A 144,179-nucleotide genomic window follows, 5' to 3' on the forward strand; every position below is an offset into this window, starting at 1 on the left:
GCAGAAAAATGAAGTGGAAAATTGGGATAATTACTTAGATAAGTCAAGTGAAAAATAATATTAACCCTTGCCCCAGTAACTTGAAATACTAGACAATTAAAATGAATCCTAAAACAGCAGAACAAGTGTTTCAAATCTCTTAGCCAATTTCTAATAAGTTTATGCCAGAGTATATCATGATTTAGAAAGAAAAATATATTCATAGTTTGTGGCACTATAGATCATGTATGCTAAACATGTTTTTCACTTGACTTTCCTACTTTGTTGCTATTGAATTGAGAATATTTTCCCAGTCAAAAGCTCCATGATTTTAACTGTTTCTAAATCTTTGAGTCTTAGAATATGCATATTTGAAGAAGTGACAGGATAGATTTGTTGTTATTAGATAAGGTTTAGAGACTGCCTTATTTTTATACGTTTGGACTTTGATAGTATATATCACACAAATAACTCTTTCTTAGCCTGAATTAATGAAGCATACCACCACCTTTTAGACAACCCTGTCAAACTAGAATGTAGCTAGGAAATGCTGCTGACTCAGTATGGTAAAACTAATACAATTAGTAAGTTCTACCAATGGAAACTGAAAGACCACTTCCTAGTCTTGTTTATTTAACAATAACAGCTAATGTACCTTGCATAATTAATAAATTCTAATATTGCAGTAGTTATTTTACAGGTATTATGTCTTTAAATCCCTGCAAAAATCTGATTAGCTAAATTTAATTACAGCCAGTATCCAGATAAAAAGTAGAAGGTTTAGAGATATTGATGCTTTGGCAAGATCCATTCCGTACATAAAGGTAAGAATGCAAATAGTGTCCATCTAGAACCTTAAATTCAATTCCATATTTTATGTAGTTTCTCATGTGTATAACAGATGTTTGGAAGGAGCTAGATGACTCCACTAAAATTATGTGTTTTTTTTTTTAAATTTCATGTCTAGAATATTTAGAACATTTAGAATGTGTCCTGAAACAAGAAGTTGTGTGCTGGTGGTAGCTTATTTCGGAAGTGATCCTGGGAAGAATAATGGGAGAAATGGTACAGTGAGACAGAAGAAGAATGTCTAGGGAAAAAAAGTTATTTTATTAAACTCTCTGATGCTATGGATAGCTGGGACTCAATTCCATTGGGTATCATCCCAGGAGCCTTGTAGAATGTTCCTCACATGTGAATCACCAAAGAATGGGAAGTCTAAGTCCTTTATCAAACACCCTTTTCCCTGGTTGAGGTTTACCTCTTTGGGCATTAACTACTCTGAACTAAGTTGACACTATCTGTATTCTAAGTGTCATTTTATGTCTCTGGAGAAATCCCTGAGGTGCAAAACAAAGAGCTACCAGGGCACAAAGCTTGAGATATGATGCTGGTAATATGCATGTCACTGACAACATTGGCTGGACTAGAAACAGATGAACTGAGGGTACCATATACATCTGCCATTGCCACACTCTCCAGACTCCCAGTGATGCCTCAGTGAACTCACAGAATCACTTTCAGGTATTTTACATTTTCAAGGGAATCACAGTGGCATCTGTTCGATATGACAAAAGCTACTTTCATGTATGTGTATTTTTTTCAAATAGCTACCAAGTTGTCAGGATATAAGCACTTATATTTACTGAGGTGCTTATTCACTACTTAATAAATGGAGCTGTTAGCTTTGTTTTTGGGTTTTTGGATTTTTTTGGCAAGGGGTGCAGTAGTGACATGAAAAATACTACTCAAATGCTAAGAGCACAATGGGCTGAGAAAATTTTCAGGACTTCTGAACTATTGTATTTTTACCTGTTGCACACCACACTGCAAAAGCAGGATGGACCCTCAGTTAAAAAATTGGTTTGGTAGTTGAGATTGATGATGTCACACAAACACAAAGGGGGCATAAAACATCTTATTATTCACACAACAAGGTTTTCTAGGGAGACCAGGGAATCTCCAGTTAGGTCCAAAAATGGCTTGTGAGATCAAGGAAATGATACTGGCTTGAGGTTTTTATGGTTGTTTGGGAAAAAAAATGAGTATTTCCAAACATGGCTTGAGTTTCCCATTTTTACCAAAGAAGGGAATACCTGGCTTTATTATCAGCCTGCCCAGATGTAGGACAGAAGGGGAAGATACATAAGGCTTAAAAGTTGTTATTAGTCAATTTTTTTGAGTCAGCCTCTTTGTTACATTACCTAAGTAAGTTGTTTTTATAATCTAATAAGACTCTAGGGTTTAATTTTAATATAGAATAAAGTAATGTCATGTATACATTTATATACATTTCACTTGGGCATCCAATATCTATTCATTAAGTTAGGCATCAACCTGGAGGCTGTATAATCCTGATATGATCTCTCATAAAACTTGTAATCTAAATGAGGAGTTCCGTAAATTTAAGCTGGAAACTGTGGTAAGTTTTATGAAGGCTACAATGAGGATGCTGTTACTGAGCAAGTATGTAAGGTAGCAGGATATCTACTTTACAAATATGTGGTTTTCTAATGCTTCACTGAAAAGGTGACTCTATGCTGATTCCTGAAGGAGGGGAAGCAGTGAATCATATAAAACACTAGGGGAAAAATTTTCCAGGTAGGCTGAATATTATAGAGAGACAGAAGGCAGAGGTTTTTTCTTTCTTTCTTTCTTTCTTTTCCTTCCTTCCTTCCTCCCTCCCTCCCTCCCTCCCTTCCTTCTTTCCTTCTTTCTTTTTTTCTCTCTCTTTCCTTTCTATTTTTCTTTTTTTTGAGACAGAGTCTCGCACTGTCATCCAGGCAGTACTGTACTCCAGTACGGTGGCGCAATCTCGACTCACTGCAACCTCGGGCTCAAGCAATTCTCCCTGCCTCAGCCTCCTGAGCAGCTGGGACTACAGGTGCCCACCATGAGGCTGGCTAATTTTTGTATTTTTTAGTAGAGATGGAGTTTCGCCATGTTGAACAGGCTGGTCTCGAACTCCTGACCTCAGGTGATCCGCCTGCCTCGGCCTCCCAAAGTGCTGGGATTACAGGCGTGAGCCACTGAGCCCGGCCAGAAGGCAGAGTTTGGACTGAGCTCAATGGGTTCTAGAAACTGAAGTTTGGTTATGATTAGAATTAGTGACTGACAGGTAGGAACAGCACACTGTGATGTAGGAAGAGTGGGTGAGGGGTTTGGCATTCATTCTAAGTGCTGCGGGAGCCACTGAATGCTTTTTAAGCAGGGAAGCAGTCTGATGTGATTTTAAACACAGCTCTAGAGCTCCCAAGTTGGCAGTACTGAAAATGAAATCATCTTGAAAGAAAAAAAAGATGCTATTCTGAGAGTGCAGAGGAAAATTGATTAAAATATAATGCATGTTTCAAAATGAAATATCAACACTGATGAGATTTCTAAAGACTATCCTTTATTTCTGTACTCATGAATCATCTAACGTATACTTCAGAAGGGATTTGGATGGATTGGTAAGGAAAGAGAAGTGATTTAACCTCAAAGATGAATTAATAAGTGTGTTTTCTATGTTCTTTTTTAAACTGTATTTATCTATCTATATAGAGGGAGCTTGAGTGCAAAATAACTACGGATAATATAGCTGGACTTTAATAGCCCATGTCTGAAGACATTGACATTAATTATTAAAAAGGCCTATCAAAAAGTAAGAGATAATTTTTACTGATTTTAAGCTATTTAATTATTTAAAATGCTACAACAAGTTAAAAACTTAAAAGATTTCTAAAATACTTTGTTATACATTTTTAAACGTTTTTATTTTGAACTTTGGGGAGAATGAAAGAAAATATCATGCAATTAAATTATATCTAAAAATGTTTGATATGAACATGAGATTGTGTATGAAAGCATAATTGATGAAAGACCTAACTTTGTTAGACACATAGATAAGACATTGACCATCACTCTTGTAACATTAAATGGAATATGAATATTTATAAAAGGCCAAGTTTAAAAAATAGAGTTACATAAACTCTTTATTTCAGAAAACTTGGATAATTTATAGATACAATTTTTTGAGAAAGGGAATCAATATGAAACCTTCTGAGCATTCTTACCTCATAATAATTTTGTAGATATGGTATATACATTCAAAGCATTTACTAGGCTTAAATGTTTAAGGATTGGTTGATATCCATTGTATACTTAGCATAATGCTTTTTAAATTTCCTGACATAAAAACAGAAAAATGTATTTTTTTTAGATTCTCAGCATTCAGCATACAGTATGCCTAAGAAAAAAAAAAGCATGCCTAACAAAACATTCTTGTTATTTAGAATTTGCAAAAATATTTTACTTGTAATACAGATTTACACTTTGACATGTGATTTAAAAAACATATAAGAGGTCTTGTAGTATAGATTTTAATTTCATCTTTCAAATGAAGGTATTAAGACTTAGGTCTGGGATCTCAAAACAAATTATTGGAGCATATTCCTTGTTTTGAACTTCTTTTTACAGTCACCAGTTAATGTGATGAATATGTTAGTTTTTCAACTGGAAAATTTTCTTTATATCAAATACCTATTAATTTCTTGAAGAATTTTTCTCTTTAATTTCATCAATCAACTGTAAAACAATAGAAAGGAAAACAGAACTTCAAGATGCAGTTATGATGAAAATATTTTGGAAACTTTGGCAAGCATATAGGTGAGTAGTAACAGACTTAATAGGACTAGAAAATATCAAATCCTGAAGTGGATATAAAGGATGATAAAAAAAATAGCCTGAACTCTAAAGCAGAATTCCCAAAAGACTAAGAAAATACCAGTACCTGGAATGAGAGAATGGAGATAACTAAATAAGGATTGAAACTTGTTTAAGAAGTTTGATGCTAAGATTTCCTTCCAAACCCGTTTCACTGGTTAATTGCTCTTCCCCCAGAAAGCTGAAGATTTACTCATTGGAGAGGGAAAAGCAGAAAATCTATCCACTGGGTGACCATAGCCAGAGTTGAGAACATGCATACAGTATCTAAAACAAGGGAATTTAGTAATTGTGAAAATACCATATGCTGACTGCAGAGAGTCCCTAACATTTTATGCTGAATGATAGGGACTCTCAGCATTCTAGAACCACTCTAGCATTCTTAGAACCATAGTCCCCAGCATGTGGTTCCAAGAACCCTGGGAACTAGTCCTTTGCCACCAAGGCAACATATTGAGAGCATCTTTACTGAGAAATCTGAGTAGCCCACAAAGAAAAACCAACAATTATCAACATCAGTAATTTTTCAAAAAAGAAATGGTCCAATAAATCATCTTCAGCAATGCCCAAATTCAAAATGAATCACTAACTCATTCAGACTCAGATGAGGTTCTTTTAAAGACTTTTATGAGATGTCACAGTCAGAAAATTAATAGGGAAAAATTACCCTTAGCAAATATTCAATAAGAAAATAAAGAAAGTAGAGTTGGACAAAACGAGAAGTTGATCTCCAATGCACTCGTGTGACTGAGGTCTCAGCAAATAAACAGAAGCTATGTAGCTCAGATGGCCTTTCAGAGTTGCCTCCAACAAGGACGTAACACCATCTTGTACCCCTACACATCAGTCAGTACTGCTAATAAGGATAGCTAATCCCCAAGTGTTTTTGAATATTTGTGAACAGATGATTTATCATGATATGACAGCAAATCAGGTGCAGTAGGTTAATTGGAGAGTTTGGCAAACCTATCCTGAGAGGAAAATTTGCCTTCATTCCACCTCCATCTGCAAATGGAATCCTCTTTTCCAAACAGGTGGAAGGCTATACATATAGGAGGTATTAGTCTGACTTCATGATGACTGTGGTTTAATGCAATTGACAATCATGATGCTAGAAATAACAAAGAGGGGGCATGGCTTTTCTAATCTTGGTCATCGTATATAATTTTTATTTAGTAAGACAAGGATCTTTCCTACCTGCTGCCTCAGGTAGAGTGCATATGGCCACACAATATCCAAAATATCAATACCAAATAAACAAAAGGGAGAGAAATACAGAGACATGAAAAAATGGCAAGTGGGAAACAAGGTACATCTCTTTAGATGGTTTTCAGAAATGTTTTATTTTAAAAAGAGAAGAAATTGATGGTGTTTGTGATAAGCAGTTATATAGTGCACAATCAAAATTTGGGGGGTGGGAGAGTCAATGCTACCAAAACCCCACCTGTTAAAGCAAAACAGTAAATTTACTCTCTCTCTTTTTCTTATCTGGAGGGAAATAGGGCTGAAGTTACTCCCTCACATAAAACCATGGAGTCTGAAAAAAAAATGGTTGAGAGGCTGCAATCTGCTAAAATGACAGCGATCTTAGTCTTCTTGCAATGATTTGGGTGAATAGCCTGCAAGTGATATGCAGAGCTACTTAACGATTGCGAGATGAAGGTGCTGTTCAGTGTACAGTAATCCTTAAGAAGAATGGGGATGGTGATCGGAAAGGCTTGTATTTGAAACCGTTAGGGTTGGATACTCTGTAGGTGAGAGGAACAAAGTAGAAGTGAACATAGGAATTGGAATGTGTAACTAGAGATTTTATTTGGTGATTGTGTTACCTATACATGAATGTATAATTTGGATGAATATTATTTGTGATTGTGGCCTGTGGGCATTGCAGTTTTCATGTGGATATTTGTCCAAGTCCAAACATCACATAGTTTAAATTGGTCACACTGAGAGAGCCATTGGATTTGTCCTGGTTTTAGTAGTAAGCATCAAGCAATTTCAGATTCCAGCAGGTCTTTAAGTGTTTATTAATCTGATCAAAGAAATTGTGATAATATTGATTCCTAATAATGTCCTGCCTGACCAGTGAATAAAGTAGATAGTTCCTAGATATTAAAATTAGACTATATTAAGGAAGGATATTCTTCTGTTTGTTTCAGCTAGTCTGGAAGTGATGAAAACTATGCAGGATGTACAAAATACCAAGGGGGCTGGTACAACATTTTAAACCTTGCTAACACAATCTTTTCCAATTCAGTTTCAGAGTCCAGCCAGGTGCAATTTGCATCCTCACAGAATGTAGCCTAGTACATATTTACTGCGCTGCCATAGGGAAATTAGAGTTTGATGACATATTTTTATAATCTAATATGGTGCAGTCTAATAGAACTCTTTATTATTATGAGAATGCTCAATGTCTGTACTCTCCAATAGGATAGCCAATAAGCACATCTGGCTATTGAATGTTTGAAATGTGATTAGTGGTACTGAGTAACTAAATTTGTTTTGTTTAATTTTCATTAACTTAAATTTAAATAGCTATTTGTGTCAGGTGACTTCTATATTGAACAATGAAAATCTGGAGGTGTTCATAACCACCAAGAGCATGTTAGTGTGCTATATTTGTAATAACATGTTAATTAACTCATCGAAGGAAGAAGCTCAAGAGATAAAGGACAATAATGACATATACAACAAATACAGCCTGGTTGATAAATCCAGCTGACACTTAAGCCCTAGCCCAATTTTTGAATTTTTGAGAATTATATATAGTGGCATAAACAGAAAGAGTAATCAAACCATTAAAATAATTACCTCTAACAAACACTTTCAATAAATAAGTCCAGATAATATCAGAGATATTTGGATTTTGGCAAAAATTGTATTCTTTACTAAAAATTACTTTAGAACCTATTGACAATGTCAGAAAAATCTGATTTTTCAAGGAACTCTAAGCAGAAACATTTTTTTTTTAAAAAAAGAGAGTAGTACCAGAATTAACTCACCTGGATCTTATGATTCTACAATTCAGATGAGATTTGTCATATATGCAGTAAGAAGATATGTAGACCAAAGTATTTTGCAGAAATTTAATAGGACTTCTTAAGGAGGGCTACTTGGTGTTCGACTTTTCTTCCTCAAGCAGCTGCTCATATGTTCCATATGAAAGAGAGTTGATGACTTCTAAACTGCCCCCACCATTGGAGAGCATCAGAGAACTCTCAAGACATATCGTCTTAGTATCAGAGAGATATTCGAGGAGGTGATGAAGCAAACTCATTCATAAAGTAGAAGTGGTACAGTCAAACACATTTTAAGGAGCTAATCTCATAGGTAGTCTACTGTATACATGAGTATACATTTCTCTGCTTATTGGGCCAGTAATAGGTTTATTTGAAAACTCTCTACCCCCATCACTCTGTGGCCTGCAATGTAAGCTATTGATTGCATAATTTCCCAAAGTAAGTTATTTATGCATTTTGAGCTTCAGTTCTGTGATGTTCAAAATAGCAAGAATAGAGCTTCCTTCCTGTTGTATTATTTAGTAAGGTACTATGTAGAAAAGTTCAAGCCTCTTATGGAGATGCTAGCAGATAGTCAAGTAATTATTGCTCCTTTTTCTCTTTCTCTCATTTTAGTAAGCACACTGGTCTTAATTTCTGGCATCAAACACTATTCTGAGTCACTATACAAAGTGATGAAACCATTGAAACACATTTTCACCCCTATTTTATTCAATGAGGTTTTCATTTGAATGATTATTGCCCTTGTAAGATAAGTAGAATGCAAATTTTCAGCTTTGATGGAGAGGGAAAATATAACAACATTTTAATTAAGTATACTACACAATACAATGAGTGCCAAGAGCTATAAATAAGCACTTTATTAATTTACTTTATGCTCTATTCTTACTTTCTGAGAAATAAGTTTTAAAGAAAGAATATTACCTCTTTCAATACAAACTTTTGTTAGGTTGTTTTCTTAGAGAAATGTAGACAGCCAATTAAAATAATTGCTTAATTTATTGCTGATTGAATGCTTTTCACTGAAAGTAGTATAAAATTCAGACAATAAAATTGATTTAAGAAAGATAAAACCAGTCACTCCTCATATTTTAGATTTTTTATTATACATAAATCCAAACTTTAAAAATAACAAACCTGCATTTTGTGCACATGTATCCCAGAACTTAAAGTATAATAATTATATGTATATACACACACACACACACACACACACACACACACACACACACACACTTGAATGAAGTCTTCTTTATTCTTAAAAAAAAAGTACTGTGAATTGTGTACATTATATTATTGATTAACAAGTGTTGGGAAAAAAGAATTACGAAGAGTACATGTCAGGTTTTTTCAGCTTTATTGGACTAACACTTATGGGCAAGAGACATTATAAAAGCAGTCTTTTAGCTAATTTTCAAAGATGAACCTCCTCTCCCCAACTAAGTTTCAAATCATTATGCTAAACAATCATAATGCTCAATATCATTTCAAACCAATATGAATATTTTGAGAGATTTCTAGAATATATATCCTTCTTTCCTTAGTCAATTAAATCTAATTTAGTTGTTACTCTACTAATCCAGTAATCAGACTTAAGAACTCCTACATTAACATTTATGTGAAACTAGAAACAAGTGGAAATTACTTTCTTACAACAAGGAATTATACAGCAGGAATTATACATCTTATTTGGAGCTTTGTCGTATTCAGAGGTCTTTTCTGATCCTCACAGAGATACTACTATTCCTGCTTTGTTTTATTTACATTAGACATTATTTCATTGGGAAGTTTTAGATTTATAGAAAAATTGAAAGAGTCCTCATATATTTTGCACCCTGGTTCCCCTATTATTAATATCTTATATCGGCATGATACATTGTCGCAATTAATAGACCAATATTAAAACATTATTTTGAACTGAAATCTATGGCGTCTCTGTATTTTCTTAGTTTTTAACCTAATGTCCTTGTTTTTTGGTTTCAGGATTCCATGTAGGATAACACATTATGTTATGTTCTTCTTGGCTGTGGCTATTTCTCAGAACTCCTCCTCCTCATCCTCCTCCTCCTCCTTCTTCTTCCTTCTTCCTCCCCCTTCTCCCCTTGCCCCTCCTCCTCCCCCACTCCTCTTTCTCCTCCTCCTCTTCCTTGTCCTTCTCCTCTTCTTCTTCTTCTTCTTCCTTCTTCTCCTTCTCCTTCTCTTCTTCTTCTTCTTCTCTCTTTTTTTTAATGAGACAAGTTTTCACTCTGTCACCCAGGCTGGAGTGCAGTGGCATGATCTCAGCTCACTACAGCCTCCGCCTCCTGGGTTCAACTCATTCTCCCACCTCAGCCTCCTGAGTAGCTGGAACTACAAGCATGCCACTACACCTGGCTAATTTAAAAATTTTTTTTTTTAATTTTTAATTTTTTTTGTAAAGATAGGGTTACACCATGTTGGTCAGGCTGGTCTTGAACTTGTGACCTCAAGTAATTCACCTGCCTCAGCCTTCCAAAGTGCTGGGATTACAGGCATGAGCCACTGTGCCTGGCCTAGACTTTTTTCTTTTTGATTACCTTGACAGTTTTGAAGTATACTAGTCTGGTATTTTGTGGATTGCCCAATATAAACATGTTTTTCTCATAAAACTGAGGTTATGAGTTATTGGGAGGAAGATTATAGATGTAAAGTGTCATTTTCATTACATCATATCAAGTGTTATCTTGTAACAGTCTGCATTTCTTCTTGAAATGCCCCCTCTTCTTAAATAATTTATACTGTTTATTGACACATATTCACTCTTTGTGCTATAGAAGTCTATGGGTTTTGACAAATGCATAATATCTTCTGTCCATCATTATGGTATCATATGGAATAATTTTACTGCTCTAAAAATGCCCTATTTCTCACTTATTACACTCCTCCACCACCACATTCCCCCACCTCTCAAGTCCCTAGCCACCACTGGCCAATTGACTGTCTCTTTACTTTTATATTTTCCAGAATGTCATATAATTGCAATTATGCAGCTTTTTCATACTGGCTTTTTTCACTTACCAATATGCATTTAAGTTCCCTTCATGTCTTTTCATGTCTCAAAAAAAGCTTTTTTGTTGCTGAATGATATTCCATTGTATGGTTGCCACACAGTTTACTCATTCAGTTAGTAAAGGACCACTTGGTTGGTTTCAGGTTTTGTAAATTATGAATAAAAGCGCTATAAGTATTTGTATGCAGATTGTTATATAAACATATAGTTTCAAATTAACTGGATAGATAACTATCAGCACAATTACTGAATCCTACGATAAGACTATGTTTGGTTTTATAAAAGACTACAAGAGTGTTTTCCAAAATTACGACTGCAGCACTTTGCATTTTTACCAGCAACGAATGATAGTTCCTGTTGCTCCCCATCTTGCCTGCACTTGGCATTATTTATTTATTTTGATTTTAGCTATTCTATAGACTAGACGTATAGTAATGTCTTATTTTTATTTTAATTTGCATTCCCTGTGAACAAATTATGTTGAGGATCTTTTTATATAGTTCTTTGTCATCTGTATAATATCCTTGGTGTCTGTTCAAGACCTATGTACAATTTTTATTCGGTTTGTTTTCTTATTGTTGAGTTTTAAAGGTTCTTTGTACATTTTTGGATCCAATTTTTATTTATCAGATATGTGTTTTGCAAATACTTTTCTCTTGTCAGTGGCCTGGCTTTTGATTCTCTTAACAATGTCCTTTGCAAACCAGAAGTTTTAATTTTAAGAAAGTTAAATTCATCCATTTTTTCTTTCATAGATCAAGCATTTTATACTCTATCTAGACAGGTATCAAGAAATTCAACATCATATAGATTTTCTCCTATGTTTTCTTCTAGAAGTTTTACAGTTTTGTTTTATATTTAGAACCGTGGTTTATTTATTGTGTGTGTGTGTGTGTGTGTGTGTGTGCATGTGTGTGTAAGCTGTGAATTCTAAGTCTAGATTCATTTGTCTGCATATGGATGTTCATTTGTCCCAGGACCATTTGCTAAAAAGATGATCATTTCCCCATTGAATCGCATTTGTCCCTTTGTCAAAAACGGAGTGATTATATTTGTGTCAGTCTATTTCTTAGCTTTCTATTCTGATTCACTAATTTTTGTGTCTCTTCTTTCTCCATACTGTATTTATTTATGTGTAGCTTTAGAAGTCTTGAAGCTAGGTAATGTCAGTTCTTCAACTTTGTTCTTCAGTATTGTGTTGGTTATTTTGGGTCTTTTTGGGTCTTTGGTATTCACACATAAACTTTAGAATCAGTTTATTGAGATTCACAAAATATCTGTCTGGGATTTTGATTTTGATTGTGTTGTGATACAGCCAAAAAGAATTGACACACCGGCCGGGCGCGGAGGCTCACGCCTGTAATCCCAGCACTTTGGGAGGCTGAGACGGGCACATCACAATGTCAGGACATTGAGACCATCCTGGCCAACATGGTGAAACCCTGTCTCTACTAAAAATACAAAAATTAGCTGGGCATGGTAGTGCTCACCTTTAATCCCAGCTACTAGCGAGGCTGAGGCAGGAGAATCGCTTGAACCAGGGAGTCGGAGGTTACAGTGTGCTTAGATCATGCCACAGCACTCCAGCCTGGTGACAGAGCAAGACTCCGTCTCAAAAAAAAAAAAAAAAGCATTGATACACCAAAAATATTTGTCTTCCAGTCCATGAATGCACTCTTTCTCCATGAGTTCAGCTCTTTCACTTTTTATCAGTTTTGTATTTTTCCCACACATAAATTCTATTCGTATTTAATGATGCTTATGCTTAAATATTACATATATTTGATACTATTATAAATGCCATTTGGTTTTAATTTCAAAATAACCAAAACAGCAGGGTACTGGTACAAGAACAGACACACAGACCAATGGAACAGAATTGAGAACCCAGAAATAAGACCACACGTCTACATCTATCTGATCTTCAAACCTAACAAAAACAAGCAATGGGGAAAGAATTCCCTATTTAATAAAGGGTGTTGGGATAACTGGCTAGCCATATGCAGAAGATTGAAACTGGACCCCTTCCTTACACCATATGCAAAAATTAACTCAAGGTACATTTTAAAGACTTCATTGTAAAACCCAACACTATAAAACTTTAGAAGACAATCTAGGCAATACCATTCAGGACATAGTCACCAGCAAAGATTTCTTGATGAAGATGCCAAAAGCGATAGCAACAAAAACAAAAATTGACAAATGAGATCCAATTAAACTAAGGAGCTTCTGCACAGCAAAATAAACTATCAAGAGTAACAGACAACCTATAGAATGGAAGAAAATTTTTGCAAATTATGCATCTGACAAAGGGCTAATATCAAGTGTCCATAAGGAACTTAAAAAAATTTACAAGAAAAAAACAACAACCCCATTAAAATGTGGGCAGAGGACATAAACAGGCACTTCTCAAAAGAAGACATACACATGACCCACAATCATATGAAAAAAAACTCAACATTACTAATCATTAGAGAAATGCAAATCAAAACCGCAATGAGATACCATGTCACAGCAGTCAGAATGGCTATTACTAAAAAGTCAAGAAATAACAGATGCTGGTGAAGTTGTGGAGTAAAATGAAATGCTTATAAATTGTTGGTGGGGGTGTAAATTAGTTCAACCATTGTGGAAGACAGTGTGGCAATTCTTCAAAGACCTAAAGACAAAAACACTATTCAACTCAGAAATCTTATTATTGGGTATATATCTGCCAAAATATAAATATTTCTATTACAAAGACACATGTACATGTATGCTCACTGCAGCACTATTCAGAATAGCAAAGACATGGGATCAACCTAAATGCCCATCAACTATAGACTGAATAAAGAAAATGTGGTACATATATACCATGAAATATTATGTAGCCATAAAGAATGAGAGCATGTCCTTTGCAGGGACAGGAATGGAGCTAGAGGTCATTATCCTTAGCAAACTAACATAGGAACAGAAAACCAAATACCACGTGTTTTCACTTATAAGTGGGAGCTAAATGATGAGAATTCATGGACACATAGAAAGGAACAACACACACACTGGGGCCCATCAGAGGGTGGAAGGTGGAAGGAAGAAGAGGGTCAGAAAAAATAACTCATGGGTACTAGGCTTAATACCTGGGTAATGAAATAATCTGTATGACAAACCCTCATGACACACATTTACCTATGTAACAAACCTGCACATGTACTCCTGAACTTAAAATAAAAGTTAAAAACATAAGAAAGAAGGAAAACAAAAACAATTTGTGAGTTTCTTGGAGGCAACATATAGCTGGATCTTGTTATGGGTCTTTTTGAGGGGGCTTTTGTTGTTCTTGAAATCCACTCTAGTACTCTCTATCCTTTAAGTAGTGTATTTAAATCATTCATATTTAAAATGTTTATTAATATAATTTGCTTAATACCTGCTAGGTTAATAAATATTTTTCTATTCATTGTTTGTGCTCTTTTTTTATTTTTTTCTTCTTGTTTTGCCTTCTCTAGTTTTAACTGAATATTTTACATTATTTTATTTTATCTCCTCTCTTAGCATATTAGCTATACTTTCTTTAAATGTTTGCCATAGATTTCACAATAGACATTTAGAACTAATCTAATCTCACTCTCAATCTAATCTCACTCTTGAATAACAACTATTTAATGGGTAGTGCAGTTACCTTATAACAGAGTATTCCCAATTCTTCCATCCAGTCACTTATAACATTAGTGCCATTTATTTCACTTATCTATATAATGTAATCATCGAAGACATTATTATTATTATTACTTTAAGCAGATATCTATTGAATCAATTATGAGTAAATCAAATAAAATGTTTTATTTATTCTTTGATGATTTTCTTTTCTTTATTTAGACTGAAGTTTGAAACTATCTCCCCTTCGTTCTCCATGAAAAACTTTTATGTTCTTTTTTTTTAACATTTCTTACAGTGTATGTCTACTGGTGATGAATTTCCTCATTTATTTTTTGAGCAATTCTATTAATTCTCCTTCAATTTTGAGGATATTTATGATGGATATAAAATTCTAGTTTTCTGGGTTTTCTTTCTTATTGTCTCCCAACATTTTGCATATTTTACTCTACTCACCTCTTGCTTGCCAGTTTCAGAACAGAGTTAATGAAATTCTTAGTTTTGTCCCTCTGCAACTATTGTTTAAGTGTTCCTGTCAGTTTATGTCTCTGGTGGCCTCTGCTTTTGGTAAACAGATCTTGGCTATACTTCACTATATTTACCTTTTTTTTAAGAGATTTCAGGGTAGTGTTTGCCCTGTAACTTCAATTCTTTGGTGGGTCTAATAAAGCTCATTTGTTTTCAAATTGTTTAACTTATTTGTTGTTATAGAATGAGTGATAACTGTAAGTCTCTGTACACATAAGGGTGGAAACTGAAAATTATATATTGACTTTTAATATGATAATAACCTCAGAGTTATACATGGTTTCACCTTTTAATGAAGCCAATCAATGAATGAGTCCTGTTATTTTTATATTTTAATTATTTCTTATTTTCATTTATCATCTCCCCAAAATCTGGCCTGGACTTCTGTTCTCTCTACATTTACTGTTCTTTCCAGTTTATTCTCCACACTGAAACTTACTTGCTTATTGACTTTAACATACATTCCAAAATTCATAATATAACCAAGGACAACACGAATCCTTTTTTTGTCATGTGCCTGTCTTTGCAGCCCTCCATATTCCTAACCACACCTCTAGTCACATAGCTTAGCAAAATACAGTATAGTACACCCTAGTTATCCTAAACAGCATAAATACCTTGCTATAATTTAATTCAATACACAAACCTCTTATTTGTAATTATTAAAGATATTTTACATATGGCTTTTTAATTTTAACTTTAAAATACTTTATAACTTTTTTGTACTTTCTGATTTGTATGAACACATTCAAATATTTACAAGTTTTTAAATCTTCATGGTTTTTCTGCTTGAAATACCGTCTGTAGAATTTCCTTTAGTGGCAATCTGCTGGGAATTATCTCTATTGTTATGTTTTGTGGAAAATGCTTTTATGATTCCCTTTCTTCATCAGCACATTTGCTAAGTCTAGAATTTTAACTTAGCAGTCATTTTTACTGAAATGGATTCAGTGTACCATCTTTCTGTCTTCTGATTTCTCTTGCTCCTTGTAAGAAATCAGCTACAATTTTACATATAAACTCATTTTTTTCTTTCCTCTTAAATTATCTGCTGTCTATTTGTATCTCTGTAATATGTTATAGATAATTTCTTCATTTCTATATTCCAGGTTATCTCTTTACTGATATCCAATTACTGTTAAAATGTTCAAGGAAGTGTTTAATTTAATGTATTGAACTTTAATATTTGTAATAGTATAGCTTGTGTTCTTATATGCTTTTTTTCATTTTTTACTAAATTTCTCACTTTCTTTGGAACTTTATTCATGATAATTTGTTAACTCTTGAGAAGATGGGACCCTCTTAAGTGAATTTACATTTGCTTTTATGAATTTCTTGGGTCTGCTAGTAGTCTGGGACCCACCTTCAACTGGGCTTGGGGATCTACAGATTACTTAGGTAGAGAGAATTTAGGCTATGAATCCACATGAACACTCTATTGACTTCCTTATTTCCTCCTTCCTTCCTCTCTCCCTCCCTTCTTTCCTTTCCTTACTTCTTTCCTACCTTCCTTCTTTCCTTGCTTTTTTTTTTTTCCTTAGGCACCAAAGTTTCAACCAGGAAAAATGTATTGTCTTTCTCTTTCTAGTGTATACTAGAAAATCTTACACATTAAGGCTACTAAGTATGTAGTCCTTTGTGGGCCTATTAGAATTCCCCATTGAGGCATGAGCTAGACCTTATTTTATTTTCTGTGCCCCAAGTCTTGCAAGGCCATAAAACTTATGCTAATATTGACTCAATTTAGTGAATACTATGATGTTTAAAGCTCATTTTTGGCTCCACATATTACCTGTCATTTGCTTCTTTTTTAGTGTGATTATTTTTCACTTTTATTTTTCAATTTTTAATATTTATTTTTACTAAAAATATAATATGCTATATTTCAATTTGTTTTCAATGAGGAAGCTGATCTAAGTAACAAGTCACCTATACGGTTGGCAATGGTGCACCTGAACTACTCTACAATAAATATGTTAATATTTTGCTTATACATTTGTACTTTTTTTATTTTTTGTGCAAATAAAATTGATTTAATATGGCTAATTCTTCCCATTTGTTACATTGTTATGTGGATTCTGGAATCAGAATCCCTGAGTTAAAATCTTGGCCCTGCCATTAACTGTATCACTTTAGATAATGTACTTTATTTTTCTAAGCTGCAATTTCTTCATCTATAAAGTGGAGTTGACAGTAATATCTGCCTTGTAGGGTTGGTATGCAGATGAAAAGCATTTAATATATTATTTAAAAGATGAAATTCGTGCCACAGAGGAAGTTATCTTTGTTAACTATTTCTTTAATTGCTTCTAAGTTTAGGTAATTCTTTCTCCTCTAGAGGGTTAATAAATACTCAACTATTTAATGCTGCCTGTTCAGAGGAGTTTACTCTTTGATGAATAAATATTTAATTAATTCATATTTCTATACATTTGAACACATAGAATAACATCTGAGTTTTAGTTAATTAATTAATTTATTTTTTTTTTGAGATGGAGTCTCGCTCCTGTTGCCCAGGCTGGAGTGCAATGGCGCGATCTTGGCTCACCGCAACCTCCGCCTCCTGGGTTCAAGCGATTCTCCTCCCAAGTAGCTGGGATTACAGGCATGTGCCACCACGCCCGGCTACTTTTGTATTTTTTGTAAAGGCGTGGTTTCTCCATGTTGATCAGGCTGGTCTCGAACTCCCGACCTCAGGTGATCTGCCTGCCTCGGCCTCCCAAAGTGCTGGGATTACAGGTGTGAGCCACCACACTCAGCCCTAATTTATTTCTTTATTAAACAGTCAATGAGTTATTTTGATAGTATTTAACAAATATTTGTCCATTCCATGAGTTTCTTTCATTGATCTTACCACTGAATTATATTTTAAAAGTCCCCTTCGGTGGTTTAAAGTTTGACGCCAGATACCAGTCATTTTTTTGACTTAAATTTCAAGTGTGACTTTGAAGACAACCAACGAACTAGAATTCAAAACAGTGTTAGAATTTTAATGCTGAGATGAAAGTTGACCTTAAATTCGTTGACCTGTGGATTGATCACTAGGGCAAAATGGAAGTGAGGAGTCTTCAATTCTTAATCTTATTTCACTTGACTGTCCATTTTCTGAGATTGGTAATGTGTTAAGCACAATTATTTGAAAAGTCATAGTGTAAGATGTAACGCCGTAGGTTCATGCAGCGTTCATTTTGAGTCATAATGAGTACAATTTTTAATCTTGTGTACTTGTTTCAGTTCTGAAGGAAGAATAGTCTCTTTCTAGCACATGGTCGATATCCTAGATTAGTAGTAATTATTAACTCCAAATCTGGATAACACTTCTAAGTTAACTGTTTTTTCCCCCCAGTTCTGATATTTTTTCTGTTAACTTCCAAGTATGACAAGAAGTTATATAGTTAGTTATGAGGGCATTCCTTTATTCCTGAAAAGAGAGTTGAGGACTTGTTTTATTTCCACAATTGTTCCTAAGATTTTTGTCATGCCATTTTTGAAAGGCTTATAAAGACATACTTCATTTCTTTATTTTGAATATATATTTTCCATTAACTCTATCTTAAATAAATAATATTCATTTTATGTTACTTTTTTATACAAGGCTAACTTGTATAAGGAGAAAAAATAATTCCCCAGAAAAATGATCATAGCTTCATGATAATAAAAATAAATGCTAGCTAGGTTTTAGATATGGCAATGGTGAAAAAATGTAATTGTGTAATTAAATTACTGCAATAAACCACATGTGAGAATGAAAGGTGACATGACAGCAACATGTTACATTATGTTGTAGATGTTTGCATTGCACTTCCAATGTAAAAATCATCAAGTAAAAACAAACCATAAAAATATCCAATTTGTAGACTCTTTGTTCTCTTCTTATAATTTCTAGGGCATTTAATTAGCCTTGGGATAGTTTAATAGGCAAATATGAATATAAGGCCCCTTTACATTTCTTTTTTTTCTTTTAAAGGCAAGGTCCAGCTCTGTCACCCACACTGGACTTCGGTGGTACAATCCTAGCTCACTGCGGCCTCGAACTTCTGGGCTCAAGTGATCCTCCAGGTAAATAAAGAACTTGGCATATAAAACAGGTTTATTGAAAGAGGAAAAGGTGAACTAATAAAAAAGAAGCATAAAGGTAAGTATTTACAGAAACTCTGTTTACATTTAGGAGTCATAATTCTTTTTATAATTAAAACAATTTACAATCACAAAACTGAGATTAGAAGTGCTTACATATTTCACGTGTAATAAGTGTTTATTATTTATGAAGAAAAGTCTTGATATGTGTAACATTACATTCACTCATTAGAAATTGACTATGTGTTTAAGTTTCCAAATAATACATTTTCTTTTCACAAAGTCATTTTCCTAAATGAAAATCTGAGTGCTAGCCTAGAATACAAGAGTGCATAGTTTAAAAATAAAGATAAATCATTATTGTTTAAAAATCAATTTGAAATTTCTGGGGGAAATTGAATCATTGCTGCAATTCATATCTATCAAAAATTGCTGGTTTCTCCAGAAGGAAAAACAAAACTGACAGATTTGAAGGCGATCTCTGTATAGGAATACTCAATTACATTCTTCTGCTCACTGCGGTTAATCATATTTTAAATTGTCATTTAAAATCTTGTAATTCTGATAACCTTATGATATTTAGGCACATATAGGTTAAACATTAACATACAAGAAATATAATATTCACTGTTCTTATAAAGTACACAAATTTTATTCTTGAAAATTGTATTTGAAATTAGTAAATTTATGTTATATATTCAGTTCTTATGCTAGTTAATTTCTGTCAAAAGTTCAGGAGTTTTTGATACAATGAAAAGTTAGTATTTTAAAAATATATGTATGCTAGATATCACAGGCTATAATATTAAGAACTGTAGTTGAATATGAATTTAGAATTTTCGTTACAACACATCACCCAGTACATTCCAGTTTTGGTCAAAGCGCATTGAAAATCTGTGACCACATTTTTTTTAAATATAGAAGATTTTGAAAGCACTTAAAGGAAAGCTAAACAAAGGGTATGTGGCTAGTGGATGTGATTTTTAAAGCGTTGTTAGAAGAACATATCATTGATTTAGACTTTGCTTGGTGTCTGGGCCATTAAGAATCATGGATTACATTCCATGGGACCTGTGTAAACTAACAGCATCTTATGGAAATGCTTTTATTCCTGTCAATATCGCATGTTAAAACTAAAATATTATTACAGGGATACTCAATCTAAAAAATGCTTAGAAAACAAAACAAGTTTGGTTATCACCTCACAATCGACAGAGTCTACCTGTTATATTCATAGTGAGGGACAGAGTGAAGAGTCATAGGTTTCCACAACTTAAAAAATCTATTTCAAACTAGGCATTATTTACAGTCAAAGACTTAGAGACTGGTACCTGACTCTGAGATGACTGCCCTTAACATAAAAAAATAGAGTTCTCTTATCCTCTGGGAATAATACATAAATCCTACCACATACAGGAGGATAACACTAAGGTTTACGTTTCTTATTATGATATTGATTCAAAGTTGATAAGCAAGAATCTTTTTGAAGAGCCTGTTAGGATAGCTTTGTTCATATGGTTTCAAACAATCCCGGTGGGAATTGTCCCTGTCAAGATACAGGGCTCTGGAAGCCAAGTCAATTACTTTATTGGAAACTCAATATAGTATGCTATCTAATGCTGTTAGGGAGAAACACTACCTGTGGTTTTCCAGTTTTTGTGATGGTGAAAGATGAGCAAAAGAGGAGAGAGATAAGTCAGAATATAGCTGCAGCCATATTTCTAAATATATCCCTGCCAAGCACAGAGCAGCAGGCAAGGCCCATGCCAAGGCCTGTCAGACAGATTTAGCCAGTAAAATACGGCAAGCCCCTTTTAGATTCAAACATTTTATTACTTGGCCAGAAAAAGGAAGAACAGCAAAAGGAGACAATGCACTGAGCTCTTTGTCCCCCACACTCAAAAGTGTAAAACTCAGACAAAAAGGGCTAGTTGACAATGCAGTGAAAGGGACACTGTGTTCTTGAGGACTCAATGCCAGAAGGTTGTTACATATGTTTATAGACTGCAGCTTTAACCTAAGGGGCACGGAGCAGAAAGCCTCTTCCCTTATCAGAACCTGGGAAATAATGAGAAACGGAGGCATGACTGCCTCCCATGTGATATAAGAAGGTGAGTAAATATGACCTCATGGCATTTTCTCATATCCTTTTATGAGAAGGCTTTTGTCTTCCAGAAAGCCCGTAAGTTGTTCCACCAAGGCTCAGATTAGCTGTGGTTCAAACTTTTGCCTACATGGCCTATATGGACACAGGCAAAGTCACCAGAATGCCATGATGCAATTGTCCCCCTATAATACCGATGAAGTCTAAATTTCCAATTGTATACTATGTGTCTTGAGCGTGATTTTCTTTCTCCTTTTTTTGTGATGTTTCGTTTATTCCTCACTCATCAACACACATGCATGCACATGCATTCACACACACAGATATATGAGAACAAAAAATAATAAAATTGCTTGTAAAATACTTACTAAAATTACCATGGTGCCAGTAACAATTTTTCCCAGGTAGATGAATATATGTAACTTTACAACCCTCAAGCTTGTGAATCGGGGCAATTATAATTACATTAATATAAAGAAATTTGAAGGTCAAATCTTGCTGTCATAATTTTCTACCTTATATACTATCTTTGGTTAGATTACAAAAAAAAATGGCCACAATTTTCTCCTGTCTCTATTCATTCTCATTGCAAAGGGACTTTAAGAGGTAAAATCTATGTCTTAAACCTTTTAAATGGGGTTAGTCTGATGATATAATTTTGCTAATAGAAGACACAGAAGAGATAGGGTGCCAGTTCTAGGCCAGGTTGTCAAGAGGCCTTGCATGCTTTTCTCTCTATTCCTTAGAACCTTAATACCAACATGTGTGGCCAGAGGCCATTATTACTAAATATATGTGTATGGCATCACCCAACAGATAACCAACCTGCAGTTGCGTGAATGAGGCCTATGAGATCAAAAGAACTGCCCAGTAATCCTAGCTCCAAATAGTGAGCATGCACGTTGGCTTCTTTAAGCCAATAAGTTTTGGCCTGGTTGGTTATGTTGCAAAAAAATAACTAACACAAGTATGTATTCACTGGTAGTAGGAAAAGTACTCTATGAAGGGATACCTTTTGGATATTGAAAGAGTTAAACGATGTTTGTACCTAATTATGAGAGATTTCCCAAATTTTCATGTGTGCTCAATTAAAGGTAGTTTTGTAATTTCTAAAATTTGTCATTCCAAATGAAAACCAAGTCTTAAAAATTTCTTCTTTTTTTGAATGTAGACATTTAATGTCTTCATTATTATTCTTTTAATTGCATGAGTGTTACTCCACTACTGCAGCAATTATCGAAAGGAAAACCAGTACAGTGGTAATTTTAATAAGGCTCATACAAGGTATTTGACTATGCTTGATGACTTTAACCCTTTCAAACTGCCAGTTAAGTAATCAATTATTTTTAAAAAGTCTACTCAGTCCTTTTTTATTATACAATGAAAGTCAGTGACCTGGCCAACCGTGGAGGCTCATGCCTGTAATCTCAGCACTTTGGGACGCCGAGGCGGGCAGATCACCTGAGGTCAGTAGTTCGAGACCAGCCCGGCTAACATGGTGAAACCCTGTTTCTACTAAAAGTACAAAAAATTAGCTGGGCGTCGTGGTGCGTGCCTGTAATCCCAGCTATTCAGGAGGTTGAGGCAGGAGAATCGCTTGAACCCAGGAGAGAGGTTGCAGTGAGCTGAAATCGTGCCATTGCACTCCAGCTTGGGCAACAAATGTGAAACTCCATCTCAGAAAAAAAGGGGAAAAAAAGAAGAAAGTCAATGACCTGTAAGAAGTAATTTAATGAACTGAGAAATGGATTTTAGGTGATGGTATAATAGCTTTTAAGCTTACCTTTTCATTTTAATAATAGGGTTACACTGGATCTTGAATCAGATAACTTTGTTGAATTTTGAATTTTATTGTTTAATAAACAATTATGATTTAATTGTTTAAGATTTTATTGTTGAAGATTTAATTTTACTTAAAATATTAAGTAAAACTACATATTTTTCAAAAATTTAATTTAAAATATTTTTATTGATATGTAATGATTTTGAAATTTATTCATTATATGTAATTAGCAATATTAGAATCCTTAAACAATCAACACTTTCACTTTAGCATATGTATCTCATAACAATAAAAAAGCATACATTTGAATGTTTTCAAAATGTACAATATCTTTGGTATCACACTGACTTACGTCACTAATATGAAGATAAAATAGAAAGTGTCTAAATGTTCTAGAATTTCTGATTTAATTTGTACTACTTAATTGTGTAAAATTAGAAATACTTTCCAGGTTTGTTTTAAAATATTTACTAAGTCTTTCAACTATAAAACCATGTCTTGCTCTCTAGCAATGGAGGGGATAATTAAGTGGTTCTTTTTAGGCAAAAATAAATATGAAAAATAAAACATTCTAACTGAAATTAAATACCCTACTTCCCTGTCTTCTCTCTAGCTCATTCTGACTGAAGAAATTAAATCAATTCATCAGGCAAGGCAGATAGATAAGCAGAATTCTTAATCAACAAGACACTTTACTGAATTTTTAAAGATCTTGTCTCTTTCTAGCACATTTAGATTTTATGCTTTGAACTGTTATTAATTAGAGAATATGGTGCTGATTATTAGCGATTTCAGTTATCTCAGAAATGAATGACTTTCTTTCAATTAGTATTCTAACTTAGTAAGACATTTAGTTGAGGCCTTGATTATGAATTCAATCATTTAAAACTATAAATCTTGATGCATCACAAAACTTTCAAAACATGAGATGAGTATAAGGTTTTACCATACATGCAAACTGACAAATTATCCTGCCACAATTTCCTAGATTCTGACAGAAGATACAGATGGAACTCATTGGTCAGAGATCACTCACATCATAGCAAGCAGCATGAGCTTCAAGTTTATGTTGCTTTCTCTTACCCTCCAAGTCCCTGAGGAGTGATATGAAGTGGCTCAGATACATGTTGTATACACAGTAGGTTTATGTCACAAATGAAGAAGCCCAAGCTTAAGGAACTGATTTTTAATAATAGGTGCAAGCAAAATGCTTCAAAAGGTATAATTTTTTGAAAGAATACTGGAGAATGAACAAATATGCCTTCTGCTTCAGGAGAAGATACTACCTGTACCTTTCAAAGTACTTCACTATGTAAGCAATAACAGTTTAGAATAGAAACTATCAGTGCTTCTGCTTACAAAACATACAATACAAAACTGTATAGAAAATTGTCTCCCAACAAAACTGTGGTATCTGAATAGAAAAAATAATAGGTCAATACTGTTGATAAAACAATGATATTTAATTTAAGCTATAGTATAAATTTGAAAGTATATATTAATAAGTTGAGTCAAAGAATTTAGATATTTAATTGGCCTTGGTTTGGTTCTAGATATTCATGTTTAATTAACTTAAGCTCTAGTAGTAACAGCCAATATATTATATCAATGTTTTATTTAGTATTGATAGCAACAGGAGGCAGGCAAATTCCTAGGCAGACAGGGATAGGTCACCAGTCAAACTTGACCTTCAAGCCAAGAACAGTCTAAAGCATGAAAACTAAGCTACCAGTTCCAGATAAAATCCTTGGACCAGAGTGAGAACTCCCATTCCCATTTGGCGTGCTTTCTCCCAATTGCTCAAAAGTCAGAAGTCAAAAATTAAGGTTTTGGAACCTCTGCCTAGATTTCAGAGGATGTATGGAAATGTCTGGCTGTCTAGGCCCAAGTTTGCTCCAGGGGTGGAGCGCTAATGGAGAACCTCTGCTAGCACAGTGAGGAAGAGAAATGTGGGATTGAAACCCCAACACAAAGTCCCCAATGGAGCACTGCCTAGTGGAGCTATGAGAAGAGGGTCACCATCCTCCAGATCCCAGAATGGTAGATCCACTGACAGCTTGTACCATGCACCTGGAAAAGCCACAGACACTCAATTCCAGCTTGTGAAAACAGCCGGGAGTGGGGCTGTACAGTGCAAAGCCACAGAGTCAGAGCAGCCCAAGGCCATGGGAGCCCACCTCTTGCATCAGGATGACTTGGATGTGAGACATGGAGTCAAAGGAGATTGTTTTTGAGCTTTAAGATTTAATGACTTCCCTATTGAATTTTGGACTTGCATGGGGCCTGTAGCCCCTTTATTTTGGCCAATTTCTCCTATTTGGAGTGAAAGCATTTATCCAACGCCTGTACCTCCATTGTGTCCTGGAAGTACCTAACTTGCTTTTGATTTTACAGGCTCCTAGGCAGAAGGCACTTGCCTTGTCTTAGATGAGACTTTGGTCTTGGACTTTTGAGTTAATGACGAAATGAGTTAAGACTTTGGGAGACTGTTGGGAAGGCATGATCAGTTTTGAAATGTGAGGACATGAGATTTGGGAGGGGCCAGGGGTAGAATGATATGGTGAGGCTTTGCATCCCCACCCAAATCTCATCTTGAATTGTAATCCCCAAGTGTTTAGGGGGAGACCTGGTAAGCAGTGATTGAATTAAGTGGGCAGTTTCCTCCATTTTGTTTTCATGATAGTGTGTGAGTTCTCATGAGATCTGATAGTTTTATAAGGCAGTTTTCCCTGCTGTTGCTTGCTCTCACTCACCTGCCACCATGTAAGACATGCCTCTTCCCTATCCGCCATGATTGTAAGTTTCCTGAGGCTTCCCCAGACATATGGAATTGTGAGTCAATTAAACCTCTTTTTTTAATAAATAAATTACCCAGTCTCAGGTATGTCTTTATAGCAGTTTGAAAATGGAGTAATACAGTCCCACAGGAAGAGACATCAAGAACTTTAAGTGTTCTCAGATTTTACTTCACATACAAGCTTGCCTGTCCTCTGTTTTGCAGAGAGACAGTATCTCTATCTTCTAAGCCTCCAACATATAAACATTCTTGAGACACTTTCAAAACGACAGTTAGTTCCTCACTTGAAAGACATGTAGAAATATGAGATAAGGGTTGGTTATAAATATAAAACAGAGAAAAAACGAAAACATTAAAGACACTTGGCATAAGTGGAAAGAGGTTCCCAGAGCAGAAGCTATCTTTTCACAGTAACTTGAAGGCTTATACAGACTTTTTTAATCACCTTATGAAAAGGCAGAAAATGGTGAGTGTATAGAAAAGCAGTGTTTATATGTAGGATTTTAAAAAAAAATTTTCATAGGTTTTTGTTGCTTTTTAAAATATTACCTAAAGCATAAAGCCCTATATAGGTAATGTGATTGTTTATTTTGTTTTCTACTTTATCTGTATAACTTATGACATAAGCAGGCAATAAACAAACATAATCTGAATAAATGAATGAGGGCCATCTTTAAACCTTTCATTGTATGTCTATGAAACAATAATTTATTTATGTGCTATAAGCCATTAAATTGGTGGAGAATGACATTCATTTCTCTGGCAGGAGAATATTCTGACTAACCTATTTTCTTCCCATTTCCTCTGAGTTTTATAATTATATAGAAATATCTGATAAAATCTGAGGTTTAGTGAGGCCTTGATATATAATATATAAATGTAATATTTTATAATTCCTCTGTTAAAATAGTCTTCTTATATCTTATTTAATTAGAGGTTACAAGACAGAGAGGTAGGTAGTTGCCTGCATATTAAAGTAAAAGTTAAAAATTTTTGAGTACTGTAAAGGAACATATCAATTAAAGAGCAGTCTTCAAATTATTAACCTGAAATACTAATGATAGAGTATATGTGAAACAAAGGTGATATCCAAGTTATGTAAATAACCTCCCTAAGATAAATAGGCCATATTACCTAAGGCATAAAGCCCTATATAAGTAATGTGATCGTTTATTTTATTTTCTACTTTATCTGTATAACTTATGACATAAGTAGGCAATAAAGAAACATAATCTGAATAAATGAATATATCTTTGATGCTTTACCTGAAATTCTGCATTTATTGGTTTATCCTTCAAAGAGTCCTTCCAGTGCTCCATGGATGCCCAAGGTATTCTGTGCCACTGCATTCTTTACTAGCTTCTTTCACTAAAATCTTTTAGTCTCCTTTGTTGCTCAGAGAGAAATTTTATTGCTATTCACATGTTCCCTGTGTTAGCACAAAATACAGACTTCACCGGGGCTTTTTTAATCTGCCACCTTCTTAGAGTCTCTGTTTTCTTTCCTTAGGGCTAAAACAGAGTTGGCCAAATTGAACCACCTCTTGGATTTTTCAGGGCCAAAGAAGATACATGTAGTCTGAAATCAACCTTAGTCCAACATGAACACATTAGTTGCCCAGAAGCAAGCTATTCACATTTGAGAACTTCCAAATTGGTGAATATAAATGCAACACGCTACATGATTGCAAGAGTGTTCATTGTTCTTTTTTACTATATTAAAGCTCTAATCAGAGCTTTGAAGTACAATTAAAACATAAAACAAGGAACACTAATGCAATGGAACTCATTTGAAAGGCATGCATTTCAGTTCAGAAGAATGAGTAGGGATTAGTCATGACGAATGGCAAAAAAAGGACACCAGGCAGAGGTAACATAAATCTTCCGCAGGCAATTTGTGGTGAAGAAGATTCAAAGCTTAATAAACAGATAAAAGGTCAGGATTAATTGGGTGGAATGGGCAAGAGGGGAAAAGGAGAAAGATGCAGATAAAAAGGAGCCAACATGAACTTAAGTTCAATGTCTTCTATTATTTCTCTTACAATTAATTTTCTCTTTCTGTTTTCTTGGTAAATTTCTTTTCCCCTGCAACTCCCAGAATAAAACATATATTCTCAACTATTTCTCTATACTTATTTATTTACTTATTTGTTTGTTTGTTGTTATTCTTTTGTTTGAATGCATGTATATATGTGTCTATATGTGTTAGAAACTAAGGCTGGGAAAAATGTTTATCACATTTGGATATCATGTGTGAGATTCACAATGTTGTCTAATTCTTACAGAGGGCTTAGGATGCCCAGATATGCTTTTTCTCATTCACCTAACATATATTTATTTTTAAAGTAAAAGTTTAAATGAAACATTAGATTTCTTATATGCCTTTTAAAAATGTGATGTCTACATAGGTATACTTAGAGAAATATACACAGATTATCAAAAACATACATTCTGAAGTATTTTCTGAATGTGAATACACTTGTGAAATGAACATCCTAATAAAAAATAGAATTAATGTCATATGGATCCAAAATTTGCTTCTTAAAAATAATTAATGAACTGAAAGATTGCACTTACATTTTTAGAAAGTTAGGATGGAAAAGGCTTTTCAAACTGTGTCTCAAAATTCAGAAACCATAAAGAAATTTGATAAATGTTACTACATAGACTATTAAACATAAATAGACATGATTAAAATATGGCATAATCAAAGTCAAATAAAAAATGGGAATATATATTTGTAGCCAATATCATAAATTAAAAATGAATTTCCTGAATTATACATACATACACCAATAAACCAATAGAAAAAATGGCAAATAAGTAGACAATTCAGAGAAAATAAAATGCAAATGACCCTTGACATGTAAAAATATCATCTATGAGAGAATTTAAAATTAAGACCACACTGAGCAACAAATTTCTTAATAATTTGGTGAAAATAGAAAAGTTTGATCACATTGTTCTACTTGCCAAAGCTTTATATTATATATTGCTGGCAGTATGCTTTGGTACATCCCCAGTGAAAAGCAGTATGTTTACAGACATACACTCTTACCAAGAGTGCTACAATTCTACTCCTGGGAATTATCCTATTGATGTATTATAGTCACACACATAAAAATAACACAGAGGAATACTTACTGCAAAACTTTATGACAACTAAAGATAGGAAACAAGCTAGTGTCTATTAAACTAGAGAAGATCTGGAAAGCTGTAAAAGGCACTATGTGGTTGGTGAGACATTGTTCAGGGGTTAGTGAGACATTGTTCAGGGGTTGGTGGGGGTCTCACTGCAGAAGCAAAGAGATTGGACACAGCCTTTTCTTTTGCTACTATGTTGAAAATAGATGTGTGGAGAAAAATAACATATAATATTTCTGTTCTGCACCCTCTTGTAGTCAGAAATACTATCTAGAGTTTTACCATCAATTTTATTTCTTATACTGTATTTTAATTTTGCCTTTTTACTTTGTAAGTAGTAATTATATGGTGTGTAATCTATGTGTGTGGCTTCTTTTATTTTTTAAATTTTATGATACATAGTAGATATATATATTTATGGAGTACATGAGATGTTTTGATACAAGCATGCAATGTGAAATGAGAACATCATACAGAGAATGGGATGTTCATCTCCTCAAGAATTTATCCTAGGTGGCTCCTTTTAAATAATGATATGTTTGTGAGATTAATCTATAGGTTGTTGTGTTTTATTGTTTATTCCTTTGTATATATACACACCTACTATATTGAGTGAATATGGTATAATGTATTCATTATAATTTTGGCTACCGTCTAGATATGTTTGATAGAAATATCTGGATAGTTTCCAGTTTGGGGCTGTTGAGAATATATACTGCTCAAAGATACACAATGCTGGTATGATCATTCTAGTAAATAAATTTTTGTGAAAATATGCATGCATATCTGTTGCTTATACACCCACGAGTGGAATTTCTTGTTCTTTCCATGTCTATCTGAGCCCAAAGAATGTATTACTTTTTCAAAAATTAAAATTTGAAGTAAACAAATAGAAATAAACAAAAACATAAAAAATTAATAGCAAGACCATATCAGCTTATGATTTCTAAGAGTTCTACTTGCTCTGGACTTCATCTTTCAAAAGTCATAGAAAAAATACTTACTTTTAGAATTAATAACTATACAATTTGTCTTCTTGATGTCCATCATAATTTTCCTAGTGATTCAACATGTTAATTTTCTTTGTAAAGATCACTGAAGAAAATTTGCCATGTGATTCACATCCCTAGCTAATATTTATCTGCTGTGTGATGACATGAGAATAAATACAAATTATTTTGATAAATGAACTTACATTCATGCAAATAACTTGAAGTCCTTAGTGCTGAACTTATTCTTTTACTTGAGGCTTTTTCCTATGTGTTTATTTATGTATCTTCAACTGGTTATATGAATTGATTTTTTTTCCTGCCCTCTGCTTTTTTTAAAAAATATTCCAAGTGGCCATGAGAGTCATTTCTTGGGAAACATTGTATATAGTATATGGTTGGTGGTTCAGGCAGAAGCAACAGTCCATAAAGTGTCATGAACACATAGTTTAAGGAAGGATCATCGTTACTGCTTTTCTGAACCCGATGACAGCCTCCAAATCATCCAAAGCTCTTCTCTTAAAATTGCCCCTGGAATATGGGCTTCTCAGATTCAATTGCTTAGAAATATATGAATATCTGTCTTCTCTCAGTTTTACATTGAATTTCTCATCATTTGTTATGGAAACTTTTATATAAAAAAGAAGCAAACAGGTCTACTCCTTTAAATATCATGTATTTGAGGGATGTAGAAGTGCCAGATGATTATTGTAACTATATATTTGAATTCCTGCATATTACTTGAAGACTTTTAATAAGAAATTGATCCCAACTCTATAATACCATTTTAGAAATATGCTATGGCTTTATGAGTAGTTTTGTTGTACGTATTAAATAAAATTTAAACCTTTAACTTGTATTTATCCAGTTATCTATTTGCGTTTGAATGAGCCACATGGTAAAGAAAAAAAGAAAAAAGATATATAATTACAAATGCCAAAAAATATAGTGGTTCAATATGTTTCTACTTTATATAAAAGTAAGCAATTGTAGAATTGTTTAAAATATATTTATTGTATTTTAGTGTAACTATTGTATTCATTTTTTGTTAGTATTTTCCTAGGCCAAAGCTAGGTCTGCCTTTTTCTCCTCTTTGGTAATGTCCACATCTAAATGCACCACACCATAGCCAGTGATCACAAGCAATTCAAAGGTGTATTAGTCAAGTATCTGCCAAGCAATGGAGCTCCTGCAAGAGGAGCTCCACCAGGGAGTATTGACTTCTAGACTCTCTAATGTCCTGGAGGATGGTGGAGAGCCAGTGAAAAAGGAAGGAGGAAGAGACGAAGGAGGGGAAGAGAGATGGGGCTTCATAGCAGAAGTGACTAGGTCTGAGGAGTCTGAAGGTGTCCACCCTGACAAGTGTTAATGGTTTAATCAGATTTTATCTTGTCTGTTAGTGACTTTTCACCTTCAACTTTATTTCTGCATATATACAGCATATATACACACACACATACAATATTGCATTTCCTGCTTCTCCCTTCATTTTCATTTGCTCACTTGAAAGACCAAAGGTGAAATGTAGTATATTTGTATGCTAATTTGTTTCTTCTTTTAACTAGAGAAAAATTTGAAATGTTTATATTTTGCATACAGTATGAGTCATCAACAAAGTATTAAAGTATTTAGATGTATTGTCACTCTTAGGCCTTATAATTAGTATCAATCTATTTTATATTTTATTTTGTGTTATCAGTTGTGATCTCTTTTGATAATTAAATGACTAGAAAATAAAAAGTACATAATTTCAGAATGTAGAATTTCCTTGAATATCAAAACATCGGTATATTTATTCATATTGTCACCTTAAGACAGATATTTTTACTTGGAAAATAGCATATGAGGATGAGCATCATGTGGGAGCATTGCTCATAAATTATAAACTCTGGTAGCTGTTTATTAAATTTCAATGAAAAATATCATAAATATTGTTTGTCCTTGTTAATTGGGATGTATGTTTGGCACTGAAATGTTGAAATTAAATGTCTTATTTTCAGTGTTTATCTTACCTGATGAGTTTTGTGCTCGTTGTGATTATTGACCAATCTCTCTATTCAGACTCTCCTATCTATTGACTTCTTCTCTTCCAGGCTCTCAGAACCCTTTCAATATGGATTATCCTTCTTCATCCATTGAATACTGGTATTCACTAATGTTCTATTTTTTAATTGAGGACAGAACTAGGTTTGAGCATCAGTCTGTCTTCCACTGTACATTTTACATATCTGGTGTGTAATAGAGGCTATGCATATTTTATTTTTTAAAAGGACAACATTTCAGATCCATTCATAAGAGCACATTAAGGGATAAATGTTTTCTATTCCCAGAGAAAAGAGAATAATTAGGCCAGTCATTGCAATAATCTCTTGTGGTTTTTTGTGTGTGTATGTGTGTGTGTAGGGGGAACATACATGTACGTGTCCAATCTTGCTTTGCGCTACGGCTACTTTTATGACCTGTATATTGAAATAAATCATTTTCCTGATTTAAACCTTCAGTGATACCCTGTCACATTTTAAATTATTTTCTCCATCATAATTTGGTCTATGTCAACTATTATTTCTTCATCTCTCATAACTCCCTAAACACCAAACTGCCTATGGTTACTTAAACATGCAATGCCCCCATAATCCTAATAATAAATAATAAATTAGATATGTATTATTTATTTAGACATTTATTATAGGCACAATAATAAGTTAAACATTTATTAGACAATTATTTTAATTCAGGTTCTGCACAACCAGACCCAGATACAAGTTGTGAGTGCAAGCGGCTTATTTGGGAGTTGATATCAGAAAATATAGAAATGGAAAAATGATACAGGGAAAAGAATGAAGCAAAAAAAGAATATCCAACAAATTACCATTGTGGACAACTGAAGCTCAATCCCACATAATGGCCAGTCTAGCTAAGAAAAGAAAGCAGCATATTTTTACATTAACTCCTGTCATCTCTAGGGTTTATTAATTCTCTGGAATTCTAGTAAATTGCTAATTTATCAGAAGTTAGAGAAAGACTTTAGTCAAAAAGATTCAGGTACTGGCCTCTTTGAAGTGTTAAGATTTGAGTAGATAGAGGTAAAGTGTTGAAAATATCTGCTCGAATAATCTTATTTCACATTGTACAGCAGTTTAATTACTTATTTGCATATGTGTCTAACCTAGTAGACTGAAATTCCCAGAAGACACAAAGTATGTTTTTTATTTATCTCTGTTACATTCTAACTCAAGAAATGCCGACTGAATTAACTGAAATATGATGAAATGAAAGCAATATGCCCTTGTGGTCCCTATTAATTTCTTAGCACCATAAAAGAGCACATCAGCCATATGTGTGTTCATGTTTATGTGTGTGTGTGTATGTGTGTGTCTGTGTGAGGGAGAGAGAGAAAGAGAATGCATTTTTTCAGAATCAGCATATAAAATAAGATCTGTAATAGAAGACACATTTATTTTTTTTAAAATAGTAGGGAAAGAAGACTGATGGTAAATTTGTCAGTCTAGTCTTACTTAACCTGTGATAAAACTAGGGATTGTGCTTTCCAATTTTCAGTGCTGCACTGGACAGACAGTGAGTCATCAGGTATGGACTGAACTGTCTGGCTACAAGTTCAATAAACATCTTAGTTCAATTACTTAAACTGGTAATGAACACTGTGTGCAGTAAACAGCATAAAATCACTAGCTGAGGGGAACCTATGACACAGAAGACGTTTTCCTGAAGGTTTTGTTAATGAAAAAGCATAAGTTTAGGAAAGAGGGAAGAGAATAGCAAAGAAAGGAAACTGATGAAAATAAAGTATGCTAATTTTCCTTTTAAAACTGGACGCTTAACTTTCTGATAACTTTCAATCCAGCCCAAATAAAGTTAGAACTTCAAAAATCACAAAAATATACCGATTCACAAATTACTTCTGCTTTATTTATATAATTACTATGGAAAAAACAGGTGTAGAATACAGTTAATAACTTAAGGAGTTTTGTTAGAGTATATTGCATTAAAAAGGAGGCATACTTTCTTATTACTTCTGAAATCAATTTTGTTATCTTTTCCCCTCTGATATGCATTAATATTCCCTCAAATTGCATTTCTCTCCAACACTAGAGACTAAGAAATACAAGAGAGGTAGAAAGAAACATACATTAAATAGCTTTAGGCTAAAGAAAATTAAAATCTTAATGCAACATTAAATATCAACAGAATTTTGTGATTTTGCCATATGAATGAACTGAATTACACAAATGTAAGCAAAGTGATGGCAGGCATCTAAGAAACTTAAGAATTTATTCAGATCTAAAAAACGTTTACGAAAAAAAAAAGGAGAATTCTTAATTATATAATTGTAACTGATTGCATATTCGGTTTACTTTTATGTCCAGTGATTTTTAATTTGATTTGGTTCAAGGATCAAAGATTTTGTATCACCACAGAAGCAACTCTTTTGAAAAAGAAAACAGTAATAATTTAACATTTTTAGTAAAAAAGGTAGCATGTAGCTGTATGAATTATTTGTATTAACTCATGAATCTTTTAGTTTTGCAAAAGACTCACTGAAAGAATTTTTATTTGTCTTTGGAAGTTCTATGATCTAATAAATATCATGCCTTTCCTCACAACTGTATCCATCTGCAAAGCAGTGGAGTTAGCAGGTAAAGATTGAAAAGTATGCCTTATTATTGATAAAGTAGGAATAAGGATATAACTTAAGTGGATTAGTAAAAGTACTTGCTAAAACCTCAGCCCTAAGGTTTTAGACAGATTTACATACCCAGTCCATTTCACAATTGCACAACCATGGGCCTTGGCAATCTGAGAGCTCCCTGCATGGAAGAGTAAAAAATAATTGTGTCCTGCTTCCAAGCTGGCCCCAAAGTCAGCCATATATCTAAGCTGAACAAGAATATTACCTTCACTCAATTTGCCAATCAGGACATCGTGAGGTCATAAATGTTATATTCACTCTATGTTTCAAAAAGACAGAAGCGCTATTTAGCGTTATGGGAAGGGCAGTTTCAGCAATTCTTCAAGACTATTTTGAACATGGCTGAGGAGTTAGCTTTTTGACCCCTGCTGAATAAATGACAATTGGCATTGTAAATGTCTGCCATGTTAAGAGAATGTATGTTACAGGGTTAGCTGTTAAAACAAAGCATACTACATGTTTTGGACTCCAAACAATTTTACTAATTAAGTTTATTTAGATTTTTTCTGTTTTTTTTTTCTTCTTCTCCTTTCTGCTTTCTTAGATTACGAAAAATCTTAAATGTAAATCCCAAAGCATTATGCCTATCATGTACATCATGGTCTAAAACTGTGAACTCCCCATCACAAATTCTGAAGTAGCAAAATACATCATAGCTGCTACTAGTTAGGTGCTCCTAAATTAAGTACTTCCTTCCAGAAACCTGTTAAGCTACTGTTATTTCAATGACTATAAAAGCTTTACCATTTTATTTGGAATAAATATTATCTTTGAATGTCCATACTAATTTTATAATTGTATAATGGTTTTTACATGTTTCATTGTCAGGGCTGTTTTTAAATTATGAGAAATTTCCCTCTCTCTCTTTGTGTGTGTATGTGTGTATCTCTATACGTATATGAAATGGGAAAGTTGTATATATTCATATGTGTGTGTGTGTGTATATATATATACATATATATATACACACATATATATATATACACATATGTGTATATATATATATGGTAAAAGTTTTCCTTTACCATATATATATCCTTTTCCATATATATATATGGTAAAATTTTTCCTTTCCCTCCATTGTATACACTTTGCCCTTTGAGTCAACACAATCTTCTTAAAAGTTACCTTTAAAAAAAAAACCTAGTATTCAAGCCCGGGCCCTGTAGTTCACGCCTGTAATCCTAGCACACTGGGAGGTGGAAGTGGGCAGATGGCTTGAGCCTAGAAGTTTGAGACCAGTCTAGGCAACATGGCAAAACTCCTTCTCTACAAAAAATGCAAAAATTAGCCAGGCATGTTGGCAAGTGCCTGTAGTCCCAGGTACTTGGGAGGCTGAAGGGTGGGAGAATCACTTGAGCTCAGGAAGTCAAGGTGGCAGTGTGTGATGATAACACCACTGAACTCAAGCCTGGGTGACTGGAGTGAGACTCTGTCTCAAAAACAAAACACAAACCCAAAACTAATAATTCAATAGCGTGATCATCTGTGTTTGAGTGGAATTAATAGATAACTTTTTAAACAAAATACTTGTTATAGTTTATTTCATTCTTTATACTATGCATAAAGACATATTTGCTACATTCGATTCTGGAATGTGTGACCCAGTAGGATGGCCAAATAAATAGGATTTTATATTAAGTCTTTTATCCTCCAGTTATTATAGATTTAACCTGTAACTTCAGGACATACTGACCACTGGATAACTTTACTAGGTTTATTTAGCAATAGGAAACACCTGCAATTACCAGATGGTTTCATATTCTTTTCTGCCCCCAATCTTTGCAATTTTCATTCTTTTGCCTGCAATATCTTTCCAGTGATCCTTCCTTGGTTATCTCTTATGTCATCCCCACATCTCAGCTTAAACTTTTTTTGGAAAACCTTCAGTGAAAAATCCCACTGTGCTCCCAACTCCTCAAGCAATGTACACACACAAATACACTCACTCACGCACGTCAGAATGATACTTTCTTCTTTGTACCCTAGTAACATTTACATAATGATAGCATTTATCACAGTTAATTAAAATTTCATTTTTGTTTTCTGTCCATAGACTTCAAATTTCTTGAGGGCAACGACTATTCAATTTGTCTTTGGGTCCCCATTGCACCTCATAGAGAACCAGTAATATAAATGTATGTTTAAATGCATTGATAAATTAGTAACTAGATCTAACCACTCTCCCTATATTTCTTTTGGTTATGATTTTATTGATATTAGTTGCTTTCCAAAGATATTTCAAACAGTTTCAAAGAATGCTTTTGCTTTGGCTGTTATTTTAAACTTATTTGAAAAAAAAATATTTCATATAAAACATCTACAGCACCTGTGTTAATACAAATATCTTCCCAACATTATTTACGTTCAAAGTTATTACTTCCTTGGAGCCCCACAGGAATAGAATTGTGTTAGCGTGATGCTGTCTTGAAGATTCATGGTAATTCTGAACCATGAATTCATACTTTTAGTGTGATATGAAATCATCTGCTAAAAATGGGCAATGGACTCTTTATCATCATTTGGAAAATTACATACAATTCAGAGTCTGAAGTTACATAGAGAAAATTGTATGTGCTTTAAAGGAATTGAGAATCAGTGGGCTTTATGAAAAGAGAAAGTAATTAAGAGTTCAAAGCCCTATTTGTTTTATGTTTTCCTCTATAAAATTTCATATTATTAGAGGCCAAGGAGGGTGGATCAAAATAAATGACGAGTTAATGGGTGCAACACAGCAACATGGCACATGTATACATATGTAACAAACCTGCACATTGTGCACATGTACCCTAGAACTTAAAGTATAATAAAAAATACAAAAAAAGTATTTTACCAATATACACCACTGTGGAAACCAGCGCAGGAATCCAGCCACAAAATAAAGATTCTACCCAGAGCCTTGGCCCTCTGAGAGCACCCAGAAATGAAGCCAATTGACTACACTCAACTCCCACCACAGTTAAAGGAATGCTAGCCCTCTTGGATGAGAAAGAATCAACGCAAGAACTCTGGCAATTGAAAAAGCCAGTGTCTCCTTACCTCCAACAGAGTCCACTAGCTTCCCAGCAATTTTTCTTAACTAAATTGAAATGACTGAAAGACAGACATAGAATTCAGAACCTGGATGGCAAAGAAGCTCAAGATCGAAGAGCAAGTTGAAACCCAATCCAAGAAATCTAGTAAAACTACCCAAAAGCTGAAAAACAATATAGCCATTTTAAGAAAGATCCAAAGTGAAGTTTTGGACCTGAAAATTTCACTACAAGAATTTTAGAATACAATCAGAAGTGCTAACAGCAGACTAGAACAAGCTGAGGAAAAAATCTTCAGAGCTTGAAGACTTGTTCTTCCAATCAAATCGATAAGATAAAAATAAAGAATGAGCAAAACCTCTGAGAAATATGGGATTATGTAAAAAGACCAAACCTATGACACATTGGCATTCCTGAGAGAGAGGGAGAAAGAGTAAGGAACTTAGAACATCTATTTTCTAAGCTGATGCATTGGAATGCCAATGTGTCATATTCCATAAAAATTTCCCTACATATATTCATAGAATACATGTCACATTCCATTAAAACTACTCCTGCATAGCAAAAGAAACCATCAATAGAGTAAACAGATAACCAACAGAATGGGAGATTTTCACAAACTATTTATCCAACAAAGATCTAATATCTAGAATGTATAAGGAGCTTAAACAAATCAGCAAGCTAAAAACAAATAACACAGCTGGGCACAGTGGCTCATGCCTCTAATTCCAGCACTTTGGGATGCCAAGGTTTGTGCACTGTTTGAGATTAGGAGTTTGAGACCAGCTTGGGCAACATAACGAGACTCCCGTCTCTACAAAAAATAAAAATTAGCCATTACATGATGGAATGTACCTGTAATCCCAACTACTGGGGAGGCTGAAGTGGTAAGATCACTTGAGCCCAGGAGGTAGAGGCTGCAGTGAGCTATTATTGCACCACTGTGCTGCAACCTGGGCAAGAGCCAGATCCTGTCTCAATAAATAAATAAATAAATAAATAAATAAAAGAAGAAAAAGAAAGAACGAAAAGAATAAAATACATTTTAGAAATGGGCAAAGGACATGAACAAACACTTCTTAAAAGAAGACGGACAAGTGGCCAATGAACATGAAAAACTGCTCATCATCACTAATCATTACAGAAATGCTAATTAGAACCACAATGAGATACCACTTCATATCAGTCAGAATGGCTATTACTAAAAAGTCAATAAATGACAGATACTGATGAGGCTGGCTATGACTAAAAAGTCAATAAATGACAGATACTGATGAGGCTGCAAAAAGAGAATACTTATAGACTGTTGATAGGAATGTAAATTTGTTCAGCCACTGCGGAAAGTGGTTTGGATTTCTCAAAGAACTGAAAACAGAGCTACCATTTGACCCAGCAATTCCATTACTGGATATATACCCAAAGGAAAATAAATTGTTCTGCCAAAAAGACACATGCACTTGTGTGTTCACTGCAGCACTATTAACAATCGCAAAGACATGGAATCAACCTAGGTGCCCATCAATGATCGACTGAATAAAGAAAACGTGATACAAATTCACCATGAAATACTATGCAGCCATGAACAAGAATGAAATCATGTCCTTTGCAGCAACATGGTTGTAGCTAGAGGCCAATAGCCTAAGCGAATTAACTCAGGAACAGAAATCCAAATACCACATGATCTCACTTATAAATGGGAGCTAAACATTGAGTATAAAGATGAGAACAATAGACACTGGGCACTACAAGAGGCAGGAGGGAGGCATGGAGGTGTGGGTTGAAAAACTACCTATTAAGCACTATACTCACTATGTGGGTGATGGGATCTGTACTCTCAACTTTAGTATCATGCAATATACCCATGTAACGAACATGCAATTGTACCCTCTGAGTCTAAAATAAAAGTTGAAATTTTTTAATGTATTAATATTTTTTGCTTTCATGTTACTTATTGTCTTGTGGCAAAAAATAGTTTAGAACTATATTAATAAATAGAACTTGAGATGATTTGATAGTCATCACCATACACAATGCTAGCAAAACAGGAAGCACTGAAAAACAAAAAAAAAAATTGGGAGTAAAAAGAAATAAAAAAAATATGGTTTTGGCCAGGCACAGTGGCTCACGCCTGTAATCCCAGCACTTTCGGAGGCCGAGGCGGGCGGATCACGAGGTCAGGAGATCAAGACCATCCTGGCTAACACGGTGAAACCCTGTCTCTACTAAAAGTACAAACAAATTAGCCGGGCGTGGTGGCGGGTGCCTGTAGTCCCAGCTACTCGGGAGGCTGAGGCAGGAGAATGGCGTGAACCCGGGAGTCAGAGCTTGCAGTGAGCCAAGATAGCGCCACTGCACTCCGGCCTGGGCAAAAGAGCAAGACTCCGTCTCAAAAAAAAAAAAAATGGTTTTAATAATACAAACAAAATTTGGATCAGGACCCTAAGTTTTTTAAATAAATGGCTCATTTTTCCACTTTAATTTTGTAGTTGTAAACACAGTATTTCTTTATAGAGGCATTTATTTTTATCAGAATTGGCAGCTCTGATTCATTGAAGTCAACTCTACCTAACCTGAGGTGTCCAACATATTTTTTTCAGCCAATTACAGGCTGCATGAATAGTCCAAGTCAAACGAGTGTGGTATACACACATTACCAAGAAACCAAGTTGGTTTGATTTCAAGCTCAAATATTTATTAGCAATTCAGATGTTTCTCCTGATTTACACATGTAAATATCCAACAACCTATTAGGTATGCTTACTTGATGATTGACTTCTCTAAAATGAAACTATAATGAACTCATCACCCTTACAACCCAGGTTCGAAGCTGGCAACAAGCTGAAAATAAAAGCTATACATTTGAACTATTTCTGCGTAGTGACTGGAACCAGATTTAACTGAATTGCCCATTTCTGCTTCAAATAAAAAACTGCTATGAATATTTTGTGAGCAAATGTTCGTGAGAATGCACTTTTTCAAGTTAGTTGAGGATCACCGAAGAACATAACTGCTGCTGAGTCATAGGGTAAGACCATGTTTAGCTTCATAAGAAGCTACCAAATTGTCTTGTAAAGTGGTGTACCATCTTATATTCTTACTAGCACTCAATGGATATTTCTGTTACTCAACATGCTTACTATCAATTGATATTTTCTCTTTTTCAATTGACATTAGCAATGCTAATAACTGTGTAGTAGCATCATTGTTTAAATTTGCAATACCCTAATGACAAGGTATATAGAACAACTTTTCATATGTTTAATTGCTATCTGTATATTTTCTTTCATGTCTGTTAAATATTTTGCCCATCCTTTAACTGGGTTGCTTGTTTCCTTATTGTTGAATTTAAGAGATCTGCATATATTTTGTATACAAGTCCCTTATTCAGATGTGTGTTTTCGCAAATATTTTCTTCCAGTCTATGGTTTGTCTTTCATTCTCTCTATAGTGACTTTCATAAAGAGGATTTTAATTTTAATAAAGTCTAATTCATCAATTTTTTTTCTTTAGGAGCTATGCCTTTAAGATTGTATCTAAAACTCATCACCAAACTCAAGGTCACATAAATTTTCTGCTATGTTTGTTTTATTCTAGAAGTTTATAGTTTTGTACTTTATATGTAGGTCTTAGATTCATTTTAAGTATTTTTTTAATGTTGTAAAGTCTATATCTACATTCTACTTTTGCGTAGGAAAGCCCAATTGTATTATTTGGCTCTCTATTCAGTTCCATCAATCTATTTGTCTATTCTTTTGCCAATACTATCCTGTTTTGATTGCTGTAGTTTTATACTAGTTATTAAATCAGTTAATGTAAGTCCTCAGATGTTGTTTTTATTCAGCATCGTGTTTGTTTTTTTCTAGATTGTTTTTCCTTTCCATATTAACTTTATAATCAGTTTTTCAGTATCTATAAATAGTTTCCTGAGATTTTATTCAAGATTGTTTTGTATCCATTGATCATACTCCTTCAATAGGTGATTGAATAAACAAACTGTGGCACATCCATAAAATGGAATATTATTAAATTATTAAACGAAAGAACATATTGAGCCACAGCAAGACATAAAGGAAACTTACATGCATTTTGCTAAGTGAAATAAACTTGTCTATAAAAGCTACACATAGGATTCTAATCTTATCACATTTTGGAAAAGGCAAATCCATAATGATGATAAGAAGGTCATCGGTTTTCAGGAGTTTGGCAGGATGGGGAGAGAGCTGAATTGGTGAAATGTAGTGAATTTTTTAAAGCAGTAAAGCTATTATGCATGTCACCATAATTGTGGATATGCACATCTAAACATTGTCAAAATCCATAGGACTTTATAACACAAAGAGTAAATATTAACATATGCAATTTTTATAAGCCATTTAGCAGGTCAGGAGATTCCAGAATGTGACAAAACAGCATAACCATGTTACAAATATATGAAACAATGTCACTTAAGGGAATGGAAAAAAAAGGTGGTGGAACATAACTCTTCATGCTTTATATGTGCACAGTAACTTCCTTCCAGAAAGCATAATGTGGAAACGGGAAAAATACAAACTTAAGGGTTGAGAATCCTGACAAACTCTGTCTTAATCAGCAGATCAAGGTTAACATCAATGATTATACATTCTGTTGATACTGTGTATCCTTGAAAGGATGTAATGAAAATGACACTTTATATCTGTTTTCTTCCTCTCTGAAACTCATAAATCTAGTCTAATCATAAGAAAAACATCTGACAAATTCTAACTGAGGAATATTCTAAAAAAAAAAAAAAAAAAACCTGAACAGTACTCCTCAAAACTATTAAGAAAGGAAAGTCTGAGAAACTGTCAGCCAAAGTTTTGTAGTTAGGAGATATGACTATTAAGTGTATTATATTATCTTAAAATGAGATCATAAAACAGAAAAAGAATATTAGGTTAAAACAAAAAAAAAATCTGAATAAAACACTAGTTTTGGTTGATAATGTGTTAATAATTGTCTATTAGTTTTAACAAATGTATCATGCTAATATGTTAGAGAAAACTAGAATCTCTGTACGATCTCTTCAAATATTCTCTAAACTTAAACTTTTCTAAAATAAAAGTTTGGTTGGTAATCAATAAATTCTCATATGAATGATAACATTTCATTACTGATAATAAGTATCATGAAATTATTGCTTACTTTAACAGAAAATAAACTTATTGAAAAGATGCTGTACTACCCACAGAATTGCTAGAGGGACTGGTCAGTGTAACATTATATTTGCACTTGATGAGAAATATTTTACTGCCTAATAAATGACCAGTTTTTCTAGTTCACATATGAGTGCTTGAGGCTAATGTGGACACTTAAATGGCTGGATGCCTATCAGATTTAAATTGGTTACTTTATTGTTCAAACCTTTATTGATTGTTATGGCCAGTTTGACCTGTCAACAATTAATAGTGTTACTTTCAAACCTACCATTATGATGGATTGCTCTATTTTTTCCTGAACTTTACCAGTTTTTGCTTTATTTATTTTGACTTTACTTTATTAGGTGACTATGTTCTATTTTATTACATCTTCCAGTTCACTCACTTAAAACTAGGACTAATCTGTCCTTTTACCCATCCCCAACTATGTTTTTAATTTCAACATTCTTATAGTTATTTTATAGTCTGTATTTGACCGAATAAACTTGTTCAATTGTGACATCAGCATTTATGCTAATCAGTATTCTATTTGCTTCTCTACTATTTATGTAATTTGTTCTGACCAGTGAAATGTAGGCAGAAGTGCCATGTGTCATGTCTGGGCTTAGGCATTGCAAAATCCATGCAGGATTATTCAGTCTCCCTCTTTTCCTGTTGCAGCAACCTAGTAAGCTACAAGATAGTAGGACTCAAGATAGCTTGTTTCCTTGAGTGACTATGTGGAACAGAGCTTTCTGCTTACTTATGTGTGATATGCAGTATTAGGAAAAAGTAAGCTTTTGTTTATTATTCTTTCTGTCACTGTAGCATAACCCCTCCTACTGTGCAGTTCTTTCAATCCTAAAATAAATCTCTGGTTTATTTTGTTGCCTCTGTGTCAGAATGCCTTGCCTTCTGCTGTTTTAGGGTGGTAATTGATTTTAATTTGTGGAAATCTGATAGGACTACATTGAGAAAGTTTCTCTTCAAAGAGGCTATATTTCTGCATTACTTGGAAGCTAGTTGTTACTCCCATTCCAGGACATTTTCAGGCTGTTTTAAGAGTCTTAGATCAAATTAAATGTTGTCAGATTTGGCTTTCCTTCTTTGTTTCTCTTCCAATGAAAAAGACCCTCATAATTGGCCTCCTGACTGCCTGTGCTTTCCGGCTCCTGGATAGCTTTTTGGGTACCCTAGTTTTCATCTACCTTCAGCTCCAGGCTGAGCTCTCACATATTTGTGTGCCTCTTTCTTTGTTTTTTCACTGTTTTCGCAAGGATTCATGGAGATAGCTTCTACATATTTTGAAATGAACAAATCCATTAACAAATCTGTAATGTTAGGATCTAGTTATTTTAAAATGAAAGAGATTCTCACAACTTCTAGTTATTCCAAAGAATATCTCTAGTACTTTTTAAAATGCTTAATGTTCACTCTGTGTGATTTTTAAAAATGTTAGCTTTCCTTTTGTTCATGTTTTGAATATATGTTTTCCACCTTTTATTCCCAAATTTTCTGTGTTCTTACATTTTAGCTTCAATTCTGTTGAAGAAGATATAGCTAAAGATATAGATATAGAATCTATGTCAGAAAACTTGCTCTAACTTGTGTGGGTTTGTAGAATGTGGACTAGATAACATAACTGTGAATGTTTTCTATTTGCTGATGATAAATAATCCAGATAATTTTTTAGACTGTCCCTGAAAAACTGCCAGGCTCAGTGTGCTGGGAACTCACCATTGTAGTAGGAAACAAATAAAAACAAATGGGCATTGATTTTCAGGGGTCATATCAGGTCTGGATGGTTGAAGAGTTTAAAATAGTTATCACAATATTTTCTGTGTGATAATTTAAAGTAATTCAATATGAACTGTGTGATTTAGCTGTATACGAATTAGTACTTATCTATGGTAAGGGAACAATTAGTAGTTAAAGAATTTTAATCAGAAAGTCAATCTTTCACACTTTACAACTCAGCACTTATTTTTCATTTCCTTTAAAATCTCCAAGAAGAATTTGAATATTAGCAAAAAAGGTGATAGGATTTTTTTTAATTGGTAAAATAGTGTTCAAGATAGGTGGGTGAGGAGGATTGTGTAGATCTAAGCTTCCTTGTATGAATGAGACGTAAGTATCAGACACACTTGGCGGTATCACGTCATTGTTCAGTCTCTTCTCATTACTTCCTTCTTCAAGTAGGTTGCCCTAGGTGGTGTCATCTTATGCACCAGTGCTTTTTACTTTCATGAGCAGAGCCAGTATCATTCCTTTTAAATTGCTTCTTTTCGCCCAACCTAATTTGCTGTGTTTCAGCCTCAATAAAGGCAGGTTCTATATCAGTTCTCACTTTTTATTCCCATTTTTGCACAATGGCAGGTACATAGTATGCACTTGACAAACAATGATTATATTAATAAATCAACACTTACTTCATATTGACATAAACATTACTGTTATAAAAATCTGATTCGTAAGGGCTTCCAAACACCCACATTATAAATTCGCTCCATTCTATCTGCACATTGTAAATATGTTTCGTTTTTTTCTTTTAAAAATTATCAAAATAAAACGCTTGCCTAAAGTGAATTAGAATAATTATGTAAATCATCCATTTCAGCATTAACCATTGATAGTAATTTTATTTGAACAATCTCCTTTCACTGTAACCATAGTAAGATATATATAGTAAAATATATAATACTAAAAAGTTGCACAGGCAACATAACTTTCAAACACTTAATGTCCAGCATTTTTTATACCATGTCCAAAAGGCATGAGAATTACAATATATCATCCTCACTTTTAGGTCCACATGACCAAGTTAAAGGAGAGCAAGATATGTGCACAAATAAAAGACTAATACTAGAAAGGGTATAGAGCTACAGTTCCTTTAGTCCATATTTAGCTAGCAACGTGTGTTCTGCCTTAAGAAATTTCCAAAACTAAGTTATACTATTGAGGGTACACTTAGTATTTTGGATGAAAAAATTATCTGTTAATAAAATGCGTTAGTCACAATGTTTGCTTGTTAAACAGTAAGCCATTAAGTATAATATATTCTCAGTGTCACAGAGCCATTATTTTCATTAATTAAAGCACATCAGTTTTATTATGTCCTTCTAATGCTTCCTGCCTTTAGTTCTGCTTCACAGGGTGCCTGCCCCTTTTCAACTTGCCTCTTGCTCTCAGCTATGATTTGATAAAGTTAATAAGCTAGTATGAATGTATGTGTACAAATTAAAATGAATTTAAAAATCGTGAGTTCAAGGAAGATGCAGTGTGAATAAAAGAGGAGAGTCATCTTTCAGTTTCTCATTTAATAAAACTAATATGGAGAAAGAATTAAGCAAATATAATTCAAATGGAAATTTCTATAATGCCCTATTGCGTCAAGAGGCAGACCTAATATTATGCCCTTTTCTCTGAGTCTTATAATAAAAAAAAGAGAGAGAAAAATTGCCTTTGTAGTCTTATCCCACTTGTAGCCTTGAAGTTTTCCTTGGATCAGAATTAAGAGATTGCAAACCTGACCTCATTTCTAGCCTAAAGCTTGAGATGAACAAAGTGGCATGAGCCATGGGAATTACTTAGACAAAAATTCTGTTAATTTACTCTTGGAACTATCCAACAAAAAAGGAAGAAAGAGGTAATCCTGGCTGAGCCAAGCTCTAATCTTTGCTTTCATTGAATAAACAGTTAGATATTAAGATTTTAACACCACTACCCACATGTGTGACTCCAATCGTAGAAATACAAAGAACATTTGTTGCCGCTAAGAAAAGATAGAATAATTTTCAAATTAGTCACCATGCTGAATAATAACCCAACTTCAATAAAAATGTATAATACAGCAAATAATTAAAAATAAAAATAAGGCAGAGTATGAATCCCACTCTAAAATGAATTTACCAAAGAAAACTCAACTAGAAACAGCAAGACCCTGGCAGAGACCTACTCCCAGGGAACTTGGAGCCCCACAGAAAAGGTAAGTGGAAGTGATTCTCTGCTTCCTCTCTCCACTTTGACAATCTTCTGACTGTCAAAAAGTTGTGGAGGCTCTCTGCTCTTGTGAACTAGGGAAACACTGCTGGTGTGTGGTTTGAGAATTTCTTAGGGACAGAGATCTGGGTGGCCAGCAAGTGCAGGCATGCCTGCACTCCTCTGAGACCCTAACTGGGATGGCAAACACCATCCTCGTTGAGCACCTATTGCGGGACACTGTTCTGCCTGGGATTTCTCTGCCCTTTAGTCACCATACCATCAGATCCCGCAGAAACATACCCCACAACCCACTCTGATTTTGGCAAGCGCAAGGGACTGGTTGGTCCCCAGGGTGTGAGCTAAACATAAGGGAGCAAGGATTGTTCTGCAGCCCACCAGAGCCCCATTGGGACAAAGAAAACACAGATATGGTGCCCATCTCTGAAGAGAACAACAGTGATACCCCGGCATAGACATAGAGAGGGTGTCATCTCACTCACCTCATACATTGCTATGGACACAGCAGTGCTTCTTCCTGCTAAAGACCAGCATATTCTCTGAGTGAAGAGAAAGTATTTTTATGGTTGTTGTTGTTGTTGGTTTTTTTTTTTTTTTTTTTTTTTTTTTTTTTTTTTTTTGTGGCACCTCCGCTTCCACTGAAAGTGAGCCTTTGCCACTTGAACTTCCATGGAGGGCAGGGTCCAACTTCCCTACACAGAGCGACAGTGTCCCAGCAATGGAGGACAGACATGTCACAAAGTTGGCTGCCTTGGACTGGGGAAGAGGCTTTGCCCCAAGAACATTTTGGCAGTAGCCCTCAGAGAGGCATATCTTCAGCCCATAAACACACTGTGATTGGAAACCAAAGGATGAATTATCTATGAACATTGGTTTTAAGCCCTGCAACAGGGGCATAATAGGGAGGTGGACTGTGTTCCTGCCAGCTCATGGTGAACAGCTGTTACTCCACCAAGCCCCTTCCTGAAAGACCTAAGTTCATCCCAACACAATCTCCCCTGCTCCTCTTACTCCTGCATCCCAGCATTCCTGCACCCCCAACAGAGTGGGAGCCTCCATTCATCATCAGCCTACCTGAGCTGGAACTGAGTTTTACTCTAAGGGCCACCTACTGTGTGGCAGCCTGAACTACACCACCAAATAAAAACTTGCTATCAGAAAGATTTAGAGCTAGTCTAAAAGATAAGCTTCCTAAGAACTCCCCACCTTCAGCCCTCCAAGTGATAATATTGGCTCATATATCCAATCCATCATTACAACAAGCAGCCTCTGAGAAAGCCATTGCACAGAAGCTATCAACAACCAAGAAACCCATACAGACCTCAGCCCACTGAAAGCATCCAGAAATATAAAGCAAAATGATCTTATGCAATATACACTACAGTCATACCCCCAAAGGAAACAAGAATTAAAAAAAGTAAATGTCCTATTCAAATGATAGTAAGTTCAAAAATAAGAAGTGACAGCCTCCTCAGATGACAATGAATCGGCACAAGAACTGTGTTGGTGCTAAAAGTTGGAGTGTCTTGACACCTCCAAAGGATCTCACCATCTTTCTAGCAATAGATCCTAACCAAACCAAAGAATTTGAAGTGACAAGGAATTCAAAAAATGAATAGCAAGGAAGCTCAACAAGATCCATGAGCAAGTGGAAATCCAATACAAAGAAACCAGAAAACTGATTCAGGAAATGAAAGATGAGATAGCTATATTAAAAAAAGAAACAACAAATCATACTTCAGGAATTGAAAAATTCACTAAAGGCATTTCAAAGTACAATTGGACGCTTTAACAATAGACTAGATAAAGCAGAACGAATTTCAGGACTGTAGATTAATCTTTGACATTAGCCCAGTCATAAAGAAAAAATAATTCTAAAAAATAAACAAAATCTTTGAGAAATATGGGATTGTGTAAAGCAATCAAACTCATGTTGTATTGCCATTCCTGGGAGAAAAGAAGATAAAGCAAACAAGTTGGAAAATACGTTTGAGGTAATAGTTTCTAATCTTGATAGAGAGGTCAACATCCAGATACAAGAAGTACAGTGAACACCTGCAAGATAGTATACAAGATGACCATACCCAATGGCTAAAGTCATCAGAATATCCACGATTAATATGAACATGCAAACACTAAGGGAATTAGTCACCACCAGACTGAACCTACAACAAACACTCAAAGGAATTCTAAACATGAAAGAAGGATACTTGCTACCATAATAAAATCCTTGCTACCAGATATGAAAAAAGGATACTTGTTACCATAAAAGCACACATAAGTACAAAGCTCACAAACACTGTAAAGTCATTACACAAATCTACTAGCTAACATCATTATAACAAAGACAAAACCTCACATATCAATATTAGCTGTGAACATAAATGACCTAAATGCTGCACTTAGACAAAGTGTGGCAAATTGACAAAAAACAAGACTCAACATTTGGCTGTCTTCAAGAGATTCCTATGTAATGAAACTCATAGGCTAAAAGTAAAGGTATGGAGAATTACCTATCATGTAAATAGAATACAAGAAACAGCACAGTTGCTATTCTTGTATGAAATAAAACAGAGTTTAAATAAAAAATAGTAAACAAAAAAAAAGACAAAGAAGGACATTATATAGTGACAAATGATTCAGTTCAACACAAAGGTTTAGCTATCCTAAATACATATGCACCCAAAGTTGAATCACCCATATTTATAAAACAAATACTACTGGCCCTAAGAAAACAGATAGACAGACATACAATAATAGTGGAGGGCTTCAAAACCTCACTGACAGCACTAAGACAGATCATTGAGGCAGCAAACTAACAAAGAAACTCTAAACTTAAATTGGACTCTTTATCAAGTGGAGCTAATAGATATCTACAGCATACTTCATCCAACAACCACAGAATATACATTTTTTCTTATCTGCACAGGGAATATTCTCTAAAATTGAGACATGCTTGATCATAAAGCAAGTCTCAATAAATTTTTACAAATCAAATCCATATCAAGCATATTCTCAGACCACAGTGGAATGAAACTAGAAATCAATGCCAAGAGGAACTCTCCAAACTACACAAGTATATGGAAAATAAACAACTTGCTTCTGCATGACTTTTGGGTAAATAACTACATTGAGGCAGGAATCAAATAATTTTTAAAACAAATGAAAATAGAGATACAACATACCACATCCCCTGGGATACAGTAAGAGGAAAGTTTATAGCACTAAATGCCTACATCAAAATAATGGCAAGATTTCACAACCTAATGTTTCACTTAAAGAAATAAGAAAATCAAGAACAAGCCAAACTCAAAGCTAACAGAAGAAAATAAATAACAAAGGTGAGAGCAGAACTAAATGAAATAGATCCCCCAAAACCATGCAAAGGATCAATGAAACGAAAAGTTGGTTCTTTTTGGATAAACAAAATGGATAGATCACAAGCTAAATTAACCAAGAATAAAAGAAAGAATATTCAAAAAGCAGATCAAAAATGACAAAGGTGACATTACAATTGATATAAAATATCTTCAGAGGCTATTATGAACATCTCTATTTGTGCACACTAGAAAATCTAGAGTAAATTGATAAATTACTGGAAACACAGCTTTCCAAGATTGAAGTAGAAAAAAATTTAAATCCTCAACAGCCCAATCATGAATCATGAATTACAGAACTGGAACGGTAACAAAAAATTAGTTGAATTCTAACAGGTGTTAAAAAATTAAAAAAAAAGGACTTGGTGCCAATCTTACTAAAACTATTCAAAAAAATTTAAAAGGAGAGATTCCTGTTTAACTCATTCTCATGAAACAAGTATTAACCTGATACCAAACTCTGGTAAGAACACAGCAAAAAAAGGAAACTACAGGCCAATATCCCTGATGAACATAGATGCAAAAATCCTCAACAAAATACTCGCAAATCAAATCTGGCTACACATATATAGCCAGTCATGGTGACACGTTCCTTTAGTCTCAGCTACTCAGGAGGCTAAGGTGGGAGTATCAGTTGGGCCCAGGAGGTTGTGACCACATTGAGTTGTGATTCCACCACTGCACTCTAGCCTGAGTGAAAGAGCAAGACCCAGTCTGAAAAAAAAAAAGATAATTAATCTTTTCATCTCATTCATGCGAGTATTTCTGGGATGTAACGATGGTTCAAAATATGCAAATCAATAAATGTGATTTACCACATGAATAGAATTCAAAACAAAAACCATATGATCATTTCAATAGATGCAAAGAAGCATTTGATAAAATCTATCCTTTCATGATAAAAAAAAATCTCACCAAACTAGGCATCAAAGGAACTCAAATTAATGAGCCATTTATGACAAATATACAGCCATCATACTGACGAGGCAAAAGTTGAAAGCATTTCCCCTAAGAACTGGAACAAGTCAAAGATGTTGACTCTCACCACTCCCATCTAACATAGTACTAGAAATCCTTGCCAGAGCAATTAGGCAAGAAAAAGAAGTAAAAGGCTTTCAAATTAGAAAAGAGGAAGTAAAAGTACCTCTGTCCTCTGATGACATAATCCTGTATCTAAGAACTCCTAAGGATTAAAAGACACCTACATCTGATAAATGAATCCAATAAAATTTCAGGATGCAATATCAGTGTACAAAATCAGTAACATTTATATACACCAACAATGTTCAAGCTGATAACCAAATGAAGAACTCAATAACACTGACACTATCCACACAAAAATATAATACCTAGGAATGCATTCAACCAAGGAGGTGAAGGATCTCTACAATAATATGTACAAAACACTGCTGAAAGAAATCATAGATGAAACAAACAAATGGAAAAATATTCTATGCTCATGAATCAGAAGAATCAATATTGTTAAATGACCATACTTCCCAAAGCAATCTACAGATTCAATCCAATACCTAATGAATTAACAATGACATTTTTTCAGATAATGAGAACAAAAACTATTCTAAAATTCAAATGGAACCTGTAAGGTTCTTGTATCTGTTCAAATCCTGAGAGTGCACCAACAATTTTTAAAATGTGGTATGTACACACCATGTGCCACAGCCATATTATGGAATGCTACATAGCCATAAAAAAGAATGAAATATCATATCCTTCACATCCACATGAATGCAGCTGGAAACCATAATTTTAAGCAAATTAATGCAGAAACACAAAGTCAAATACTGCAGGTTCTCACTTGTGTTTAAACAATAGGTATATATGAGCATAAAGATGGAAACAATAGACACTGGGGACCCCAAAATGGGGAAGAGAAGAAGAAAGGCGTTGAACAAACTACCTATTGTGTACTATGTTCACTATTTGGCTTATGAATTCACTAGAAGCCCAAACACCAGCATTATGCAATGCACCCATGTGACAAACCTGCACATGTACCCCCTGAATCTATTATTGATTAAAAAAAGAAAATTCTGACACATTAAGGGGGAAAAAAAACAGTTTCATCTATTTTCCAAGAAAAGAATAGATGACATAATTCCTAAATTGTTGAAATATATATCAAAATATGTTCATTCCACAGAAAGTTGGATTTATGGAATTATTTTTAAAATAAAATAAGCACTCATCTCTTTTCTGAAGTTTCTCTTTTCCCCAGTCTATGAACATTGATGCTTGCTCACTTCAAACTCCTGCTCCTAAATCTCTGATAGAAGGAAAATCATATCTTTTCCAGCCACTAACACTCTTTTTGTTGTTATTGTTTTTATAGCCATCGATACTATCCTTGTTAAAATATTATCTCCCAAGACTACTTATATTCTCTGCCTGAAATATCTTCCAGATGGGTCTTTAATGTTTCAACTGTACACTTAATATGACATAAAATTTGTTCTAAAGTACACTATTTCAGGATGGGTAGGTGGGGGTGTGGGAGTGGGAGAGAGTGAACTGCTTCCAGCTGCACTCAGATGCCAGTCTAGAAACAGATATCATCCACAGCCATCTAGGTCCTGAAGTGGAGACCAGGTTATCAGTTCAGATTTCAACTGTGATGTAATAGTTAAGAGCTCGAACTCTGGGGGCAAAACCACTTATGCTGATGAGTCCTTATCTTGATAGCTGTGTGATTTGGTGGAAATTACTTAACCTCTCTATGGCTTAGTTTCTTCAGCTCTAAAATTAGGATATTAAGATCCTCATAGTGTCAATGGGAGTATTAAATGAGTTTATTATGAAAGAATTTAGAACAGTGTCTTATACATAGGAATGCCATGTAAATATTAGATTTTAATCACTGTGAATTTTCCTTGGGTGGCCTTCGGTATATTTCTTAATCTATTTAAAATGTTCAACATGTAAATCCCTTTCCTCTCAGGAAGATCCTTGTTGACTATGAAATTTTTCTTAACTCTTCTGAGCTCTGCAGTCCAGTGTATTTTTGATGTGGTAACTTCTGTCTAGATACTAATGTCCAATTTAGAAGGTTCTGAAAGCTGCCTGTCAAAGATTCTTCTGAAAACAAACTTGCTGACTCCAAGCTGACAATTTTTAAAGAGCAGCTTCTCTAGCAAATGCTCAGCCAGAACGGTACACAACTACCTGATACATTTTACAACATGGACATGTTTCAATACATGTTCTTAGTCAGCTATTCATAAAAGCTGAAAGTGAACATTAGTGAAAACAGTGAACTACGGACAAAGATAGAAGGTCAACTATCTTCTTTTCGGAGGCAGATCAGAAAGATGCCAGAATTTTTGTACAAAGCATCTCAACCCTGCTCCAGCATTTGGAGAATCACTCTATTGAGACTGGAAAAGATAATTTATTTATAATTACTGACCACTTGAACTATTAAAGAGCCTCACAATAATTCCTTTAAAATGCCCAACACTGAGCTCAGGGCATTTTGAAGTAAACATTGTAAATTTATCTATTAGATATGATTATTTAGTGCAGTTAATTTAATATTACAGTTTGTGAACCAGATTTAGCAAAATTTATTATTCTTCTTATATTCAGTGACCAAAAATTTTAGTGATTTCTTATATCAAATATTATGATTAAAGTTAATCATCATAAGAATATTTTCCCTTGTTTTTCAGATATTCCATTTATTATAAGTTTTATAATTAAGTATGTGTCAAGAAAAAAGTGACTGCTAATATATCACTCTTAGCGAAATGCATATTGTCTCTTTTGCCAGCTTCCAAAACCAATCTCACCTACACAGATCATTTTGCAATGTTTTGCTCATCTAAACACAATCCATTTTTCCTTTCATATAAACATGTAAACCTTGGCAGTTCTACAATATCCAGAGCTGTAAAGAATTTTATGCAGAAATGAAACAAAAACTATATATTGAACAGTGTTCACCATCACTTATGTGCATTTTTATCTTCTTTGATCTTGTTTTTTTTTTAATGTTAAGTTTATTCTAAAAAAAGAAACCCAACACTCATGAACTACATAGCAGTTTTGTTACTTTACTGCATGGAATCCTAAAACAAACAACTAAAAATCTGATAGCTGTAAGAGACAGGAGTTGCAATCACATGGATAATTATCTCAGCACGTCATAGTTTCCCCTAAATGCATTTAGAATATCTGATGCCTTTAAATGGCAGGAGAAATGACGGCATCTTTCACTTCGTATCTGGATGATTAGTCTTATGTAGACACAGTCTGATTTCTAGCTTTGCTATTCACAATATAAAGAGGATACATACATTTTCAGTGTAACTAACATGAGTATTTTTAAAAGTCATATCCACTTTCACTATGAAAGGCTATTAAATACCCATGCTCAATATCTCTGTGCCATCATCATCGACTACCACTTATGGAGCACCCATGGGTACTGTGCTAGACAGGAAAGGGTCATTTTAAATACTTCTTAAGTTTCAGTTAATCTGCACAGATTTATCCAATGACATGTGCACTAAAGCACTTCTGTGAAAAAATACAATTTACTATTTCTTAGTGCTTATTGTAACAAACAAAATGTCTTCTTGTTTTTTTTTTTTTTTCAAGTCAGCCAATTCAGAAACACTGAGGAAAGCTAGAAGCATAATTGCATTTCATAGCTCCTTCCTTCTTCATGCTTCTGTCACTTTGGGTTCTTTGCTGTTGTTGTTGTTGTTGTTGTTGTTGTTGTTGTTGTTGTTGTTTTGAGACAGAGTCTCGCTCTGTCGCCCAGGCTGGAGTGCATTGGCACGATCTTGGCTCACTGCAACCTCTGCCTCCCGGTTGAAGCGATTCTCCTGCCTCAGCCTCCCGAGTAGCTGGGACTACAGGCACCCGCCACCACGCCTGGCTAATTTTTTTGTATTTTTAGTAGAGACGGGGTTACACCATGTTACCCACTATGATCTCAATCTCCTGACCTCTTGATCCTCCCACCTTCGCCTCCCAAAGTGCTTCTGTCACTTTCTAAATTATTTTGGCAATAAAAAAAACTAATAATAGCTGAGAAAAATTGAGAGCAGAAAATTCTTAAAAGAAAAAATAAATGTTTTCAAATTCTTACATTCCACAGTGAATTCAGTCTTTTATTGTTTTTGTTGTTAGATTGAAAATCATATCATCAAATCACAAAATGTGTATTTAGTTTTTGGTAAATGAAGAATGCATTATGATTAGTTTTCTAAATAACATATAAATATGTGTAATTCAAATAAGTGAACTCACACATTTTAACTATTTTTGAAATGTATCTTCTTGGTTAGTATGACTTTCATTGACAAATTATAGATTAAAAAACAGTATTATAATTGTTTTATACACTGTGAAATGGTTAAATCAAGATAAATAACATATGCCTCACCTCAAATATTTAGTAATTTTTTTTACGAATTTTTGAAATTTATTCTCAGTGAAATGTAAATATTCAATACTTAATTATTAGCCATATTCACCATGCTGTGGGATTGATCTCAAAAGAAAAGAAAAAAATATCAAACATTTCTACTAAGAATTTTCACCCTTCGACAGTCATCTTCCCATTCTCCCTATCTTCCTAACCTCTGGTAACCACCTTTCTGCTCTCTGCTTCCATGAGTTCAGTGGTTTTAGATTCCACAGGCAAGTAAAAACATGCAGTGTTTGTCTTATTTCACTTAGCATAATGTTCTCCAGTTCCATCAATATTTTTTCAAATGACAGAATTTCTTTTTAAGGCTGAATAGAATTCCATTGTGTATACATACCAGTTTTTTTTAATCCATTCATTTCTTGATGAACATTCAGGTTGATTTCATAATATGGATATTGTGAATAGTGCTGCCATGAACACAGGGGTGCGGGTATCTCTGACTGGTCTATTTTGTTCTATCAAGCAATTTTAACAACAGATTTGAGAAACAAACATAGATCCTATGTTTGAACTATATTGCCATCGATTTTAAAAAAATCAATTTGCTGGGACATTTAGGGAATTATTATAAATCTCCATCATAATAAAACAGGAATAAGAGAAACATCATAATATATGTTTAGTTGGGCATATCTACAAGTCACCAATATCCTGTTTTCCTGTGTTTAAAAGAACACAAGAGATTTGTATTTCCTCACCTTCTTGAAGTTAGACATGAGCATTTGACCTCCAGTGGGTAATGATATAATCAGAAGTGTGTATCACTTGCAGGTGGAAGTGTTTAGTTGGCATCCAATTCTCCAGTCTGCTCTCCTTCTCCTGTGATAAAAGCAGAAGTACTGCTAATGTGGAAACACAACACCCAGCTGCCGATGGAAAGTTGCTTAGACTTGCAGTGGACGTTGCTTGAGGAAAAAACAAATGTGGTTGTTTTAAGCCACTGAAATTGTTGAGTTTGTTTTTAAGGCATAATCAAGCTATTCTGATAGAATGAGTACATTTAATAAGTCAAAATTGCATATTCTTAACATGAAATATATATTTATTATAGTTTGTTTTTCACCTGACAATGATGGAAAGTAAATGTAGGATATCAAAAGTGAATACTTTAATTTATGGTAAAAATTCTATATTTACTTGATTTTCTTTGCCAATAAAACCTTTCAATTTGTACTCTAGCTGTTTAGCTTGGCAGATAATAAAAGAGAAAGAGGAGAGAGAGAGAGAATGTCTTATTTGCCTGTTGCTATCATTCTATACTTTAAGACATAACTCAAGCTACTTTTCCCTCATGATTCTTCCACTCCATAAGTAATTTTATTTTGCCTTTTGCTCCCATAGCACATTGTTAAATCTTTAATTTTTCAATTTTACACATGTTCGGATTTGCTCAGTTTTCTTGATACTTCCAAACTTGCCACAGGTATTATTTAAAAAGTACATCTCTAGACCCTCATATTTTTATTTTGTAATCTGTCTGGTCTCTATTTTCCAAATCTTGTTTTGTCCTGCCCTGCCTCTTCAAATGCCTTCTTAAGAATCTGGTTTTTATTCTTCAACTGTCCATAATGAAATGTGATGTTAGAGTCTGTCTCTTGCTAAGGATGTCTCTCCTGAAACTTAAAATTCAGTTCATTTTGCCTAGCATTCTCTGCAGTATGCTATCATTAACGTTAGAATCATTCTTAATCACTTTGTTTTTGAACAACTCTGAATTTCTTTGCTGCTCTCTTGCTTTTGCTTTTTTTCTTTAAACCCAGTAGGCAAATTAAAAATCATTGTTATATTCAATTTTCTGCCTTCTGTATACTTTTACTGGCACAACTAACTTGGTTGAGAAAACCTCACAACCAAGCTGACTAGTCTCAATTTCAATCAAGATCATATGATACACGTGATTTCTGTTTATGTGCATAGGGCTTCCCCAGTCCTAGATAAGCCAGTCCCTACAGATGAGTACCAGATCTGGTTCCCTATTCATATCTAACTAAAGAAGAGGGCTCTAGCAATTATCCAATCTCTTGGTTGCATCATCAAATATTCCTTCTTTATTGGATCATTTCACAAAGTGTATGATCATTATTTCTCGCATTTTATTAAGCAATCTCACAAACAAAAAACTTCGTTGTTCTCAATGCCCCTTCAGCAATGACCCACTTCTCTCCTTCTTTTTAGGAACATTCATCCTGAAATGGTTTCTAAACTCATAGTCTCCAAATTCTTGTCCTTCCCCATTCTGTCTTGAATCCACTATAATCAGGTTTTAATTACCACCATCCACTAAAATTGTTTTCAACAAAATCACAAAAGACCTATGCTTTGTTACATTGAATGGTCATCTCTTAGTCTTATCTTGCTTTATGTGTCAGCAATATTTGAAGTACTTGTTTTCTCTCTTCTTGAAAGAAGCTATTCACTTAGCTTCTAGGATATCATTGACTTCTAGATTTTCTCCTACATTTTTACCATTTTAAATAGTTCTTAGTCTTTTTTTATAGTTTAGAGTTTATATTCCTCATTTTACCAACCTGGAAGTGTTGGAGAGCCCAAAGCTCTGCCCTTTAACCTATACAGGTTTTTAGCCTCTAATTTTTTCCTTGGTTTTATCTAGCTTCATGGCCTTAAATATCATCTATATGATATTCCTTTTGAATAGATTATACATGTGGATATTTTCCCCAGTTTATTGTGAAATCTTGGAGATGGGGGTAGTAAGGTTTATATATCCTTACACTTCCAGTAAATTCATAGTTCATAAGTGATGCTAAATACATGTGTGCTTTCTCCTTTCATTTTACCTCTTGCATCTGGAATATACACGGGAGTGATAATAAAAGTAGAAAATGTAAATTACAACTAGCCTTAAAATATTCTTAGAGTTAACTATAAATATTGTTCCTAACTAGGTAAACAGATAATTACATTGTGTGATCCTTATAGTTTTCCACGAAAACTTATAATGAATATGAACTATAAAAATGCCTTAAAATAATTCTGTTAATCTATTTTACATCTCAGATATTCTTTGCACTTCCTTATATTGGGAAAGTGACTACTGACATGAATAAGAATTATTCAAGACAAGAGTTGCCGGCCATTACCAAGAAAAGAATAATGTTAGACAGAATGATATTTGATAACAAAATTTCTGGCAGACAGCAACCAAGGACTACCTAAAATACAGGACAAAGAAGATCAAGTGGAAACTTAGAGCAAAGGAAACAGAGTGATCTAGGACATTTTCTGAATGTCAGCACTATTAATATTTTGAAGCAGATAATTCTTTGTTGTGGGGGCGGGGGTGTCCTGTTCATTATAGGATGTTTAGCAGTGTCATTGACTTCTACCCCATTAGAGGCCAACAGCATCTTCCTTCCAGTTGGAACAATTACAGATGTCCTGATATTGGCACCTCTTCTTTGACATTGCAAATTACTGGTATGGTAGGGTAAGGAAGACATTAAAATACAAGGCCGAGAATATATGAAATCATAAAATTCTAAGTATATTAAACAGAAAACATCAAATTTCTTGTGTTTTATCCAAAGATATCTTTTGACTCTTATGAATTTTTACGCTCTCTAGGGTGTGTGGGTGAACAAGGGTTCAATGTTTAGCTTGCTTCCAGGGAAGATGACATAAGAAAAGACTCCTCCTCAGTGAGTCATGGGTTGTGGACTTTGCAGTGGTTCTTTGCATCTAGAATACCCACTTGGAGTGATAATACAAGTGAATATAACATTTGTGTCTAGCTTCACCTATTTTCAGTGTTCAATATTAATATTGTTATTAAACGTTAATAGGGGAATGATGGGCATATTTTCTGGCATAGGGTATGAGCAACTAAAGAAGAAGAACAGTAAACAAAATCCAAACAATATCACACCACCAAACCATATTACTAAAGGGAAAGGAAAACTGAGTAAGCAGGAATTTAATAAAAAATTAAGTACAATATATTTAGGTTAAGAGAAGGTAGAGGTATCATTAAAAAAAGATGAATAAGAAGATTATGTTGTATAAAAATTATTACAACAAAAAAATAAAGAAATATTCAGGAAGAAAACATACCTAAAGAAATAAAAGACATTTCCTCCAACAAATGATTCATACTTCATAACTGATGAAGTTTTACAAAGGTAAAAAACACAAGCTAGGATTATATAATGAAAAAAACAGTATACACAATTACATGTATAAGCAAATAAATTCAAATTCATTACTAAATAACACCATTAGAGTATTAATCATAATAGAAATAATAAATGAACAATTAAATAGACATACCAAGTTTCAGAGTAGACATATCTGAAAATCAAATTATTGACATGAAAATTTCTGAGAATGGAAAGAAATTTTTTGACAAAGATAAAAGTAATTTTAAAGAAATACATATGGCTGACAAAGAATGAAAATCAAACATAGATAATTTGAGTTCCTGAAGTATAGAAGAGAATAAATAAAGGAGAAATTAAAATTTAAAAGTTATTTTATGGGTAAATTATAAATAAAGATTAAAAATATAACATTTAGAATTTCACTGAGTGTCATAATCTAAAGAAAATAATGCAAGAGACATACAAGTGTGTATGTGTGCACATGTATACAGGCATACCATGTTTTACTGTACTTCACTTTATTTCACTTCACAGATACTGCATTTTTTAAATAAATTGAGGATTTGTGGCAACCTCGTGTGGAGTAAGTCATCAGCACAATTTTTCCACCAACATGAGCCCACTTAGTGTCACTGTGTCATATTTTGGTGACTCTTGCAATCTTTAAGACTTTTTTCTTATAATTATATCTGTTATGATAACCTGTGATTAGTGATCTTGATATTACTACTGTAATTGCCTTGAGATAACCACACCATGTGAGAAGGTAAAATAATTGATAAATATCGTGTGTGTTCTGACTGCTCCAAAAACCAGCTGGCCACTGTCCCTCACCTTGGACCTTCCTACTCCATGAGACATAACAATATTAAAATTAGGTCTACTAATAACCCTACTATGACCTCTAATTTTTCAAGTGCAATGGAGAGTTGTACATCTCTCACTTTAAATCAAAAACTAGAAATGATTGAGTTTAGTGAGGAAGACATGCTGAAAACAGAGTTGTGAATGAAAAAAAAAGTTCTGAAGGAAATGAAAGGTGATACTCCAGTGAACACATGAATGATAAGAAAGAGAATGAACCTTATTACTTATATGGAGAAAGTTTTAGTCGTCTGGATAGATGATCAAACCAGCCACAAAATTCCTTAAACCAAAGCCTAATCTAGAGCAAAGCCCTAACTCTCTTTAATTATATGAAGGTTGAGAAACATGAGGAAACTACAGAAGTTTGAAGCTTGCAGAGGTTAGTTCATGAGCTTTAAAAAAAGAAGCTGTCTGCATAGCATAAAAGTGCCACATGAAGCAGCAGTTGCAGATGTAGAAGTGGCAGCAAGTTATCCAATAGATCTAGCTAAGATAACTGATGAAGGGGGCTACACTCAACAACAGATTTTCAGTGTAGGCAAAATGGCCTTCTATTTGAAGAAGACACCACTAGGACTTTCATAGATAGTGAAGAGTCAATGCCAGTCTTCAAAGCTTCAAAAGACAGGCTGACTCTTTTGTTAGGGGCTAACACGGCTAGTGTGACATCAAGTTGAAGCCACTGGTCATTTACCATTTTGAAGATCTTAGGGCCCTCAAGAATTATGCTACATCTACTCTGCCCGTGCTCTATAAATGGAACAACAGAGCCTGGATGACAGCACATCTATTAACAGCATGGTTACTAAACATTTGAAGCCTATTTTTGAAATAACTATTCTTATTATCAAGCCTGCTAGCACAATATCTATTCTGCAGACCATGCATCGAGTAGTAATTTCAAGTTTCAAGACTTATTATTTAAGAAATAATTTTTATAAGGCAATCACTGCCATAAATAATAACTCCTCTGATGGCTTCTGGCAAGGATTTACTATTCTAGATGCCATTAAGAACATCTGTGATTCATGGGAGGAGGTCAAAATATCAACATTAACAGGATGACTTTGCAAAATTCAAGACTTCAGTGGGGGAAGTAACTGCAGATGTTCTGGAAAAAGGAAGAAAACTTGAATTAGAAGTAGAGCCTGAAGATGTGACTGAGTTGCTGCACTGTAATAAAGCTTAAATGGATGAGGAGTTGTTTCTTATGAATGAGCAAAGAAAGTGTTTCTTTGAGATAGACTTTACTCCTGGTGAAGACGCTGTGAACATTGTTGAAATGACATCAAAGATTTAGAACATTACACTAACTTACTTCAAAAAGCAGCAGCAGGGTTTGAGAAGACTGACTACTTTTGAAAGAAATTCTACTGTATGTCAAATGCTATCAAACAGCATCACATGCTACAAAGAAATCTTTTGTAAAAGGAAGGGTCAATGGATGAGGCAAACTCCATTGTTGACTTCTTTTAAGAAATTACTACAACCACTTCAACCTTCGACAGCCTCCGCTGTGATAAATAAGCAGCCATTAACATGAAGGAAAGACCCTCCACCAACAAAATGATTACGACTCGTTATAGACTCAGATTACCATAGTATGTTTTAGCCATAAAGTTTTTTTTTTTTTTTCAGATACGCACGTTATTTAGACATAATGCTCTTACACACTTAATAGACTACAAATTAGTCTTTTAACTCTACTGGAAAATCAAAAAATGCATGTGACTGGGTTTGTTGCTACCTTAGCTTTATTAGGGTGGTCTGTAACCAAACCTGCAATATCTCCAAGGCATGCTCATTTATACATAATTGCGTTAGTAATTGTTTTAATAACTTAAAGTAAATTAGTAAAATTAATTTAATTTACTTAAATATAATGTATTTGGTTATTTAAATATCAGGATAAAATGGAATTCTAGAGAATCCAAGCAGAAAAAAATAAATTACTAAATAAAATTAATTAGATAGTCTCCTGCTCCAACCAATATTAAGATGAAAAAATAAAAATTCCAAATTTACCTTAGGATTCATATGATATTTGTCAAATTTGAATAACAGCAAAGAATAGAAGTTTCTAATTGCATCATTTATAGATGGCATTAAAATTATAAGCAAAATACTACCATGTAAAATTAAAAAGTAGATAGAAGAATAATGATAACTAAGTGTATTTCAATCCAAAATCTTAAGTATGGTTTTGCTTGTGGAAATTCTGTTTGTATAATCCACAAAATACTCAAAAAAAAAAGGCACTTGACAAAATTCAACTACTTTTTTTTTTTTATCTTAAAAAGAGCAGAAAAATTATGAAAAATTGTTAGTGGCCCGGCGCAGTGACTCACACCTGTAATCCCAGCACTTTGGGAGGCGTAGGTGGGCAGATTGCCTGAGGTCAGGAGTTCGAGACCAGCCTGGCTAACATGGTGAAACTCCATCTCTACTAAAAATACGAAAAATTAGTCAAGCGTGGTGGCACGGCTGTAATCCCAGCTACTCAGGAGGCTGAGGCAGGAGAATTGTGTGAACCTGAGAGGCGGAGGTTGCAGTGAGCCGAGCTCGTGCCATTGAACTCCACCTTGGGCAACAGGAGCGAAACTCCATCTCCCAAAAAAAAAAAATTAGTGAAGTGACTCTTTCTGATAGTAAATACGTCGTAACAGTCAACTAAGTACTATGGCACATTATAGTAATGGTGCAGAAATAGACAAATTGAAAACAGCTGTCTATAAATCTAAGAAAACATGTATTTAATGTAAGATTAATGAAATTTCATAAGATTTGTTTTAAAGACATATTACTTTAGATCAATCTTTTAGGCAATTGATTCCTGTCATACCTATACTACTATTGCTACTTCTGAGCATATCAGGAAAGTTAAAAGCTGGATTACTATTTCACTCTCTGACAGGCTCTTTACTTCTGTACTCAATTTTCTATAGCCTACTCTTAATAGAGAAGCTTGTATAGCAATTTAATAATACATGTGTTATCATGTTGAACTTTCTAATCCTTTCCCTGTCTTTCTACCTTACTCAGTATAAAAGCCAAGTCTGTAAATACTACTGTTTTTCTCCACCTCTCTGACCTCTTTACTACCAGTCTTTCCCTTTGTTTCCTTCCTTCCATCTACTTTCACTGGTCTTGCCGTCCCACAAACATGCCTGTTATGCTTCTGTCTCATGGATTTTGCTTTTTCCTTTCTGTAATTGTCTCCTCTCACAGAGTTCATGGCTTATTCCCTCCTCCTTCAGGTATCTGCATGATACTGCCTTCTCAGATAAGCTTCCCCCTTTCACTATAAGTAGAGTGTCAGCTCCAGGAGGGAGTTTTTTTGTTGTTTTTTTTTTGTTTTTTGTTTTTTTTAGTGTATTCATTGCTGTATCCTCAGTGTTTATTCCAATGCCTAGCACAGAAGAGATTCTAATGAAAGAATCTGTTAATGCATATATGGATAAATGACTAAATGAATGAATGAACTTGTATTTGATTCCTTCAGCTTTATGTATTGATTCCTTCAACTCCTGTATCTTTGAAACCAAGATAACTCAACTTATATAAATTAAAAAAAAAATTTAGGCGTGGTGCAGTGGCTCATGCCTGTAATCGCAGCACTTTAGGAGGCTGAGGCAGGTGGATCACATGAGGTCAGGAGTTCAAGAACAGCCTGGCTAACATGATGAAACCCCGTCCCTACAAAAAGTACAAAAATTAGCTGGGCATGGTGTCACATGCCTGTAATTCCAGCTATTCGGGAGGTTAAGGCAGGAGAATCACTTGAAACTGGGAGGCAGAGGTTGCAGTGAGCCAAGATTGCGCCACTGCACTCCAGCCTGGATGACAGAGTGAACTTTTAATTTTATTGTTATTATAATATAATTTTGAACTGACATTTTAAAGTGAATAAAGCTGATTAGTCACTCATTTGGGGGGGTGTTCAAGTTTATACTTTTGTTTTAAAAGCCTAACCCTGACATAATTCAATATTGTGACTTAATGGAAATGATTACAGTGAGTATAAATCAGTTGTTGATGAGAAATTACTAAAAAGATAATAAAGGTTAATCAAGTCATCATCCCTCAACATTCATGTCCCCAGTAATATTTTCTCTCAAAAGGATAATCTTCCATTCCCAAGAAGGCTGGCAGTATGTCTTGGTCCAGGATTTCTTTTCCCAGAGTAGAAATTGCATATAGAAATCAACCCAGGATGTTCATAGGTGATGCTTTCTCTAGGTTTAACTAGATGAGTAAGCCTAGACATTTTTCCAAACCTTGTCATCCTAGTGTGGGGTGCTGAGAATGTGTTTCTCAGGCCTTTGCCTATGGCAGTGGTCCTCTTTCCTATTGCTTGGGAACATCACCCATCTTGTTTTTAATTTAATTCTGGATAATGTCTGTCTCAAGGATTTAGACAAGTATTTCAACCCAAGCCATGGGTGACTATCACCTTCTTCATTTGCCAGCTGTGACTCACTGCTGATTATTTTATTTGTTTCTTACTCCCTAATGAGTTAAAAACAGGTGCTTTCAATGCCTAAATGGCTAAGTACTTCTACCTTTTATTCAATCTAATTCTACATTATTTTCTGTCTGGGTCAGTCTGAATTGATTACAGTTGATGACATTAGTATTTAACCTATGCTTTTCTAAGGATGGTAATTTATTTCTGGGAAGTACCTTCCTGCCCTGCTCCATTGTTTTCCACCCTTGATACCCCAATAGACACCTGCACCACCCTTGGTAAGACTGAGAATAAAGTCTGTGCTATAATCTTCAATTCTTTGGTAAAAATTGTTCCTCATTTTACAATTCTTGGCGCTTCACTCCAGCAGAGTGACCATTCTGTTCTGCGTTACCCCAAGATTTCTGTGAATTGAGCTAAGATTAATTGCATACTGAGCAAGGCTCTTCAAATTTCACCCTTGTACACTGCAAAACAGAAATGGACAGTTATCTTGGATCTTTCTTGTGTAAAAGAAATGAGGTTAACAGCCAATAGCAAAATCCTGTTTGAGGAATAGCAACTGCTGAGTCCATTGTTTTCTTTGCTCAGGGAAAGTGTCTCCAACAGGCTTAGCATGCTGATAACGAACCACTTCTCCTTTCTCAATTTCTGCACTTCAGCTTGCTGAAATACTTCCCTATAGCAGAAGGCTCTTGAACTTCCCTTCCTGAAGTAAAGTAATTAGACAGCCATACACAGGATATTGGCATAAATTTAGTTGGTGTATTTGCCCACCCACCTGCACAATCCTAGGTGGGAAGAATTTTCACTTAATACATGCAGTAACTAATCACAACATTTTCTGGCTTTTATGTTCCAATGACAGAAAGTCTATACACAGAAAAATCAGTGGTTTGTCTTCTAGACAAGCTGCATGAGTGCTCAGGATATTCAGATACAGGCATAGGGGACAAATCTTACATGAACTTGATTCTTTTGCCAATTGGAAAACAAAACAGAAAATAAAAGTACTTTTTTTTTCCTGGAAAAAGAGCATTTACAAAAATCTATAGCAAACATAATTCATGGTGATTGCTTAGAATAAAAAACATGTTACATTTAAGAACATTAAAATCAGCAGTTCTATTCAACATCATTCTGGAGTTTATAGTCAGTGCAGTAAAGAGATTTGAGAAAGTTGTTGTAAAGGCAGAGTTTATTACAACATCCACAAGGGAAAAAATTAGTTTCATCAAAGAAGGGCAAAATCTTTAGGGAGAATATTAAAAATGTATTTAAAAATATGTAAAAATAGTGAAATAAATAAGAGATATAGGATGCTATAAATGGGAAGATTTAAGATCATTATTATGACAACTATCTCAAGATTAATTTATTATTTAATCTCAAGAGATTTTTAAATAAAACTTGAATATATGATCTTTTTTTTTTTTTTTTTTGAGACGAAGTTTCACTCTTGTCCTCTAGGCTGGAGTGAAATGGCACGATCTCGACTCACTGCAACCTCTGCCTCCTGGGTTCAAGCGATTCTCCCACCTCAGCCTCCCGAGTAGCTGGGATTACAGGTGCCTGCAACCACCCCCGGTTAATTTTTGTATTTTTAGTAGAGACGGGGTTTCACCATGTTGGCCAGGCTGGTCTTGAACGTATATGGAAAGAGAAGTGTTCAAGGATATATGGCTTGCGTTTAAAGAGTTAAAGAAAAAGGTATTAAAAAAAAGGAAGTGGAGAAGGAATGATGAAAAATAAGATGGAAGAAACAAGAGGGAGCGAGAAATCACTCATGAATTTCAGCACTTATTAAAAAGTCATATTTAATAAAAATAACATGTGTCAGAATGAACAAATACATGAGCAAGGCAATATGAACAGCTTATATATAAAACAAAAGTGATAATATGAATTCGTGTAGAAATAAACTATTTGAAATGGCAATAGAAATATTGATATTCATATATAAAATGTTATATATTCCTACTTTTTGCTTTATACACATACACACAAATTTTCATTAAGCAAAATAACAACTTTAAAAGACCATGCTGGCCAAACATGGTGGCTCACGCCTGTAATCCCAGCACTTTGGGAGGCCAAGGCGGGTGGATCATGAGGTCAGGAGATCGAGGCCATCCTGGCTAACAAGGTGAAACCCCGTCTCTACTAAAAATACAAAAAAATTAGCCAGGCATGGTAGCGCGCCTGTAGTCCCAGCTACTGGGGAGGCTGAGACAGGGGAATGGCGTGAACCCAGGAGGTGGAGCTTGCAGTGAGCTGAGATTTCACCACTGCACTCCAGCCTGGACAACAGAGCTAGAGTCTGTCTCAAAAAAATAAATAAATAAAATAAATAAATAAATAAATAAAAGACCATGCTGTTTTATAAGAACAGAAAAAGTCTCTTCAGAGTAAAGAATGCTTATTCGAAAAGATATAAATAATATAAACCATAAAATAAAATTTTAGAAAGCATAAAAAGAAGAAATGATTTTTTTCCACATTAAAATTAAAAACCACAATAAACAAGGTAGAAATATAGGAACAGGGGGAATGTTTTAACCAATCTGAATCAAACAACTCTTCTAAACCAAGAAGACAAACAGAAAAACAATCCACTAGAAATAGGCAAAAGATATGAAATGTAATTCACAGACAAAAATATCAAATGGCCAATAGCTCACAAAGTGTTGCTCAACTTTAGTAATGATTATAAAAATGTAAATTAAAACAAGCATTTGATATACTTACATTAATGTAACTTAAAAATTAAAGGGAGGAAAAACATGCGTGTTTCTGTTGTCTCATATTATGATAAATATAAAAAAAAGAGCATGGTCTAAAGCAAATATGGCAAATGCCTCTTTAATTTTGATGGTGAATACACACACACACACATATACACACATATTTTGATGTGTCTTTCTAACTGATAGAGCCTGAAGGACATATTAAGATCATTTTATTTTTTGCATCAGTGAGACATGATATAAAATATATATTCTTCAAGTTCCTTTTCTCAAAATTACTAGTTCTCTAATAGTCAGTTGAAAGACTTTTGAACACGACCTTTTGTGTGCTGATTCATGCTAATGATTCTTTTCTGGGCATAATACTAAAGGACATATGTATTTTCTCTGATTAATATTAAACTCCTTACATGGTTACTGCAAAGTACAGTCAGCTTTCCCTATCTGTGGGTTCTGCATCTATGGATTCAGACAACTATGGATTGAAAATATTTGGGAAAAAAAAATTTACCAAGTTCCAAAAAGTGAAACTTGAATTTGCTGCACACCAAGCACTGAGTTTATGTGAATAGAATGATGTGTAGGCATTGCATTTGGCATTATAAGTATATGGGAGAATGTGCATAGGTTATATGCAAATACTATGCCATTTTATATCAGGGACTTGAACATCACAGGATTTTGATTTCCTGAGATTCTGAAATCAATTCCCATAAATGCCAAGGGAGGACGGTATTATGAAATTCGAAGATTATGTTGTTAATTACCAGCTCATTAGCATTCATATGCTTATTAAGTCCTTGATCAGGTCAGTGCTTACTTCTTTAATTGCTTCAGAAAAGATTAGTGGTCTTTCACTATGATCTCATTTATCTATCCTGAACAAATCAGCTCATTTATAGAGAGATAAAATCTCTTTTAAAAGCAAAAATTGCTCCAGAGAAATTTAATCAGGAAACAAAACAAAACAAAAAACAACAACAAAAAAAACCTTCATTCAAGACCATTGTAGTAGGCAAGAGGCAAGAACTCAGTCTGAAATTAACTCATCTGAAACAAAGGGCTGAAGTTTTAAGAGCTGGAGTGGGAGGCGGGGGTCTTGGAGCCACCTCTGTTTGCTAATTGGCTTTACCCAAGGGAAAAGTAAACTTTCTCCTGTCTTCATGACAAGTAGTTTTACAGCTTGGAGAAAGGTGCCCACCTAAGTTAGGCTCCTATTTGCCTGCAGAAACTGGACTACCTTCCTTGATGACTACCATCTCAAAAGGATGGCTCCCGAGTCCTTGAGAAAGACAATTCTGGCTTGTAAAACTGGCCAGTAGTTTTTGAAAAGTTTTATATCTCAAAATGACAGAGAAATAATTTACACTTACAAGTATTTTAATGTAAATGATCAAAGGTCTTCTTCAGAGGCAGAGAGAAACTTTGTCTAAAGTTTACTCATGCTAAGGGAAGTGCCTCTGCAGTCTTGGTCCTTTTCCTTCCATTGCATGGGATTTGTGCAGTCCTCCTATGAAAGCTTCATGCATTTCAAACACCACTGTACACTGATGTTTTGATTTAGATGTTTCATAAGTATATCAGCCTTACAAGTCCAAAATCAAATTCCCTTCAAAGGGCCAAAAACTTTTCTCTGCACACCCTGTTCCTTGCCCCACAACACACACCTGATAGACGTATTCTTAGTGTCTGATAAAGTTTTAACACGAGGTAAGTACTCGTGATTACTTGTTAAATACAACAATTAAAGGGGTGGGGAGGGCAGATCTTTTAGGTACAACCTTAGGAGAGAAAGGAATTGTCTGCTTATGCCTGCGTTTATCCTCTATCTTCCATCCTTCAATAGACATTGGCACACGGATCATGAAGAGACATGACATCTAGATTTTAGTCTCTGTTTGGAGTTGACAATATTGGTCTTAAAATTTGAGAAAGATATAATTTGTTTAAATAAGCACTGATACTCTCTAAATGTTTCTCAAGCCTGCCTCACTAGTACTTAATTTACTTTTCATAAGTTACTTTTATAAAAAATTATCACATAGCTACAATATGGATAGGTTACTATTCTTAAACCAGACAGGCTCAACACCTCTGTCTTCAGAATTCTGCAGGCTAAGGGAAAGGAAAAAAAATTGTTAAACCTTAAGAAATGTAAAAAGATCATTTTATACCATTTCCTCAGGGCAGGAATTGCTTCTATTTCTACATTTACATAACTAAGGAATTTTTAGTCATTTAATTTTTTTCCAATAGTAAAGAGAATATTCCCAAAATGACCTGGTAACTCCATCTGTAGGCAGAAAAGAGGTTGACACAATTGCTTCTGAAGTCCAAAGCAGCAAAGACCCAATTACATTTAAAAATTCTCGGTGTCCTGTATTTCTTCCAATATCTAAAATCTTATCTTGTAAAATAAACCTTCAGTCTTTATGTTTGTCTTTTCCCTTGGCCCTTCGGGAATAAATTCTTTGTTCATCTGCAATCTGTTTATACTATGTCTGTTTCTCTCATCATCAGTGATGATCTTGACATCACACCCAGATGTGATCGTTTTGACAAGAATAATATGCAGCTGGATGTTGAAACATCCAAAGCAATTGTAGTGGACATCAGTTATTCTTACCAGTCAAGCATACCTTTCAAATATGTTTGGCAAAATAGGATCTCTTTTCCTTTGGGGAATTAATTCTCCTCACACTATGGTCCAGGTACAATTAGTAACTGTCAGGCTAATAACACCTCCACCCACCACTCTTGAAACTAGAAATGTGTGTTTCTATCTTGTTAGAATAAGACATTCACAGAAGCCAGTAGGAGGCCAGCCAGTTTGTAGGCAGCATGGTGTCTAAATGAGACTCTCTCCATGAGTTCCTGATTGAGATTCTTCCTGTTCCTCTTCTTCCTAGAGCCTAGTTTATGTTTTTCTTAGATTTTGCAAGTTTCTAACTATGATATATTGAACTGTTGACTGTAATTCTTTACCTCGTCCTTTATCTACATGCATGCCATAGATTCATCTGGGACAGAATGTACGTCCCTTTGTCTCAACCATGATCTGGGACACATGAATTGCTTTGATCAAATGAGAATTCTTCCAAGCTGTGAACTTAGGAAGCATTTTTCTAGTGATTTCCCTTGTCATTTGGCATTTTTGCTATTAGAATAATATAGTTGGTGTTTTTGTTTGTTTGTTTGTTTTTTATTTGAGCCAAGGTCTCACTCTTGCCCAGGCTGGGCTGCAGTGCTGTGATCATGGCTCACTGCAGCCTAGTGCTCCTGAGCTCAAGTGATCCGCCTCAGCCTCCCTGGTTATGTTTAATTTTTTTTTTTAATTTTACTTTTGAAATGTTCCTTCCTGCACAATGAGACAATTTTTTTTTTTTTTTTTTTTTTTAGAAACAGGGTCTCCTTATGTTGCCCAGGCTGGTCTTGAACTCCTGGACTCCTGGACTGAAGTGATACTCTCCCTTACTCTCCCTTAGCCTCCAAGGTTGCTGAGGTTACAAGCGTGGGCCACCATGTCCAGCTTAGAATAATATACTTGGGATAACCCGCTGCTCCCAAGAGGATGAAGCAAAGCCAAATGTTACCTAGATCAATCTTCTGTAACTGTCTTGTAGATAAGTGAATAATAATAAACGAATATTATTTTAAGCCATTACCTTTTGGGGTACAAGGTAATATCAAATATTTATATGTTTAGTTCCCTTTGCATAAATTATCTTTCACTGCCTCAAAATATCCAGGTATCATTTCAGACACTGACACCTATAGAACACTAATATAGATTTAATAATTGATGAAAGAATTATGTTATTTTCTATCTTAGAAAGATCCAAAATGGCTAAGAACTTCTAAGCAGGATTAAATATTTCTTGATTATGACACTGGCCTTTGAAGAACATTGTCGGACCTCAATATTTTCAATGCTTTGTTCTTGGATTTTCAATATTTTCGATAAATCTTCCTGGAGTTCACCCTGTTATTCACATTAATAGTCATCTGTCTTAACCTGAAAATTAACTGATTGTTACAGATACCAAGTCTTGGGAATAAAAATTCCACTCTTATTATAGAAAAATCTATAATCATGAAATATATGGTAAAAGACTGCTGCAGTTATTTGGTGAACCTAAACCACCAAAGTCACTGCTCAGAAAATCTCCAAGCTGTCTAGTTAATAGTACATACTGATGTGAATTGTCTAGAAATAGATTCTGAGATGGGCTCTATCTGCAGGTGTTTACCAATCCCTGCATACTTATTATTTTTTTAGCATCACTTGCTCTGTTACAATATCCTTTATTCTAAGGTTAGACAGACCCTAGAATATAGTGAGACTTCAGTGCCACTTCCTCAAACAAATGATTAGAGGCAATGAAGGAGATATTCAGTCACTACAAATTATGACTGCTAGTAGCCTGATCCACAGAGCCTTTATCTGTTAAAGAGAATATGATGACCCCAGAATTTTTCCTCAACCTACTTGTACAGCCTACAGCTAAGAGAAATTTGCCAAATAGGACAACTGACTATAAAGCCATGGTGAATGGTACTAGATTGGCAGAAGAAAAAGCATTAATTTAAGACTAGTTAGGCCATATAACAGGATGATTGAGAGCACAGACTCCAGAATCATGTTGCCTGGATGTGAATTTTAGTCAGACACATAATAGCTCTGTTATTTGTGAATATTTGCTTTCTAATTTTCTAGTCCATAAATGGGATAAAAATTATATATACCGCATAGGACTGATGTGATGTGAAAATTAAATGTTTATATCTACAGTGTCCTTAAGTTAATCATGGCTCATGATAAATGCATTGCAACTTTTAACTACTATTGCTATTGTTGTTCTTGTTAAACATTTAGGGATGACAGAGAACACAATTTTATATTGTTTAAAGTCATTTCTTAAAAAAAAAAAAAAAAGGAGAAAGAAATGGAAAGGAGAAGAAGAATAAATCCAAAACATTTGGTTTACCACATTCCAAGCAGAATGATAGGTCTTTTACATGAGCTAAACTCTCCTGGAAAAAAAAAAAACAAAAAAAAACAAGTCGATGCCACCAACTACTTAAGTCTATAATTGTGCTATCACAATAGACTCTAGTTGCAACAGGCATTTCAAATGTGTCTAGTGGAACTTACCTACTGAATTTTTAATTTTATTTAATGTTAACTAATTTAAAGTTAGAATCCAAATGATTCCTTTTTTTATGTTTAAAAAAAACCTTGAATATGTTTTTCTCTCCGTATATTTTATGAAATCTGAATACAGATTGAAATTTCTGATAAAATTTAATGTCTGATTGAAATGTGCTGTAAGGATGAAAGTACATCCTAGTATTTGAAGACAGTACAAAAATATGCAAAATATCTTATTAATAGTTTTATTATACTGATTGCATTTTGAAATGGAAATATTTTGAAAATACTGAGTTAAATTAAATTAATTTTAACCGTTTCTTTTCTTTTAATGTGGTTACTTTGAAATGTAAATTACATTGTATTTCTGTTGGCCAATAATGGCGTGTATGACCTCAGCTGGGCCCCACATACTTCTTGAGAAGCTACTGCTTTCCTAGCCTTGCTCACTCTCCAGAGCTCTATGGCAACTAATTCAAATCTGCCTCACTCTTCCAAATTTCTGACCCATCACCTTCCACAGTCTCTGCTAAGCTCCTTTTTTCCATCTCCTCACATAATGAAAGAGTTGGGTATATGCTCAGACCTGTATTGGTCTCATCTTTGTGTGCTTTTCCTTCTCTCACACTGGAGGAAAACAACAACAACAAAAACAACAGAGTTCTTCTTTTTTACATGGCCAGGCCCAAACAGTTTGCTTTTCTTAAAAAAACACAAAAAACAAACACTTATCCCATTTAATTATGGATCGAACAATCTCCTCACTTATCCCTCCTCTCTCCAATACTTTCGATGTCTCCCTAATTAGGGGTTCATTATATTTATTATTAGAATTCAACAAATACAAGCCCTCCTCAATCTTAATTTTCTCAGATTTCAATCTCACTCTCTCCACCCTTTCATGGCCAAAAAGCTTCAGACAACTTGACAAGTTCCTCCCTCAAATCCTCTCTCTTTAATTTGTGACAAGCTGAATTTGGACTTTTTACATTATAAAATGTTTAATTACCAAGGGAAGCAAAAATCCCCATGGATATTTCTCTTTTCTTATCTTTACTTTGTAGAAGAACTTGGGATCTTTGACTGCTGTGTTCCTTCTGGCTTCTGGTATACTGTGCTCTTCCTATTTGTCTCTGACGTTGAACTCCATAAATTTTCATGTGAGCATTGTAGTTCCTCAGGGGTTTGCCCTCGTTTTTATTTATTTACTTAATAGACAAGGGAAAATTGTATATATCCATGGCATGCAACATGATGTTTCAATACGTTTCTGTATTGTGAAATGACTAAATCAAACTATTTAACATATGCATTACCTTGCATATTTATCAGTTTTCTTTTAATTTTATACCCTCTTTCTTATTAATAACATTCACTCTCATTTCTAGAATTAGAATCTATATACAGTTGATTCTGGGATAAATATTTCCAGCTTGAATCATAATCCTGTACATGATTTCCATGCAAATAAATTATCTTTATTTTCTAGCAGCACATCAAAAGTGCTGTGGCAGGCAGAATAGCCCCCTAAAATTTGCAAGCCCCAATCCCCAGAACCTATAAATATGTTACCTAGCAATGTAAAAGGGATTTTGCAGATGATTAAGGTTATCACCTTGAGATAGGGATGATATCCTAGATTATCCATGGGGGCCCAATCTAATCAAATGAGTCTTTCAAAACAAAGAACATTTCCCAGCTGTGGTCAGAAACAGGATGGTGAAATTAGAATTGGGAAAGGTTACATTGCTGGCTTTGACATGCAGGAAGGTGGCTACAGGCCAAAGGATGTAGGCAGCCTCTAGCAGCTAGAAAGGAAAAGAAACAATAATTCCTCTAGCGCCTTTAGGAACGAATTCAGTCCCGCTGACACCTTGATTTTAGTCCCGTGAAACCTGTGTTGGACTTCTGACCTAGAGAAGTGTAAGATAACATATTTGTTGTTTTTATAAACCACCAAGTCTCTTATAATTTATTACAGCAGCAATAGAAAACTAATACAGATTATATATTCAAAAAGAAAATTCACCAATTTCATCCTCTATGAAATAAATAACTATTAAAAATAGAGTTACTTCATTTAGAATAATAATCTCCAATCTTATCCAGGTCACTGTGAATGCCGTTAATTCATTCCCTTTTATATGTTCTCACTGACATGTGGGAGCTAAGCTATGAGGATGCAAAGGCATAAGAATGATACAATGGACTCTGGGGACTTGGGGGGAGGGATGGGAGGGGGACAAGGGATAAAAGACTACAAATAGCATGAAGTGCAGTGTATACTGCTTGGGTGATGGCTGCACCAAAATCTCACAAATTACCACTAAAGAACTAAGGAATGTAACCAAACAACACCTGTACTCCAATAACCTATGGAAAAATAAAAAGAAAGATACCTATACTAACCACTGCCTGAAATATCGAAAATTCTGATATTGTACCTGTTGATATGTATTTGATTTAGTATTTTAAAAAAATAGAGAAGTAAACAATAAAACTACTTTTTTCCCCCTCTTGATTTACTATCTTGGTGAATGACTCATTATCTTTCTAATGTGTAAGTCAGAAACGTGGGTTTAAATTTGTGTCCTCCTTCTTCATCACCCCTCACATTCCAACATTCATCAAGCCCCCTACATATGTATATATGTACACACACACACACACACACACACACACACATATTTTTCAGATTTATACTATATCTTTCCTTCCCAATTGCCACTTCCATAGAAAGCAGCTCTTCTATCTATCGTGAATCAAGACCAGAGCCCTTTAATTGGTCTGCCTACTATCTTACTCTCTTCTATTTACCTTCTACTATCCTATATCTACAAGCAGCAGTGCCACTATTTTCCTCTCCATTATCATCTGTTGGCTACACCATCCATTGTGTACATTAAACTCCAGAAATGCTGAATTTTTCTCAGTTTCTCAATACACTGGACTCTCTATTTTGCCTTGAGGACTTGTGATAGCTATTCTCTCCTATGCAAATATTCCTCAGACCTACCCCCATTCCCCTATTTTACTTCACTTCTGCCTAGATGTCAACTTTTAGGCTAGATGTCACTTCTAGTTAGTGTTTATGGTCCCACAGGAGCCTCTCAAATGCTCACCTAGTATTTTTCCCTTCTCCAGTATGGCCAAATTGTAATTTTCTTTTGGAAGTGCCTGTTCAAGTATTTTATTCATTTTTTATTTTACATTGTCTATTTTACATGGATGTATAGGAGAGTTTAAAAATATGTTGCAGGCCGGGCGCGGTGGCTCACGCCTGTAATCCCAGCACTTTGGGAGGCCGAGGCGGGCGGATCACGAGGTCAGGAGATGGAGACCACCCTGGCTAACACAGTGAAACCCTGTCTCTACTAAAAATACAAAAAAAAAAAAAAAATTGGCCGGGTGCGGTGGCAGGCGCCTGTAGTCCCTGCTGTTCGGGAGGCTGAGGCAGGAAAATGGCGTGAACCCGGGAGGCGGAGCTTGCAGTGAGCCCACATCACGCCACTGCACTCCAGCCTGGGTGACAGAGCCAGACTCCGTCTCAAAAAATAAAAAAAAATAAAAAAAAAGGGGACTGTGTGCTTCAGAAGAATCTAGACTACCATAGTCAGCATGAAGCTTTAGTTTTAATATATAAAAATAAAGATATAAAAATTAGTAATTAGATAAATTAATTGGCATATGACACACTAGTTTATATCTTTTGGATTTTTGTGAGAGGAGAGCCTATCCTTCCTCATATCCCTGTAACACGGATGTTGTAAACTTAATTACCACCTAATGAGTCAGCTATGACACATGATTTTGAATCAGTTCTGACCCTTATTCATTGTGCTTAAGGCAGTTCTATTCTGAGAAATACCAATTTACTATCAATATTTTCTTTTTACTTTTCATCATTTTAACTTAGAAATTTATTTCTCAGATACTATATTCTGCAAGTTCCCCTGGGTGATCACACAGCTGAATCTCTGATGTTTTCCTCATGGCCTTTCCCTGATTGCTTTTCACATTTAGAAATTAGTCTATGTCCCATAGATTACTCTCTTTGGTCTTCATTTGAATTTTTACTTCATTTGAATTCTGGACAAGGGTATGTATCTACTTCCTATTTTTTCTGTTGTTGTTTTGGGTTAAAGCTCTTTTTTGAGTACATTTGTGAATATCAAATCCAAGTCCCTTCTACTTTTAGATAACTTGCCTAATTGCTTGACTCATCTTTGCCTTCAATCAAGCTGAGCACTTTCCTAGACTTCACAGAGTGACAGTATGAGAATATTTATTATGATAAAGAATCTACCTTAATTCCAGATATACATTTTTTGAGTCTTGAAGCCTATAATTAAGACTCAAAAAACTATGTTTTTTTGTTTTTAAAATTCCAAAATCTTTCTATGAAGTAATTAGTACTTAAAGAAGCTTGAGTGTCCCTGTTGTGAACATTGTTGAAAGTGTAAAATCTGTATCCTCTTAATTGGAATGGGATTTTATCAGTACTTTTCCACACAATTGCATACCCTTTTTTTTTAAATGAGAACAACAGTGCTATGACTTATGTTTATGGAGAATACTTTTAGCTTCTCATTATATTAGTTGCAAAGTGTAAAAAAACCTTAGAAAATAAACTTTATCAAATACAAATTGTTTATATACCATTGAGCAGTATTTTTCTAAATAGACTGCTTCTAAAATTAAAAAAATATATTATTAATGATGACTATATAGGATTTTTTATAGTATGGAAGTCCAGATTACTAGTCTTAGAAATGAGCAATTTATAAACTAAGACATAATCAAGCAATCAATGTAATCAAGTTCTTCGATATTAAATATTCAATGTATATCTTTTTCAATCATCTATTCTAAAAGGTAATTTTTAAGTTTCTAGTTTAGGAAGCCACTGTGCTAGGTGCTGTGGGGAATCAAAAGATGAACAGAAGCTTTCTTTTCCTTCTATAAGTTTAAAGTCTAGTAAACAAATAAGGCCACATTAAAAAAATAGTAAATTCTTATCACAGACCTAATACATATTACAATTCAAATATATATCAAAAATTCTTCTGAACCTTAAACAATGCCTTTTAAGATCAGAGGCCTTGGAAGAGATAAGACTTATAATTTTGAATTATTAAAAAAGAAGGTTGATTATTAGTGGTACAAGCCCATGTATCACTCCAATCTTCCCCATGAGAAAACCAAATAGTAGATGGTGATTTATATAGGATCTGAGTGAAATTAATAAGATAGCCATTCCTTAACATCCAGTAGTACCAAATATATGTTGTTGACTGCTATTCCAACAGAGGGTGAGTTCTTTACTGGAATAGACCTATGTATCATTCTTTACCATTCTTGTGGATACAGATAGTCAATGTATTTTCATCTTCACATGAAAAGACAGAAAATACACAGGGACACTGATGCCTCCAAGATATTCTGAGGGCCCAAATTATTTTTTACAAATATTAAAAAGCAGACCTTTTGGATGTTGATTTCCTAAGAATCCACGTTGATGCAGTATATAGATGATTTACTTCTCCAATGAGAGGATAAGCAAGCCTCCAGAGAGGATAGAATTTATTTGTTACAACAATTAGCTTCAAATGAACACAAAGCCTCAAAAGCAGAAGTTCAATTCTGTCAAAAACAAACAAGATATTTAAGTCACCTAATATCAAAGAAAGGCCTTTTAATTAATCCAGATGGATTAAAATGAATATTGGCCTTCTCCACCCCCAAAACTAAGAAACAACTGAGAATTTTTATAGTTAGCAGCATAGTACAGAAATATGATTCCAAATTTCTCCTTAAAACTTGAGACTTACTATACTCTTTTCAAACAAGATAATCCAAACCCTCTGGAATGAACAGAGGAAAATCAGTTAACACAGGAAGAAATTAAAAAGACCTATATGTGCACCAGTGTTAATACATCCAAATTACAAAATTTTACTTTTGCTCATAAAAATCAGGGAGATGCCTTTGATGTTCTGACTCAAAAACATGGAGATTAAAATAGACTTGTAGATACTATAGTCAACAACTGGGCCCTGTGGATAAAGGATTGCCACCTAGCATGAGAGCAACAACAGCTACTGCCTCTTAAGTAAGGGCAACTGAAGAAATAGTGGAGTTGATCTCCTCTCACTCTCCCTTCATTGCACATTCTGTGGAAGCCTTCTAAACTCTCACCACATTCAAAATTATTCACTTAGTATAATAGCTTATCATGACTTTTTTCTTCTGTCTGGTCCCCATGTTATAATCTCCAGATGTAGTCATCTAAATTCTGCCACTCTTCTGTCTCTGGCTTCAGATGAAACACCACATGATTGTACGATCTTAACCAACCAGCTTCTTTCTCCTAGAATGGACCTGAAAGAAATTCCTGTTACTAATGCTGATGTTATTTAGTTTACAGATGGATCTTACTTAAAGAATGAATCTGGAATTTATTGTTCAGGTTATGCTGTAACATCTTTGACTGAAGAAATAAAAACTGCCTATCTTCCAGGAGTGACCTTGCTGCCAATAAGCAGAGTTAATAGCTTGAATTAGGGCCTATCAATTGGCAAAAGGAACAGATGTTAATATTTATACAGAGACCAGATATGCTTTCACAGTAGCTTGTAACTTTGGAATGCTGTGGAAACAAAGATAATTTTTAACCTCTTCTAGTCAGTCCATAAAAATTGGACATTTTGTTTTAGAATTATTGGAAGTCATACTATGGCCACAATCATTAGCTACTATCAAGTATCCAAGCCAAAGCCAGACATTCCAGAAAGCAAGAGAAATAAATTCCAAGAGAGTATAACAAAAGGGCTGCTGTAAATATATTTGAAGAAGAAAATCAACCCATCTTAGCTTTCAAGGAAGCACTCAATTTTAATATAAAATTAGCCCAATCTACAGCCCCAGAAACAATAAGAAAACTGAGAAACAAAACTAGGTACTTAATCTTCTGAGACTGGGCTATGATATGGAGCAAATGCTCTACTTATACTTCCAACCAAATCACAGTCATCTTTCTCAGTATGTGTTTTAACTCAATGAAACCCCGATAAGATGATTGCTTGAGAAAAGTAGTGTTATTAGAAACCTTCTCCTATCCTTGCTAATAAGGTAAATGATTGCTACCACATCTACCTTAAACATAACCCCTGGAAACTTTGCATAATTCTTAAGGTTGTTTTCTTTCACCAGATACACTTTGAAGGTATGGCAATTACATTTTATGCAGCTATTGCCATCACGAGGATACCCATATGCTCTAGTGTTGGTTTGTATGTTTTGTCAGTGGACAGAAACATTTCCATGCAGAAGAGTAATAACCTTAGCAGTGCGTGGCATTCTCTTATGTAAAATTATTCCAACCTATGGTGTTTATTATTTAAGAGTGACAAAGGTACGCATTTTACTGGACAAATAATCCAGTCAGTATCCAAAATCTGGCTAATTCTCCAAAATTTTCACTGGGCTGATTCCCCCTAGACATCTACATTAGTGAAACACACGAAGTAATCAAAACTCAAAATTAACTGAGGTTTTAAAAATTATTTGGCCAATAGCTCTCCCATTGGTTTTGGTTATTTTAAGATAACCTCCTTTTGATAAATACTAACTGTACCCATTTGAAATTATAACAGACAGACCTGTGAAATTGCTCCAAGAAATTGTGAATCTATGATATTAAAAGGAAATATGTTGTATTATTGCAGTTGCCTTATAAGATAGCTAACTAAAACTATAATTTAGTAAAAGACTCTTCCACGTGGACTCCCAAGAGATGGAATACTCAAGGACCATGGACTTCAACTGGGAGATTTTGTCGATTAGAAATAGAAAAAAAAAAAAAACTCTCCAATCAAGGTGGAAGGAATCTTATCAGGTGCTTTTAGCCAGCCCTTTTGCTACTAAATGTAAAGGAATTGATTCCTGACCGGGAGCGGTGGCTTACACCTGTAATCCCAGCACTTTGGGAGGCCGAGGCAGTTGGATCAGCTGAGGTTGGGAGTTCGAGACCAGCCTGACCAACACGGAGAAACCCCATCTTTATTAAAAATACAAAATTAGCTTGGCATGGTGGCACACCCCTGTGATCTCAGCTACTCAGGAGGCTGAGGTAGCAGAATTGCTTGAACCTGGGAGACAGAGGATGCAGTGAGCCGAGATTGTGCCATTGCACTCCAGCCTGGGCAACAAGAGTGAAACTCCAGCTGAAAAAAAGAAAAAAGAAAAAGAATTGATTCCTGAATACACATCACCTATTTAAGAAAGCTGCTTTGTCAATTTGAACTTCATCTCAAACTAGTGATCTATAATTAAAATTCCTCAGAGCCAGCAAGAACAAGAACAATATGCCATCTGAAGTAGTTAGCTTTTCTAAGAAAGTGGACCAGGCCTATCTCATAAGAAATATGTAATATTAATGATCATTAATATAGGGGGAAGGTCTTTTATAAGTTTCTACAAAATCTTATTTCTTATTTCTTTTTTCTGTTAGTCCCTAGTTCTTATATTTTGTTTCTACTATCGCTAGCTGTTGCCCATAAAGCAGACCTCTTCTTACCATAGGCTCAGGACTATGCCAATGGATTACAGAAAAACAGCTGTGAGATATGCAGCTTCATGTCCCTTCCCTAAGGTTCTGGAATACCATGGTGGGTATCTCCACTCCAAGGACATGATTGGATAGAATATCAGAAATATCTCTAAGCTTCTCACAAACAGTCATTGGTGCTTGACACTAGTATGACTAAGGACAATGTGCATCTGCCAGGTCCTGGGGACTAGGTCCAGCTCATGCTGTAGTCCGAGGAGAGTGGATAGGTGAGCAGAAAGAACACTCGGGGGGCCGTAGGCAGGTGAAAGATGATTTTATTCAGCAGCAGCCCTCATCAGCAGCTTTCTCACACTGTCTACCTTTATCTTGGCTGTCTGCTCAGGCTCTGCCGCTCCTCCCACCCTCACACCTGCAGCTGCATGGCCGGCCGGCTCTCCCCTGCCTTCAGGGTCAGCAGCTTAACTCTTTCTCTCTCTGTGTACAAGCAAGCCTAGCTGTGTCCTGGACCCCTCCTGTTCGTCTGCAAGAGAGACAGCTTTCGCTCTCTCACTCTCTTTCTCTGGGCACCAGCACAATGACCATGTCAAGCCACGTTGAGCCAAGCCAAGACCCAAGAGATGCCCCCCCACCCCCAGTACAGTGTTAGCAGGGCAATTATACATTTTACAGAAAATAGTGTCTCAGAGCCAAGTATGAACTTACAAAAACAGGTTATATAACAACTGTAAGTGTGCACCTGCACACCAAACTCCCTGAGTCACACAGGCCTGGATATCCGCCTCAGCCTATTCCTTGACCAAAGCACATCCAGGTATGTTACAGCATCACTTTTCTATTAATAAGACTTTACGAAGTCAAAGGGCATGGGAAGAGTTTTTTGGTGAAAGAAACTGGTTTATTAGCTTTCACACAGATTTTACCCCAATTGAGATGACAACTCAATTTTGGGATAGTATTAACACAAATCTGGCATGATTTTATCTGGCATACCCCATCTTTTGGTCAGTTTTGTCATCTTTCCCCTTTATGTTGGGAACAAAACTATTGCACCAAAGATACATAGCCCAATAGCACCAATGAGATAGATATTCAGAGAACGGTGTATCCACACCATTATAGTACAAAGTGCTGATTGACAGGCCACTGAATGGGCACAGCAAACTAGTATTAAATGGCCAGCTCCAAATGAAATCTCTTGGTTGTGTGGCATCAATCTATGAGCACAATTACACCCAACATGGTTAAGATGGTGGTTTTTAGGTTATGCCTGGGTACAAGGATGAATAGTTCACATCCTTTCAAAGCCCACACAACTTCCTCATTTACAATCTTACTGGGTTCGTTTGTATATCACTGGTAGGATCATTTACTTTCCATCTTTTTGCTACAATAGGGTATTGAGGATGTCATTTGGCATGTAGAGGCCCTTATACACAAAAGAACATAAATGATAGTGCATGAATATCTTTTTATAAAAGAATGAAGTTACTTTTATGAGAAAGGCTATATTACAAAACTGTGGGGCTTTAGACATACTCGCTGCAGCCCAAGGAGGAACCTGCATTATTACAAACACTGTGTTGTGTCTATGTCCCAAATGAATCGGATAGCATTATAAATTAATGACTAATATGAAACCGAAAAAACTGTCCTTTCAGATCCAACACCCTCTCTAAATGCTTGGCTAAGCAACTGTTTTGAATATTGGGGAGCTTGGTGGCAAAAGCTGTTACTTATTCTAGAAATTATAATCATTTATGTTTTGTTCTGTTTTTGTTTTCACTGGTGTTACAGCACTTGTTTGCAATTGAGCCAACATAGAACTGAAAAAAATTAAAATAATGATCACTTTAAATATTGCATTAACTGAAATCCAGTTATGTATCTTAACTCAGATCACAAAGTCACTCCCCTCATGTTGCTTTAAATTTGGTCTATACCTCATCAGCTTTGTAGCCTGACAAATTCTTCCTGTTGTGGGATATGACATTTTAGAAATGAGGCTTCCTAGTGTCCTGTGGATATGAGACTCTGAGTGGATATGAGACTATGCTTCTATATATTAAAGGAGCCAAACCATTTGAATTGATCTACAATGCTTTCTTTGAAAGATCTTGATGAAATGTAGAAAATGTAAAATTAAATAATTCAAACTTAAAATAATTTAAACTTAATGCTCTTGAAACTTTAAATTATCCTGAGCCTTGAAGGAATGTGACTATACAACCCATGTCATGTGGCATGCGACTGAAACTTCATTTTTTGTTTCCTGCAAATAATTAAAACCAAAGGGCATCAGAGGTAAGACTTTTTCGAATTACTGCTCTCCTCCCAGAGTAATAAAGTAATCTTTGAAATGCAGCAATCTGAAACCAGCCAAATTGCTATAGCATATGACCTGTCCAGTGTAAAAACATAACCCTGCTGGAACTTTTCATCTTTGTCTACATAAGTAAAACCTTAATTTCTCCACTTTGCAAATGCTGACCTCATTTGATTGGAGACAGTACTTTCCCAGGTGGCCATCTTCACAATTTCTGCTTGAGTAAACTCTATACTTAATCATATTGTTGAAATATCATTATTTAAGGTTGATAGGCTTTTCCACTTGCTCTGGTTTTAGCATTTAAAACATACTTGCAGAATAATGTGAGTCTTCTACACTATCTACCGAGCTATGGAGTTCCATATTGAGATTTGAGTCCAGGGCCTCAGATAAAAATATAATTTTATCCCTTGCTTTTCTCACCTATAATCCTACATCAAGAATTTCATAAAGTTTGATGACATGGGAGGCATTATTCTAGTATGTTAGTCTTAATATAAAATACAACCAGGCAAGATCATCCTCATATAACTTTTTTAACACTACTTTTATTTTTTATTGAGGTAAAATTTGCATAACATAAAATTAGTTATTTTAAAGTGAACATTGAAGAGGCCTTTAGTACATTCACAATGTTGTACCACTGTTAGCAGCAGTGAATGTGTACATGTCTGTGGCAACTCAGTTCTTGTCTCCTCAGAGGAAAGAATTTGACTAAGGGGCATAAGGCAAGGGTAGAGACTGAGGCAAGTTTTAGAGCAGGATTGAAAGTTAATTAAAAAGTTTTAGAGCAGGAATAAAAGGAAATAAAGTACACTTGAAGAGGGCCAAGCGGGCAACTTGAGAAATCCAAGTGTGCCGTTCAGCCTTGATTTGGAGTTTTAGACGTTGGCATGGTTCCATTGTTTGTGTCTCCTTTCCTCTGATTCTTCCCCTGAAGTGGGCTCTCCACATGCACAGTGGCCTGCCAGCACTTGGGAAGGGCCGCATGCGCCATGTGTATACTGAAGTTGTGCACGTGCTCATTTGAGGCATTTTTTTTCCTTACCAGTCGAATGTTCCTAGAAGATCATATACCAGTTAAACTCTGCCTGTTCTGTCTCTTAGTGAGCATGTGTGGGCCCGCTTGCCCAACCCATGAGATCTTATTGGGAAGCTGCTGCTCACCTGCTTCAGGTGTTTTCTATCTATTGGGAGACTGCCTGTTCCTGGTGCTGGCTGCAACCAATTATTATTTTATTAGAGAGACAATTTAACAACTGCCTGACCATCACCTGATGGTCGTCTGACATCCCTGTCCTGCCCTGCTCCTGACTTCCTAACTACCTACTCTACCACCACCACCACCACATCTGTCTGGTTCCAAAACATTCACATCACTTGAAAACTAAATCCTGGACCCAGTAAGTAGTTACTCCTTAACGCTCACTCTCCCCATATTGACACCAGCACTTGTGTTTCATTTGTTTTTTTATAAATTTACAAAATTAGTAAAAAAAATAAAATTTCCAGGCCTATTTTTTATTTATATAATTGAGATTATATACACATGTCATAGTACAGTAGCGAAGAATAAATAAAATAGTGTTTATAGGGCACCTACCACAACAACTAGTGCATAGTAGACCCTGAGTAAAAGGCATTATTCTCTCATCACAGCCCTTCACATATATGTATTATTGTACATTGAACAGAAGAAGCAATTCCCTGCAGTACACTGATTTGTAACTCTTTTGCTTAAAAACATCTCACTGTTATATGTTACCAGAATTGTGTCTGGATCCAGACCCCAAGAAAGGGTTCTTGAATCCTATACAAGAATGAATTCAGGGCGAGCCCATAGAGTAAAGTGAAAGCAGGTTTATTAAGAAAATAAAGGAATAAAAGAACGGCCACTCCATAGGCAGAGCAGCCCCGATGGCTGCTGGTTGCCTACTTTTGTGGTTATTTCTTGATATGCTAAACAAAAAGTGGATTATTTATGCCTCTCCTTTTTAGACCATTAGAGTAACTTCTTGACATTGCTGTGGCGTTTGTAAACTGTCCTGGTGATGGTGGGAGTGTAGTAGTGAGGACAACCAGAGGTCACTGTCATTACCATCTTGGTTTTGGTGGGTTTCGGCCAGCTTCTTTACTGAGACCTGTTTTATCAGCAAGGTCTTTATGATCTGTGTCTTGTGCCAACCTCCTCTCTCATCCTGTGACTAAGAATGCCTTAACCTTGGAATGCAGCCCATTACCAAGTCCCTGTTTAAGATGGAGTTGCTCTGGTTCAAACGTCTGTGACATTTATGTAAAGTTTTTGGTTTAGTATGTAATTTATCCTTCAAACCTCCTTGAAGTATGAAAAGGAGGAAGAAGGACAAAGAGGAAGGGAATGGGAAAGAGGGAGAGGGTGGAAAGCAGAGAAGATAATTTAATTTTTCTAACATTCACAGAAAAGTTCAGAACGCAGAGTAAGTGAATATGCGGCACAAGAGCCAGGTGGCAACCTGATTTCCCTGACTTTCAGTTCATCCTTCTTTCCACTTGGCTACACTGCTTTAAATGAGTTCTAGACAAAGAGATCTCTAAAATATGAAAGAATGCTAAAAAGGTGATCCATTGTTGGGGGGCGGTAGTGACAGGAGTAAAATTTCCTAAAGGACAGCCTCTCAGTCATTAGAAAGTCACATTCTAAAGTCATTCCTGCACAGCAGGGAGGTTCTTCAGGCCTTCCATTTACTTACAAATGAAAGCTTGAAAATCAGAATGAGTAGAGAAAAGCTGAAAAGTTTGAATGCATTGTGAACACTAAGGCCATGAAAACCAAGCTTCTAAGAAGGGAGATTATTGAAAAAATGCCAGGGAACCAAATCATACTAAAGTAAAAACTAAAAATAAATAAATAAATAAAACCCTGTAACTGCGACTAAAAATCAATTTGAAATATAAAAATTGTATGTGTTTGTGTGCATGTGAGAGCTGTCATGAGGGAGAGCACTGTATTTACATCCTCATGGAAAGAACAAACCAAGAAAAAGCTACTTTTATCTCCTCTCTGTCTCTCTGTCTCTGTCTCTCTCTCTCTCTCTCTGTCTCTCTCTCTCTCTCTGTCTCTCTCTCTCTCTCTAACTTTGACAATTTTAGCTAGTCAATAATACATATTAGTAATGTCCACCTGAAAGAAAGAACTAAGGCAAATGCCTTCAGGTAAAGAGTACACTTGGGCCAAATCTATGCATTGTAACCCTGAAAACACACTTCCAAACCAAGTACGGCAGGTGCTCCTAGTTGGGGTGGTTACAGAAGATTTTTAAGGACAAAATGAAGAGACATAAAAAGACAGTCTCAGCCTCTTCAAATAGAAATACCATTGGTTAACAGAAACTAGCTAAGGGATGGTTGGCTAAAGGCTACAGTGCTTCTTGAAATAGTCATTATCAGTTTGTGGTTAACTTAGTTCCTGTAACTCTTTACTTAAGCAGGAGGGGTCCAGGAATTTCAAAGGAGTAACTGTGGCCTCATGTCCACTGCCTTTTGGCCCCTGTAATTTAGTTAGTCTCTGATTTTATCCTAAGAGTAAAGGAAAGCACAGATATACTTCTCTAAAGTGATTTATATATCTTCTTGAAAAGACAAAAGTAAGTATAAACTGCAAACTAAATTATGAATATGAATGTTTAAAAATAACTAGTATGGTAATGATATTTCAATCAATCAAAATTAATGTACATGTATTTACTACCTTGAATCCTTTTGATAATGAGATGGTGATATATATAAATGTATTTTTAAAGAGTTATTCTACTACTTTATGAGTTGTATTAATCCCAGATATCATCTAAAATGTGATTTTTTTTCAAAAATAATGATTTTTGATATATAAATAATACCATATCAGGGCAATAAATGCATCAGTATATATTTGCCAAATAAGACTTAAGTTTTGAAGTTTAAAGCAAAACTCTCTGGAAACTTTATTATACCAACTTACTATTCTTTCATTTTTATTCAGGAAAATAATTTTTCATTACTCATGGTCACCCAAATGTATCAACTTTCCTTCCAAAGCTTTATTACACTACTGAAATACCCAAACTCTATTTAATATGTCAAAAAAATAATTAAGCCTTCATTAGCAAGAGAAAGGTGGTGATTTTCTTTATTGTGTCAATTTTATTGTGAAATAAGACTAGAAAAATTAATGTCATATTATCAATGGTTACATAAAAAAAGATCCTGTTTCTGACAGTCAGGCTAGACTCCCCAACTGTCTCATTTTATACTTATCTCAGTATGAATTAGTGCCCTGGACATAAAGGAAGGGCACTGGTTCAGCTATTAAGAGATGATCACATTGTCACACTGAATAATAACATGAACAGTAAGTACTTAGAGTCTTCAGGATGAAAGTGAGGACTAAGCTCTGATTTTTCCTGATGTTGCCCAGATTCCTATGTAAGGGTCGGGGAGTCAGGCCCTAGGAACCATAAATTCTCCTCAGATGGGATTTATTTAACCCTTTTTATCATGACTTTCTTTTCGATCTGACTCTGGCATAACATTACGTAACAAAGGAAAAAATCAAAATATTTTACCCCAAAACATGTTTCTTTGCCATATTTTGAAATGGCCCTGTAATGCCATCCTTTGTGAGGTGGTAAGGGGAGGATGGGAATTTATATCTGTAATGAATTTATACCAACATAGCTAGATCTTTTTCTTCCAGGCCTCTCCTAATCCTGAAGAGATTAACTGAGAGTCCAGCACCTTTTAAAGGTCTGAATAGGAAACATTTGTCATCTATTGTCCCTAAGGGCAGTCACTATAAGAATTCAAAAGAACCTTGAACTCCACAACCTTTTATTTTAACCTGAACATTTCCTTTCTGTTCATCCCAGGTCTTTTAGATAAGCCAACCAATTGTCAACCAGAAAATTTTTAAATTTACCTATAGCATGGAAGCCCCTCTCAACAGTTCAAGTTGTCCCACCTTTCTGAACCAAGCCAATATACATCTTAAATGTATTTGATTGATTGATTGATGTCTCATATCTCCCAAAAATGTGTAAAATCAGGCTGTGCCCTAAACATCTTGGGCTCATATTCTCAGGATCTCCCGAGGGCTGTGTCATGGGTCATGGTCACTAATATTTGGCTCAGAATAAATCTCTTCAAATATTGCACAGTGTTTTACTCTTTTTGTCAGTAGAAGTCTTATTTATCATCTTCTTTGTCTGAATGTATAGCATATGCAGTCAAGTATATCTTCCATGCAATATACTAGGTGTGCGATATTGGCTAACTTAGAAATCTTGCCCTGTCACACCAACTGGAGTTGCAGTCACTGCAGCCTAGAACTTCTGGGCTCAATGGGTTCTCCTGTCTCAGCCTCCTGAGTAGCTGGGAGTACAGGCCCATGCCACCATGCCCATCTATTTTTTTTTTTTTTTTAATTTTTTGTAGAGATGGAGGCATCTTGCTTGCTTGCCCAGGCTGGTCTCAAATTCCTGGCTTTAAGCAGTCCTACTGCCTCAGCTCCCCTAAGCACTGGGGTTACAGGCATGAGTCACTGTGCCTGACTAGTATCTTGAAAATGTAATCACTTCCCTTTTACTCTAAAATCATGTGATTCTTCATTAACTAAAGATTGATGTCTATTCACTAAGAAAATGATTTTGTTTTATTTTTCCTCAAACTTTAAGATTATTTGAAATATTTGTGCCATGTAATAGTAGGAGCTCCGAGAAGAGAGGGGGCAAGTGATATCACTGGCTGTGTAGCAAGATCCAGGGGAATCCTTTAAACAACAAGGGATGTGAAGAATGTGTTGCCATGAGAGGGACAACTTAGAAAGATCTGCACATCGAAGCTCCTAATTATAACCTAACCTAATTATGCAGTGCTCTTCATCAATATATTTACATTTTTATATTTTCATATTATTTTCAGTCAAGAGCATTTCTTCAATTTTGTCTATAGAAACAGGAAAAAAAATTTTCAATACTGCATCCTTTTTAAAATAATATGCTCATGGCTGGGCGCAGTGGCTCACGCCTGTAGTCCCACCACTTTGGGAGACTGAGGAGGGGGGATCACGAGGTCAGGAGTTCGAGACCAGCCTGACCAACATGGTGAAACCCCATCTCTATTAAAAATACAAAAATTAGCTAGACTTGTGGTGGTGCATGCCCGTAATCCCAGCTACTCAGGAGGCTGAGGCAGGAGAATTGCTTGAACCCAGGAGGTGGAGGTTGCAGTGAGCCAAGATTGTGTCATTGCACTCCAACCTTGGCAACAGAGTGAGACTCTATCTCAAATAAATAAATAAATAAAATAATGTACTCAATTAATACTTGTTTGCTGTTAAAAGCATTTGTTGAAAGAAGTTCCTTTAGAGAGGTGTAAGGATTTTCTTCAAGGTCAATGACACCAACCTAAAATAATCAAAAGGGTCAGAATCTAGTTTAAAGATAACTTATTCAACACAAAGTTTGAGGAAAACTGCCTGGAAAATACATATTCCAAAGAATGGAGGTTAGTGTTCCAAAGTATAGAAGTTTGGGAAAGTTTGTATAGACAAATTTTAGGGAAGCTTAACAGAATTTCAACATCTATCCACATAAAGTTTAATGAATAGTTACAACAATCTGATTAACTCAGATGGTATTTTTCTTTTGGGAAAGGTGTATTTAATATTCCCCACTGAAGATATAACAGTCATGAGATCTTTTGTGCCATCTGGTTTGAGCTAGGTGCAGAACAACAAAGGAGACAGTGAATCTGTAACAAAGATCAGAGATTGGCAGGGAAGGAGACCTGGTGTCTGGTCTCTCCTAGTCACTTACAGAACAGGAACAATAAAGAAGAGACTTACTCCATAGTCTAAGAAGCAGAAGATATATGCTACATAATGCTACATAACTCAATCTCTAGGGCTTAACTTTTCCATTAGCATAATAAATTTAGAGGGTCATAAAATTTTATTTGCTTTTAAATGGATTTCCTTCCTTTATATAACCCTTTAAGAATTGTCAGTTTTAAAGAATAGTATTTGAAAAATATGATTAAGTATAAAGTTCATCTGAGTGAAAAATTTGAAGATGAGGAGAGTCACCTGGGAAACACAGACTCCAAAAACATGGGGTCAGAGTTTTAAAGTGAAGAAGTTAAGGTTTCACTTACATAGGCAGGCACAGAAAAATTTTAGCAAGATCACATTTTCCATATGAACCAATGCATATATTACAGCAAATTTGATTGGTTACAGATTTCTACATTCCAAGGAAGATTATTTTATTCTTCCATGAGGAGGGGTAGTAATCTGAGGGCAGTTATCCTTGGTGCTATTTGATCTCCCTAGTTATTTAGGGGAAAAAAAGGCAGAAGTTGAAACTCTATGCCACATTTATAGTCAGGCTGAATAGCCACATTGCTCTCAAGGATCAGGATAATTTAAAGTTCCAGCAACTTTAAGTTTGAATTATTTAATTTCACTGGATAAAATGGAGGTTTTAAATTTTTAAAAAGTTCCTCAGCTTAATTATAGCCTATTTAAAGCTAAATGAAAGTTCACTCTCTGTCCTTTTTTTAAGCATTTATTTCTCAAATAAGTCTCTATTTTTAGTATTTTTTTGCTTTTTTCATTTTTGTTTTTGTTTTGCTTGGTAGAATAACAGACTATTATGTAAATTTGAAAAATATTACAAAATGAAACAATATACTAACAAACCAGTCAACCAATGGAACAAAAATATTTCTGCTTCTCCCTTTCTGAAACAGATTACATTACAGACAAAGTTGCTGATATAGTTTTTGCACATGAGATTTGCACATATTCCATGCATGGATTCTTCTGATGCTTGTATATGCGTTGTAACATGGTCATCAAGATCATGAGATCATTTATAAAACAGAAATCATGCTAGCACCTAACTTGTAAAAGTTATTATATGAGCTAAATGAGACAATCAACATACAGGACTTACAACAAAGGCTAGCATATAGTAAGTGTTTAACCGATAGTTACTCATATGATCATCATCATCATCATCAATCATCATCATCATCATCGATAATCAAATAAGTCCAGAAATTCTCTGTTGCCCATTAACTGAAAACTGAGTTGTCTACTAATCACCTGCAGATCTTGTAGATTTTGATTCAATGGATCCTAGGTGGGTCCTGAAAGTCTGCAATTCTATCAAGATCTAGGTGATGCAGAGCCTTTAGCCATAGAAGAGCCATTAACTATGGTAGCTTTTCAGTAAGCCAGGAGCATGCTTCAACTGTGCGCAATATTTCCTGAGAGTAATGGTCCACTATTTTATTCCCTGTCCACATATAATTTTTTTTGCTTTCTTTTCTCTTTTTCTATTCAGTCATTGATTTGTTATTTCCTTGAAAGAATCTTGTTTCAAATCTATCAAACTCAAGTATCTTCTCTATTACAGATTATCAAATAATCTGAGAAAGTAAAAACTCACATTAATCAGCTGAAATAAAAGTATGAGTTCAATTCAGTATGTAGAGTTAATATAACTACAAAAGAGTTTTAAATTAGAATTCTTGGAAGGACAGAGGTTTCGGATGCATGTAAACTTTTCAAAGGGCATTTTTAAGCTACTACAAGAAAGCTATGTTCTTTAAAAATATAAGAAGCTAGGGATATCATTCTGTGTTATATACGCTGATAATTTTGACTGTATAGTCTTCAAAAGCATGGGCCTCCTAAAATAGCAAACTATATTTCTTGGTGGGGAGAAAGTTTAGAGGAACACATTTAGTTTATCATCACCTGTTCCTGACTTTTGTGGTCTCTAAAAATCCATTTTCTTGCTGAAAAATATGTAGGAATTATCCCATTTTTCTCAATTAGACTATTACAGATAGTTACAAAGCAAGATAACATTTGATGTTGTGTGTAAAAAACATAATCAAGGAAGAAGAAAACATTCACATTATAAAATATATGTGAACAATATACAGATCTATTCTCCTTAAAATAATTTTGCTTTGCTTTGAAAGATAAGATTCAACCATATAATTTAAAGGGAAAGTTATGTAGCTATCATAAAATACAGTATAGATTTTGCTTTCTCTTCATTGTATATATTTTTATTTTAGCAAAAAAAGAAATATAGGATTTTCCTGGCTTTATGCAGAATACCATAAAAAATTAAGGTCACTTTTTATAAATTGAGATAAAAGGCTCATTTGCTTAAGATAGACATATAATTCCACAAATTTCCTTAAAAACTTAAATTATCCTAATAACTAACTCAATCTTTCAATTTTTTGTTAGATATTACATATATTAAAATAAATTATTTCGTATTATATTGTTTCTTAACTTATTCTTACATTTTATAAATGATAATAGAATGAGTGAATATTCACTTTTTGGGGACTGCTATTCAGTGACATTTTTAGTGGGAATAAAAAATGCTATGAGTTTCTCATTTAGATTAATGATAAGTAGGCTATTGTGGTAATTTTTATATTATACCTAAGTATTTCTGTAACTAGTATATTTATAACTATTGCATTAGTGAAAGAGAATTATGAAGCCATGGAAAAATTCTCTAAGTCTTTGTTAAGTAATACTTTGTTCCCCATAAATGATGCAAAGACAAGTATGTATTATGTAGGAAAGAAAATTCCTTCCTAAGTAGAAAAGCTGTAAATAGTGAAACAATTGATTTAGTATTTACTTAGGAACTTATAAAAGGGACAGGAGTAAACATATCAATGACATCTGGATGGACCACAGTGCTACTTTGTCACAAGTTACAGTCAGATTTTGCTGGAAAGGTAATTGTTGCAATATATCACAAAGATCCCCCAAATACAGGATGGCATATATTATGAAGAATCATGTTGCCACTTTAGAAAACATGCATAATGATATTTGAAGACTACTAATTGGGTACATAAGTGGCATTAAAATTTTGAATTATCTAACTTCAGCTAAGTTACCAATTCTATATCCGATTACTTTATTAATATTTTTTCTCCTATTATATCAAACAAAATGCTTTTGTTTCCATATGCCTTCTGTTCTCTCACATTCAGGTTTTTGTCACCTTTCCATCGACTGAAGACCTTAATAATCACCCAGCTTTCACTAATTTTTCCATTTCTATGAATTCCATGAGAAACAGCATTATATTTAAATTGTCACTGAGTTTGGGGCCATAATAGTACCAGACACACAGTAGATGCCTAGAAGATGCTTATTGAATTACTATACAGAGACTCTGCTATTCTAGCTATTACACATTATGCAAGTTGACTAGGCCAAGTGTGGTGGCTCACTCCTATAATAGTGGCTGGGAGGCCAAGGAAGAAGAATTGCTTGAGCCCAAGATTTCATGACCAGCCTGGGCATCATAGGGAGACCGCTCTCTACAAAATACTTGGAAAAAAAAAAAAAAACTGAGCAAGGTAACACATGTCTGTAGTCCCAGCTACTCAGGGGGCTGAGATAGGAGGATAACTTGAGCCCAGGAGGTCAAAGCTGCAATGAGCTGTGATGGCACCACTGCACTCCAACTTGGGTGACAACACAAGACCCTGTCTCTAAATAAACAATAAATAAATAAGTGAACAAATAAAAATAAGTTTACTATGCCCAAGCTATGGTTATAAGTACCTATATTCTTTATATTGTTAATATCTACAGGTGAGCTGTGAGGAAGGTACAATTATTTCCACTTTATAAATGAGGTAAATACATCTCTGAAAGTTTTACCTAGCCAGGATATAAGCGAAGTTATTCAAAGATCAACTTGTGTGCATTCTAAATGACTGCCTCTACTGCTAATTTTCACTGTTTCATAAGAGAATTAACAAGTGGCTAGAGTAAGTGTTAGATTTTTAGTGACTTGAGTCTCCTTCATCACATTGAAGCTAACAGAGACTGAGATGGTCTTCTCATCTCTACTTTTAGTTAAAAGTCATGAATTGGGTAGACTTTTATTATAAAGAAGAAAACGTTTAACCCCGACACCTGACAGGCATTTGCTTAGGTTTTCAGATAATGAATCCTCACAGTTTTGCAATGTAGTAGTATTTTTGGTGGCATTATAGTCCAGGTGAAATAAACCTGAGTTGTACATACATATACAGCAAATACATTAAGGATAAGTATTTCCAGCGATACCTGTTCCACTTGCTTAAATTGCATAAGGCTAGGTTTTATGGGTCAATTATTTTGATAAGAAAATCATGACTTCATGGAAATGGAGACAGTACAACTCACGACAAGGAGAATAAAAGGGTAGTGCAGAAAATTTTATAAAACACTCCAAGAGTTTTAATGTGACAAGCATATTAAAGTGAGAATAAGTTACCATCATTCAGCCAAAGACTGACAAAATATTAAAAAAACACATCTAGAGCAATATTTATGTAAAACAGTGGGTCACAAATACCATAGAACATTATACAGCTATAAAAATGAGCATTCTTGATGTTATTTATTGACCTAGAGGAAAGAATATAATATATTATTAAATGAGAAAAAATGTGGGTTAATACATATGGTATGGTAAATTGACTACAACAATAAAAACAATAAAATATTTCTGTTTTACACACACACACACACACACACACACACATTTCTATCCACATGGGGGAAATTGTGGAAGATGTTTACAATCTTCTCAACATTGCTTCTCTTAGGCAAATGCGGTCGCAAGGGGGAGGAGTAGGTAATGATGATTATTTTTTCTTTAGATATTTTACATTGTGTTACTTGTTATGGTGATTGTGTTAGTTTTGTAATTTTATAGCAGAATTTAATAAAATAAAACAAAATAAATAACCAGAAGAAGAAATAATGTTCAGAAAAAATAGTTTTAATCAGGCAAACTTAAGAACACCAGGTATGACAGATACATAAATTTTAAAAATCACAAATGATGCACAAACATGAAAAAATAAGCAAAACTTGCATTTCAAAAGAAGTCTAATAGGGTAATAGAGTAGGTATGTTGTCAAGAAAGTATTTGCCTGTATAAAATGCAAGCATTTGTACATAATTGAAAGTATTAAAAGGTTAAAAGTAGTCTGGCAGATACAAAAGCACGAGGTTGAAAATGCAGTTGGCCCTAGCCTCTGAACCGTTGGAAGTGAAGCCTATTGACAGCAACCTGAGGATGCTTTTGTCAGTCTTAAAGCACCTCATAACCTTCAAACTCAAAGATTTTTATTGGTCTTAAGATATCTGAAACTGTATGCTAACTTTTACTTGCTCCCTTTGTTAAACGTTGAAAATATCTTAACAGTAAAAATAACTAACAAATAAAAAGTTTAGTAAATCATTACAGCACTCTTCAAATATTTGAAGGACTTTTCTTCTGGAAGTTCAAGTACCTGTTCTGTATTATACCAAAGAGTATAATTCCAGCCAATCGGTAGAAGCAACAAAAACTCCATTTTGTCTTTGGGCCATTCTAACATTTGAGGTTTTTTGTTTCTGTTTTTGTTTTTGTTTTTTCCAACTTCAGGGAGAACTCTCACATTGGAAATGTGAGATTTTCAAGCTGAGGTTTGGTGAACATTTATTGAAAATGTTTGTAGAAATTTAAGTGCCTGAGAAGTATTGGAAGAAAATGCACTTTCATATTCCTTTCAAATGTAAGGTGATGTCTTTCCTTGGTTTTAAGGATTAAGTGGGGATTAGAGAACTGTTTTCAGAAGGCCCAACAAACCAAAAATTTAGAGTGAAAATAATATTCTAGGAAGTTAATTTGAAGGAAAATGAAAGGAAAAGACAGCAAAGTGTAGTGTATGTGTGTGTGTGTGTGTGTGTGTGTATGGGTGGGTGTGTTGGGTGTGTGTGTCTGTGTGTGGATGTGTTTATGTTTCACTCTGCAGGGAAAAGCTTTGACTTTTTTTAATGTAGATGATCACGTTTAAATAGAGCAAAAAATGGAAGAAAATGAGACAAATTTCCTTTGGAGCTTATATTCTGCTAAAAACTGAGCATCTAAAAAATTTTGACTCAACTGACAGTTTCAGCTCTCACTCAGATAAAAGGTTGGGGAGGGAAACTTACACTGGACTTCCTATCAATAAGAAAGAGCTGGCGGAAGAGTTGGAAGTAAAGAGAAAGTTGCATAGCAAGTTATATGAAACTCTCTGGTTCGTTTTAACTCCACAGTAGGCAACTTAAACCACTTTTCTTGTCTAAAAATAAGAAAATTTCAAAAAATAATTTTGAGATAATCTCGCTATGATGACATATCCAGAAATTTTAAAAGATGAGTCAGCTCTAAAAGTCAGGAATGTAGTAATTCTAAAAGAAAGAAAATTGACAGCATTTCAAAACCCATGAACAAATTAGAAGTATAGTAAAATTTTTGATTTCATGCTCAGAATTATATTACGTATCTTGAGTAAATCTACAAAATGTTATGAAATTCTTTTGTGTATTGAGTTAGGCTTTTGAGAAAATAGGCTCTGTTAAAAACTAGAGTTCTAAAGGTGGTGTAACAGTTCCTGAAAACAAAGATAACAGCATTATAAATGTGTCCAGAATTAAAATAAGTGTAAAAAATAGGACATAATACATAAATTGCAAAAAAAGCCAGTAGTTTAGATTCGCTTTGAAGGAAGAGCAGAAATTCATGAAAGGGATTTTAATCAGAAAGAAAAATATGGATAATATGATAATTCAGAAAACTATCAATAGTTTGATCAGACAAAAACAAATCTGTGATCTAGCAGTAGGTCAGAAAATATAGATAGTTGTAGAGAATAATCGTGGAGATCCCTAGATACCATGCTGTGGAATCAACACATTTTGTCTTAAAAGATTTGGAAATGTTACTCTCAGCCTCTGTAAGTAATGTAGATGTGAGGACAATAAATCCTGAAGGGAGAAACAGTAATTAACAGTAGTCAGGCTTGAAGTAAGTTCAAGAAAGTGGCTTTGGAGAAGAGAGATGGAACTACTTTGGAGTAGATGTGTATTACAGGCTTTCATTAGTTACTTCCAGAATCAGTAGCTTATTCAAGGGCATAAACTCCTAGAGGTTTTTCGCTTTGTTTTGTTTTTTGTTTGTCTTCCCCAAATGAAAGATAGAAGCATTTATTTATAAATATAGGTTAATAAATGTCTTTTTAGTTCATCAAAGGAACAAAGACAACCCCTGCCTTAATAAGATGATACAAAGGGTTATAATACGTATTTTTCCTTTGTAGATAGAAAACAAGACAATTCTTGACAAAAGTAATGTCAATGATCATCTGAAATAAAACCTTTTGTATCTAGGTTTTATATATAACTCATTTTCCTTTGAAATGAGTAAAATTGCATAATGATAAACATTTAACTCTATATATCTCATTAAGATATTCTAGTATTTAGAGGAACATACAAAAGTCCAATTTCAGATATGTGCAGCTATTTTTCTTCTTCAACTGATATCCTTTTAAATTTACCTATTATCTAAATGGTAATGTCCTAGATGATAGAAACACAGAGGCAAACAAAACTGACCCCAACTCTATCCCTCATGGAGTCTTTTTTTTCTTTCTATTGAGAGGAGTCAGAAAAAAAATACATTGTTAAAAAATAGACTGTGTTGGATGGCTATGAAAATAAATTATGGAAAACTGGTGGGATGTGCTAGATTAGGTTGGAGTTTATAAAGATAATTACATGGAAGTTATTGCTGAGTAGGTGGCATCTGAGTACACTTCTGATAGAGGTAAAGAAGTGAGTCAGCCTAATATCTTGTGATGGAGAGGTCTGGTTAAAAGAATCAACAAGTGCAACATCACACCTGGTGAGTTTGAGGATCAAGGACATTGTCTTTATTTGTCTGAAGCAAAGTAGCAAAGTAAGCAAGAGAGAAGTAGGCAAGAGAGGAAACAAAACATGAAAGGTGTGGATTACATAAAATCTGCAGGCAATGTAAGAGAGAGAGGCGCCTTTTATTCTGAGTAAAACTTAAAGACTTACAGAGTATTGATTATACAGATGACAGATAATGTATTGTACTCAGAACCCGTGAAGCTAGGAAAATCATATTTTCTGTGTCAATTTATTTAAAAAGTAGATCTATTATTTGGGTGATAACAAATATAAACTTATTTGAACACTGCCCTCCAAGCACCAAGACAGGTTTCCTTTATGATTCTGCTACTCAAATATGGAGTGAATATATGCTTTGGAGATAGCCATTGCTTCACTGAAAATGATGTAGTTGCACTGGGTAACTCATAAACATCATGGGCTTAACCACATCTCAGAAAATAACTTCATTAGAAGGATGTGCACTCTCACAATTCTATATGATGTGCATAGCCAAGGTTATTAATCAGAATTTGGATGTTATTTTTCATAGGTCTATTTTCTCCCAAGCTTCTACCCATTAGATAAGGCTGACCTAATTATTATTAGCTGACTCATCTTATCTTGGGGATAACTTAGTTTACTCAGAAATGAAACATTCATGTCTCCAAGGTGAGCAATAATGATGATACTTGAAGTTCGTAAACAAGTTGGAAATTTCCTCTGTTCTTAATCTCACAAATTGTGATAACCAGCCTGAGAGCTTTTAGAAAATTCCAATAAACTTAATTTAACTGTACTTAATTGAATAAAATAAAATAATCAATATTATTAAATAATATTTATTTAACAAATAAAATAATATTAAATATTTATTTAATAAATAAAATAATATTATTTTCTTTTTTCTTATTAACATACATTTGAGATATATATATATATTTAAGATTTGCCTTGTTCTGGATGGCAATATCTATTGCTATTCTCACTCATTCAATCATTGCTCTGCCAAATTTTTGGATAGATATCTCATTAACTTTCTGGTCATAGCTCATCTCAACAGTACCTTACAAAATATTTCCTTAAAACTGATGATTATTATTATTTTTCTTCTTCAGTTCAGCATGTCAAAATGTCACATTTAGAGTAATGGTTTCTGAGCTCCAACATCCTCATCTGAAACTTCCCATGGTCTCTTCCAAAGAAGCTGAAGATCCAGACCCACCCAGGAGAATAATGGATTTTTTTCCTCCCTTCTCTGTTATCTCATATGTATTGCAGAAAAGAAAACCAATATTTGATTATACCTAAACAGAGCTTTTTATGAGTATAATGACTTTCTCCAAGGATCATTTAAGTTCCAAAGAAAACTATTTACAAGTTAATCTCTTGTTCCTTCATCAAATCATTCTTCTTAACAATCATTTATTGCCCCTCAGTATAATTTCTCTTTTCCCCCATAATAATTTGTTTTATTTACCAGGATGCAAGCCCTCATTCTTTCTGAAATCTCAAGAAGGTATATAAATTTCTGTAACTCACTGGAAAGTTGGGACTTCATTCTGAAGTCTCCTCGGTTTACATGTTAATTTGTATGCCTTCTGTCCTATTAAAAATAAATGTTAATATTATTATTGATTGAAAAATTATAATTATATACATTTGTGGGTAGAATTTGATGTTTTCATACATTTATTCAATGTGGAATGATTAAATCATGCTAATTACTATGTCTATCACTTCACTTGCCTATATTTTTGTATGATGAGAAATCCTTGAAAATATTTCTGCCTCCCAACAATGTATCTCAAGCTCATTTTTGTCTTTGCCCTAACTGCTTTTCAAGAAGCCCTGGACACTAGCATTACATTTTCTATCATGCTACATTATTACTATCAGTAGGTGTGGAGACGCTTGAGAAAGTATATTTATTTCAGAATTCATGAATGCATATTAAATTTAGAACTACTATTTCTAAGCTATTTTTCTTTCTAACCCTAACACCAGACATCCCAATCAAGTTTCATTCACTTTCTTATGAGAACTGTCAGTGTTCTCTTCTGGTCCATATGCAATTCACCGGTGTATATTCTGTACACGAGATGCACATTGTCACGACAAATTCTGCTTTGAATTGCAGTGGTGCCTAAACTTTGAAAACTATCAGCAATTAAATGACATATCATGACTGCTTATTTCAAATATCTCTGCGATTCACCCCACATCTGTTTATTTGTGAGATTAACAAATACTTTCAAGCCTTCCTTTATAAATGCATATGAATAGAATATTTAAAAAATATTCCTAAGCAGAGAGAATAGTATAATGTACTGTCATGAGCTCATTGCTTAACGTCAATCATCAACATTTAGCCAATTTGGTTTAATCTACAAACCTAATTACTCCTCACAGTTCTCTCTGTTATTTTCAGCACATACTTCATCAGATTGGTTTATTAATACATATTTCAGTATATAACTCTTAAAAGTAAAGACCCTAAAACTTAAAGTATAATAATGATAAAGTAAAAAAAACCCAAAAAAACCCAAAGATAACTAAAATAGTTACACCTAAAAATTATAATTGTTTAATAAAATAAAATATCCATCAGAGTCCAAATCTCCCCAATTGCCTTCTTCATTATCACAAGTGTTAACTTGTCAAAGAGATTCATAGCAATCATAGATTTTACCCAATGCTAAACTTTCCTAATAATTCAAGTAATAAAAATAAAAAGAGGTACCAACATAGCATCCCTCTCTCTTGAGGGTAGTAATATTAAAATCTAACTCTCTGATTGATTACCCCTTCCTTTCACACACACATTTTAGTTAAAGATTATGCACTGTGCTAACCATGTATGTAGTCAACATAATCAGAGAGAGGTGTTTAATTTGTGATCTCTTAGATTTCATATCTGGTTAATAACCCAGGGATTATATATGTATAATATCTATCTAACTATCTATCTAGCTAGCTAGCTAGCTATATGCATATACATAACTAGCTTTTCTTCTCTAGTCAGTTATTTTTCATAAATTAAAAAATTCAAATATATATCACAATCCTGCTGAAAGCAAAGAGCTCTAGTGAAGACCAACATCTTTCAAGGAGAGAACAAGGGATTTATATTAAGGCCTACTGTTAATTATTTCTGTTGCATTTGCAGTTTTGTTCGATAAAATCTCAACATTTCATTTGATAGATTATTTAGTCTTTTTAAATAATTAATATATCTTTCTCTTATTTTTTATCCCCTGACAATATAGCTGCTAAAGAAAACAAGGTATATATGCCTTGTATGTTTTCCTAGTTTGGATATTCGCCTTTCCTTCATGTCATTTAACATGTTCTTCACTGTTTTTGTTTGGTTGGTTTATTTTTTGGTTTTGGTTTGTTAAGGTGTTTTTATTGTGTTGTGCTGTATTTTCTATACATTGATGTCTTTATCAAAGTGCTTCGTTGGTCTTTGTGTTTTGGTTGCTTGCAATACAATTTCATATTTTTTTCTTATTATTTTCCACCTCCATCAGAAGCACGTAATCCCTGTAATGTTAGTAGTTATAAATGATCATTGGCTAGATACATTCTCTTATTAAAGGGTTTAAAATAGTGATTTTTATAACCTTCTTTATTTTGCTTCAATTGCCTATTTTCAAAATAATAAGTTAGGAGATTAAGCATGTTCCATAGGTAGGCATTGAAAATTTTTTTGTCATTTTGTTTTTGTTTTGTTTAGTTTAAGTATTACTATGACCTTATGAGCTTTAGCAGATTTGATATGTTTCTATTTACTGGGTATAGACTGTGTAGGCTCTTATTTTAACAGTATTACTGCTGCGTTGACAATGCACTGATGTGGTAGAAGTTGAAATAGCAATTCTAGCTGATAGGTTGTTGCAATTATTCAAGCCCATGATGATGACATGGGCTATAGTGGTAGCAATAAAATTACTGAGAAGTACTCAAAGTTTTTTTAATGTGTGTGAAGATAGAGCTGGAAGTGTTTACTGAGAGATTGAATCAAATATAAGAGAGAATCAAAGGACTTTAAGTGTTTGAGTTGCACAAACAACCAAACTTGGGTAGAGAGTTAGAAGCTTATTTGGTGGTGCTGAGGCTGAACAGCAAGAGCTAAGTTTGATGATTTTACCAAACTTTTAATTGAAAACGTTGAATGGTTTGTTGCACGTGTCAGCCTGTTCTGGGAAGTTATGTAGGCTACAGATTTAAGTTTGAGAGTGACCATATGTATGGCTAGGTAGCTTGATGATGATATTGCCAAGGGAGTGAGGGTTGACTGAAAAAAAAAACAGAAGATGTACAAGGAAAGAGTCCTGAAAATGCCAACCTTAAGGAAAAGGGGAAGACAGGGAAAAAAATCAGGAAAGATTTAAAAGGAGTAGCCAATGAGAGAGGAGAGAGTCAGATGCACATGGTGTCTTGAAATGAAAAGAAAGTATTTTAAGGGAAAACTGTTGAGTTTTCTCAAATGCTATGGACAGGTTCAGTAAAATAAAACCTAAAGACTATTAGCCAAGAAATGTGGAGAGGAACTGGAGGACTTGACAACAACAACAAAAATACCATGATAGCATAGCGAGGAAGAAATCCTGAGTTTAGCAGGCTCTAAAGGGAATGAGAGAATTAGAACACATGAGTCTAGGCAACTGTTTTTGAGTTATCTTGACTTCTCCATTTTATATGCCTGCTTTCTGTGCTTTGAGAGTAGAATAGTTCATTACCTGTTTAAGTCTCATCCCCTCTCTTTGGAAAAGTAAACAATTATAAGTTCAACTTTATTAAAACGAAGAAAAACTATATAGTGCTAAGGAAAATTTAACATTTCAGTAAGCAGTTTTTTCTTATTTCTTTGTCTTCGGTTTAAAAATCTGTCATTGGAGAGCAACGTAAAAGGTCAAAATTTGCACATGTTGTGGCTCCTAGATGATATAGACTGAAAAGGTATGAAGTCCTTCACTGTGAATGTACTCAAGAATTCTGGAAAAAGATCGAGGTATGGCATTGGAAACTGACATATAGTTATGGCTTAAATCCAAGTTAAGAATGTCTTACGTCATAGGAAGAGTTGTATGTCAATAGTGCAGTGTGTAAACTGAACTCCCATATATTGAGATAGATAGTTTTTATATGAATTTAATATAATAATGATTCATGTAACAATTGGAGGTTTTTAAACTCTAAAAGCTAGGTATTGTGCCCCCAAAGTATATAATGTGAAGTGCCTTATAAAATATGGAGATGGTAAGCATATTATTTGTTAACCTTATGATTGGCTTTTCAACTTATTAAATTATTTAATGATGATTACCAATAGAAAATTAATGATAGAAACAGAAGTATGTGGTTATATTTTAGATTATATGTTTAGGAAATATCATATTGTTTAAACTTTCATAGTACTACTGAAAATTTTATTATAAATTGCCTTAAGTAAAAAAGTTTGAAGTATAAAATATATAATGAGAAAATCTCACTTCATCTGTAATACTCCAACATTCTATTACCCATTATTGTACACAGTGTAATCTTTGTATCATTCCAATGTGAGAATGGCTGTTCTAATAACAATATACTGTGAGATGCCAAGATCATGATGCTCTTAAATATTCAATATTGCAAATAAAAGAGTTAATAATCAAGCTTGACACTAAGCATATCCTCTTGCAAACATCTATCGACAGAGTTTACTGGGAGACAGATATAGTGATCTCAGCAGTGAACTAGAAATGCTTTTGAAGGGTACACTTTGATGTCTAGTTGTTATAAATAAGTCTGCAATTTAAGAGCTGATGCTGGGTCTGACAGGTTCAGGGCTTCCGAGATACTGAAGTTGCATATGCTACATTTTCTGTTTTGTACATTGGCTAATCATTAGTGAATCCTGATGCGGGTTAAGAATTGTATTGTCTGACTATTTGGTCTTTGGATGACACAAATACAATGCAAGAAAATATGATCTTTTTTCTGATTCTTGCATTCAGTGTATTATCTGCTCTCCTTGTCAGATTTCAGGTTTACTATGCTAGTTGCCACCACATCATATTTTTGCCTTCAAATCTGTTTTCTCCAACTTTCCAGATGTCCATCATTCTGCATTCTGATTGGATATCACTTATTAGCCTATTAATTAATTATATTCTGTTAAAATTATAATTGGTTGCAAAATTCACAAGTACAGGTTAATCAGTTTTCATTTTACATTGATTGAAACATGACAAATATTTTGGGTTTAATTCAAAACAAAACAGAGACTTTTTTTTATAACTATATAATATTTTTAAGAAGCATTCAGACTACAACCTCAACCTCCTGGGCTGAAGCTGTCCTCATTCCTCAGCCTCCTGAGTAGCTGGGACTGCAGGTGAATGCCACCATGTCCAGCTAATTTTTTTATTGATTGATTTTTTTGTAATGACATGGTCCGCTTAGGCTGGTCTCAAACTCCTGGGCTCAAGTGATCTTTGTAACTTGGCCTCCCAAATTGTTGGGATTACAAGCATGAGCCACTGTGCCCAGTCAGCATTCTAGCTATTTTGAAATATGCTACAGATGATTGTAAATGAGAGTCACTCTACTGATTCATAAAGCCTTAGGTCTTATTTCTTCTATTAAACTGTATGTTTATTCACATTAATCAGCCTTTCTTTATGCTGTTTTCCTACTACTACTCTTTCTGGCGTCTGGTAACCACCAATCTACTCTGTATCTTCATGAGATTCACATTTTTAGCTCCCACATATAACTCAAAACATGTGATACTTGTCTTTGTCTTTCTGTGCCTGGCTGATTTCACTTAACATAATGATCTCTACTTTCATCTATGTTGCTACAAATGACACAATTTCATTTTTTTTGACTAATTATATTTCATTATGTATGATATGGTTTGGCTCTGTGTGCCCACCCGAATCTCCTGTTAACTTGTAATTCCCACTGTTGAAGGAGGGGCCTGATGGGAGGTGATTGAATTATGGGGGTGGACTTCCCCATCGCTGTTCTCATGATAGAGTTCTCATGAGATCTGTTTATTTAAAGTGTGTAGCACTTCCCCTGCTCACTCATTCCCTCCCCCTCTGCCACCATGTGAAGAAGGTGCTTGCTTTCCCTGTACCTTCTGCCATGATTGTAAGTTGTTCGAGGCCTTCCAATCATGCTTCCTGTTAATCATAAAGTTAATATCAAATAACCAGTTTATTCTATTTATTATTTTACTTACATGTACAATGTCAGAGGCTATTTTCTTCTTTTTCTCTTAACACAGATACAAGTATTTTGGCATACACATCTTATAATTTTCCCATTTTAATATAACAAATTCCATCCCCAGGCAGGGCACAAATTTTTCTAGGAAAGAAAATTTAAATAATCTTATATTTCTTTTTTTGTATAAATTTAGAAAATAAATCCTGCGAATATACAAAGAAGTTCTAGAGACTGACTATTTTCCAAAGTTGTTTCTTTCTTTAACTCAGCTTTCAAATTGTGGTACACTATTTTTAAACATTTAACTGACCAGTTAATTTCAAAATTTGAGAAAAGTTTCAAAGTTTTTCCCTCATAAAGGTTTTATTGTACCTAGTGACAACAAAATGAACCAAATAGCAGTCTTTATTTCAGTCTCTTACCATGTTGGAAAATCTAGAGAGTAAAAATGTAATTGTTTGGTGGGAGATTAAATAATCAGTAGGTTGGTGATATCAGAGAACCTGAGTAATTAAGGCCAAAACCAAGATCATATAAGTTGAGAGAACAATAAATTATGCCAACTTTTTGTCTTGGTTAAGAGAATCTAGACCATATAATTGCTCAGTAAGTCAACAAAGAGTGCACAGCTTTGGAACTGCTTGTTGCTATGGTTGAGAACATTAAAAAAATTAGAAATTAAAAGGAACTACAACAATAATTTCTTGCATTACATAAGCTTGGTTCTCTTAATTCACTGCAAGTTTTCACCACAATTTTCTCAAATCATATTTTAGTTTGTTTTGTTCCCTCCACATTGACTTTCCACGAGATTCAAAAGCATGGTAATAACAAAACCAAAATATCTATTTCGCCTTCTGTAGTATCATTATTTATCATTATTTTAAATTTAAATTTCGATATTAATTTAATGAGAAATTAGAATTACAGATTAGAAGAGAGTATCTACAGTATAAATGTAGAATTGTTATTGGCAGTATACTGTAATACTGCAGAGTCGTTATAGATTCTAAAATACACCTAAGTTTGTATTCTAACAATTGTACTTAAATCCTGTATATATTTAATCTCTTTGTACCTCAGTTTACGTATCTATAAGATAAAAATAATTATGTTATTTCATAATTTTGGCATTTTATATTGTTTCTGCAAAGGACCTATTAATGAATTACATGAGAGAAGTAACACATATAAAGTTAGGAAACTTTTAGGTAATAGTAGCAAATTAGCTCTAAGTTCTTGGTTCTAATTTCATGTTTATTTAAACCTTGTATCTTGTTGTTAGGATATAAATAAAATCAAGATGAAAAATATGCCTTTCAAATGTCTCTACAAAATGTAATTTTAATAACGTTAAGAGATAGATTTAAAAATTGAGAGATATTACTGATTACTTATTTATAGTTATTTAACTACACTTATGATAATAAAGCTTTTAATTTGCTTTAATGAAATTCAGTTTCATTGTATGAGTTTGCATCCATAGTAAAAACATTTTTTTCATAAAATGTGTGAGGATCTTAGCAATATGATATTAACTAGAAAACTTTTAAAAAAAAAATACACACATGAAAAGGTGGATCCAAACAAGGGAAGATAAAACAAAATATCAAGGCCACCGTGGTATGTCTAAATGTATTACCTAATTCATCAATGACACTTAACTTTAAGCATGTGCCAAGAGTATCTTATCATAATCATTTCACATGGAAAATGTTAAATTTATTAAATTTGTAAAATGTGAAATTTTGTGTTATGGCAAAGATGTACATTACAAAGAGTTCTAGACAGAATTTTCAAAATGGGTAGCATTGCTATGTTTACTTATGAAATTAATCACATAAGTTAGAAAGAGTTAGATGATATAAACTTACAGATAACAAACCCCCAGACAATAATACAAAATAATTCAGAACTTGTTTTATTTTTTTATATAGGCTAAACACTTAAGATTTACCAAGACATATCACAGATTGTTTCAAAGCAAAGGAAATTCAAGTAATCCTTTTACTTCCCAGTGAGAATATAAATCCAATCTGGCTGCCTTGATCTTTCAGGTCTCTCAGCTTCATTGCCTCAACTCTGGAGAATGCTGGGCTCCCCTTGTACTGCAAACTTGAAAATCTCTCTAGATGGTAATCTGGGACAATAGCAGAGGCTACATTCTTTATTTCTAACCATAAGATATATAAAACTGTAAGCAGAAAGTTAATTTCTCGCTGATATTTGGTAAAAAAATAGAAGTTCTCTCCTGTGAGGAATATACTTGACAAGACAGTGTATACAATTATAAATACACCACATTTTCATTTTTTATAAGAATTGCACACAGTATAACTTTACATTATTTCTGTGTGTACAGAAAAAGATTTGTACTAGTTTTAAAAATAAAAAAATATTTAAATCTCATATATGTCAGAAATTTCTTCGTTTTCTAGAGTTTTGCAATAATTCTAACTTTACCAATAACAGCGACTCTGCTTCAAATGATCCCTTCATTCAATCCTAATTGATAGAGGAAATACTGAGTTTTATTTTTATATTCTTTATGAAAAACAATTATGAGATTATTGATAAAAGAAATGACCAAAGATTATGCTACAAAAGTATAGTTAAATATTTGTGTAAGAGGGCCTGGAAAATTAATAAAATACTATATACTTGTTCTGGATTTTGTTTGTATGTTTATAGAATTTTTACACATACTTGGTTGTGATTTTTTGTTCCAAATAATATTGATTGTTGTATTTGATTATGAATTGGTAGTTTTGTATAATTTTTCTTAAACTACTCCCCCACTAAATTTTATGCTTCAGGTTCCACAAAGTCAGGATCCACCTATATTGATTGGGCATAAAAATTTCCCCTAAAAGGAATTGTGATTATAGTTAATTTCCTCTGTTCTATGTAAATAGGGATGGCAATAGTCAATAACTATGTGAAAATGGCAATGGAAGTTGAGGATAAGGAATTGCTTATAGAAGAAGAAAGTGTAAATTTATTTTGTCAGACTTCAACAGTTTCATGACCATAAATGACTAATTAGTCTGTCATTCACAGATGTCAAGTTGCATGGTGGAAGCTAGCATATATAGTTAGCAACTTTTAGGGAATGTGAGCATGTATATATATGTGTGCATGTCAATTATTCTTTTAATTATTAAGAATACAAAGAAGAGATATAAAGTGTTTCAAACTCATTTAAAAACTGAATATCTATCTTTTGCTATGGCATTTGGTTTTTCTTTTTGTTATTTTTAGCAAATATTTAGCAAACTAATAGAAATGCCATGATTGTTTTATAATCCATAAGGCTCAACGTGTATCTTTGTCATAAAGGGATCAGATAGAAATAAAAGGAATCTGTCAAAAAGAGGAAAAAGAAAGGAGTGGAGCACACTATTTTATGATAGGTGACATATTGTAAAATAATGAGACACATTTTTAGATGTCAATATTAAAAAAAAAAAGTATCAGCATGTGGCTCAGGAGATGTGAATTTTTTTGGTAAATGCACAAATTCCTAGTGTTGTATACCACTGTAGGATGACTATAGTTAACAATAACATATTATACAGTGTCAAGTAGCTAGAAGGAGGATATTGAATGTTCTCAGAACAAAGAAATGATAAATGTTTGCCTAACGTACATGCTAATCACCTTGATCTGATCACTATACATTATATGTACCAAACATTACTATGTACCTTATGAATATGTATAATTATTATTTGTCCATTATTAAAAAAAATGTAAAATTTAAAAATAAAGTACTAAAAGAAAAAGAGACTGTGTGTAAAGGACAAGCAAGCTGAAAAGTAAAAGACAGCTTTTTTTGATGAGTTCAATATATACTCATGCATATCTATTTCAGTGGAATCAAACTGGGATGTTTCAGCAGGCTTTCGCAATTTTCCGACTGATTTTACATTAGTAATTGAGAAAAGAAGTAAAACGATAAGTCATCCAGAAATTGAACTTCAATCTTGTTTCCAAAGAAACCAAGAAGACCAAATGTAATTGATCCCCAAATACTCCCTTTTTATGTCAGCAAAAATATGCAAAATACGAAGCAAACATCATGTCAGTGTAAACTCAGTTTCTTTGTCTTCTGTATAATTGATACTAAAATTAAAATTACAATATGTATTTAGAGATTATTGGTATAAAATATTGTAATTGTGACTTTTTAAGAACATTTAGACTATTGACTTTAGAGAATGTATTTGTGTGTGTGTTTGTATTATTATGGATATATCAGAATTAATGTGTACACAATATTTGTTAATGCACTTCCACATACAGGATTAAGTATATGAATTATTCATTAGAAATTCAATTGAATTTTAAATTACTTATCTTGAAATACACTTTTTTGGGGTGGGGTTGTAAATTTGAAATCCTTCATATACATAGGAAGGAGCATGGCATAAACACTGACACAGTGACATAAGCCAAAATTTTCTCTCTCAACTATTTTTATACATTTTCTAAGCTCCAGAAGAATATGTATGCTGAAACAATTCCCTCTAGCTCTTCTCATCTGCATGTACTCATTTAACCCTATCACTGTCTCTACTGGCACCCACCCCAAGATGGCTGCTTTAGGTCATCATTGTGGTCAACATGAATTGGCACAGTTATTCTATTCTTGCTAAGAAGAGATGATTCTACTCTTTTTATAATGTTTCCCCTTCAGCTATCAACTAGAGATTGGCATGTTCAGTTTGGTGACAGAGGTAAATCATACTTGGTACCTAGAAGAAACTTAACTAAGGCTGCCTTTAATTAAGATATAAAAGTTAATGATTATCATCCAAGCAAAAATTTAATTTAATTGTAAGATTTGTCCTCTTTGTTTTTAGTTTTTAGTTTTAAAATAGTGAATAAATATTCACATATTTTAATTAGTATTTTGTCACCCCTAAACCTGATGCATTTTAACAAAGCCAAAACATTTTAATTGCCTGAATAGAATAATACATCTATAGAAATTAAATCTCTCTGGATAGAAATAAGTGATTCCCAGTGTGTTATTCACAACCTTTAAAGCTAAATTTATATTAGTCAATGTGTTTTAAGTATAATTTATACCTTTTCACTTACTTTATGAAAATGCAAGACATACTAAAAATCGGCCATTTTTTAATTGAAAATCAAGCTTAACTGAGCATCCCGTACTTTATCTGACAACCCTAATTAGACAAACACTTTAAATATTTAATTACACACTAATTTTTCTCCTTCTCTGTATTTCTTTTAAAATCATACTTTTTTGTAAAGAAAGTACTTATTATTAACAAATAAAATAACACATCAAATGATATAACTATACACAATCTATTAACCATTTTTTAAATCAATTTGTTTCCAATTTTTATACATTATGTAAAATGCATAGAGTAAATGTATTTTTGGCACTTGGCAATATACTATAACTCATTTCTTGCATTTCTCTAATTCTGTTTATTATTCTAATTATTAAATATTTAATAATACAATACAGATAATAATATAATGATCTACTGTTTAGTTCATCATAGTCCAAAGGTTTTGTTTATCATTTTACTTGACCACCTCCTTGCTTTATGTGATTGTACAATGAAGTGGACTTATAACGTATGAAGATCTTATTCAATCATTTCCACTGTTGAATTTTAGATATTAAACATATAGATAGATATGAGTTTGCACTACATTTTTACACTAATGTTTGATGATGTCCTTAGAGAATATTCATAGAAATAGAATTATTGGATCAACAGCTGTGGGTGATTTAAAGTTTGTTTCATGTATTTCCAATTTCCTTTTCAGGAAGGTTGTGATTTGTACACTTTACATCAACCTTTGTGTATTTGCTATATGTTTCCATGCTTTTCTAGGAACTCATTTGGTGCCTAAAAAGAACAAATAACAACAAAACAAAATTTACCTCTTCATCTTTGCTTCACTTTTCTATTCTGCTACAGTGCTCCATTTTCCCTAATTACTCATATAAGAATTCAGGATAAATAGCTTATTCATTTCCACCTCCAGTTTCAAGGTAAGTTTATTTTTTCTAGTTATGCATTCTCATAATTACAAAGGATGCATAAGAAAATAGAATAATCACCATAGACCTCCCAGAGCAAGCATATATCTGGCTCTGTTGGAGTTTAGATCAGAATATCTTGGCTATCAGAAACACAAAATAATTTGACAATTTCACTGTAATGAGAGTTTACACTGCTGAAGTTGGCAACTTTCATTATAGGATGTTCCGAAGGATTTTAGAATTCTATATAATGAGATTCTGATTTCCACCTTTCCTTATCTAATAAATATATTTAACAGTATTTATAATCTACTTATTGTTTTACTAAATAGAGTTGTGTTTAATTTTGTGTAATTTTATATTTAGAAAAATAATATAATTTGGAAAATAAACCAATAAAATTTATTTTGATCTATATAATGCATACAAATATATTTAGCACCTTATAAATAATAGCTTGCAAAAAATAGACTATATAGTGTCCAAAGAAACTATTGTATGAGAAGATATACTAGTTTACTCAAACCTTAAAATACTAGAAAAAAGTAACAAAAATATTTTTGAATTAAATATTTTATACAATTTATTTATTCAATTAAGCAATTTATAAAACCAAATATGTATTTTAAAAATTTACAGTTTATGAATATATATAGAAATGTCCACTCTATTATGATTGTCAGTTATTCCTAATGTTTGAGAGTTGTGAACAAGTAGTTTAAAGCAATTAGAGCCCTAGTTAGCAATTTGCACTACGTAGAATATTCAAAATAGTACACAGTCAAGGCGATAGAAATAGTTATTTCACCTCAAAAGATAAATGAACAGCTAATTATAAGAAATTTTGTGTGATTACTGCCTGATTTTTGAGGAAAGCAAGGTTGTTTTGCTTTATTTTCTTTTGGAAGCACCTTTATGTCCATTAAATTAGTTTTATATATGAAATTATTTAAATACAATATGAATATCTAAAAATGATTACTTCCTTTGGGAATATGTTAGGTGTCATTTTTATAAATAAAACTTTGTATCAGTATCTTTACAGAGACTGTAATAGTCAATTCAGGCTGTTATAACAAAAATACCATAGAGGGTGGCTCAAATGATGACCATTTATTTCTCACAGTTCTGGAAGCTGCAAATTCCAACATCAAGGCACTTACAGTTCTAGTGTCTGGTGAGCGCTTGCGAGGGCCTGCTTCCCAGCTTGTATGGAGGTCACCGTTTTCTCACTGTATCTTCATATGACTGAGAACAGCAAAAGAGAAAGAAGCTCTGCCCTGTCTCTGGGCACTAATCCCACGAATGAGGTCTACACACTCATACCTAATTACCACCCAAGGCCCCTTCAAATGCCATCATATTGTGGATAAGGCTTCAATATATAAGTTTTGAGGGCATGTACATATTTAGTTTATAGCAGAGACTAAATTTTCTTTCCTTTTAGTAAAAAGGGACATTTTCTTAAAATGTTTTGTGGTTGTTTGTGGTGTTTTGTGTGTGTGTGTGTGTGTATCAGAGAGTGTGTTTGTGTGGCATGTGTTTTGTGGAATAGATGTAATAATTATTACTTTAGAATATAATGCAAAGATGAAAATATTCCAGTGCTTTTTTTGACCAGTGCCTTTTTTTGACTATGTAAAAAATAATTTATTTCTGCCTGAGGATCACTCTGCAAACACAAAAGAAAGCAACAACCAAATCATGAAAGACTCTGAACATTTCAGTAACAATCATTGCAATATCTCTACAGAGTCCTAACTCTTTATTAGAATTGCTGTGACTCTTCATGATAGGCTATCTTATCACCACTCTAATTCAAATTTTGCACACTTCAAATGCCTTGATCCAGTCATATGAACAAAATGGAAATTCCCAACCTAGCCATTCTCTCTTCAACTTCCAGATTTTTGCTTCTTTTGTACTGGGACATGTTTTCAAATAACAGGGCACATTATTGTGGCATATATTTATAGATATAACTTCTTTGCCTCCTTCAGTAGACTTTGAACTTTTTCACATACTGTGTCTTCTTACCATTTTTAGCACATAATTTAGCACAGTGCTTGGCCCACATATAGGTGCTCAATAAACATTTTTGGAATAAAGAAAATATGAATGATCTATATTTCAATGATTATTCTCTGAGGCCAAACTTTTCTAGATATTTTACTATCATGCATATTGGTAACAATTTTATAAATAGTGGTTCTAAATCAAAACACTTCTCCATAGTAGACCATTTCTTGACTCAGGAATTCTTAGAGACTTTAATATGTTAATTTACATATTGAATCTTAAAGAGAACATTATGAAATGTCAAATTTTCTAACATTATTTGACAATGAATTTTTTATTTTACCATGGCATGTTCAGAGAACCCATGGGCCACATTTGGAAATTGTTGACCTACAATAGGGCAGAGAAAGATGCAAAACTATGATAGGTGACTTTACACAATGATCATGGTAAAATCACCATGTAAACAAGCAATGCTTCTTTGGCCTAACAAATCAGGTTTCACCTTCTGTGTCACCACCGCTCCCATTCTCTGTCCCACTAAGGGAGAGAGAACTTAGGAGTCCATCCAGTGAGTGTGACATCGCAAGTCAGCCTGCCTGGCTGTGAAGTGCCTCTGCCAATTATTTTGTGAACTTGGACAAGTCACTTAATATCACTAAGTCATCTGTACAATGTAGATAATGATTGTTCCTAATTATAGTGTTGCTATGAGAATTAGACGAGATTATTCCTGTAAAGCATGCAGAACAGCATTAGTAATTACACAGAAATGTTAATAATTATGAATTTTTTCTATTAGTATTACTATAATATAAATCTGAAAGGAGAACATTCAAGTTTTAATGGATTAAAATGCAAAGTCTGAGCTAAAGCCTCTTAAGAACTATACTAATTCCATAAAAAAGTGTAAAACTACAAAATGTTCAAACATAATTAAGTATGAATTGATGCTAAGAGAAAATTAATCTAAAGGAAGGGTAATCTGGCACTACCCTATGTGATTCTGAAAAATTAAGGCCTTAAATCTAAAATTTGAAAGTTGATAGGTCAATAGAGTAACTCATAATTTCTGAGCAATTATTTCTATAAATTTAAAATAATTAAAGTGCACAAAAATCCATAAAAGCAAGTATAAGAAACAGCACCATATTTTTAATGTTTAAGTAATCTAAATATTGCATAGCATTGGATTATAAGCCTTAAACTCTTTATGTTAGGGCTATTCAGAGAACTAGAATATCTATCTATCGATCATTCTATCTATCTGTAAAATAAAGAATTGGCTCATACAGTTATATAGACTGAGAAATCCTAAGATCTGCAATTCCAACTCTTGCCCTGTGTGAAAGTAGAAGCCCTGTGTGAAAGACAATCATTTCACAGGATCCATTAGAGAAGAATATATCCATATATTATAAGACAAATTTGTTTACACCTAGCTGTGTACCTAACAGTATTAGATATATGTGCACACAAGGGGATGTATATAAGAAGGCTCATATAGAATTATCTATAATATCCCAAAACTAAATAAAGTCATTGTTCATCAACAGAAGAATAAGTACATTATTTTTTCTATTTGTAAAGAATGGAAAATTATACAATGATAAAATAGGATAAATTATAGCTTCACAAAATAACGTGAATAACTCTCACAAACAATATTAAGTGAAAAAATTAGACAGATTCTTTCTGTATGACTTTAATTATATAAATTATGATGAAAAGTAAAGAAGTGACACATAGTCAGAACCATAATTACTTCTTGGAGAAGTCAGGAGTTTGTGATTTGGAAGGTACAAATAATAGGCTTCAGGGATATTGGAAATGTTTCATGTCATGCCAGCTTGCTGGTTACATGAGTATTTACTTTAAAAGTATTCATTAAACTGTAAGTTTTATTTATTTATAGAATATTTTATATGTGCCTTTTTTCTATTAAAAACTAGAAAAACAGAGAACCATTCAACCAAATAGAGTGAAAAACAAATAAATAAAATGATGAAAGAATATTTTAGATAAAGAACACATAATAAGTTTCAGAAAAAAAACATAGTAAAAGGAAGAGAGGATTTAAGATAATTTACTCAGACTGAGGAAAGTTAATGTGTTCTACCCATAGAAATCAGGCAGAAATATATATGTATAAAGCAAAATTACATCAAGTCTTAGGTCTTGCCTTGACACAGGGCCTTCTAGAAAGAAAACTGAAACCAGCCTAAGAAATTGTGGGCACTACTGGCTACTGAATGATTGAAAAGGAGTAGGTACTGTCCATAATCTAAACATTTTTCCTGGTAACTTACAGTAATACAGGTTGAAAATCCTTGATCATGGTGTTGGGGAATTACATACAATGCAGCCCTAGAAATTACACGACAGTACTAGTCAAACCAGAATTTTAAAGCTCTTTTTACCGCTTCTCACTTTTCATGCCCCAATTTTAGAGAGATCAAAGCTTTGGGAAAATTGTCATGAGTAAATGTTTAACATCATTGATATCATTGTCTCATTGTGAAAATCTGAGTTTTTAATGGAATATTTTTATATTGTCAGAGGATAAGTTTATCAGTGTTAGGGACATTTCTATATGGTGCTTTGGGTGGACATCTGGAACATAGCAAATTAATTTTTCTTTTTTAAAAAAATACTTTTTTTGTTTCAACACCCACATTGATGATATGGTAAATTTTTTTAAAAAAATCGGTAAACCAATAAAAATAATGGATAGCCTACTAGTAAGTTAGAAACTCTTTCTATGAAAGTTTTGTATATAAATCTATTATTTTTGTTTGTGTTTTCATTTTTCTTTGTGAGTAATGCTGCAAAAGAATTACAGACAGCTTATTTTGCATCACTTTTGCTTTGTGGAGTAACAGTTCCAAATGTCCAAATGTAATATAATTATTTCATCTCGATGACTTCAAATTTATGGGCACCTTTCCCAAAATAGGATTGTAATTATACTATTATTTATTGAACTTTAATTTTATCATGCTTATGCTAAATCATTTCTTTAATTATGATTGGGCTAACCATATGTTCAACCCCATAAATGACAAACTAATGACAAGTAGCATTGTCTGTTCTAGAGGCCAATGAGAATTAAACACAAGAGGCAGCTTTGAAGAAAGAGACCACTTAGCTAAACTTGTATTAACATTTTACTTAGAAAATGTCAAGGAGTCCTGGCAGGAATTCGGTCCATTTTCACTTGTGGGTATCAATGCCTTCAATATAATTTTAAACTATTCCGGATGAGCTTTTCTAATATAAATTAGCTGTCAGTGTTATAGATTCCACATTGTACCTGACCTACTGTGCCTCCTACTCTACTCTATATTCTATCATTCTCCCTAAATTATAATCAGGAATATAAGAAGAACTCCCTACCCCTTTAAGATCTGTGAATAAAATATGACATCTCTGATGTGAGTATCTAGTTAAATCACAAGTAGTCTAATACATTGGTGAACAACAGTAACAACACTGGTTGAGAGGACAGTTAGATACAGGAAACTTATCAGTACTGCTCCTTATGTCTTTTTGGGCAAAAATCCTAATCACTGTAATGCAATGTTGTTCTCATTGAAAAATTAATCATCAATTAGCAGAGCTCTGGTATCATGTTGGTCATCATGATCATTACAAAGAATAAAAAATAATAACTATTAGAAATAATAAATTTGGTTCTTATCTATTTATATACTCAAACATCCTCATATATTCACATAATTATTATTTCATGTCCATAAATTTTTTTAACTCAACAAAAACACCTGAAATCTCATTATGTTTTAGAATTCAGGATTCCAGCTTAGTTGACAAGCCCTGCAGAATCAGGAGGAGCACCCACAGTCAACCGCATTCATATTTCTGTAGAGAGATACATTTGTTTTTTATATATCTAAAATTTTCAGGTGTAATTTTACTTTTTTGATATTTCTCTATTTGTTGAATATTTTCCTCTTTAAAAAATATTTAATATTAAAAGAAAACCCATATAGAAAATTCCATAAAGTAAAAAGACAAAACTTACAGCTTAGTGCTTTGTTTTAAAGTAAATATGCATCTACTGGGCCCGGTGGATCACGCCGGTAACCTCAACACTCTGCGAGGCTGAGGCGGGTGGATCACCTGAAGTCACGAGTTTGAAACCAGCCTTGCCAACTTGACAAAACACCGTCTCTGCTAAAAACACAAAAATTAGCTGGGTGTGATGGCACACGCCTGTAATCCCAACTACTTGGGAGGCCGAGGCAGGAGAATCTCTCGAATCTGGGAGAGGGAGGTTGGAGTGAGCCAAGACAGGGCAACTGCACTCCAGCCTGAGCAAGAGAATGAGACTCCATCTCAAAAAGAAAAATAAATATAAATAAATAAATAAATATATAAAGCGTGCATGTAACCAGCAATCAGACATGACATGAAACATTGCCAACATCCCCGAAGCCTGTGATTTGCATCCTCCAAATCACAAACTCCTCTCTTCTCCAAAAAGTGTTTATGGTTCTGACGGTGGGTTAGACTTCTTTTCTTTTTTTTCACAATGTATGTAAATACAGTCACACAGATTAAAACAATTAGACAAATTTCTTCTGTATGAATTCACAATTGTTAGGTAACACTGTCCCAGGCAAGCCAGGATGGAGGGTCACAGATGAAGACTGAAGATCTGTATCAACTAAGCATTCTTCTTGGTATTTTGGAAGTTAAAATTATGAATTTTATGTGTTTGATTATTTGCTTATCTGTTTAGTTATTTATTTACATACATACTTACTTTCTTGTGTACTTATTTATGCCACAGCTTAATTCCATTAAAATATAAGTGAAAAGCAAGGTGATTTCTTCTTCAAAAGTTAACCTGAAGGCAAAATCTGAGTTTAGTAAATAACTATGTCTATACATTGCTTTCCTAATCTGTGAAAAACAAGTTAACACTATTAAATCTGTAGGGTTTTTTTGAAGATTAGTTAATATATATACAGATCTTACTAACTAAAAACACTCAGAAATATAAAGTAGTGTTTTTTCTGCATTGTAATTTAACTTAGAGTAAAATATAATTTAAAGTGCAGGTGTACACAATTAACCTAAATGAATCTGTCATGATTTTTCTTGAATAAACTCTCCTCCTTTCAGGTATATGGCCAGATTTACCTTCAGTGCAAAGTTTGTTTGTATCTCTGTAAATTGTATGTGGCCATTTGATTTTTTTGGTGATGATGAGCAAACATGCCACTTTTAATCAAAAAGATTTAAGGAACAGCATATGTTTTCCCACTTTCTTTGACACAGTGACTAATGATGATCAAAGGTTATGAGGTTTCGTCAGATTGAGTCTCATGATAGAATAGCAGGAGTAAAAAACATATACCTATTGCTTTAAACCAATACGACTTCTTTTTTCTACCGGAGCATAACCTAGCTTAACATGATTGACTATATGTATGCATGTGTGGTGTGTTTGTGTGTGTCAAATTATAACCTCCTGAAAAAGGTATGCTGAAATTCTAACCTCCAGTACCTATGAAAGTGATCTTATTTGGAAATATGGTCTTTGCAAATGTAGTGAAGCAAAGATGAGGTCATAATAAATTAGGCTGGGCCTTAATCCAATGATTAACGTCCTTTGAAAAAGAAGAAAATTTGGAGATTTATGTGCACAAAGAGAAAACACATGTCAATGAAGGCAGAGATTGAAGTGATGCTGCTGCAAGCCAAGAAATGCCAAGGATTTCTGGCAACTACCAGAAGTTAGGAAACAGGCATGGAACAAATTCTACTTCAGAGACTCCAGAAGGAACTGACTTTGCCAGCAGCATGGTTTTGGACTTCTAGTCTCCTTAACTGTGAGAGGGTAAATTTATGTTCTTTTAAGCCACCTAGTTTGTGGTACTTTGTTGCAACAACCTTAAGAAACTACAATCTGTCTATTCTATTCTACTCTACTCCTATTCTATTCTATTCTATTCTATTCTATTCTATTCTATTCTATTCTATTCTATTCTATTCTATTCTATTCTATTCCATTCCATTCCATTCCATTCCATTCCATTCCATTCCATTCCATTCTATTCTATATTTCCTTCCTTCCTTCTTTTCTTTTCTTTTCTTTTCTTTTCGTTTCCTTTCTTTCTTGCTTTCTTTCTCTTCTTTCCTTCTTTCTTTCTTTTCTTTCTTTCTTTCCTTCTCTTTCTTTCTTTTCTTTCTTTCTTCTACCTCTATCTCTATTTATCTATCATCTGCCTATCTATTGTCTATCTATCTATCTATCTATCTATCTATCTATCTATCTATCTATCTATCATCTATCTGTCTCTATTATCAGTGGTTCTCAAGTTACAGTGTACACAGGATCCCTTAGGATTGCTTAATTTAATAACACCAACCCCCATTCTGATTTATTTAATATTTCTTGGGTGAGAGTCAAGGTTTCGCAGTTTAAATGAATTCCAAAGGTGGTTTTGATACTAGTGTTTCCCTGACTAAATACTGGGAAAATCAGATATAATTAATGCCCTGATTTGATGTAGATTAACTAATTTTATTGGTATTATATGGGTAAATAAAGGATGCCGTAGGAAAAACGATGTCATAAGTAAGACACTGTAGGAAAAAATGCTCAAGGTATATTCCTGGAAAGACAGGAGTATGAATTTAGTAGATTCTCAAGGTTTGTGTTGTTGATTCAGCAAAGATAGGTTGGGAAAAGACTTTGGAATTCTTTAAGTGACTAGTTCTCCATGCCAATCTTAATTAAGAAGGCCCTAGAAAGACATTAGTTTTATTTTTTTGAGGGACTGGGGGTGGTAACTTATTAATTGCATTAAGACTATCAGGAGAGTCTTTACTGAGCTGTTAGTGTCTGTCATACATAACCCACCCTTAAAAACTCTGTATAGCATTTCATATTGAAAGATGGATTGTCTAATTGTGACTCATTCTCTTAGACACACAACAGAGTCATTACATTTCAAAATTAGATCTCTTCCTATTATATATAAAACTGAGCCTCTTGGTTACTAGGTGATATTGTAGAATTTAAGGATATCTGATTTAATAGAGTTGAAGAGAGGATAATTACCAAGATAATACTGTATTAAAAAGATAAAATAATATTTATCCTGTTTTGAATATCAGCCATTTGCCAGCCATTGAATTAGGAACATAAATGATAGGATATTTAATGCTTAGAAGAATATTCTAAGATAAAATTACATCCAATTCAAAGATTTTTTTTAATGTTTAGAAAAATAAGTATCTTGCCTAAGATCACAAAGCAAGGATTTAAATCTGTACTTCAATGACTTCTAGCCTTGTATTTAACATAAAGAAGGACTAAAGGAAGAACAAGTGAGGGAAGTAGAAAGAGTAGAAGGAGCAAAGGGAGAAAAGAAGGAAAATGGAAGGTAGAAGGAGGAGAAGGAGGGAGGAAAACATTATTTTGTAGATAAATTATTTTTCAAAAGTAGAGATGAATTAGGAAAGAAAGAAGAGAAGTTTAGACCATTATTTGTAAGAACAGGAAAAACAAAATAACCACTTTTTTTCTCACTTTGACCATCTTTATGAAAAGCAGCTTGTCAATGAACTCCACAGTAACAGCCAATCCTACATTTTCTATTAATATATTGTAACCACTGAACTAATCAATCATAGTTCTAAATTAAACTAATTTTGGACTCCCTTGATTTAAGAGTTTATATATACAAATATATATATATATTTATATATATACAGGGATTTCTGTTCTCTAAGAGACACTACCAAATTTCAATATGCCATGTCTTCTTACTCTATACCTAATTCTTTTTATCAATTTCAACCCCATTCAATTTGGCCCACATGACTTGTGTGCCTCACTGTATATGTGAAAGTATCATATTCAATTCTAGGTTTGATTATATAAATGTTGAATGTAATATTTTTATAGGACTATTTAAAAATCATTCCACAGCCACTAACTTTTGGCTTTTGTAAGAATTCCCTTTAAGAGAGTTCATTTCAGTGGAGATATTTCAATATTTTAAAATATCAGATCACTGATTAATATCATTTTAGTAGAGGTTAAAATTTCCATTTGTATGCTCTGGGGCACGAAAACTTGCAGCACCAATCTATCAAAAAATGGCTTGCCACACACAAGGATTTTTTTAAATCCTTGAGCTATATGATTTTTTTTTAACTTGGTCTCATTGTCCCTTTGCCCTTTAAATTTTACACCTCTACATTGCTTTGAGCCAGAGCTTTACAACTCTGCACTATCTTGCTATAGCAGTAGAGTGGTACATTTAGGTTTTGTAGGGTTCCTTTTCAGTAAGGTAGGTCTAACTTGCTTCCCCAGACTGACAATTCTGTGCTTAACTGAACATGCAGTTACACTTGAACACATTCTAGCATTTTCATCTTAAGATTATCTTAAAGACAATGTAAAGCCCCCAGGCACTGAGCAGGGTAGGAGTCATGAAAAGGGTTTGGCCGTATCCTGTGACTCTGTATTGAATATCCACTCCAGATATTATTCCCATTCTTCATTCTTTACCTTTTTCATATCTGCATCTTATGAATCCAGAAGCAATAAAGAGAAGTATAGCTAAATAATTTCCATTGGTAGAATACGTAGTATTTAAGATTTACATTTTTCCATATATTTTCTGACAGGTTGTACCTTATATATATTCTGGATATAAGATGCAACTTATACCCAGAAGTGTGAATATAAAATTTGGAGAAATGTTTAAGCTTTTGAATTTTAGGTAGCAGTGACACAATTATTTCTGGTGAGTCCTTGCAAAAGAAAGAAGTTGCATTACATTTTTACTCCAGAACTAACAATATGGAATCTACATAAATCATCTGATATCTAGGCTCATTTATTTAATATTACATACAAAAACAAAAAGTAATTATTCTAAACCATTTTAATGAAATGTTTTTATTCACTGAAAGAAAGTTATAATAGCTATTATGGTCTTCCCTACATGTTTAGCTATTTTAAATTTAAAGAAAATAAGTTCCCATAAAACATGGAAAATAATTACCAAAAAATTCATTTATCATAAAATTTTCCTAAAATATAATTAATAAATAAAAATGATGTAAATCCTTAAGGACAAAGAGGGAGGGAATAAAAGTAGATAAGAAATGCCAATACATTCTTAGAAGATAAAAAGCAGAGGGATGATTCATAACTGGCTTATCAGGGTAAAAAATGCTGATACCAGAGTAATCACAAAAGATAATATGAAGGAGAAAAAGGCTGATTCTTTCTGCAGAATCCCTGAAAAGTTCAGCAATGAATAACACTGAGAACCTTGAAAGATGAGGATAAAGTGTAGTTTTCAATGGATTATCGCATGACAGTCTGTGAAAGGAGCAGCTAAAATACTAAATCTTCACCACCTCTACTGCAAATTCCTTGTGCAACTCCTTGAATACAACCCATCCCAAACTTCTTAAAAGGTTAGGAAATTATTCCTTCATGATAGCCTAAACTTCAGACACAGGGAAATCTGAGTGATTTCCTCTGGTAGAAGTGTTTAGATGAGAGGCTTCATATCAGAGGGTGAGGCTCTGCCACCTAATTTTGTTCCTTGGCTTCTAACACATTAATTCCAGGTTCATCATCTAAAGCAGGAAAATCCATAGCTTCTTCACTGGAAGACTAATTGGAAGAAAAGTCCCTTCAAAAACAAACAAAACAAAACCTTGAAAGATATAGCTGACATTACATCTTCAAATGGAAAAACTAATCAGAAGGTTGGTAAACTTTCATTGCAACAGGCCAGAGAGTAATTATTTTAGGTTTTTGCAGTTCAAGAGGCAAAATAAAGGATATCATATAGTTACTTATATAACAAGAGAGAAAAAAATTTTACAAAGTTTTAATGGTAAAATTCTAAATTTAAAAATAATAATAGTATATGCATAGTTTTCATAATATAGGTCTACTAATGAGAAAATTTAAACCTGTTTTGGAATAAACATTTTATTTAAAAGCAGTTCAAAATATGTTTCCTATTATTAAAATTCATTGCAAAAGTTTATCTATTAACACCTATCTTTAATGAGATTCTATATATATGATTTTTGAAACTGTTGTTTTACACATATAGGTACTGAAAATTAATAATGCCTGTCCATCAGCACATAGTCTTTTAAGCTTTTATTTTGAAAGAATTATAGATTCACAAAATGTTGCAAAAATTATACAGAATTTCTTCAAACCTTCCACCAATTTTCTACCAGTAGCAAGCAACACTTTACACAAACAGTACAATATTGCAACCAAGAAAATGACATTTGTATATACAACATTCAAGACACCAGTTTTACATGCATTCATTTGTGTGTACATACATACCTTTGTGTTGTTTTATGCGATTTTATTTTATGTATAGATTTTTGTAACCACCACCACAATCAAAATAAAGAACTATTGGATAGTTTTGTAGTCAGCTCATCTCCTTTTATGTTCCCATAGTCCTTAATGCCTGGCAATTTCTAACTGGTCCTTTATCTCTAAAATTCAATCACGTCAAGAATTTTATATGAATGAATTTATATAGTATATAATCTTCCAATATTAGCTCTTTACTCTCAGAATAATTTCCTTGAGATTCACCCAAGACGTTGTGTGTGTGTCAATAGTATGTTCCTTTTTGTTGTTGAGTAGTATTGCAAGTTAATGAGTCATTCATTGAAAGGCATTTATTTCCCATGTGTGACTACAAATCTGTTATGGACATTGTTGTATGAAATTTGGTGTAAACATAAGTGTGGTGTTATAGAGAAAAAATTATATACTTATACATATAACATTCATATAACTACGTGTGTATATATATAAACTACATATATAATTGGAGATACATACACACATATATATACATGTACATATACGCATATATATACATGTATATATATACATAAATATACGTGTATATATATGTGTATATATACATGTATATATAAAATATTTCTTCATGGATAAGCATTTCCAAACAAGTTTTACTGGGACCTGGGTGAAAGAAGCAGCCTTGGAAGTTACTGATAAAAGATTTAATTTTCCAAAGGTAAATGTTTGTATGTCAAAGTAGCATGAGATTGGAGCCATGGATACATTCCATGGGATTTAAACTGGGCGACTCTTGTCTTATCTTCACCCTGGAGACATTTATTTGTAGTCTAAAGAGAAAAATAAAATAAAAAACTATGTTTCTTTCCATCTAACCCCAAGGAGAATTTGTTGTTCACATTCTGAGCAAAGGGTTCCCTCTCTTTCTCAGAAGTGGGTGTTGGGGAAGAGCTATCCCTTTCCCATATAAACTCTCAGATTAATATCTTATGAGTTTCTAACCTATAGGATAGGTATCCTCATGTGTAGGGTGATATTTATTATATCTTTCATTCTTTGCATTGCTCCAGAAGGTAAATACTGTAAAATAATGATAAACAGTATTGTACAGTAAATATATAAACCTGCAACATAGTTGTTTATTATCAAGTATTGTCACAGGATCTTTGGGGTGTCGTTTCACCAGCCAGAAACCTCTGTAGCCAGTGGTGCCTTCTGTCTGAATATTGCTCACATCTGCGGGATTTGTTTCTCCCACTAGGCCCAGCAGCTGTGCTTGGCTTATGCCACGGGTCCTATACCAGCCAAGGCTACGCCAGTCCCGGAGCAGCAGGGGATGAGTGAGTGAGTGAATGAGCACGGGGTCTGGGCACTGCACACAGCCAACCAGGTGCCTCAGCTGCTGTGGTGGGGTGGGGAACTGCAGGCACCGGCACAGGTGCGGGTTCTGTGTGAGGCTGGGGCTGGACCAGATGCACCTCAAGTGGTTTCCACTGTGGGTACCAGCGTCTGGATGTGGGGAATGCGGTGGCGCCCGGAGGCTTGGAGATGCCAGAAACTGCAGAGACCGAAAGAGAGTGTCACAGCCCTGGCTCGGGGAGCCCCGAGGTCTGGGATCCCTGAAGGACTGCAGCTATTCTCTCCTTCTCATAACCTGCAACGTGGTGAGTGGGGTAACGTTTCAGCCCTGTTTGTGATACAGCTCTTTCAGTCCCACCATTTAGCAGGTCCCAAATTCTTTTCCCATGTCCGGGAAGAATGTGAGATACATGGACAACTGGAAGGTGAGCAAGGGGGATAGGAACTTCACTGAGTGACAGAACAGCTCTAAGGAGACCCACAGTGGGTAGCTCCTTTCAGCAGGCAGGTCATTCGACATCTGTTGAGTCTGACTGAGTCTGAGTTTTTTACCGGCTGAGAAGGGAGGATGTGCGTGCTGATTGGTCCGTGGGCAAACATGGGCAGGCCCAGAAAAAAGCACCATAAATTCTCACTCCAGGCCGTGGACTCCACCTAGAACTGAGCCCATCCCTCCAAGCTGCAGGCTCTCTCTGGCTTGAAGGTGGGGATTCACTGGGGACCTGCCCCTTTTAGCCCAGGAACCCGTCTGCCTCACACCAACATGTCTTCCATGGTGCCCGGGCTGTTTGTGCCAAGGGGCACCTGCAGGTCTGCACTGAGTCGCCCTCAGCTTCCAATCCTCGCCTCCCTCCATGAGCTCCTAGGTGCCCAAAGTTTCAGAGGGGGCTGACGCAGCAGGAGGAGTTGGAGGGTTAGCACTACCCGAGTGTGCGCACACCTGGCTGGGTTGCAGCAGCCTCCACGCTCATCTTCAACTTTGCTCCAAAATTGGAGCAGGTGCCTGTCTTCAACTTTGCTCCAAAATTGGAGCTGGTGCTGGGAGCAGAGAAGAGCCGGAGCAGGCCCTTCTGAGCTTACAGGTGTTGGGGGACTTCCCAGGTGCCTGAGAACACAGGGATATCTGGGTCTGGAGTCGCAGCTGGGTGGCTGCAACTGCTCCCGGGAACATGGGGCTCTTGGCCGGCCACCTCACCCCAAACCAGCCCCCTCTGGCTCTGTGGAGCACACAGCCCCGGCCATGCCTCCCCCGCTGAAGCTGGCATCCCTGCAGCAGGTGCTCCAGATGGGCTGCCGCTGCCATCAGTATTATGTTCCGTCATAATCATACGTGCTATGCTTTTATACAACTGACAGCACAGTAGGTTTGTTTAAACCGACATCACCACAAACACATGAGTTATGCTTTGCACTATATTACAATACCTATGACATCACTAGGTAATAGAAATGTGCAGCTCTATTATAATCTTATGGGACCATCATCAGATATGTGGTTTGAGCTTGAACAAAATACCGTTATGTGGTGCATGACTGTACTTGACATTTAAATAAATTGACTGCTGTTTTCCAGGGTAGATGCACTCTCTTGTATCACCATCATGAAAGTTTCAGGTTTTCTGCATTCTTATCAACATTTGATATTCTCTTACAAAAAAAGTTGTACCTGTCCTAATAAGTATATAACAATATCTCATAGGATTCAATTTGCATTTCCACAATGGCTAAAGATATTAAATCTTTTTTCATGTGCTTACTTAGAATCAGCATATTCTTTTTGATAAAATGTCTATGCAAGTCTTTTACTCATGTTCTAATTGTATTGTGTGTTTTTTCTACTGTTGAGTTTTGAGAATTCTTTATATATTCTAGATTCACGTCTTCTAACATAGATGGATTGCAAACACTTTCGATCTGTAACGTGTATTTTCTAGCTGGATTGCAAACACTTTCGATCTGTAACGTGTATTTTCATCCCCTTTACAATCTCAGAGCGAAAGTTTTTAGTTTTTATAATGTTCAATCTATAAATTAATTTTATGTACATGTTTTTGGTGTCTAAGAATTATTCACTTAGTTCTGGATCATAAATTCCTCCTGTCTATATTTATATCTAAAAATTTTAGAGTATTTTGTTTTACATATAAATTTATGATTTATTTCAAGCTAATTTTTATATATGGTGAGAGGTGTAAAAGTTTCTATTTATTGTGGATTACAAATTTCTAATTGCTGTACCACAAGTACTTGAAGTTATTTCTCTTTTAAATTAGCTGGGTTAAAATTGTCAAAATTATCATGCATTTGCAGATCTATTTCTGGGTTCTCTACTGTGTTCCATTAATGAATGTCTCTATCTCTCTCTATATAAAACATTGCTTTTACTGTTATAGCAATATATTATAAATAGACAAAATTGGTTAAAAGTATATCTCCAATTTTTTTCTTTTGCAAAATTTCAAACTTTAAATGCTTTTAGAAATTTAGTTTGTTTTGTATTTACAGGACGACTCAGTTATTTATTTCATATTCGGTGCTTTTCATAAACGTTCTATTTTATCTAAGTTGTTACATTAGAGATGTTCATGGTATTCTTTTATTGTATTGCATGTCAGATATATAATAAAATCTCCTATTTTATTCCTGATATTAGCAATTTGTGTTTAATCTCATTTTTATCTGTCAGTCTTGCTAAAATTGTGAGAATTTCTTTTTTTGAAAGAACCAGCATTTTATATTATTAATTAAATCGTTTTGCTGGTTTCTGATCCTATAGTTAATATATCCTGCCTTCTGTTCACTTTGGTTTTATTTTCTTTTAGTATTTCAGTTTTATTGAGGTGAGAGCTTAGATTATATGGTTAAGACATGTTATCATTTCCTTTTTTCCAATAAAAAACCCTAACTTTTAATTTTTTTGATTTTTTATAGTTTCAATGTCATTTATTTCTGCTCTGATCATTATTATTTCTTTCATTCTACTAATTTTAGGTTTGGCTAATTTTTGCTTTTCTAACTCCTTGAGGTACATCATTAGGTTGTATATATGAAATTTTTCTAGTTTTTTTGATGGAGATATGTGTTGCTACAAACTTGTCTGCAAATACTGATTTTCTGCATCTCATAGGTGATATCCCATATGCTTTTTTTCTATTTTGTTTATTTCTAGGAATTCTACATTTTCTTAATTTCTTACTTGACTCATTGGTCTTTCAGGAGCATGTTGTTTAATTTCCATGTATTTGTACATTTCTAAATGTTCTCCTTGTTATTCACTCCTAGTTTTATTCCATTGTGATCAGAAAGTATATTTTATATAATTTGGATATTTTAAATTTTTTGAGTTGTTTTTTGTGCTAACATATGGTCAAACCTGGATAAGGTTTAATGTGTTTATGAAAAGAATGTGTGTTCTTCAGCTGTTGGGTGAAATGTTCTACAAGCGTCTGCTGGATAAATTTGGTCTATGGTATGGTTTAAATTCAATGTTTCTTTGTTTTTCTGTCTTGATGATCTATCCGATGCTGAAAGTGGGGTATTAAAGACCTCAACTATTATTGTATTGGAGTCTATCTTGCTCTTCAGATCTAATATTTGCTTTTTATATCTGAGTGCTCCAGTGCAGACTGAATATGTATTTACAATTGTTATATACTCTTGTTGAATTGACCCCTTTATTCCTACATAATGTCCTCCTGTCTCTTTTTATAGGTTTTATTTAAGGTCTATTTTATATATTAGTATAGCTATTCTTGCTCACTTATGATTTGTATTTGCAAGAAATATCTTTTTCCAACCCTTCACTTTTAGTGTATGTGTTTATGTTTATTTTAGTGTATGTGTTTATTTTAGTGTATGTGTTTACACTACCTGTAAGACATGTAATGTCTTACAGGTGAAGTGGGTTTCTTATTGGCAGCATATTTTAGGGTCTTTTTTCCCCCATTTGGCCAGTCTATATCCTTTAATGGGAGAATTTAATCTGCTTACATTCATGGTTATTATTGATAGGCGAAGATGTGCTCTATCATTTTATAGTTTTCTGGATTTTATTTGGTGTGTCCTTTTATTTTTTTAATCCTGTCTCATTGTTTGTTTGTGATGTTTTACATTTTTTTCCAGTAATGAGGTTTGATTCCTTTATCTTTCTCCTCTGTATATCTGCTCCTCCAGTGAGTTTCATAATTGTGCATCTTTTCATGATAATAGTGACCATCTCTTCACTTCCAGATGCAGAATTTCCTTAAGCATTTATTGTAAGGCCAATCTAATGATGATTAATTTCCTTAGTTTTTGCTTGTCTGTGAAAAACTATTTCTCCTTCATTTCTGAAGAACAGTTTTTGCTGGGTATAGCATTCTTGACTGAGAAGTTCTTTTTTTTTTTCTTTAACACTTTCATTATATTATTCCATTCTCTCCTAGATTTTAAGGTTTCTGAGAAATCTGTTGTTAGTCTAACGGATATTCCCTTCTATGTGATCTGATGCTTTTCTCTTGCTATTTTTAGAATTCTTTGTGTTTGACTTTTGATAGATTGACTAAAAGGAGCCTTGGAGAGAATCTGCTTGGGTGTGATATATTTGAAGATCTTTGAGCTACTTGGATCTGAATGTTCCTCTCTCTCTCAAAATTTGAGAAAATTTTCAGTTATTATTTTATTAAGTACGTTTTCTATAGCTTTTCTCTTTTCTTTGTGGAATCCATATAGTGTCCCTAAATATCTGATTAATAGTGTCTCATAGTGTCCCATAGTTCCTGTAGCCATTCTTCATTCTTTTTATGTTTCTTTTTTGTTTTCTTTGACTGCCTGGGTTATTTCAAAATATATGTTTTCAAGTTCAGAGATTGTTTCTTCTGCTTAGTCTAGTCATTTGTGGAAGTTCTCAATTATATTTATTTCACTCATTGACTTATGTTTGCTTCTTTTTTATATCAATCTTTTTATTGAATTTCTCATTTGGATGATAATTTTTTTCTAATTTTGTTGAATTGCCTTTCTGTATTCTCTTAAATCTTTTTGAGTTTCCTTAAGATTATTATTTGAATTCCTTTTTTGGCATTGTGTATATTTATTTCTTTGGGTCTGTTACTTAAGAATTATTGAGTTCCTATTGAAGGGTATGTTACCTTTTTTTCTTTACATCTATTGTGTTCCTATATTGATATCTGCGCATCTGGTAGAATAGTTACCTCTTCCAATTATATAAAATATGTTTCATAGAGAAAGACTTATTCCTATAAGTGGATCTTGAGGTGTCCGTTGGGTGGGGTGCATTAGCTTTGGTTCTGGGTGGATGCTGGTAGTGTAGTCTCTGCATAGTTTATTCAACTGTAATACATCTTGGTGATGTTTGTGAGTGTCTCTCAGTTGCAAAGACTGTGGAAGTTTGTAGTGTTGGTGGAATAGCTTTGCCAGGGCTGGGCTCACCAGTTTGTCCCTCAGGCTGGGGGTATGCATGCACATGGAGGGTCTGCCAGCTCAGGGACTGGCTTGCTGGGGTTGGAGATACTAGGCTGTTACTCCAGTCTAGGACATAGACATGTAGTGGCTCATCTGGCTCAAACTTATGTCTGCTCAGGGCTGTTCCGTAGCAGCATGGGTCACGGATTGGGGCACAATTTGTGACCCATATCTGGAGCAATGCAGCCACATGAATTCCAGGCACCTTCTCAATCTGAGCTCATGGCTTGTGAGAACTGTGTGATTCTCCTGTAGTAAGGACTGCAAATGTATGTAGTGGCAACGGGAGATGGATGAAGTTATCTGCTTAATCTGCTTACCTTTTCTCCACAAGGGAAGTCCATCCTGATTCTGAATCAGTCTTGCAGGGGAGATGAAACAGCAGAGGCCAGATGCCTTGTTTCCTTTTCTTCATTGTCATCCTGGACTTCTAACCACCACATTGACCTCACCGTTATCTTGCTGTACTCTAGTACTCTGTATCCAACACTCCAGTCAAATTTTAGTTATTATTTGTTGTTTTTTGTCTTTTCTTGTGTGGTGGTGAGCACTGGACACTTCCAGTCAGCCATCTTGCTTATGTCACTCTCATTTCCACTGTAAACCTTTAGTAGCATAAATTTCTTTGTTTTACAGTATCCCTCAAAATTTGAAATGTTGTTTTTATTTTATTGTTTTATTTGTTCTGTTGTTTTTAATTTCACTTGAGACATTCTTTTTCCCCCCTTTTACTTTTAATATACATTAAAATTGTTTTGTTTTATTTCAAAGTTTTTGAAAGTTTTATCTTATCTATTATTGATGTTTAATGTTCTTTCATATGGTTAGAGAATATAGTCCAGATTATTTTAACTCATACAAATTATTGACATATATTTTATGAGCCAAAGTATGGTCTGTCTAGGTGACCATTTATGGACACTTGAAAATAGTGTTCATTTTGTTGTTGATGGGTGAAGTGTGCTATACATGCCATTTAAACCCTATTGGTAAACAATGTCTTTACATTCCTGTATCAAATGATGCATGTGTGTATATAATTATACCTTGAATAACACCATGGAACTCATTCAAAGTGTCACTAATAATACTGGAAATACTCCCAAGTAGTGAGAAAAGTCATCACATTACAAAAAAAAGTTGAATTTCTTGATAGGCACTGAAGATTGAGGTTTGCAGCTATGGTTTTCTACCATTTCAGACAGAAGATTCTTCTTGTGAACAGATGACATAAACTTAACAGTACTGATAAAAAAGTACAGTACTCTGAGTGTGTTTTCTCTTCTTAGGATTTTCTTAACAATATTTTCTTTTCTCTAGCTTGCTTTATTGTAAGAATGTATCTTTGCTGTTTTTCTCTTTTGTATTTCTGTCAATTGTTTTGAGAGTATTTTTTAAAATTTCTGGTTATAATTTAAAATTTTTAATTTTCACTTTATTTCCATCAGTTTTTTTTTTCTTATTATACTTTAAAACTCTGATGTTTGGAACATTTAAGATTGTTATGTCTTTTTGATGAGTTGACACTTTTATTATTGCTTAATGTCCCTCTTCATCCTTGACAATTTTCATTGCTGTGAATTCTACTTTTTTTAACATTATTAAAGCCATTCCTGTCTGCTTTTGATTAAAATTTTTGTAGTATATATTTTTAAATCATTTATTTTAATCTTATATTTCAAGTGAGTTTCTTATAGACAGAATATAGCTGATTCATTCTTTTTAAATCCACTATCTCAATCTCTGCCTTTTAAATGGTGCATCTGGAACATTTGTATTTAATGTAATTATTCATATATTAGGGTTAAGTTTATCCTTTTATTGTATATTTTCTATTTATCTCTTATGTTTTCCATTTCTCTGTTTTACTTTTCCTTCATTAGTGTGGGAATCTTTTCCATTCTGTTTTTGATTATCTCTAGAGATTTTTACTGTGTCTCCATGTAAATTTTTAGGAGTCACTGTATTTTATTATACATACATAACTTATCAGACATTAGTGCCAAAATAAATAAATAAATAACAATACTAATACATTCCTTGCCTCCATTTAGGTTTCTTTGCCCTCTCTCCTTTTTAGTATAGTAGTAAATATTTTCTCTATGTACAATGAGAGCTGTATCAGATAATGTTACTAATTTGGCATCCACAATCTAATACCATGTAGAACACTCAAAAACAGAATGAGAATTTATTATATTTATACATATTTTTATACTTTTTATTATTTTCCTTTTTTCTGATGTTCCACAAATATTTATTTATTGTTTCTTTTCTGTTTGGAAAACTGCTTTTAACCATGCTTTTAGGATATGTTTCTGATAGCAAATTCTGATTGTTTCCCTTGGTCTGAGATTATTTTTATTTCATGTCCTTACTTAAAGAATACAAAATTTTACTAAATATAAGTGTTGGTTGACAGTTACTTTATTTCAGCACTCAAAATATGTGTGTCACTTTCTGTTGGTCTTTATGATTAGAGATGAGAAGTCCACTGCCATTTGCTTTGGTGTTTCTCTATATTTATTTTTTCTGTAACCATATTTGAGATTTGTATTTGTGTTTAGTTTTCGGATATTTGATTGTGATATGCCTTGGCATGGATTTCTTTGGATTTCTTTTTTTGGATTTGTTCTACTTCTTGCATCTGTAGGTTTATTATTTAATTTTAGTCACTCTGGAAATCAAATTATGCAAATAACAGATTTTATATTATCTCGCCTTCATGAGGTTATTTTTTTTCCAGTCTATTTCTTCTCTGTTGTTCAGCCTGATTATTTTTGTTGCTCTTAAAGTTGCCTTATTCTGTTTTTAGCCATACTCAATCTTTTATTGAGCCAATCTGATGCTTTTCTTACATTCCAATTGTTGCATTTTTTCATTTAAAATTTCTTTGTTTTCTGTTTTTATCTCCATTCATTTACTTAGACTTTCATTTTATATTTGTTCCAAGTATTTTCATAATTTTTGAAGCCTTTATAGAATTACTTATTAAAATATTTGCTACATAATTTTACTATATGACTCATCTCAATTTTCACATCAATTTGTTATTTTTTCTCATTCCAGTTGCACTGTTTTGTTTCTTTTTTAAGGCAAGTAATTTTAAAATTGTGATCAGAACATTTTGTGTTTTATGTTTGGAGTTTTTTAATATAATTCAATCTTCTACTCTACAGGCAGTCTGTTTATGTATAGTACCTAGATGCAGACTTGATGTGAATTTTCAGCTGCAGATTAGGCACCACTGAATATATGCTCATCAAAACAAAGTGCCATCTTATTCTACCTTACCACACCTTCCAAGTTAGTGTGGACATCAATAAATAATATGAGAATAAACAACAGAGAAAGTGTCTGAAATAATTAAAATTAAGTTTGTTTGTGGGAATAGAACTTGCAAAGTGATAAAGCTTGAGGAAATACATTGAATTATTTCATTAAATGGTGGAGTTTTTTGTCATTTGAAGCTATGTACTTGTATTAAAAACATATAACAAAACGTCGTTAGATAATAATTGGAGATGGAAGGATCATTTTGACTCTTTCCAATTTCTAATAACTAGAGAAATATCACCAGATAAAGTCAGTTTGTAGAAAAACAATGGAATTCCATAGAAAGCATTGTAACAAAATGGCACAATCAATCCTTATTTGTTGCAGATCTGTATTTGAAGATCTACCTACTAACTATAATTTATTTGTAACCCCCAAATCAATATTCATGGTGAATTTTCAGTCACTTGTAGAAATGTAATTGCTTATAGCAGTGAATACTTTGTCACCTGGGATGCACATTCCCAGATGAGGTCAAACAACATGGCATTGCCTTCTTGCTTCATCTCTTACACTACAAACAAGTGTTCTTTTTCCACTATATTTACTCCAACCATGATTTTTGCATGTTTGTGCTTTTTGTGTTTTGCTATTTTAAATGATTACTAAACATAGTAAACTTGAAGTAAGCATAAGTACCATAGGGAGAATATACAGGTGTTACATAAGCTTTGTTCCTATATGAATTATGGTGTAATGATGGTATAATTCTATTGTCTTCACTATATTCATCATGGAATGAAAAATAGAGCTAAATTTTCTAAACCATGGGCATAGCTTTTTTGTTTATTACATTTAGTATAACCAGTGTTGTTTTTTTCCCAAAATACATTACAACTCTTTTATGCCTTCTTAAACAGAATTTTAAAGAAACTATTCAATGATCAATATAATATGAAACTATTTAATGATCAATATAATATGAACCAGTCTGGCGCCATGACTCATGCCTGTAATCCCAGCACTTTGGGAGGCCCAGGCGGGCGGATCACCTGAGGTCAGAAGTTCGAGACCTGGCCAACATGGCGAAAACCCGTCTCTACTAAAAATACAAAAAATTAGCCCGGCATGGTGGCGGGTGCCTGTAATCCCAGCTACTAGGGAGGCTGAGCCAGGGAGAATTGCTTGAACCCAGGAGGCAGAGGTTGCTGTGAGCCAAGATCAGGCCACTGCACTCCAGGCTGGCCCAGAAGAGAGAGACTCAGGAAGAAAACCTAAACAAAACAAACAAAAACCCAGAATGTTATAAATAGAATGAAGTCGTTTGTTTCCAAAGTTGGTGTACTAGAACAATGTGAAAAAAATAGTAAAAGCAAGATATTTCATGGCAAAGTTATCTCGGGTAAACACTGCAGTCACAAGCACTGCTGGTGAGTATTCTCAGGGCAAATGACAAAAGGGTTAAAAAAAATGTATGGCTACATAGGTCTGGCTTGTTGGATTTTGGTTTTTGCATTTAGAGGAGGCATCATTTTAAATTAGCAATATGTATTGTCCATTTTGGCAGTGAGGTGTTTTAGAAAGAAAAAAGAACACTGGTAATGTTAAATCATGACAAATAGTGTTCTGTTTTTGGAAATAATATTGGGTATATAGAGAAGAATAGCTGAGAATCATATGGTAGGAAGGAAGACAGGCTGCTGTATTATAATGGAGTCTTTTTAAAATCATGCTAAAATGCTTTGACTTTATTGGGTAAACATTAAAATGTTTTGAGGCAAAGGGTTTAATTGTTTAGTGCTGAAATGTGTATTCATGTTGAAATGTAGATCAGAAAAGGGAAATTTAAGGTAAAGCACCTTATCGTTATGAGTTTTTTTATTATCCTAACTTATGGGCATCTAAGAATTATATCTGATGACAATTTAATGGCGCTTATAGAGTGCTTTCTAAATTAATTAATTATCGATATTTCAATTGAGACTGTCTAATAATATAGGGATATCAATTGCAGCTAATGTCTAGATAGTGCTTACTTTATGATAGATACTGTTATAATGGCCCTAACATCTTATCTCATTTAAAACCTGCTCAAAGCCCTGTGAGGTAGCCATCATCCTCATTTACAAATCAGACATCAAAGCATCGAGATGTTAGGTAATTCATGCAAGTTCAGATCCAATATTCAAACCTAAGTTCCAGCCTGTGCTCATAAGCACTGACTCATGTGTAAAGAATGGAACAAAGTTGAAAATGTCCATAGAGCTAGAATTGCATGTGGATGTTGTTAATTTTCTGCCAAAAATAAGGGAATTGACATAATTAATCTCAAAGAAACATGCCCCTAGAAAGAGGAGTCTTTTCTTTCTTTCCTTTTTTTTTTTTTTTAAAGACAGTCTCCTTCTGTCATGCAGGCTAGAGTGCAGTGGCGTGATCTCGGCTCACTGCAAGCTCCGTCTCCCGGGTTCACGCCATTCTCCTGCTTCGGCCTCCCGAGTAGCTGGGACTACAGGCGCCCACCACCACGCCTGGCTAATTTTTTGTATTTTTAGTGGAGACAGTGTTTCACCGTGTTAGCCAGGATGGTCTCAATGTTCTCACCTAGTGATCCACCCGCCCTGGCCTCCCAAAGTGCTGGGATTACAGGCGTGAGCCACCACGACTGACAAGAGGAGTCTTTTCTAATTTAACTGGTATCTAGAAAATACTAGACAGTAAATATTTACTGAACATCAAGTAAATTCTAGACACTTGTGCCAGGTACCAATGAATACATATTTAGCAATTATTATTGACTAGAGACTGGGTTAAATATTTTTGAAAAGCAGATACTTAATTTAAATATAATATTATAATGCAGTATAATAAATATTGTTATTTTTCATTTATAAATTATGAAACTAAGGGTCATCAAATAAGTTAATATACTAGAACAAAATGGCACTATTTATAAGCATTAACTTATGCTTTGAAATACTCATTTTTTGGATACTGAGGCTCAATTTATAAAATGCTACTTTGAATATTAAAGAGAAAACATTTAGAAGAGAGGTCCTAGATAAGCCACAGAATTAAAACAATTTTCATAATAATAAATTGAGAACAGATATAATCATGCTTATAGAAATACAGTTAATGAAGATTTTTTACTTAAATTAAATTTTTAAAAAACAAAAATAATCTCTTAAGGGTATTTTCCAAGAAAAAAGTTTCAGAGCTGTTGTGGGAAGTCAGGGACCCCCAAAGGAGGGACCGGCTGAAGCCATGGCAAAAGAACATAAATTGTGAAGATTTCATGGACATTTATCACTTCCCCAAACAATACTCTTGTGATTTCTTATGCCTGTCTTTACTTTAATCTCTTAATCCCATTATCTTCATAAACTGAGGATATATGTCACCTCAGGACCCTGTGATGACTGCGTTAACTGCACAAATTGTTTAAACAATATGAAATCTGGGCACCTAGAAAAAAGAACAGGATAACAGCGATGTTCAGGGAACAAGGGAGATAACCATTAGGTCTGGCTGCCTATGGGCCAGGCAGGACAGAGCCATATTTCTCTTATTACCAAAAACGGGTAAGAGAAATATCGCTGAATTCTTTCCCCAGTAAGGAATATTAATAATTAACAGCCCTGGGAAAAGAATGCATTCCCAGGGCGGGACCTCTAAAATGGCCACCCTGGGAGTGTCTGCCTTATGCAGATGTAGATAGGGATGAAACAGGCCCTAGTCTCCTGCAGCACCCCCAGGCTTGCTAGGATTAGGAAATTCCAGTCTGGGGAATTCTAGTCAGACCTGTTCTCTGCTCTTGAACCCTGACAATACGTGCACAGCAGGACATGGAAGTTCATTAGTGATTCTAGTTTCGCCCTGACCTTCTGCCTTGTGATCTTTTGTCGCCCTTGAAGCATGTGATCTCTGTGACCCACACCCTATTTGTGCACTCCCTCCCCTTTGAAAATTGCTAATAAAAACTTGCTGGTTTTATGGCTCAGGGGGCATCACGGAACCTGCTGACAGGTGATGTCTCCCCTGGACACCCAGCTTTAAAATTTCTCTCTTTTGTACTCTTTCCCTTTATTTCTCAGACTGGCCAACACTTAGGGAAAATAGAAAAGGACCCACGTTGAATATCGGGGGCTGAATTTCCCCCATACAAAGCCCAATAACAAATTTCCTTTCCCATCTTTTATCCTGTTTGTTTTTCCATACAAAAGATGTTAAGGTTCTAAATTAAGACGTGGCAGTGGAAATAATTGTCAATAATTTTTAAAAAGTTAAAAATAAAAAAAGAACATTTTTCTTTAGAGAAAAAATTAAAAAATACGAACATACTATTAGTGATTTAAAGGGGTGGTCAGAAAGCAGATTTTCCTTTTGATAAAGGAAGCCTATTAGGATTAGAGTAATTTAGAGAAACAGAGATTAGTCTGATTTACAGAATCTTAGGAAATTATTACAGATGTCATGTTGCCTTCCAACATTAATAGAATAATGCTAAGGACACCTCCAGTCAAGATACGAAAACTTACATTTGTAATCAATTTCCAGTTCTGTTTCCTTAGCCCCTCTATCACATTTCATCAAAATACACCAGTTACCGTTTTGTTTTAAAGTGGAACATTATCTAGACTTATGAGAAATCCAAGATTTCCAATGCAAATTTAATTCACAATTTAACACCTGAGTTATAACCTAAGTCTTTTAACTCCCTAAGTGTAGCAATACTAGGTAACTGGAAAGCTTGGATCCATCTGGAAAGCTTTTGGGAAACAAAGGATGCAATTCCCTGGAAAAGAAAGATTAGGAATAAAAATATAAAGTCATCATTTTTACAGATTAAATTCCTACATCATTGCTAGAAGCATTGACTTTAAAAAGAAATGGTGCTTTTCTATACTTAGGTGAGGAAAGGAGATGTAAAAATTTTCAGATAATTTTAAAAAGGTGTTAAGCTGTTTGAGAAATTAGATTCAGTACCACTCACATACATAATCTGCAATGCATATTTACTAAATAATTCAAATAGTAAGTGCTATGTACTTTAAGGACGTATTATTTAAGAATTACTGAATAGAGAGTCAAGAAATAAATGCATGCATATATAGTCATATGATCTTTCACAAAGGTGCCAAGAACACACAATGGGAAAAGAATACCTCTTCAACAAATGGTGTTGAGAAAACTGGATATCTACATGCAAAGAATCAAACTGGACTCCTAATTTACACCATACACAAAATAAACTCAAAATAGATTAAAGTCATAAACATAAATCTCTACAAGAAAAAAGTAGAAGAAAGATCTTTGACTTTGGTTTTTGCAGCAATTTTTTTTTTTTTTTTTGGAAAAGCACAGGCAGAAAAAAGAAAAAGTAGACTAAGCAGCTTCTGCACAGTAAAGGAAATAATCAACAGAGTGAAAACGCAATCTATGGGATGAAAGAAATTATTTGCAACCACTTACCTGTAAGGAATTAATACCCAAAATATATAAGAAACTTACATTATGATTCTCCAGAGAGAAAGAACTAATAGAATACATGTATATATGAAAGGGAGTTTATTAAGGAGAATTGACGCACAGGATCACAAAGTGAAGTCCCATGATAGGTCACCTACAAGCTGAGGAGCTAAGAAGCCAGTAGTAGCTCAGTTCGAGTCTCAAAGCCTTAGAAATAGGGAGGCTGACTGTGCAGCCTTCAGTCTGTGGCCAAAGGCCCAAGGGTCCCCAGCGAACCACTGGTGTAAGTCCAAGAGTCCGAAGGCTGAGGAACTTGAAGTCCAATGTTCAAGGGCAGGAAGCATCCAGCACAGGAGACAGAGGAAAACCAGAAGACTCAGCAAGGTGGCATATTTCACCTTCTTCCACCTGCTCTTTCTAGCCATGCTGGCAGCCAATTGGATGGTGCCCACTCACACTGAGGGTGGGTTTTCCTCTGCCAGTCTACTGACTCAAATGTTAATCTTTTCTGGCAACACCCTCAGAGACACACCCAGGAACAATACTTTGCATCTGTCAGTCCAATCAAGTTGACAATATTAACCATCACAAAACTCCTATAATTCAACAGCACACAAAAACACACAAATAATAAAAAAATTTTTTTTAAATGATTAAAAATTGGGCAAAGAGGCTGGGCATTGTAGCTTATGCCTATATCCCCAGCACTTTGGGAGGAGGAAGCAGGAGGATTGCTTGAATCCAGGAATGCCGGACTGGCCTGAGCAACATAGCGAGGCCTCCGTGTCTATTTTCTTTAAAATGAATGAAGGACTTGAATAAATGTTTCTCTGAAGAAGATATTCAAATGGCCACCAGGCCATTAATCAGAGAAATACACATTAAAACCACAATGAGATATCACCTCACTTCTTCTAATCAGAGAAATACACATTAAAACCACAATGAGATATCACCTCACTTCTTCTAGGATGGCTACTGGAAAAAAAAAAGATACAAAAAAGATGATTGGTGAGGATGTGGAGATATTGGAAATCTTTTACACTTCAGTGGAAATGTAAAATGATGAAGCCACTGCAGTGAACAGCAAGGAGGTTCTTCAATAATTTAAAAATAGAACTTCCATATGATACAGTGATTACCCTTCTGGGTATATGTCCAAAGAAATAAAACTAAGATCTTAGAAAGATACACACACTCCTATGTTCATTGCAGCATTACTCACAGTAGCCAAGTTATAGAAACAACCCAAATATCCATTACTTATGAATGGATAAAGAAAATGTGGTATATAAGTAAAATAGAATTGGGAAATTCTACCGTTTACAATATTATGGATGAACCATTTTGTTAAGTAGCATAAGCCAGTCACAGGAGAACAAATACCGCATGATACACTTAACACGAGGTATCTAAAGTAGTCAAATTCTTAGAAGCAGAGAATAGAATGGGGTTGCCAGGTGCAGGAGGAAAGAAAAAATGGGGGGTTGTTGCTCCATGGGTATTAAGTTCCAGTTATGAAAGATGAATAAATTTCAAAGATCTGCTGTACAACATAGTGCCTACAATGAAGTATTGTACTTTTAAAAAATTCTTAAAAGAGTAGATTTCATGTTAAATGATCTTACAAAAAAAACAAAAGGACACAAGGAGACTTTTGAAGATGATGGATACGCTTATTTTCTTTACTGCAGTGATGATATCAAGGATGTATGCACATGTTCATATTCATGATATTGTACATATTAAACATGCAGATTTGTTATATATCAATTATACTTCAATAAATATGTAAAAAGGAATATTGAGAATGAGTTTTTTAGTAATTCTCTTTGTAGAAAATATACTTGAAAATAGATGCATATTGTTTTTGAATATTCTTTTAAATTTAATTATTAAAGCATTCATGGTCAATTAGGCTTTGGTTGATATTGCAAGGCCCCGTGGTTTGCCTCTTAACAGCCATATGATTTTTTCTCAGTTACAACTAAAAGAAGAGAAGCAGCATCTGTGTGCTTTGCGAATTTGTGAAATGTTGACTTTAAGGGATAAGAAGATTTTAGTCATGTCAGTATATTGAGTTGACTGAATAAAAAATATGATATTTATCTGGATGTTTCACCTTTACTGGGTTATATGCCCTTAATGGCTTTGGTCTTTGCTTTTTGTTTTGTTTTAACTAATGCAATAGTATTAGAGAGAGAGAGAGAGTCAGAGAAAGAGAGAAAATGAGATAGAGACAGTGATGGAGAATCTAAGTTTGTGGAGAGGTTGTGTGAGACTTTGTTTTTCTAAAGCCATAACTAGAGTTGGATGTCGGGAGTAGAATCAAATATTGTAATATGTCCTTCTTGATCCTGATAACGATGGGAAGCAAATAATTGAGGGATGTGAGAAGAAAATTAGAAAAAGTCAAGGTTCTCAATAAACAGAAAACTTTTGTGAAATCTTAACAGTTATATTTCTTTCAAAAAATTAAACCTTAAGTATACATTCATGTGGTATAAAATTCTAAACCTAAAAGTAACAGTGAGTATGTCAAATTTGGTAAATTATTTTTTGAAACAATTGTGTAGAATCTATGATTTCACTATGTCACTTTAATTTGTAAATGTCTTATGTGTTAATAAAAAAATCCTTTTGAACTTATTTCCATAATAATGAGATCCATGATTTTCTCTTATCATAGTATGTAAATTGCATTGTATCCTTATTGTCATAAACTTCTCTAGTCTCACCTTCCTTCTCTGCTTATAAAGTATAAAATTGGATTCCTTTATATTAAAAATAAATTTTATTGACCTTAAATAGTGAATATTAATCACTTGTGTGCAGCTCTTGGCATCCAAAATTTAAGGTCCAGTGAAGTGAGTTACACTGTCATGGCATTATTAATTAGTCCATTCTCTCGCTCATTATTTATCATGGCCCAAAGCTGTTTTGATCCTCAACTATTCTACCATAGCTGAATAGTTTGGCTAATTTGGGCATGAACTAAACACCTGAAAATGGTTTGCATTTGTTTCTGAAAGAGAAAAGAGATTCGACTTTAATACATTTTTTTCTGAATAGTCTCAAATTTAAAGAACAAGAATACATTTGGTTGATTCATGCCTTTGCTCCAGTTCTCTAAGCACTATTTAGAGCTATTTTAGTTAGAAGAGATACCCCTTCATTATAGTACGTCTTTATGTGTCTATTTTATTTTCCATTTATCAAAAAAAGGATATGGAATGGATGATATATAAGGTGTTTTGAACCCCCAATGTTCTACAATTACAGCAATCTCAAAATATATACTTTTATCCTATGACATTAACCAATCTGTGGACAAAAAAAGGAAGCAAAAATGACATTTTGTATTGCTATAGAAAGCTCCAGGTATATATTTCACCCACAATAAAATCTTATACTAAATTTATTAACTATCAGGAAAATAGTCTGTGTTGTTAATTATTGTAGGTTCTGTGTGACAAAAATAAAATATTTTGCTGCAAGACAGTTTCCAATTACAGTTTTCTTATTGTTCAACAGCTGACAAAAATCCAAGCTCTAGAAAATCATATCGACAACAAATACAAACCAATCTTGTGTGTGTGTTGAGCTTACAGGGTCCAAAGATATATGAAATTACAGTCTAACTCCTTTCAGAACCTGTTCTTTTTTTTTGAGATGGAGTCTTGCTCTGTGGCCCAGGCTGGAGTGCAGGGGCAAGATCTCGGCTCACTGCAAGCTCTGCCTCCCAGCAGAACCTGTTCTTTTTAGCATTAACCATTTTCCTAATTCCAGCTCTTTCTCAAAAGAAAACAATTTACCTATGTTTTATACTAAGGGGGAAGGAAGAAACATTATGATATAGGATGGGTTCCAAAATATTTTTATTGCAACATTTGACTTGAAACAGTTCTTCCCCTTTTTTTCTCTCAAACACATAGCATATTTTTAGATATCACTTATGATGACTGATTAATGATCTAGGCTTCACTAAAAATATAACTTTGTTTCTACATATCCAGCAACAAAAGATTGGTACACAAATACTAATAAATTATTGATTTTATGTATAATATAGTGCATGATTTCTCAACATGGACTTTACTTTAGAACTACCTAAATAGATTTAAACTTAAAATACTGATTTCTACTATATAACAAGACTAAATTAGGAACTCTGGGGGAGTAGTGCTTAGTATCCCAACATAGAGCCTGATTTCAGAACCATTAAACTAAAATAAAGGTGTGAAACTTTCTAATGTAATTTAAGTTATTTCACCAATCTTTTTTAATAGATAAAGAGATGCAGTTGGCAGCCTGTAACATAGCTTACTCATGAAGCTACTATAAGACTTAAAACGCAATGTGTAAAATAAATGTTTTTCCAATTGCAATGCAAGACAACCTAAGAAG

Source organism: Homo sapiens, chromosome 8 (genome assembly GCF_000001405.40).
Source record: "Homo sapiens chromosome 8, GRCh38.p14 Primary Assembly".
NCBI classification, from domain to species: Eukaryota; Metazoa; Chordata; class Mammalia; order Primates; family Hominidae; genus Homo; species Homo sapiens.